We start from the raw sequence: 144,179 nt of genomic DNA, 5'->3' as shown, positions 1-144,179 counted from the left end.
GATTAGACATAAAATAAGGACAAAAATGCTAAACGAATATAAATCCTGATGTACACCATTCATTCTCTATCTTCCCCCCCCCCCTCCCTCTCTCTCTCTCTCTCTCTCTCTCTCTCTCTCTCTCGTTGAAACAAGTTTTTTTGTCAACTAATCCTTGGACTTTTGATGATAACACGTACGTTTATATAAATAAATTTGTTTCCTCTAACACTTGTTAACTGTGCATAACTAAGAAAACAACTCTGACTTTTAAATAGTCAAAGTTGAATTGCACCAGAAGCTGAGCTAAGCACATATATTTAATCTGAAAGATCAGCAAAATCTGAAGACCGACGAAGTCTAAAGATTAATGTTATCACATCAAGCAAAATCTAACGTAATAGATAATGACTTTGAAATATGAACAAGCTTAATCCAACTTCATCAGAAGCCTCGATTTAAAAGGATAACATCTAGAAGAAAATCTTAAAGAAACTACAAATAAAATATGGAATTCGAGCTATCAAGTCAATGCATCTACAAGAATCTATCCAGAATGCATATGAGATAAACTTTATCCTTCTATGACTCAGATATCTCAAGCACTAAGGAACTCACTCTGATCAAGCTTCAACATAACATATCAGAAGCCTCTAACTCAAAGTAGTTAAGTATTGTGAATACATTTGACCTTTGATCAAGCTTCACTAAACTCTTTTAGAAGCCTCTGACTCATGATGTTAGTTGTAATAGGAAGAACTGTGGAAATATTATTAAAGTACATCATCACGTGACTACATTACAACATCCTATCATCTAACTGCATACTAGATAAAGGATTAGAAAGGCAAATGTCAAAGATTAGAAAAAGATGGATGTGATTAGTAACAAGAAAGATCATTCAACCATAAGTAGTCTAAGAATGAGAAAAAGAAGATAAGGAGAAATATCAAAAACTATTATCAATTGAGATCCTTAAATCTTCTTCAAGTATTTTCAAGCGAAGAATGTAAAACAACAATCACTTGAGAACCGAACGAAAAGCACAACTCAGAAGAATATTTGTGCAGAAGCCATCACAACGGAAGAAGCTCTTTAAATCATATAATATTTATTTCCTTCCTTTGTGTATTTTCAAGAAGTAAATTTGTGTATCTACTTATCTAAGAAACTCACTTAAACACAAATCTGTTCCAGATAAGTTTGTTTGTTTCCCTTAAGTTAGATCAGATTTCTTAACATTCCAATGAAGATTTATCATTAAGGATGTTTTCCTCAAGAGACCACTTGGGTCAGATATCTTGAGATGTCAATGACGGTTTGTCATTGAGGATGTTTTCTCTAGAGACTAGTTGAGTCAGATTTTTTGAGATGTCAATGACAGATTATCATTGAGGTTGTAATTAAAAGTTTATTTGATTAGTGGATTAAGTCCTTTGTTGATAACAACAAAATCATCACGGATGGATTAACTGGACTAACCTCGTTAACAATTAACTAGTATAAAAATACTTGTGTTTTTTATTATTGTTATTTATTTTGTGAATGAGTAGCGTTTAACCGTGAGGTATTCAAAAAGATTTAAAATTTGGAATCTCAATCCTACCCCCCGCCCTTTCTTGGGTTTTATTGAACCTTCATCTCTCTCTCTCTCTCTCTCTCTCTCTCTCTCTCTCATATTTTTAGATTTTATAGAATATTGGTACTTCGATTTTGTCTTGTTATTGATTAAACTGAAAATTATGGTTGTAGAATCCACTAAATGTTGATATTGTAAAATCACACTTCTCGTGTAATAATTTGTCAATTATTCAATATGTTGTTAGTTTGTAAATTTGGTTGAATCTAATTATCAATCTAGTGTGTGTTATGAGTTGTTTAAACATATCAATTCCAATATAGAAACATAATTTCTCTATTAGCCAAAATCGTTTATCGCTATGCAAAATAAATTTTCTTTTTGAAACTGTGATAAAACGTTTTCAAATTATTTTTCAAACCGATTTTTTTTGTGAAAGGTATATTCACCCCGCTAGAACGTTTATTACCCATATTCACACCCAACAGAATATTATTTTGAGTAGATTTTTCTCTTGAGTAAATAATTTTTTTAGAAAGTAGTTATTTTGATTCAGAGCTAAACCATTTAAAAAGCAATTTGTATTTTGGGATTAGTCTTAGTTTCGTTTGGTTCGTGCGCTTGGCACTGAAGAAAAAATTCTCTTTTGGTTTGTGAAGATCAACTAGTACAAATTTCTTCAACGATTCTTGAGCTCAGCCTGTTTAAAAGATCTATTGATTTGAGATCAACTTGGTGTAACATTTCATTTAGTTTATTACTTCAGTCTGATATAAAATCAATAGGTTTGAGATCACCCCGATAGAATTCTCGGTTCGATCCATGGTTAGCTTGTATAAAACTCATTTGGCTCGGATGATAGACAACTCAAAACCCTATTTTGGTTCGAGATCGACCTGTTCAAAATTTTGTTTGGTGTGAAGACTAACCGCTTCAAGCCATGTTTGTTGGTTGGTTAGGGGTTAGTCTAGAATTTCTTTTTCTTGTATAAGGGGGTTCGAGGGCATAATCTTCTAAAAACTCTCAATCAAATTGATTCTCTCAATATTAATTATTGGAGACAAGAGGCCAAATCAGTATAATTCTCATGTATTATTTTTCTTCTCTTATCTCTTTATTTTCCAATTATTTACTTTAAATTTTCGTTGTATTTTCAACTATTTTTATAAACTGATTTTAAACTCTGGAGTATCAAATGATTTATTTTTATATCATTACTTTTCAAATCTCCACAATTCTCCCATCCCTTTTGTGTATGAAGTTATATATCTAATAGAATCAAAATACACACAAATATTAACTAAAACTTCATATCCCTATATTCACCCGAAAAAATCAAACATAAAAGATATTCAAATCAAAGACTACCAATACCTTACCGTAATCTTGTTTAAAAAAGAGAAAATCCCAATTCACCCCTTGATACTCTTAGGCACCTAGCACAATTTCATTTATGTCCCTTGATTCCAGAGATACATATCAGGAAGCACCTTTTTTTTTGCCAAAATTTGGTTTTTTTTGGAGCTACATCTACGAAAGTATTTTAAATTGGTAAAAATTGGGAAAGAAATCGTAATAATTCAGTTCAAGAAATCTTCCGTAGCTACATCCACGGAACGTCTTAGCGCCATAATATTCCATAGATATAGCTCAAGAATTTTCTGCTATATTTTGAACCAGCGTGATCACTCCCTCATTGTTGTTTACTTCTTCAACACTCACCTTCACCACCCTAAAAAATCCTACTTCATCAATATCATTTTTCACTCCAAAGCTTCAAATTTTTAGTGCAACAAATCAAATAGAGCATGAGAAGACTGGATTTCAGGTAAAGATTCATCTTTGTCCATTACATTGCTCCCATTACATTGTTTACAAATAGGTATGGTGCATCCTGATAATATGAAACTCCACATCAAAGAACAATTGAGGAAGATTAGATATCCCTAAACAACCGACATGAAACTGCCTTCTCAACCGATAAAGACAAAGGGTGCTCCGAAGAAAATTAAGCCTACACTGAATGACAACTCGACTACACAATCTCCTTTTTATTGTGAGCACATTGATAAAAAAAATTCCCGACTCACCAACTCCTAAATCTCAAAAAAGTTCCATGAAAGGAGCTCGCATAAGCAAACCCCCTCTGACACCGATTCTGCCAAAAATTTCATTCAACGACGAGATGCTAGTTTTTATGCACAAATACATCGAGCGGGTCGTCAATGTTGAGGGGGACGGTAATTGCGGTTACCAGGTCTTTACGGTGATTTCCGGTAAACAACCGCTAGTCTTCCAAACTATAATAAATATGATTTGGTTACTCACAGGATCGACTAGATTGATCCTAGGACACATAGTCAAGAAGATTGTTATCAATGTTTATTCGAACCATATTCATTATTTGTCTTCTTCAATAAGAGTTGTTCGATTAAAGAACAAATAGTCTTTACAATCACTTCGTTACATATGAATGTGACTTCAACGAAAAGATAAGTAACATAACATAGAAAATTGAAAGGACTATTGAAACGTAAAGAATTTTAAACTGCAGAAATGTAAAAGACTTTGAAAGTAAATAACATGAAAGGTAATTCGAAAGTAAATGACATTAAAGTAAAGATACAGAAATGTAAATGACAAGAAGTAAACGAAATGCAGTAATTCTGGAAGATATTTAAAAACAAAGGATAACACACATGTATTAAAATGGTGGTGTCATACGTACATTTTCTCAGCGAACTCTTTCTCTTAACGCTTGATACTTGAGTAAATATGTGAGTGATTTGTACAAAATGAACACACAGAATCCTAACATTAAGACTCCTATTTATACTAGTTTCGACCTTAACGGTCCTATACTAATCTGCTGCCACGTTTCTCATAAAAACTCCTAGCGATGCCATCTGTTACTTGGACAGTTATGAAACCGTCTTCGAATTTCAAATCTTCCCGCCTGAGTCTGTCTTCGACGCGTGGCAGTGTATTAAACAAACACTACGAAAAAACACGCTAAGTAGTAATACTTGAATATATTTACAAATTTGTCTAAGTCCCCGAAGACACATACTTTTCGCTAGCTTTTAGTATTCATTATCTTCATAGTGAACTTAGAAACCTTTACTCTCGAAGCATGACCATCAGTAGTCATTCTTTTATTTTTAAGGGATGGCCATCAGTAACCATCTTTCCTTCGATTTTCTACTCCTTCGAAGGATAAATAATATGAAACGAAATCTTCAGCTAACAAATTGCCCCCAATAAATGCCTGTTTCGAGAGTCAACAGAAATAGGCGTTTCTTGTCATTATAAGATTTCGTTCTTTATTGATCTTTGAGAGTTCCAAGACTGCTGACTAACGTCATAATCATTGATGACCCTGTTTCCGAAACGTCTTGTCATTTTCAAAGATGTCTTCTCATAACTCACATTCCCACGTTTTAACCTTACTTCTTGATCATTACTCCTACATACTAGGAGTGAAGCTAGCTTTATTCGACCGCCGTTGGATTGAATCACCAGCCGCCACGTGTTCTTTGGATTTTACCCAAAAGATTTAAAAAGGGTTTCCGTTAAAACCTTTAAATACTTGGTCTTGCACTTCTACACAACCTTTCATTCCTATTTCTTCATCTTCTTCAAAAAAGACCAAACATCTTCAATCTCTTCAAAATCTCGTTCTCTTAATCGGAAATTTCTCTATGGCTTCATCTTCAAATGTTCTTCAACCTGCTCTGAAGCTCCAATCAACAACACGGTCTGGGGAACAAGAGCACGTTCAAAACCCTAACACCGAAGAAATACGCGCTATTTACGCTTCCCAGGTAATCATTCCCTTTGAACTTTCTGGAAAATCTCTCGCTTTTATGGGTCCATTACCAGGTGAAAATATCCCATCTCTGAATAAATTCTTCCCCGCTTATTACAAGACCAGACCATTAGTTAGCAAAATTAAGATAGATGAAGATGGCTGTTCTCCCTCAGGAAAATCTGCTAACATGGAAGAAACTCCCACTGAAACTCCTTTAGCTTTAGCGAAAATTAGGGTAAACTATATGACCAACTCTGTAAAAGTGTTTAGATCAATCCCTTTGGCCAAGGATCCTGATTTGTACTATGCCTGGTTAGAAAAAGTAGAGAAACAGAAAGAATCCTTCTGGAAATCGTTAGGAATATACGATTTGATTCAACTGTCCAAGACAGGTTTAGAATACAACCAACCCATGTTAGTAGCAGCAGTTCACTTTTGGGATGCTTCTCACAACACTTTCCATCTCCCCTGCGGAATGGTTACCCCTACTCTTTTTGATGTGGCTGCGATTACAGGACTTCGACCAACTGGCGAAACCTTCGATCCTAACGAAATGGATAATGATACTATTGGTTTTAATGACTCACAAGTCACTTATACTGCATTCATCCAGAAGCATCATATTACCACCGAAACGGCAGTATCCGATGAAGAACATATTGCTTTTCTAGCGCTATGGCTTTCACGATGTGCCTTCTGTTCAAGATCTATTCAAGTTGCAAAGAGATATCTTTGCATGGCTAATCAGTTGCATGCTGGAAAAAAGCTCAACCTCAGCCAACTGCTTTTAGGGTCTCTTTATGAAAACCTCAGCGAAGCTGCATCCCTCACCAAGAATTTTAAATCTGGTAGTTTACTTTATGCTGGCCCTTTCTGGCTATTACAACTGTGGCTTAATGCTACATTCGAAACTTATCTTCCCTTTCGAGGAAACGTCAATGAGGAGGATAGCAAAATCAAGAATCGAACTATAGAAGGGACCAGGTTAGCTTACTTAACTCCAAAAGAAGAAATTGGAAAGCTTCGTGAACACTTCTTGGCGTATTCGATGATGTTTGCCCGGCGTAACCAGTTCGATCCTTCTATGGCCCCCTTTGTACACAGAACAATAGGTCCTGAATGGTTTACTCGAAAATTTCCATCAACATCTCAGGATCAACAAACTGAGTCTATGGAAATTTGGGAAGCCTTTCTGACTCCAAGGTTATTTTCCCATCGCCTTCGACCATCAAAGGGTCAATGCATTCTCATGTGCTACCAACCAAATTTGGTCTCGAGACAGTTTGGGTTGGTTCAAATAAAACCCAAGTGTTTATATGAGAAAAGAAACCATATGTGTTTCCATACTTTGTACTTGACTGAAGAAGAATGTAAAACAAAAATCAACAAATACGTTGGCACCACCAAACTTCCTCCTGTCTCTTTCGAACCTGCTTTTTATTCTACACCAGACTTTCATCAATGGTGGACGGATTATTATAGCTCCCAAATCTTTGATGCTGATAGCCTTGCTCAAGCACTAACTGCAGCTTTTACTGATGTGCAGGAGAATTTTCAAAAAGGTACTTCAACTCATATTAAAGAAATCCAAGCTTTTCAAAAGTTCTTTGAAACTATCTACAGGCCTGATGATCTTAGTCGGACCGTTCGTGAGGCTGCAGTCATTTTGCGCGAAAAGTTTTCCGCCAAACTGGATAAGTTGAAATTGCCCTCGTATGTTCGACCAGAACTACGTTATGAAGTGGCTTTCAAACTTAATCCTCCAAAATTCCCTCCACTACCAAGTGCTGATTTTGGTGTGGCTCTAAGTCCTCCTTTCCCAGACTGGTTCGTGTGTGGGAATGCTCTCAAAATTCTTCAAGAGAGTACCAAAAAACGCGCTGAACGAGTGGTTCCGACTAAGCACACCTTGGATACTTTCAAAGGACATCTTCATATAGATCTTAAACATGTTCGTGTCCTGACCCCAATACCTGAAGGTTTGGATTAAGACAATCTTTTCGACTGACTTTTCTTTTCTTTGCTGATATACTGATTTCAGTTTCAACTACAGCTGTTGCACGAAGGAGGAAGATCAAGGAAGCTTCTGCCCAAAAAGATTCTGGGACATCTCAGAGCAACAAACCAAGTGAAAGTGATTCCATCGTTACTGACAAGAAGCCCACGGTATATACTCATCTCATATTCTTGATTTCGTACAATCTGTGAGTAGTATCCATCTTATTTATCATCTATTTGCCAGAGCTCGAAACCCCCAACAGGTTCGAAGCGGAAAGTTTCCCCAACAGCTGCCTCAGATGGCGAAGATAAATCTCCTCCCCAAACTAGACAAGGACAAAAGAAGAGACAAAAAGATGTTACCCCTTCGAGAAAAGGGAAAAGAATAAGCCCTTCTAAAACTGTTTCTCCTGGTGATAAAGCGTCCTCTGAAGAGTCTCCTTTGAAAGCTGCTAGCAATGCTTTCGTTGTGGAAAGTCATAATTCAAGTCCAGACAATATCCCAACCAAGGTATTTGGGTTCCAACCCACATATTATCTTATGATCTTAACCAAATAATTAAACTGACATTTACCTTGTTATTGCAGGAAGACGCTGGCACTGCCACTTCAGGTTTCAAGGACCATGGCTTTACCATTAATGTTGACAAACTTTACAGTAATTGTCAAACTTTAACTTTCGTTAACTAAACTCTTCAAAAGTTTATTTTTATGACTAACTTTGCTCTGTTTAACATAGGTACCTCTCAAAATCAAACTCATGTTCTTTCGCCAGTCTTTGAAGATGTTAGGCCAATTGCTACCATATTGCCTAATGAACCAGTCGAAGAAAGTCACTCCACTGACGAATCCCCACCTACTCATCAAGACAAGAATTTGGAAGAAGATCACCCATTCTCAGGCAGCGACAATGTGAACCCCCAACACATGACAGTGAAGATACTGCGTCGGAGCAAGGTGCTATGGAAGAAATCTCTCAACCAGAAAAACAAGATCCTCAAGAGACTTCGACTCTTGATACGAAAACCATTCCTGAGACAACTTCGACGCTTGCCCCTGTGAAGCCTACTCCTTTGGAGCTGGAACAGCTTAAGCAAACTGATCCCCTTAGTTTCTTAAAGGCCATCATGGATGCGAATACTTCTTCGCCTTCGGAGCTTAATGTCTCTCCAGTTGCAACTGTAGAATCTGGTGATAAAGAAGACATTCCTAGCATCCTCCGACAAATAAAAGAAAGATTCTTTGGGGTCAATCTTGTAGACGTCCTCAACCGGGAACCTATTAAGAGTCACAACTTAAATCAACTTCTAAAGAAGGTAGATTTGCTTCAAGTTTCCACAGAAGTTTCAGAGGTAATTGTTCTGTTAGGCTCTCTACTCGAGCAACTCCAAGCCAACATTCTTCGAAGGCAAAATGTCGAAAAAGAGCTATCTGAGACAAAGGCCTCTCATGACTCTTCATGGAACTCTGCTGTAGACGCAACGAAACAAGGTGAGGCCCTCAAGCTCAAACATTCAGAAAATCAGAAGGCCTTTGATGATTATGAGAAGAACATCAACTCCTGGAAACAAGAGATAAAGGCACTCGAGGGCAAGATAAAAGAAGCTGAACGTTGTCAGGCAGCCATACAAAAATCTAACCAACAAGATTTGCTCGAAGTGGTGCAGTCGGGCATTAGACATTTCGAGACTGCACATAAATTAGTGCCAAAAATCTAAAGTTTGAAGAAACAACGGGCACTAATCGAGCTTCGTATGTCTTCGTGGGAGACTCAATACTTGAAGATCAAAACGGATCTCCCTGAAGATTTTAACTAGATGCTTTCAGTCCTGTTACTTGTTGCACCTTTGTTTTGTAATCGAAACTATTGTAGACTCATAATATTTGTATGCTTGACTCCCATTTATATCTATAATGTTTGCCAGCATTACTTTTAGCGAATCTAAACATTTCTGCCAAAATATATCTTTAGATTCTCTACAGCGCTTTTTATTTAATGCAACGTGTAGAATCCTGAACATCTTTCGCAGCATCCTTGCCTCTAGACTTGACGTTTCCCCTTCTCTAGCCATAATCATTATTAAACAGTGACGTCACTTTCTCCAAAACGTCAGTTTAAGACGTGCGTGCATCCGTTTCATGATTACTTTTCAACTTCCAAGGGCGGGAAACGGCGGAAGCCATAACTTCTTTCTTTGGAAAACCAACCGCAGTCCAATCACTCATTAAAAATTAAAAACCACCTTTCAGAATTCCCAGTCTATATAAAGGGTCAAATATTGTCTTCATTTCTTCATTCATGCGTTTTCTCTCCAAACCAAACACAGAAAAAGAAAACACACAATTCTCTTTCAGAACAATTTTCTTGTCTTGCAATGGCTGAACCTCTCTTCTTTAACGACATCAAAGCCCTCATCAGAGGCGAGTTCAGACTCTCTGAGGATGAACTTACTCGCCATTTCATCAACATCGAAACCCTGTTTGTCAACCAAGAACTGGACTTCTATTTTGAAGAAGTCTTGGAGGGTGCTATTTACCCCAACATGGTGGCAGAATTCTGGATGAATGCGTCTTTACGCATAGATCCTGAAGGTAGGACCACCATTGATTCTGAAATTCGACATGCTCGTCTCAGCATTACTCCCACCACTATTGCCAACCTGATAAAATGCAATAACTCTGGTGAAACTTTTGATGACAACAGTTTCAGCATGACTACTCATCTCATGTTGAGAACTCTTATGGACAATGATCGCTTCAGTGCCAAAGTCATCAGGATCTGGCACCAGATGCTCGTGGGGAACTTCCAACCTCGGCGGATCGACGAAAACAACATCATGGTTGAAGACTTGGAGTTCATCCTCTGTGGTCTTCGAGGGAGGAAAATTAACATTCCTTTAATGATCTTCAAAGGACTTGTTAAAGCTGTCTCTGCCGGTGTTGACCGTCGAGGGAGTGTGACTTGTCTTCCCTACGGGAGACTCCTTAGTTACATTTTTCTTAGGAAAGGCGTAGTGAGAAGGATGCGTGATTCTGGAGCCAGGGATATGTTCGAGGCTGAACCTTCTCCTGTGTTGTCTTTGGACAATTTAGACCAAAGGATTAACTAGCAAGTTTTTACCTTAGGTTTAATCTTTTTATATATATGCCTTCCTTTCTTTTTGTAACCTCAGATCCTATTCTTTGGATCTTTTTGTAATGAATGTACTTCTATGCTTGAAATGAAAAGAATATTTTGGTGTCTTCTTTGATTTTTATTTCCATAATTCTTTCTGATTGTGAAGCCATTTTGATCAATGTGAAGTATATTTTTTGACACATGCCTGACCATTTGGCTTTTCGTAGTACCCTGAGTATCTACGTCTTTGCAATCCTTACTTCGTACATACTTGGTTTATATCTCTTCAAATATTTCCCGTTTACTCTCAAGATCCTATGATCTTCTGCTAATTCTTCAATTTCGTAAGCATTGTTCGAGAATACTTTCAAGATTCGAAAGGGTCCTTCCCAATGTGGGGACCATTTACCAAGTGCCTGATTCTTTCGATCTATAGGTAAAATAACTTTCCAGACTAAATCATTATTAACAAAAGTTTTACCTTTCACCTTTTTATTATAAGCTCTGGACACTCTTTCCTTTTGCCTTTTTATCATTTCCAGTGCTCGAAGTCTGTCTTCGTCCAAATCTACTAACTCATTCATCATTAACTCCCAGTATACGTTGGGAGGAATGTCTGCTTGTCTTTGTATTCTTACTGATTGCAAACATATCTCAATTGGGAGTACTGCATCATGTCCAAACGTCAACTGGAAAGGAGTTGTATTTGTGGCTTCTTTTGGAGATGTTCGACAAGCCCAGAGCGCTTGATCTAAAGTCTTATGCCAATTCTTAGGTTTCTTTCCCACATGTTTCTTAATAAGGCCAATTATTATTTTGTTTGCTGCTTCAACCTGTCCATTTGCTTGGGCGTAATAAGGTGTAGAAGTAAATAACTTGAAACCTATTTCTCTGGCAAAATCTTGCATTTTTCGTCCATTAAAGACTGATCCCTGATCAGTTGTTATACTTTCTGGGATTCCAAACCTATATATAATGTGTTTCTGAATAAACTCAATCACAGCCTCTTGATCCACATTTACCAGTGGTATTGCTTCGACCCATTTTGTGAAATAGTCTATTCCTACCAAAATGTACCTTTGACCTTTAGATGACTTGGGGTGAATTTCTCCAATCAAATCTAATGCCCATCCCCTGAAAGGCCATGGTTTTACTATCGTACTTAATTCGTTCGCTGGAGCGTGTTGGATACCTGCATGTTCTTGGCACTCTTGGCACCCTTTCGCAAACTCTATGCAATCCTTTAACATCGAAGGCCAATACATCCCATAACGAAACAAGAGCCATTTCATTTTGTGCCCTGCTTGATGTGCACCACATGCCCCACTATGTACGTTCGACAGAGCCAAATATGCTTCTGCTTCACCCAAGCATTTCAACAATACCCCTTCAGGAGTTTTCTTGAATAATTCATTTCCCATCAAAAAATATGACAATTGTAACATCCCGATTTTTATTAATATTTTTATTAATTATATTAGTAATTATATTATTTGGTGTTTTTAATAATTATTTGCTTAATTTAGTCATTTATGATGTTTATTGAAATTTTTGCATTTTGGGATGATTTAGTCGGTATTAGTTCGGGATAGCGGATTAATATTTAATCGAAGATTTTAATATTTTTAGTATTAGAAATATTAATGAGTTAATATTTAGCGTTTTGGGAATTTTCCGAGTAATTAAGATTAGACCGGAAATATGAAACATTGAGTTATTAGAGGATTTTATCCGTATTTATTTTATTATATTATTTTATTTTACTTGGTGTGTTAAATAATTATTTAATTGTTATGAGATATAATAATTAATTGAATTAATTAATTTTGTGTATAATTGTGTTTATTGGGTTTAATGGGTTAATTAAGTTATTAGAGATATATAATCAATTGGGCCTATTTAGTTAAAAGTGGAATTATGTGGGTTAAGCCCAATACGAATAATATAGTAAGGAAAATAGGGTTTTAGAGGTTATAACTCATTTGGGGAAAAAGAAGAAAAAGAGGCTAGAGGAAAAGAGGAGAAGAGAAGAGGATTTGTGGAGAAACTAAAAGATAGAAGGAGATTGATTCAAGGTAAGGGGGAAAATCCTTATTATTATGGGTTAGTATAATTGGGTCAATGGGTAGATTAACATGATTTGGTTTTGTTGCTAGAAATCTAGAATCTGTCATGAATATTGTGAATTTGAGATGCTGTTGTTGTTTGATTAAAGAAAATCTAATGTTAACTATTACTAGTATTGTTGTGTGTTTGATAAATCTGGAAATGGAATGAAAATGAATTGAAGCAGCTTGTGACGCCGTGTCACGTGGGAGACGGACGGTGCCAATAAGGGTCATGGGTCCCACTTGTTTTAACTCCCTTTTAATCCATGATGTTTTTTCGTTTTTATGATTTCTATGCTGTAACTTGCTTTGTTTCTATTTCACATTTGTACTTGTTATTCAATTTCAAATTAGTTACCATAAATTAGGATACATATAAACAATTATGATAATATATAATGGAGATAAACATTATGAGATGAAAATAATATAAATAGTATGATATTGAGATTATGAAACAGTGAGTGTTATAAAATAAAATGAAATGTAAAACAGTCTCGTTTGATCGAAATAGTCGGATTAAGAGGTATAATTAGTTGTCCGGAATTTGATGAAAATTTACGTGGTAGCTAAGTTTAGTTAGTAAATTAACGTGGTGGTGTTATTTTGTTGAATTGTAATTTTTACAAATCGACCGAAATTGTGTTATATTTAAATATTCTTTATAAATAAATTATAACAATTTAATAGAATTGTCAATAGAGTTGTTAGAGTTGTCAATAGAGTTGTTAGAGTTGTCAATAGAGTTGTCAATAGAGTTGTTAGAGTTGAAAATAAGTTGTCAGAGTTGTTTTGAGTTATTAAGAGTCATACTTTTAATTCTTTCGTGTAATTTTGACATGTTTAGAGTTGTCAGTGTATGATGTCAGTGTTGTCTTTTTGTTGAAACTTTAACAATTCATATCTTTTGAACCGTAACTCCGTTTGAGTCTCCGTTCAAAGCGTTAGAAAGCTAGCGCAATATTCTTTTCAATAAAAATGGTCATGAGCAATAGAATGCTAGAAATTGGAAATGGAGTAGAAATAGAAGTGAATTAAATTAATATAGTATGATTATTAATTGGTTGATTAAATTAATAGTTGAATTAATTTCAATGTGTTTAATTGATTGGAATGTAATTTGGAATTAGATCAACTATTCTGTTTGTTGGTAAATTGCGATATTTTGAGAATTTATCTGTAATTGGGTTTTTTTGGCTCGAATATTTATGTTGAGAATAATATATTGTCATGCCAATGATGTTATTTTGATAATGTGTATATTCATATATATATGTGATAAATGTGAATTGACATGAGATAGTATGGATACTAGTGTTAATTGGATTTTATGAATCGTAATTGATTAATTGGCCTTTTATATGTGAATGATATGTATGTGTTGAGAATGTTGTGTACAATATTGTGGATAATTCATAGAGTGAATTATTGTGATATGCTAAATATTAAGATGGTAGAGATGATCTTAATTGCATATGTTTGATTAACATTGTACATACATTCATATCATAGTTTGCCTTGAAACATAGGTGGAATTGCTTTGAAACACAAGCGTGGCTTGGATTCTAGAGTGAATCGGAAAGCGGTAAACTATATGTTTACATTTGGTGGCTTTGGTCTTGTCCGGATCTGAAGCGTGGCTAGATTCTATATGAATCGGAAGCGGTGGAACTTTGGGTCCATATTGGGTACCACATGCATAGTGTCACATATCTTGCATTGAGTCACATTAGAATTATGCGATAATTGATTATGTGAAATTGATGTAGTTGTGATGTGTGTATGAGCTTGATAATTGAAATGAGTGATGTTTGAATGCATATTTGATTAAATGTGTGAATATGTGATCATTATGGTTTTGTGCGTAATTGAGAATATAATATTGGAATTGAAATATTATACTCTTTATACTTGTTGTATACTTGATAACATGTGAAATATCGATCGATTATTATTATCTACATGGTTATACACAGTGTGATTAATTACTTGAAATGTTGATTTAACCATTGTATCTTATTATACTTTCTTCATAATGGTCCGTATTCTCACCCTTCTGTTTTAATGTTGCCCTCGTTTGGCGACATGCAGGCTTGACGATTAGTAGCTGGCGTGTGATTTAGTCGGAGTTCTTCTGAGTTGCTTGGTAATTAAGTAGTGAGTCGATGCTCTGGTCATGTAACACTGGGTAGATTAGTCGTGTTGAACTCATGTTTCTATTTGGTTATGTATTATGTTTATGACTTGAGAACTTGTTATTTGGCTACTTGTTGTTTGAGAGGCTTTCAAGCCAAATATTCTGAATTATGCTTTAATGTATGTTGATATAATTATTGAGACTTGATCATGGTATGGGACATGGATCATTTTATGAAACACATGAGTATTTAGTAGTTTCCGCTGTGAATGCATATTCTGGATAAAATATGATTAATTGAGAAGTGTTATTTGAAATGACCAGGTGTATCATATATTGTATGTAAATGCTGTCGGTTTTTAAAGGCTTTTAGTTTTTGAAAACATCGATGTGACGCCCTTTTATTATATGCATGCTTATTCTCTGATTATATGCTTAATTATTTTGGGGTATAAAAGGGGTGTTACATTAGTGGTATCAGAGCATGGTCGACCAGTTGGTCAAGGTTATTAGTGTCTTTTATCCTATAGTATTTGATTCGTGTGTTTGACACGATAGATACTGTTTTGTATGGTTGTTTGGTTGTTTAGGATGATGGCTACAGGAAGGAATGTTGACATTAATGTTGAGGCAATGATGATGTGGACTGCTGCGATTGGACAAGCGCCGCAAGAGAATGTCGGTTATGGAGGAAAGGATGAGTTTTGTGCTTTTAGAGACTTTCAAAGGTGCAAACCGCCGATCTTTGAAGGGGGGTATGGATCGGACAAAGCGCATGCATGGATGAGAGAAATTGAGAAGATCTTTCAAGTCGTGAGTTGTACTGATGTACAAAAGGTACAATTTGGTACTCACATGCTGACAAAAGAAGCTGACGTTTGGTGGAGTAATACTGTGCGGAGATTTGAAATAGAAGGTATTGAAGTTGCTTGGACTCTTTTCCGTGATGCATTTTTGGGAAACTATTTTCCAAAAGATGTGCGTGGAAAGAAAGAAGTGAGGTTTCTACAGTTGAAACGAGGAGGAGAACAGTTCCGTGAGAAATCGTATGATGACATGAGGGAACAGTCTAGTATTGGCAAGAAGCCAAGTGGGGGAGAAGATTCTACTTTGATTAAGTGCTACAGGCGTGGCGAGACGGGTCACAAAACTGTTGATTGTGGAGTTGGTTCGAGTAGGATTTGCTATAGTTGTGGTGAGCAAGGACACAATTGTGCCATGTGCGATAAGCCAAAGAAGGATCAAGCGAAAGGAAAAGTTTTTGCGTTGTCTGGTGCTGAGACTACTTCTAAGGATAAGTTAATTTGAGGTGCGTGTTTATTATTGATAATGGGGCAACGCATTATTTCATTCTTTGGATTGTTCTATAAGATTGGATCTTGTTTTACCTGTCATGCATAGAAGTATAGTTATTGATAGAACTGTTGTGGCCTTGTTTCTACTTCTTTTACGTGTTTGAATTACCCGTTGAGCATCTTTGGTAGATATTTTGAGAATTCATTTAAGTTGTTTTCCGTTAGACCAAGTTGATAAATTTTGGTATGAATTATTTGGAGTTGAATCAAGTAATTGTAACTTTAAGGGGAGATTGTGGATCCCAGTGTTGTAAGTGACTTCGAGTGCAAGTTGTGAAGGAACACTATTATAGTTCAGTAATGATGGTTTATGTTTCATTATGATTGTCGATTGTCTATTGACAAATTGAGGACCTGATCACCCTTAATCTATTGTTGATAGGAGGAGATATCGTATTGAACGAGATAAACTTGTCTTACTAACTTAGTAGCGTGTAAATCGACTAAGGAGAAGTTGAAGAGTAGATTTGAGGAATTGTTTGAGAAGAGGTTCATTGTCTGAGTGTATAGTCGTAGAGTTACCCCTGTTCATCGAGTAAGAAGAAAGAAGGTTCTATGAGGTAATGTTTCTTGAGGATATTTGATTCAAAGAGCGACGATGATCATGTTTAACATTTAAGGATTGTGTTATCGGTGCTGAAAGAGAAGAAGGTTATGTAAAGCTTTCTGAATGTGAGTTTTGGTTGGAAGAAGTGAATTTTCTTGGATATGGGATTTCAAGTTGAGGTGTGTTGATGCAGATATCCATAAGTGGTAGCTTATGCTTCAAGGTAACTTAAAGTTCATAAGGGGAATTATTCGATGTATGAGTTGGATTTGTTTGCCTTTGTGTTTGTTTTGGAATGTAAGAGGCATTGTTTGTGTGGATCAAGGTTTGATGTGTTGAGTGATCACAAGAGTTGAATATGAGGTAAACAAGAAGAGTAGAATTTCGAAGGATTTTAAGCTTTGGTTTGAATTACCATCCTAGAAAAATGAAGGTTGTGGCTGATGCATTGAGTAGGAAATAATTTTATAAGTTATGTTGAGGATTCAAGAATTAGAAATCGTTAGAACGATTTAGAGGGTTGAGTTTGGTTGTGAAGCGACGTCTTCGTGTGTTAAGTTGGTATGTTGAAGCCTACTTGGAATATTTTGACAAGATTTGAGAAGGTTAGAAATTGGATTTTTTTTTCAATTGGTTGACAAGATGATATTGATTAATCAAGGAAAAAGTAGTAACTTTTGGATTGTCGAGAATGGTGTTATGAGATGTTGTGATCGAGTTTGTATTCCTGATGGTTAGAATTCAGACAAAGAGAACTTTGGATGAAGGGCATCGTAATGGTTTGAGTATACGTCATGATGCTACTAAAATGTATCAAGATTTGAGGAAAATGTTTAGTGGTAAAGTATGAAGAGGGATATAACGGAATTGTGTATTTGAGTTGGACTTGTCAGAAACCGTTTAGTTGGTGCAACAGTTATTCTATTCGAGTGGAAGTGAGATAGTATCTCTATGGATTTTGTTTCGGGTCGCTGAGAACATCGAGTAATGGTGAAGTGATTTGGGTCATTTTGGATAGGTTAACGGGATGCGCTTATTTTATTCCAGTGAGGATGGATTATCGGATGGAGAGACTTGCTAAGTTTGACATCGAGAGAACGGTGTGTTTGCATGGTATTTCATTTGAGTATTGGAGTGACATCCTTGGAAACTTGTATGGTTGAAGATGTGGAACGTTTTGTATTGGTATGAATCGGGAGAGAGTAAGTGTGGTTTCGGTGTCGAAATGGTTGTGTCAATTGAATTTTCGAGGACGAAAATATTCTAAGTGGGGGAGAGTTGTAACATCCCGATTTTTATTAATATTTTTATTAATTATATTAGTAATTATATTATTTGGTGTTTTTAATAATTATTTGCTTAATTTAGTCATTTATGATGTTTATTGAAATTTTTGCATTTTGGGATGATTTAGTCGGTATTAGTTCGGGATAGCGGATTAATATTTAATCGAAGATTTTAATATTTTTAGTATTAGAAATATTAATGAGTTAATATTTAGCGTTTTGGGAATTTTCCGAGTAATTAAGATTAGACCGGAAATATGAAACATTGAGTTATTAGAGGATTTTATCCGTATTTATTTTATTATATTATTTTATTTTACTTGGTGTGTTAAATAATTATTTAATTGTTATGAGATATAATAATTAATTGAATTAATTAATTTTGTGTATAATTGTGTTTATTGGGTTTAATGGGTTAATTAAGTTATTAGAGATATATAATCAATTGGGCCTATTTAGTTAAAAGTGGAATTATGTGGGTTAAGCCCAATACGAATAATATAGTAAGGAAAATAGGGTTTTAGAGGTTATAACTCATTTGGGGAAAAAGAAGAAAAAGAGGCTAGAGGAAAAGAGGAGAAGAGAAGAGGATTTGTGGAGAAACTAAAAGATAGAAGGAGATTGATTCAAGGTAAGGGGGAAAATCCTTATTATTATGGGTTAGTATAATTGGGTCAATGGGTAGATTAACATGATTTGGTTTTGTTGCTAGAAATCTAGAATCTGTCATGAATATTGTGAATTTGAGATGCTGTTGTTGTTTGATTAAAGAAAATCTAATGTTAACTATTACTAGTATTGTTGTGTGTTTGATAAATCTGGAAATGGAATGAAAATGAATTGAAGCAGCTTGTGACGCCGTGTCACGTGGGAGACGGACGGTGCCAATAAGGGTCATGGGTCCCACTTGTTTTAACTCCCTTTTAATCCATGATGTTTTTTCGTTTTTATGATTTCTATGCTGTAACTTGCTTTGTTTCTATTTCACATTTGTACTTGTTATTCAATTTCAAATTAGTTACCATAAATTAGGATACATATAAACAATTATGATAATATATAATGGAGATAAACATTATGAGATGAAAATAATATAAATAGTATGATATTGAGATTATGAAACAGTGAGTGTTATAAAATAAAATGAAATGTAAAACAGTCTCGTTTGATCGAAATAGTCGGATTAAGAGGTATAATTAGTTGTCCGGAATTTGATGAAAATTTACGTGGTAGCTAAGTTTAGTTAGTAAATTAACGTGGTGGTGTTATTTTGTTGAATTGTAATTTTTACAAATCGACCGAAATTGTGTTATATTTAAATATTCTTTATAAATAAATTATAACAATTTAATAGAATTGTCAATAGAGTTGTTAGAGTTGTCAATAGAGTTGTTAGAGTTGTCAATAGAGTTGTCAATAGAGTTGTTAGAGTTGAAAATAAGTTGTCAGAGTTGTTTTGAGTTATTAAGAGTCATACTTTTAATTCTTTCGTGTAATTTTGACATGTTTAGAGTTGTCAGTGTATGATGTCAGTGTTGTCTTTTTGTTGAAACTTTAACAATTCATATCTTTTGAACCGTAACTCCGTTTGAGTCTCCGTTCAAAGCGTTAGAAAGCTAGCGCAATATTCTTTTCAATAAAAATGGTCATGAGCAATAGAATGCTAGAAATTGGAAATGGAGTAGAAATAGAAGTGAATTAAATTAATATAGTATGATTATTAATTGGTTGATTAAATTAATAGTTGAATTAATTTCAATGTGTTTAATTGATTGGAATGTAATTTGGAATTAGATCAACTATTCTGTTTGTTGGTAAATTGCGATATTTTGAGAATTTATCTGTAATTGGGTTTTTTTGGCTCGAATATTTATGTTGAGAATAATATATTGTCATGCCAATGATGTTATTTTGATAATGTGTATATTCATATATATATGTGATAAATGTGAATTGACATGAGATAGTATGGATACTAGTGTTAATTGGATTTTATGAATCGTAATTGATTAATTGGCCTTTTATATGTGAATGATATGTATGTGTTGAGAATGTTGTGTACAATATTGTGGATAATTCATAGAGTGAATTATTGTGATATGCTAAATATTAAGATGGTAGAGATGATCTTAATTGCATATGTTTGATTAACATTGTACATACATTCATATCATAGTTTGCCTTGAAACATAGGTGGAATTGCTTTGAAACACAAGCGTGGCTTGGATTCTAGAGTGAATCGGAAAGCGGTAAACTATATGTTTACATTTGGTGGCTTTGGTCTTGTCCGGATCTGAAGCGTGGCTAGATTCTATATGAATCGGAAGCGGTGGAACTTTGGGTCCATATTGGGTACCACATGCATAGTGTCACATATCTTGCATTGAGTCACATTAGAATTATGCGATAATTGATTATGTGAAATTGATGTAGTTGTGATGTGTGTATGAGCTTGATAATTGAAATGAGTGATGTTTGAATGCATATTTGATTAAATGTGTGAATATGTGATCATTATGGTTTTGTGCGTAATTGAGAATATAATATTGGAATTGAAATATTATACTCTTTATACTTGTTGTATACTTGATAACATGTGAAATATCGATCGATTATTATTATCTACATGGTTATACACAGTGTGATTAATTACTTGAAATGTTGATTTAACCATTGTATCTTATTATACTTTCTTCATAATGGTCCGTATTCTCACCCTTCTGTTTTAATGTTGCCCTCGTTTGGCGACATGCAGGCTTGACGATTAGTAGCTGGCGTGTGATTTAGTCGGAGTTCTTCTGAGTTGCTTGGTAATTAAGTAGTGAGTCGATGCTCTGGTCATGTAACACTGGGTAGATTAGTCGTGTTGAACTCATGTTTCTATTTGGTTATGTATTATGTTTATGACTTGAGAACTTGTTATTTGGCTACTTGTTGTTTGAGAGGCTTTCAAGCCAAATATTCTGAATTATGCTTTAATGTATGTTGATATAATTATTGAGACTTGATCATGGTATGGGACATGGATCATTTTATGAAACACATGAGTATTTAGTAGTTTCCGCTGTGAATGCATATTCTGGATAAAATATGATTAATTGAGAAGTGTTATTTGAAATGACCAGGTGTATCATATATTGTATGTAAATGCTGTCGGTTTTTAAAGGCTTTTAGTTTTTGAAAACATCGATGTGACGCCCTTTTATTATATGCATGCTTATTCTCTGATTATATGCTTAATTATTTTGGGGTATAAAAGGGGTGTTACAACAATGCTCTATACTTGATTCTCCTATCTGTATCCGTCGAAGGGTCTTTTAGGTAGCTAATAATTGGACTCCTCCAATCTGTGTCTGCCAATGAGTCTATATTTAGTACTTCGAATTGTTCTTTGTTGGCATAACCCAATCGTGAGTTCTCTAGATCACTTGGCGAAAGTTTAGTAAACATTGCTCTTCCTCTTACTTCAATCAATTCTTCCAACTTTTCTTTTGATACTTTATATCCTGAAGCTAATTGTGCCAAGTCGTTCGCTTCCTGATTATTCACCCTTGACACGTGTTTTAATTCCACATATTCGAATTTCTTGAGTAACCTATTTGCGATGACAAAATACATGATCAAATTCTCTTTGATACACTTGTACTCCTTTGTCAATTGTTTGATGACCAATTCAGAGTCTCCTTTAATTTCGACTTTGGTTGCCCCCAATTCTAACAAAGCCTCAAGTCCAGCAATTAATGCTTCGTATTCAGCTTCATTGTTGGAGCATAATGGACCTTCGATTTTAAACTTGAGCTTTGTTGGAATTCCATCAGGAGAAATTATCAATATTCCAACCCCAGTACCCTCTTTATGTGTTGAACCATCGAAGTATAACTTCCAAGGTTTTAAGTCCACATAATGCTGATGACTCTCAACCACTGCATGGTCGACAATGAAGTCTGACACAATCTGACCTTTCATTGCCTTGAGAGGCTGAAATATTAATGAATATTCAGTAAGGGCCAAAGCCCATTTGCCAATTCGACTATGTAGTATTGGCTTTGATAACATATGTTTAATAACGTCACAATGAGATGAAACGTAAACATCAACTGGCTTTATATAATACTTAAGTTTGATACAGGAGAAATACAAACAAAGGCAGAGTTTTTCTATATCAGTATATCTAGTCTCTGCATCATTGAGTACTCTACTTAAGTAATAAATGGCTCTCTCGATGCCATTCTCATCCTCCTGGGCAAGCATGCTGCCTATTGTTTTATCTGATGCTGAAATGTATAGGCGCATGTGCTTCTTCCCATTTGGGGGAGATAGAATTGGTGGACAAGTCAAGTATTGCTTTATCTGATCGAAAGCTTCTTGATGTTCAGCACGCCATTCGAATTTTCCTTGCTTAAGTCGAAGTAGAGGTGAGAAAGCTTGCGTGCGTCCACTCAAGTTAGAGATAAATCTCCTTAAGAAATTTATTTTGCCCAATAATGATTGTAGTTCTTTCTTCGTGGATGGGGATTTGGTTTCCCTAATGGCTTTCGTCTTGTTCTGGTTAATTTCTATGCCTTTTTTGTGGACTACGAATCCCAAGAAATCACCTGCCTGCACAAAGAAAGCACATTTAAGGGGATTCATCTTCAAGCCATATTTCCTCATTCTTTCGAATGATTGGCTCAGATGATCGAGATGACTCATACCCGAGGTAGATTTTACCACAATGTCATCTATATACACTTGCATGAATGTTTCTATAAAGTCATGAAATATAGAATTCATTGCTCTTTGATAAGTTGCCCCAGCATTTTTCAAACCAAAAGGCATCACAACCCATTCGTAAGTGCCTATTGCCCCTGGGCAACGAAATGCTGTCTTGGATACACCATATTCTGCTATAAAAATTTGATTGTATCCCGAATATCCATCCAACATGCTCAAATACTCAAAACCTGCGGCTGAGTCTACTAGCATTTCGGCTATAGGCATGGGATACTCGTCTTTAAGAGTAGCTGCATTAAGGTCACGAAAGTCTATGCATACTCTTAATGAGCCATTCTTTTTAATTACAGGTACTATATTAGCAATCCACTCAACATACCTTGTAGTTTGGATAAATTTGCACCGTAAGAGTCTTTCGACCTCTGCTTTAATCTTCGAGTGAATCTCTGGCGCGAATCTTCTGGGAGTTTGCTTTATGGGCTTCTTCCCTTCTTTAATTGGTAATTTTAGTTCGACTAAATCCCTTCCTAGACCAGGCATCTCATCATAGTCCCAAGCAAAACAATCTCTGTTTTCTTTTAGCATTTTGATGACCGTTGCCTTCAATTCTGGTTCTAGTTTCGCGCTGATATATGTTATCCTTTTTTGACCACTGTCTCCAAGATTTACTTCTTCAAGTGGATCTTGGGCCAACATCTTTATATTCGGCGCCATTGGGTCTTTTTCGAACCCCAAAGGTTCTTCATCGTATATTGCATCTAACCTTTGGTTTGGTTCTTCTCTTATGATCTCTTCGTCTGGAGTCGTGTGTTCAGGGAGCTCGAAACTCGCACGTATCTCCAATTCTGTTATTCCTTCTTTGGTTGAAACTGCATCTATCTTTGTATCTGATAGTTCGGCTTCGAGAGCCGCCTTCCTTTTGTTCTCGGCCACATAGGCCGAAATCTTTTCGAAGAACGAAGACTCAGGCATGATTAATGTCATCGTCCCAGCCTGTTGGCCGTACTGTCGGATAATTCTCCAATGGTGCTGTATCTGGTGGACCATCCATGATCTCTCTATCCCATTGGAATCCATTTGGGTGTAAAGTTAAATAGTACAATGCATTCTTATTTGGGGTATACATCTCTTCTGCAGCATGACAAGGGCCTATGTTTGCCAGGTTCCTGTCGAAGTTGGTTTTGTTCACCTGGTTGACCTCAGCCATGTAGTAACTCTGATCACCTTCGATATTCTCCACTATACCATCTTCTCTCCAAATTGTCACCCTCTGATGCATTGTTGAGGGCACAGCTGCTACCCCATGAATCCATTTCCTACCAAGCAAAAGGTTATAGTTTGCATTTGCTGGTATAACCATGAACATGGTTGGCCTGGTAACTGAGCCTACTGTCAAATTGACTTGAACAACTCCCAGTGTTTGTCCTATTTTGCCTTCGTAGTTAGATAAAACCATGTTATGTGGCCTTATATCCGTATCGAACATACCAATTCTTTTTAGCATGTATTGAGGCATTAGGTTCACTGCTGCTCCCCCATCAACTAAGACTTTATTAATGCCAACGTTCTCAATCTTAGCCCTGATATAGAGTGGCTTCAAATGATTTCGCATACCCTCATCAGGCCTTTCGAAGAAAGCATTCTGTTCTTCTACTGCACCATTATTCAGCACATAGTAACACACAGGTTTGTGTTTTGTCATTTCTTCGATATCAGCATCTTCACAGTCTTCTACTTCAGTTTCCTGATTAAACTCGTAAGGGAGTACGGAAACAACATTGCAATTCAAGTTTATAGATGACACTCCATCAGAATCAAAATCATTTGTCATTCTATCTTCCTCTTTCCAGGAATTTGAACGCAACTTTTCTTCTTCATCCAAGAGTTTTTCAGCTTCGAATAATCTGCGTTCTACCGGAGGTTTGTTTGACTTTGCCCCCTGGTATGGGACTTGGTTGCTACTAGATTCTCCAGCTTCTCTTGGCCTGTATTCCTTCTGAGCCTTTTTTATTCTCTGATGCCTTCTCCACTGGGACCGAGACATAGGATTTTTCCCTTTATAATTCTCCAATCGATACGCCTCTCGATTTGGTCTTTGAAATTGTTTCCTATATGCCATTGCAGTTCTTCCACCTTGGTCCCAACTTCTCCATTTGTTGGTTCTTGCATCAGCTTGCACCCACCTATCCCTTGGCGCATCTGCAGGGATTCTGAAAGTTACCCTTCGAGTTCTGGGGTGTGGGCTATCAGGCCTCTTTGTTGGAGTCCGTATGTCGAAACCGTACAGGTTGGGACGCAACCCCTGAGTTTCTTGACTCATGTAGCAATACACACGTTCGAATGATCGTGCTAGCATTTCGTCATAGACTGCCCCACATCTTGGGCAGAGAGCAACTTCAGTGTTTTCTTTGTGGCATCTGACCAAAAATCCTACCAAGCTTTCCTCCATCTTTGGGTACAGTTGTAGTAGGGGATTTGGCTCTCTTCCTGGGTGTTCCCACCTTTCGCGTCGAACTCTTTCAAAGTTGGCTTCGACCCGTCGGTTCAGCATGATCGAACACCTTGGACACATCCATTGCTTACCACCATTTCTCTCGTGGCAATTCCAGAGATATTCTTTGAGGCTTTCGGTTCTTGGAGGAACTTCGATGCCCCCATTTTGCCTCGTCAGCCATGTCTCTAGTTCGCCAAATTCAGACACTGGTCGTCTGGCGCTGACCATGTTAACCGCTGCTGGAGGAACTTCAGAGATCTGGATTTTCTGGAGTTTCATCCTGAGGTCTTCAGTGGCCTCACGGTTTTCTTCCTTCGATGCTTTAGTTATTTCTGACTTGGAAGATTCTTCAACGACAGTGTTGAAGACTATTTCACCTTTTAGGCTTTCAGTAGCCTGCTTTCCATTGAACATTGCTTTAGTCTCCACAACTTCAACTTCAGAAGCTTCCACCATGTTGATATCTTCTACCTCGCAGAGGCTAGCGTTAACAATGTTTAGGGGATTGGTATCGACCCTCATATGACTCTTGGTCTTGTCAGCAAACTTCAACCTTCCATCATTGAGAGCATTTTGAATTAGATCCCTGAAAAGAAAACATTGAGAAGTTTTATGGCCTAAAAACCCATGATATTTACAAAAACCTCTTTTCTTCCGTTGTTCCAACGGAGGAATTTTTGAATTTGGAGGTAGTATCATTTGGCCATCTTTTACCAATAAATCAAATATTTCATCACACTTGGTAATGTCGAATGTATAAGTTTTCTTAGGGAACCTATCATTCTTATCGTTTTCTACTGGGTTTTTTCATTGGCAGGATTTAGCAATTTGCAGGCGTAAGGTGGCGCTTCTTTCAATTCAGCTAAGTCTATTTCGACCTCTTCAGGGCTATACGAGTCATTGAAAGACTCATCATCAGCATCCTCGGCTTCGACGTACGCTACTCTCTCTTTCTTATAACTTTTATTCGCCCTAACTTTTTCTGCCATCAGTCGTTCGACTTGCCGAACCCTGTCTGCTAACTGGGCCATGTCCCTAAGGTATTGGGTATCTAGTTTCTTCCTTATTGAATAATCTAGACCACCTGCGGCCATTTCAACAAGTTCATGCTCTGGGACTGTTGTAAAACACCTTGATTTCAACAGACGGAACCTATTTAAATAATCATCAATTGTTTCTGTGAATTTTCTTTTAACACTGGCCAATTCTTTCAAACTTATCTTAGTTTGACCCATGTAGAATTGCTCATGAAAAAGTCTTTCCAAGTATGCCCATGCATCTATCGAATTTGGTGGCAAAGTAGTAAACCAAATGAAGGCATTTTTTGTCAGCGAACTAGGGAAATACTTGATCCTTAAATCCTCGTTTCCCGCTAAGTCTCCTGCTTCTGTCAAATATCTAGCAATATGTTCCACCGTTGACTCATTAGTTTCGCCTGAAAATTTTGTAAATTTGGGTACCTTAGTGCCCCTAGGCAATTCTGTCTGCATGATATAATCTGATATAGGGGATGTATAGTTTGGACGCCTAAGTCCAGTACTAAGGCCATTATTGGCCATAACCCTTTCTATCATGGCAGTTAAATTGTTTTCTGTAGCCAGATTTTCTCTTCTGACTCTTTGAACAACCTCATCTGGGTGTTCGTTCCTACCCACAATCCTTAATCTGGGTCGCTCCTCCTCCGTTTCTTGTCGAACGGGGACGGTTCTTTGATTTGAAGCTTCTAAGTTAATTATTGGAGTTCCTTCGAAGATCTCTGTTCTTCGTGAGGGGCCTACATCCCTAGTGGCTGTCCTAGATGACGGAACTATGTCTTGTACACGTTCTAAAATGGGCCTCTCTTCTTGATTCGAAGGCTGTTTGTCTTTCCTTTTAGGTGGTGTTATTCCCATGAATTCTGCCATTCGATTCATTTGAGATGATATCTTTTGGAAAGTCTCCATGTTTTCTCTATTTGTAGTAGTAACATTTGCCATTAGTGGGCTTAAAACTGAAGTCAATTCTCTGGCCAAAACCCCTACCATATCATGATTGCTTGCATCCATTTCTTGTCGAAATGCTGCTTGATTATTTGTGGTAAAGTGAGGCACCTGGGTAGAAAAACCAGTGTTATGTGCACTTCGACCCACTGAACTAACATTCGGTGAAAATGTCGCATTGTTAGTTGGGGCATATATAGATCATGCCCCTCGTACGCCTGTTCCATATGGGTATGGCATCCCATATGAACTATTTGGCCTCCATTCGAAAGCAGAATTCGTGCCTTGACCATGCAAATTATTTGCAGCATTTGTCGAGGCAAACAATACGTCCTCTGCGCTTGTGGATGAGGGTGCGGTTGTCGACACTGAAACTGGAATAGTCCCTGAAGGCCCTGTATTATTTTCAGGCAAAGCCTGGGAATTATCTGCAGGTCTCGATCCATTTGGACCCGTTGCATCTCGTGTTCCTTGAGTAGAAGTCGAATTTGCCGCTCCTGATCCTGAACCTTGTGGGGGATCTTGATCACCCCCTGCACTGGCCGTAACGACCATTTTCTTGTTGTACCTTCGTTTGGGAATCGGTTGTGCACTGTTCTTTAATTTACCGTTCCTAAGGTTCATACAAGATCTTGATATTGTCTAGACAAAAATAAAGCACTTGATTAAAACAATCTGCTCGACACTGTCCCACTGGGCGTGCCAATTTGTTTACGGTGATTTCCGGTAAACAACCGCTAGTCTTCCAAACTATAATAAATATGATTTGGTTACTCACAGGATAGACTAGATTGATCCTAGGACACATAGTCAAGAAGATTGTTATCAATGTTTATTCGAACCATATTCGTTATTTGTCTTCTTCAATAAGAGTTGTTCGATTAAAGAACAAATAGTCTTTACAATCACTTCGTTACATATGAATGTGACTTCAACGAAAAGATAAGTAACATAACATAGAAAATTGAAAGGACTATTGAAACGTAAAGAATTTTAAACTGCAGAAATGTAAAAGACTTTGAAAGTAAATAACATGAAAGGTAATTCGAAAGTAAATGACATTAAAGTAAAGATACAGAAATGTAAATGACAAGAAGTAAACGAAATGCAGTAATTCTGGAAGATATTTAAAAACAAAGGATAATACACATGTATTAAAATGGTGGTGTCATACGTACATTTTCTCAGCGAACTCTTTCTCTTAACGCTTGATACTTGAGTAAATATGTGAGTGATTTGTACAAAATGAACACACAGAATCCTAACATTAAGACTCCTATTTATACTAGTTTCGACCTTAACGGTCCTATACTAATCTGCTGCCACGTTTCTCATAAAAACTCCTAGCGATGCCATCTGTTACTTGGACAGTTATGAAACCGTCTTCGAATTTCAAATCTTCCCGCCTGAGTCTGTCTTCGACGCGTGGCAGTGTATTAAACAAACACTACGAAAAAACACGCTAAGTAGTAATACTTGAATATATTTACAAATTTGTCTAAGTCCCCGAAGACACATACTTTTCGCTAGCTTTTAGTATTCATTATCTTCATAGTGAACTTAGAAACCTTTACTCTCGAAGCATGACCATCAGTAGTCATTCTTTTATTTTTAAGGGATGGCCATCAGTAACCATCTTTCCTTCGATTTTCTACTCCTTCGAAGGATAAATAATATGAAACGAAATCTTCAGCTAACACCAGGCCGTTTTGGCTTTGCTCGGTAAGGGAGTGGATAGTCATGCGCTTGTCCGTCATTAACTTGTACAAGAGTTGAAGACGCATAAAGACTCTTACACGCGGTTGTATGGAGAGAAAGATAAATTTGAAGCAGTTTATGAATCTCTTGTTTCTTGGTTGAGCGGTCATGCACTAGTGTCAAAATGGATGAGATTCCCAGAAATGGGGCATTTTATGGCATGTGCATATGATAGGGTGTGCACTGACTTGACGCGCTAAGGATTTTCAGAAACCTTTTTCCCACTCCGCACCACCTAGGAATCCAAATGATTGCATCATGTGTATTGGATGGCTTGCAAAATCAAGTCATTTTGTACAAGTTTACTTAAAACCGGGATGCCTCATACCACCTACGTCACCTAAATGGACGACTCATCATACCGCAAATGCTGAGACGTGTCCGGATCTTTTTGTTGATAGGATGCACGAATTCGAAAGATTGAACAACATTAAAAAGGAATCGAATGCGGAAAAGTCAGAGATGGAACCACCAATAGATTTAGCCGACAACACTTGTTTTGATTTGTTTTGAATTTTGGAAGTGTAATATATTCACTATTTAATATTGCAATATAATCAATTTTTAACATTGCAATATGCTCACTTTTATTATTATTATTATTATTATTATTATTATTATTATTATTATTATTATTATTATTATTATTATTATTATTATTATTATTATTATCAATTTTTCCCAATTGCAATATACTCATTTTCCTTATTATTTTGTTCTGCTGCAAAAAATGTAACAGCGAAAATTTCAGAGATGTATTTATGGAAGCTTCTTAAGATACAGTCCTTGGGTATTTTCCGTAGATATACATAAGAAACAAAAATATCTAGGTTATTCCAGTGGATATAACTAGGGAATGTTGTGTGACAGAAAATGGGTAGTCCATGTTCACCTAGGTTTTCTATAAATTTGGGCTTTCTTTTGTTTTCTTTCACACAAACACAAAAATGCCTCAATATGATATTAACATCCGTTGGTATGTCACAAGTGTCTCCTACTCTGATGGCAAAACACTAGGGCGGACATTCAAACTCAACGATTACACACCCCGCTCGATGATATCATTGACGAAATTCACTATCGCCTACCTTTCAGAGATAAACAAAAGGTTGTGAAGCTCGAGTATCTTTCACCTTCAGTTGACAACGAAGGGAACGTCGTTTGCAGTAACTTTGAGCTCAAAAACCGAGAAGATGTTTTGGCGATGTGGCGAACGTATTTCGAGTTTGAAGAGAAAATCTTGCTCGAGTTGGTAGCGACGGTACGAAGAACGGTCGAGCAAATCTTATAGACGTGCAAGCGTCCACCGGGCTATTGAAATGTAATATTTAATTTTCTGTTGAAATCATCAATGTAATGCCGTTTTCAATTTACGAATGTTGTTTTTATCGTTGCAATGTTGATTTTCTGGTTTTCTGTTTTTGAGTTTCTTCTGTAAATATACCTACGGACATATTTCATATAGGGTTAAATGGTATTCCCCCCTGCCAATAGGGCGTGTTTCAGAATTGCCCCCCTGAATATTTTTTTTAAAGATCACACCCTCATAAAAATAAAAAACCAGTTTAACCACACCCTCTTACTACCATTGCTGACTGGGTAGTTGAATATTGAGTGACATGGCAAAGACCACATTTTAAAATTAAAATTCCTTAAACTTTCTTTAAGTTCCCCCCCGTGAAATAGAAATTCTAGGGTTCATTGTTGGCGCTGGAGAAGACGAACCGGAAGCAGAAGGAAGTGGAGGAAGACGAAGCAATGGACGGCAACGGTGAATGTTCAGAGGTTAGTTCCATTAATCGAAGTCTGTAACTTGCTTGTATCATGGTTTGCAAACTTTTATCTTACATTACGTTTTACATTTCAGCCCAATGTTCTGTTTAATGCTCTGTTTCGACATGGAGGAGAGTTTATTGATAACAATGGTGAAACGATTTATAGGGGTGGTGGTACTTAGAAGGTTGTTTTAGGCTGTGGACCAAGATAGTTGACATAGACCCTAATTACTTTCAGATTACAAATGATGGGGATGCCTATGATTTTGCTGCATATTGTTGTGCGATGCAAGTGGATGGGGAAATTTTTGTTGAACATGATCCAAGTGTAGTTGGGAATGTCACCCCTAAGTATGTGTTTGATTTAGAGGTTAGTGATGAAGAATTTATTGAAGGTTTTAATGATAGTGAGGATGAAAGGACAACTGCCATTGTTGATGGGTTTTATGATCTTGATGGTATTGATGTAACTGTACCAATTAGGGAGGGTCCAGTCATTGCAGGCTTGTTACCATGTCCAAAGAAGAAGAAATATGATGATGAGGATGAAGAGGAATACCTTAGTGAAGAGCTTAATAGTTCTGACCCTGATAACTCAGAAGATGACAAAAAACTTAAGTTTGAAAAGTTCAAGAAGGAACAACTTACAAAGGACTTTAAGTTTAAGTGGGGCATGGAGTTCACTTCCCTAGATGACTTTAGGGAGGCTATACGTGAGTGGACAGTTTTAAATGGTAGGGAAATAACATTTGTTAAAAATGAGGGGTATAGGGTGAGAGTTGAATGTAAAGCCAAGTGTGGTTTTTTAATGCTATGTTCCAAAGTGGGCCACAAGCACACTTATGCAATTAAGACTATAAAGGACACCCACACATGTGCTAGGGTTTTGGATAACAAAACTGCAAATTCAAAGTGGGTGGCCAAGGCAGTTGTTAAGAAAATGCAGACCTGTGAAAACTTGAGGATAAGTGATATTATTCAAGATATGAGGCAAAATTATGGAGTGGGGATCACTGTGGGCAGGGCATGGAAAGCAAAAATGATAGCAAGACAAATGATAGAAGGGGATGCAGACAAGCAATATTCAAACTTGTGGAGGTATGCAGCTGAATTGCGCAGGGTGAGTGCTGGAAACACTGTAAAGATCAACATTGAGAGGCCATCACCTTCCATCCAACCAAGATTTGGTTCATTCTATTTCTGTTTTGAGGGATGTAAACAAAGGGTTCATACATTGTTGTAGATCTTTTATTGGGGTTGATGGCTGTCATTTGAAGACTAAGTATGGAGGGCAGTTATTGATAGCAGTGGGAAGGGACCCCAATGATCAATATTTTCCATTGGCATTTGGGGTTGTTGAAACAGAAACAAAAGAATCTTGGAAGTGGTTTATACAGCTGTTAATGGAAGATATTGGAATAGAGAAGAGATATGTATTCATCTCAGACCAGCAAAAGGGTGATGGCAATGACTCACAAAGGAAGAAGAAGACTATTCCTAAGAAGACTATGAAGAAGACCCCTAAAAAGAAGTCTATCAATGACTTGTAGTTTACTATGTCTGTTTACTTTGTCTGTTGCACATGTTGGTGCCTTTTGTAATGACTGACTTGCACTATGTCTTTGTGTATTGACTGAATTGCACATTTTGGTGCTTCATGTGGTTTTATGGTTTATGCACATTTGGTGCTTTTCTTGTAAACAGAATTATGCACATTTGTGCTTTTAATGTCTTTTGGTAATGAACTAATTATGCACATAAGGTGCTTTTGGTATCAACTCAATTATGCATCTGTTATTTATATATGATCTGAATTATGCACATATGTGCTTTTGATGTAAACTAGTTTATGCACATAAGGTGCTTTTGGTATCAACTCAATTATGCATCTATTATTCCTTTTTGTTCTGAATTATGCACATGTATGCTTTTGGTTATTACAGCAATATGTAATAGTGTGCCTCACCATATTGACAGCAAAGTAAACTCTTAAAAAAGGCATGAATCTCCTTCCATTAAAAAGATGTTTCCAAGTATATTACACATCATTGAAAATTACATCAATCAAACTTAACTAAATTAGACAGATTACATGAAATTGTAAATACATACAACAATCATACAACACACAATAAGAGCTATCCTAAGCTGCATGTTTTTCCTTTTCTGAACTTCAACCTTCATCTTCGCTTTCTCCAATTTGGTTGACACTGATTCCAATTTCAATTGTAGTATATCACACTTCTTACAAAATGGTGAAGTGACAGTTTCTCCTTTGCTGAAATGGAGTATTTCATCATCCCATAGAAATAGTTCACAGCTATTAACAGTCTACACAAAAGGATATGGAAACTGAATTAGCATAAGAAAAATCAATACTATATGATGACATAAACGTACTCACCCCAGAGCTTCGACATTTCCAGAATTTTCGGTTGGGATTTTGCACTGTGTTGGCTCTCCACATCTTCATCGTGTTACCACACCCACATCTGGGCAAATCATGCGATGATACTGACCCAACCGTGCTCGCGCGTGAACTTCTTCCAACCATGGCTCTGCGATGAACGATTTGAACGGACGAGGAAGAACAAGGTGAGGAAGAACAGGGTGAGAAAGAACAATGGAAATGAATCTCGTACAAATGGGGAAGAAGCTTACCCTAGCAATCAATAAAAAACACAGTCAGCAATTGGTCTTTGCCATGTCACCCAATATTCAACTACCCAGTCAACAATGGTGGTAAGAGGGTGTGGTTAAACTGGTTTTTTATTTTTATGAGGGTGTGATCTTTAAAAAAAATATTCAGGGGGGCAATTCTGAAACACGCCCTATTGACAGGGGGAATACCATTTAACCCTTTCATATATGTATATATGGAAAATTATGACGTTGATTAAGAAATAAATGCATCCGAAAATACATTTACAAAAATAAAAGGTATTTTTAAAAACACACATGATGTCTAATAACTCTAAGGAGTAGGATAAGAGATTTTCTTAAGAAAAAATTCTTTACCGGAAGAAACAACTGTAAACTATACTACTATATTAACTTACAAATTCAGCTCTCATGAACCTACACCATTATTCTCAAATTAGGTGTTCATTTGAGTTACACACATTGTTAGAAATAATGGGTAGTTGTGTTGATTTCTATAATAAAATAGTTTTATTTATTAAAATATCTTTATTAATAAAATAGTTAAATAAATTAAGATATTTTAATAAAAATTAATATATTATATTTATATACTATAAATAAACAAATATTTTAAACAAAAATAATAAACAACACGTAATTTGAGAAAGATGGAGTAATATTTTTCCACTATTTTTTAGTACTACCAAATAGAGTCCTTTGGCAAGAATCATTTGGTCTAAGGACTTTCTCTCCTCTGATCCTCTCTTATGAAAGAACATATTGCAATCATGTATATTCTGTTGCAAACTCGTCAGAATTTGTTTATGGAATAATCGATGGACTAGCATAGCATGGCGATTTTTTTACCTACCTGCCCCAATAATGAAAAGATAATACCAAAATGTCATGAAATGAAAAAAAAATACTCAAATGCCACACTTTTAGTTCACGTCCGTCCAGGAGTTGGCCGGACCGGTGAAGATTTTTTTTCCCCGTTGGAGTCCGTCCAGGGGTTGGCCGGACTCTAAAGCCTTTTTTTTCTGTTTTTTTTATTTTTTTTATTTTAATTGATTTAAATCATTTTTTAAAAAAAAAATGAAAAAAAAAAGGGCCAGTTAGAGTCCGGCCAACCTCTGACCGGACCCCAACTGGGAAAAAAAAGTCTTCACCGGTCCGGCCAACCCCTGGACGGACGTGAACTAAAAGTGTGGCATTTTGGTGTTTTAATTTTAACATGGGGCATATTGGTATTATTATTTCAGAATAGTGGCAGGTAGGTAAAAAAATCTAGCATGGCTTCACATGACAATAAAATTATAAAATTTACAACTTTATTAGTTTAATAGCAGAGATTACAATTTACTAGAATGTTATGTTCCTCTCTTTCTGAAGCATTACCAATCCAATGAATTTATGCCATTGAGGGAATTTTTCTGTTCATAGTTGTCTGGCGTGAATACTAGAATATTCCGGCACACCAACACTTCAACTAGCCTCTACCTCTAGCTTTATTATTATGTTTTTTCAGTGTTGCAACCTAGTACTCACGATTACTACTGTTTCCACCAAAAAGACTTACAACAATCTGTATTTTAAATTTTGAATTAAGAGTTAAAAATGTTGAAGATTCAGAGTTAAATCCTGAAAATAATATAAATATATACTAATAATTTATTATTTAAAATAACTGAGATTAGGTTGATTTTTCTAAGATGCCACGTCACATTGAGAATGAAGGGAATGTATAAATATGTCATCGATGAGGTAAATGTGCTTGTATATGATGCTATCGTCCAAATGAAAACAATCAAGGGTACTATATTGTAAGGATGTATTGCAAGTGAGCCATTGACACTTCAACTATATATCCTTTTAAATAAAGAGTAATAAGGCTTTTCATATTCAACAGAATGGGATATGGGGCTCACCTCAGGAAGGAAAAAGAAGAAAGCTGTGGATGCCAATGTCATATCTGATTGAAAGAAATCCAGCTTTTTAAATTTACTGATTGAAAGAAATCTAGAAAAAGAGACTCAACTTTTATATTTGCATTTAAACCCATCAACTATTATTATTTGCCTATATGTAATTAAGAAATAGGTTTGGCATGTTTGATTGATTTTTTCTTTTATATAAATTAGAGTGAAGACCCATTTTGGTCCCTCACAAATATTACGAGTCAAATTAGTCCCTCACAAAAAAATTGACCCAACTTAATCCCTTATAAAATTTAACCGGATCATATTAGTCTTTCTGCTAATATTTTTCTCAAATTGATTTTTTTTTCTAGTTTTAAACCATGACTGGACTGTCAGGTTGGATTTTATTTGTTTTTCATTTTTTAAATACTAAATTGATTTTTATTTTTAATTTCATTTTTAAACAATTATAAATTAATAATATAAAAAAGCCAAAATTGTTTCTTATAAGGAGTTGAACTCAGGCTCTAAACAATTCTAAATTTAAAATAAAAAATACAAAATTTGTATCAATATGGTCTCCAACCTAAGTCTCTTCAGATTAAATGACAGTCAATTTAATACAATAGAAATTGATTTGTCTATTTGTAAATGATAGTCACTTTACTAACAATAGAAATTGATTTGTCTAGTTGTTATTGATAGTCACTTTACTAACCGTAGAAATTGATTTGTCTAGTTGTAAATGATAATCACTTTATTAACAATAGAAATTGATTTATCTAGTTGTAAATGATAATCACTTTACTAACAATAGAAATTGATTTGTCTTGTTGTAAATAATAGTTGCTTTACTAACAATAGAAATTGATTTTTTCTAGTTGTAAATGATAGTCACTTTATTAACGATAGAAATTGATTTGTCTAGTTGTAAAGTGAAAATCATTTAACTTGAAGGGACTTGGATTTGAGACCTCATAGGTAAAAATTTATGTATAGAATTTGTTAATATTAGTAGAAATCATAGAAATTACTTGTTTAAAAATTACTTTATAAGAAATAATTTTGGCTTTTTTGATATTATTCATTGATAACTGTTTAAAAATGAAATTAAAAATAAAAATTAATTTAGTATTTTAAAAAATTTAATGTGTCAGTCCAGTCACGGTTTAGAAGTAGAAAAAACCGATTTGAGAAAAATATTAGCAGAAGGACTTATATGATCCGGTTAAATTTTATAAGGGATTAAGTTGGGTCAATTTTTTTGTGAGGGACTAATTTGACTCGTGTAATATTTGTGAGGGACCAAAATGGGTCTTCACTCTATAAATTAAATCAATCTTAATTTCTATTAATTTGGATATTGATTTTATGATTGGGTGCGCATAATACGTTAGAGACATGATAAGATATAAAATATGATAAAGATAGGTTATGAAATAGACAGGAAAAAACTTATTTTATCATGTGTTTGGTTCACAGAAAATCATTTATCACATCTAATGGTCAAAATTTAATCCTCTTATTTCTTATTTACAAAATTCTCCTATTTGATATATATATATATATATATATATATATATATATATATATATATATATATATATATATATATATATATATATATATATAATCATAAATTATTTTATGTATTCAAAAGTTGTTATCAACAAATAGCATATTTTGTGTCGATAGTTATAATATGTATAAGTATACTCAGCTTTTTAATATAATATTGTAAGTTATAGTTTTTCAATCACTCAATATTACAAATATTATTTCCAAAAAATTATTTATGAAACTTTCACTTTAGAATATCATATCACTTATATAAAATTATAAGGTTAAAAATATAAACTATTAAACATCTCCCCTCGTGAATCAAATATATTTTAACCAAAATCTCTCTCATCTCCTCTCCTCACCTTGTTTGAACCAAACATACATATAATTGAAAAAAATCTCTCTCTTCCCCTCCCCTTCCCTCCATTAAAATTTCTCCTCTCTCTTTCCCTTCATTTGAACCAAACATACCCTTAAAAGTAGTTTTAAGAAAATAAATTAAAGTATCATTTTGATCTAACCAAATTTAATTGTTTTTCATCAATTTCGATTTGCTAATTCTAGATTATTTGAGAAAAAAATTATTAAACCAAACCACGCCAATGGTTATTGTTTATTGACTTGAATTTATTTATATTTCTAGATACAATTTTCCACTAAAGAATACTCAAAGCATTCAATAAAGAGTAATATTATTTACATATAAATAGATGAAAACGTACAATAAGCTGCACCGATAACTCCTTATAAATGACAAAACATATTCTCTTTAAAAAAATATTCACCGACCTATGAGACACAACATTTAAATGCATGAATTTTGGAACTCTTTGTGAAAGATTCATTGTTTATGGTGATATGAAGCCAAAACTGTCAAACACAAATAGTATAAAAAAATTGGTTATTTGAAACATTTTCTCATGTGTGATCACTTTGCTTGAAGCGACTTTGAGTGTTACTTGTTCCACTATAAGATATTTGACCCTCAATCCAAAAATGGCGAAACTCTAGTCCATATCACACATGCATGATTTCCTTCTACCTACTCGACACTAGAGCATATGCTGACCTAAGTGTCGATCATCTTTCTTGGGGGTTGTCAAGAATTTCACGTGTACCTCTTTTAACATAAGTACATATACCCGCCCTAATATATAGAAATGACATCTCTAACAAGGTCATGGTGGTATTTGAAGCCTAAAAGCTCCTTACAATGAACTTTGTGCTACCCTAAAGGTATCCACACGCGCCTTACGACAAACAAGGAAAACCACATCAATAGAAAATAATGGACTCATAAGGTGATACCTAAGGATAATGCGGTAATATACTAACGAAATATGTTGGCTTAGCCCATCAATAATAATTACTAGAAGAAAATATTGAGCATGCGCAACTTACAAGCACCCAAACATTATTTTCTATCTTATGGTCATCTCAAACTAACTTCCATTTCCTAAACTATTTTACTAAAAATGGCACTCGACAAAACTGTTTGACTTTAGAGGGACGATGTCCTTGCGATTAAAACTGCTAAGGTCAAACATAGGAGTCATACCACATAGACCATCCGAAGTTTTGTTAAAATCAGAGTCTATACTATATATTCCACTTTCTCTTAATATATGATCTTGTAATATCCGAGAGGTGTCCTTGGAAGCCATAAAAGTATATATATCGAGTACAAACCCAACCCTAAATTTAATAGGTAAAGAAGTTACTCTCCTTGGAAGCTCCCCAAAGAAATAATCTCCACCAACTACAATAAGACATCAGACCCTCCTTGGAAGTCACCCTCTTAATATAAACGCAACTCTTTATCAAAACAAGTAGTTTCCTTTTTCAAGTGAATCGGTTGGCACATCCTCAAGCTAAAAAAAAGTTTAGCGATACCCATGGAGGATCGAAGTAAAAGAATCACACTTTGTGGATACCTTAGATTTGGAAGAAGGTGCATGAACTCAAAAGACCTAACATCTTTCTGCATGGAAAACCACTCGATAAAATCCTTATCAAGACTAATAACCCTTCTAAGAAATTTCACACTCAATACCGACCTCCCAATGTTTGAAGGGAACAACCCCCAACGATGATTACTTCCTTCGTATAAAAGTAAAAATATTTCATACTTAGGAGTATTGAATTCAAGACTTAATCATGGATCCATCTCTCATATGATATCAAAGGATAGCCACCTCCTGAGAATCCCCTATGACAATCTCATCATCAAGATACCAATCATGAAGAAGGAGAAGCTTTCAATTGTGTTTGATCTTATGAATAAGAAGGTGTAAGACAAGAGCAAAAAGGAGATGTCCCAACGAGTCTCCTTATTACACTCCCCAAGGTACAACTTGTCACCTAACCATAAAGAAAATCAAACCATATAGAAATAGATGGCCCGACACCAATTGATACCCCAACCCAAATTCAAAGTCATTAAAATATTTTGAAACACTTTATAAACTTAATTCTCTTTCCCCTGCTCATTTTTTATCTCCACCCCTTTTTTTATTTCATCTATTTATCTCACTCTTACCACCATTTTTCTTTCTCTTTTTCCTTGTAACCGCTTACTGTCTCGCTCTTTCCCATGCAATATGGAGAGATTCATGATGGAAAAATGACTTCAAGCACAAGGGGGGGGGGGGGGGGGGTGAATTGTGTTATTTAAAATTTGTGATTACTTTTATATTTTTCTCTATTAAGATCGTGTTAATAACTTCTTTAAGAGTAAATGGCACTTGAAATGAAGTAAATGGTAAATAGAAGAAAAATAATATAGAGCAAGGGTTAGAGATATTGCACCAGAGAGTTATCCGAGTTTGGCTGAACGTTGGTGTAGTCTTGTCCATAAGAGGTCGACTTGATATTTTGACTATAAACTTTTGAGCTTTTACATGTTATGCCCACGAACCTTAATACAATCTAATCTTGAGATTTTTACAAGCTTATCCCCAACTAATGATAGATCTTACCCCCATTATAAGCTAATGAACCGTTTAAAGATTTATGACTTATCTCAATAACAAAAAAAAAACTTTTAACGACATATCTCAAGAAACCAACCACGTAGATTCTATGACTGGTTTATCTCATGAACAGAACTCGGTCTCTCAAGAGTATCACACTCTTTAGAATTAAATAACCAACACAACCACTTAGAATCTTTTCCTCACAAAAAATGTTTCACTCAAAAGCACTAAGGCAACGTTAGGTGAAGAGAAATATTTCCAGAAAGAGGAAAAGAAATAGAGAGATAAATTCCAAAGAAAATTTAAATCGTTGGAAAGTGGCGTGAAATGAAGAGGAAACTAGCCTCATTTATATAGGAGTTGTAAGATCATAAAAGGAAATAATTCATGGGTCAAATAAATAAGCCAATCAATTGGCATAATACTCCAATCGATTGTCTAAGTCATCTTTAAACGATTACCATGCCCAAATAGGAAATATTGGATATAGAGTTGTTGCAAGCCAACAAGGTGTTATTCCAATTGGTTGTTTTGTCAATTATCCCTTCTCGAATTGATTGTCTTAATGCCCTAATCGATTGGTTGGCTCAAAAAAGTTTTGCCTATCAATTGGCACAAGTTACAATCGATTGATTAGTTAAAAATATCTTTGGACAACTTCTTAATCACTTGGCTTGGCTTAGAATTTTTCTTAAAGATAAATACTTTTTTGAGAAATATTTTTTAAGGTGTGTGTGTGTGTGTGTGTCGCTTTATTATTTAAGAGTTATTCGTTACTTTTGCAAAACCCTGGCAACTCAGACAGACAGACAGACTAACAAGACCTGGTGAACTTTCAATTTTTTTATTTGAGGCTTCAAGATTTTTTTTGGATTGCTTTTGATCATACAATAACTTTAATATTGAGTCTCTTTTTGATGAGGCATGAGATGTTTCTCTGATTAGGTCACCATTATCAAGGTTGAAAGCTACTGCCACCGACTTTAATTATTATTCTCATCTTGAAAACTTCATATGGGTCTTCAGCGGAACTTTCAGCTTTATACTTGTAAGTACATAGATCTACATTCTCCCCCTTTTTGATGATGAAAACGCATCTCTCAAGGAGGTGGTAAAAGAAAAAACATATTTATGTTTGAAGTGATTAAACTCCCCCTCAGTTAAGTAGAAAGTATATTCTACTTCCCCCTAAGTGTATACTTCTTCCCCTTGGTCAAAATCAAAAAGGTGTATAAAAGCCATGCAATGCCAAAAGTAAGAGATGCAAACATAAGCACATATATCAACATTAGCACATATGAATTTTAGTTCATGCATATTTGTTTATGAAAAATAAGTTTTCTTTAGGAAGAGGTTTAGTAAAAATATCTGCAAGTTATTTAAATGAAGTTACAAATTCAAGTACGTAATCCCCTTTTTTAACATGATCCATAGTAAAATGGTATCTAACTTCAATGTGTTTAGCTCGAGAGTGAAGTATCATGTTTTTTTAGGTTTATGGCACTCATATTTTTGCATCTAATTGGGATAGCTCCAAGATTGACGTCATAGTCACTGAATTGTTGTGTCATCCAAATAATTTGAGTGCAACAACTACTCGTAACAACATATTCTGTCTCAAATGTGGATACCATTACACTTGCTTGTTTCTTACTATGCCATGGGACATGCGAGTTCCCAATCTAACACCCAGCAAAATCGAAGTCAGAATACCGAACTAAGTCATAATCCTCTCCTTAGGGTACCATAAACCTATTTGTTGTGTTCCAAATAGATATCTCATGGTTCATTTGGCCCTAATGAGATATGATTCTTTTGGGGATGCTTAAAAGCATGCACACATGTCGACAACAAGCATTATATTAGGATGTGATGCAATTAGATAGATAATAGAGCCTTTCATACCCCGATACTTACTTTTTTTCTACTGGTTTTCCATCTTCGTCCTTGTCACGATTGCATGAGGTTGACATTGGGGTTGCTATTATCTTGGACTTCTCTATGTCGAGTCTCTTTAATAGTTCTTTAAGGTTCCTTAACTAGTTATAAAGGTTCCTTAACTAGTTTGATGCATTTGAAGTCTTAGGAAATATTTGAGCTCCCCCATGATTAATATTTCAAATTCATTCTGCACCATTTTAGAAAATTCTCTGCAGAAGGATTTTTTTAGTAGCATCAAAGATGATATTTGAGCCCCCTCATCATTGACATTTCGAATTCATTCTACACCATTTTAGAAAATTCAAGATAGGTTTCTTGATGAAAAGAGTTTTATCAGTTTGTCCTATATGGAACCTGTTTTCAAGCAATAATTAACTTAAGCGGTCATGCCAAGTTCTATGGGCTTGTTTCAGTCTATATAATGTCTTATTAAGCTTGAAAACATTATCTAGAAAGGTTGAGTTGATAAAAGCTGGTGGATGATCAACAAATACCTCCTCTTGGATGTAACCATTTAGAAAAATGCTTTTTACACCCATTTGAAATAATTTGAAATTTATGATGATAGAGAAAGCTAATAACATCCTCATGGCTTCTAATCTAGCTACAAGAGCATATGTTTCATCAAAATATAGTCTTTAATGTTGATTGTATCTTTTCGCAATGAGTCTATATTTATTTCTTAAGGAATTTCCATCTTCATCCAACTTGTTGCAAAAGACTCATCGGGTACCAATTACTAGATTAGCCGAGGCTTATGGAACAAGTTCCCAAATGTTATTTCGTTCAAATTGATTTAACTCCTCTTGCATGGCAAGAGACCAATTTTACTCTAATATAGCTTTGTTGATTCTGATTGGTTCAATTTATGAAACAAAAGCCACATAATTACATACCTTGCTATGGCAGTGTTGAGATGTAACTCCGTTAGAAATATCCCCATTAACATTCTGAATGGGATAGTCCTTAATAGTCCTCCGTTGATTCTCTTAATTTGATTTATTGAATATTTCTATTAGGACTCTGGACTTCATTTTGTCTTTGATTTTTTAGTTTCACTTGATTTTCATCTTCCAATGGTGTTCTTTAAGGTATACCTGCAAAATTAGCGACCTCTGTTTCTAGTTTCTACCAACTAGGATTTAGTTCATCAAAGATAATATGTATGAGTTCTCCCATAGTCATGGTATATTTTAAAACAAGTTTTAAAAGGATTTTCATCAAGATTCTTTATAGACCTTGCATGTAGAGGAATTAAACAAGCTTTATTACCATTGTTACACAACTTACTTAATATTAAGTAACTTTTACAATAAAACTTTAATTAATTAAAACAACTAAAGAGTAAGATTAGGAATCTTACCAAAAATCAAAGAGTCAATGATTTTTTCTTATTGTTATTATGAAAGAGATTTAATCCCTCTTATTGGTATTCATCGGTACATTTCGGTTTCTCTCCAAAGCAATTCTCCCCGTTAGGCCTTGTGCTTGAGGGTTTGAGTGAATTCCAGTTTCTCTCTTTAAAGCTCCTCCCTCTTTTGGGCTTCATGCTTGAGGGGTTGTGTGCATTTCAATATATATATATATATATATATATATATATATATATATATAAATATAAAATACTTCATCTGTTTGGACCATATACTTGAGGAGCTATGTGCATTCCAGTCTCTTCCCTATAACATTTCCCTCCTTATAGATATCATACTTGAGGAACTGTGTACATTCTAGTCTTTTTTAAAGTTAGGTGCAGACTCAAATATGGAGTAATTGGGTCGAGTATAAAACTCGAGCATAGATTGTTCCCAACACAAATGGGCAAAACAAAATGCACATATATAATAGAGACATCCAATTAATAACATATTCACTTCAATAAGTGGATATAGCTTTAAGAGCATATTAATTATCATAAATGGCCTCAGGTAAAAAAAAATTAGAGATTTGATGCTCATTCATTGTTACTTGCTAAATAGAGAGATAAATACTATAATGAAAAATGAATTGACCATAAGAAACTCAAAATCTAAAAGACCTTATTAAAAGTGGCAATCCCACACATTTAAAACATATTTTTTATACCATTCACATCCAGATAAAACACTCATTAAATTTCAAGTTTGTGTATTCTAAGTGTAAAAATTTAAAAAATACTAAAATGTACATAATTTTTTATGTAAAAAAAGAAAAGAAAGAAAATAGTTGGGTAGAAATTTGGCAGAGTTTGGAAAGCGATTAGGAGGCAGAGAACGTGAGTGGGTTATGTTGGTTGTGCTACTGCTGCTGCTATGAAATGATGATAGTGGGTTTGTTTGATGATGATGACTCACGCCGGCAGCTTTTTTACTCTCTCAATTGCCACGCCTGCTCCCACTCACTCATCTTACTACTAATTCACTACTAGTATTTCTTTTTAGTCTTATTTCTCTCTTAAAAAAGCTAATCCACTAACATCTCTTCTTTTTTATTTCACATCTTTTTGTCAGACAATTCTATTCTAAACACCACCTAGCTAGGACATGCTTCCTATTTATTTGACCAGAATAAGTAATTACTCTTCTCTTTCAAGTTTTTACAATAAGCCCTCTCCCAATAAAATAATACTATAACCTAGAAAAGAAAACTCCACTGCCATATTATTCCCCCATATCATCGATTACACAAAAAGGAATGGGAATTAAATTATTCAATGAGCATGTCAAATATGCAATGAATATGAATATTATTTTAAACTTTGAGTGAAAGGGTTAAATATTGATCTTCAAAATATATTATAAATACTATCAATTAAAACTTTTTTTTTTCTAATTGATGGATACGTACATCTACAAAATTGTAAAATGTCACAATGTGACATATCTTGTAAAAATGGTATAAGAATGTCACATCACATTTTATAATGTCAAATGTGACATTTTATGTTAAAATGTTATGTCATATCCTTTAAATATAATAGAAATTAACAGAAAATTTTATTAAAAACAACATTTCATAATTTTTATAATGTATTATCAATTTTAAAAATATAAAAAATTATTTTAATGGATACTTACAATTTAGTAAGTAGTTTATTTATTTATTCTTAAAATTTTACTAAAAATTCAAAAGAAGAAAGGAGAAAGAATAAAGAATTTTAATTTCCCCTAAAATATCTAATCTAGAGAATAAGAAATTTTTTTATTTATTTTAAATAAAAATTAAAATTAAAAACTCACGTACCAATATCTTATATGACCTCTTTTTCATATAAAAATATGTTGTCCTCTTTAATCTAATGTTTCTTATTTTGTATTTTATTATAAGTTGTTTTTCAATATAAATTAATCATTAATATTATGTATTAAATATATTTAAAATATTTATTATTTTATTTTCATTAATGTTTATATTTATCTTACTGAGACAATTTTATAAAAAATTTAATTTTTGTTTTTCATACAATAACAATTATTTTTTTAATACGTGTAAAAATAACAAAAATTATAATAAAAAACAGATGTACTATTAATCAAAATCATGAGTATCTGAATCCTTTCTTACACCTACATATTATTTTCTTAATATTTATTAAAAATAAACCTATTCTTATAAGGTAAAAAGAATGTATCAAAATTGAATAGCTTGAAATCATACGTATAGTGCTCCCAACTCCCACAGTTAAAAACACATCACTAGGGCCATCCATTGCTTGTGCTGAGAAACAACAACTATATTGGTTTTGGTGTATCTATCTATTTGGTTAAATGGATACATTGTTTAGGCTAGTCAATTTTCAACAACAACAACAACATCATCAATATCAACCCGATCCTTCCCTCAACTCCACCACCACCTTAACAACATCAAGTAGCTCTAGATCCTCAAGACAAACCACAACAACAACCACAAACTATCATTATTACCAACATCAAGAAGAAGACGAAGAATGCTTCAACAACTTCTATTACATGGATCATAACAATACCAATGATGAAGACTTATCTTCCTCTTCTTCTAAACAACACTACTACAATTATCCTTATGATCAACAACAAACTCACCCTCATCATCATCATGTATCCACTACTACAATCACTACTTCTTCTCCAAACACAAACACAAACTTTAATACTATTAACACCCCCACCACCACTGATATTAACTACTCATTCTCACCCACTCAAGAATATTTCAACTTCGACTTCTCCTCCGGTAACTCATGGTCGCAAAACATTCTCCTTGAAACCGCACGTGCCATTTCCGACAACGACACAAACCGAATCCAACAACTCATGTGGATGCTCAACGAGCTTAGTTCACCTTACGGCGATACAGATCAAAAACTCTCAGCATATTTCCTCCAAGCTTTGTTCAGCCGCATGAACGATGCAGGTGACAGAACCTACAAAACCTTAACATTCGCGACGGAGAAAACATGTTCCTTCGACTCAACGAGGAAGATGTTGTTGAAGTTCCAAGAAGTTAGTCCATGGACAACGTTTGGACACGTGGCGTCCAATGGTGCTATCTTGGAAGCATTAGAAGGTAACCCTAAACTTCACATAATTGATATCAGCAACACGTATTGCACTCAATGGCCAACGCTTCTCGAAGCGTTGGCCACTCGCTCCGACGATACACCGCACCTCCGTTTAACCACGGTAGTCACAGCCGTCAGTGGTGGCTCCGTTCAGAAAGTCATGAAGGAAATAGGAGCCAGGATGGAGAAATTCGCGAGGCTTATGGGAGTTCCATTTAAGTTCAAAATCATTTTCAGTGATTTAAGGGAGTTGAATTTAAGAGAGTTGGATATTAAAGAGGATGAAGCTTTGGCTATAAATTGTGTTAACTCTTTGCATTCAATTTCCGGCGCCGGGAACCACCGTGATAGTTTGATTAATTTTCTTCGTGGATTAGAGCCTAGGGTTATGACGGTGGTGGAAGAGGAAGCTGATTTAGAACATTGTTTTGGCTCAGATTTTGTGGAAGGTTTTGGAGAGAGTTTGAGATGGTTTAGGGTTTATTTTGAAGCACTTGAAGAGAGTTTTTCGAGAACCAGTTGTGAGAGATTGATGCTTGAAAGAGAAGCTGGTAGAGGTATTGTTGATTTGGTTGCTTGTGATGCTTTTGAATCAGTGGAGAGACGCGAAACGGCGTCGCGGTGGAGGAGGCGTTTGCAACGTGGAGGGTTTACTACGGCGGCGTTTAGCGATGAGGTTTGTGATGATGTGAGAGCGTTGTTGAGGAGGTATAGAGAAGGGTGGTCGTTGACACCGTGCTCCGCCGCTGATGACGGAATATTTTTGTCGTGGAAGGATAAGCCGGTTGTGTGGGCCAGTGTATGGAGGCCTTGACTGACGTACGGTGGCTGTGACGTCGTGGGTGACTCGCACGTGTTTTATGTTTTTTTGGCACGTGCGTTTGGGATTAATTAGTTGAGAGACAATTTTCTGGGTTATATTATATATACTATGGGTTCCTTTTTCTTTTTTCGAAATATATAAGTTTGGTAATTAATTTAGGGAAGCATAATAGGAATGATTAAAAGGATTTGCTTGTATTAAAAAGGAATTTAACGAGGTAATTTTTTTTTGTGATATTTCATGATTTATTTTTATTTGCAAAGGAATAGGGTTTGTATGGTCTTTGATATTTAATTTGTACTATGAAATACTAAATATATAAAGTAAATTTTCGTCTAAATTTATTCGTCATGAATAATAGTTTTGTGTTAAATTTTTATATGTTTCCAAGATTTGGAACTCAAGAAATCAAAATCATTAAATTTTAAAAAACGTATGATTAAAATTGTCCTGTTAAATCAGCTTATTAGGATCTGTTTGGTGAAAATAGTGGTTAACTGATAAGCTAGCTTATAGCGGATGGCTGATGACTGATAGCTTATGACTGATGGTTGAGACTGATAACTGATAAACTAATTGAAGTCTTTGATAAAATTAACAGTCCAAGTAACTTATAAATATAAAATGACATAAAAGATATTTAATACATAATTATTTAATTTAAAATTAAAATAAATTATAAAGAATAAAAATTAGTTTATGCGAAAAAATAAGAATAAAAAAGGAAGAAAAAATGATAAGCTATAAGTCATAAGCTAAAATGCTATTTGAAATAGCGTATGGAAAATAAGCTATAAGCTAGTAAAATAAGATATAAGTTAGTGATGAAAAGACCATTATCAAACAGGTCTAAATTTTCATATGTGTTTATAAGCTATAAGACATAAGACATAAACTCTGTTTGGTAAGACATATTTTCGAGCTTATAGCTTATGTCTTATGTCTTATAAGTTCATATGATAATTTAGACCTGTTTGATAACTGTCTTTTCATCACGAGCTTATAGCTTATTTTCCAGATGCTATTTTAAATAGCGGTTTAGCTTATGTCTTATAGCTTATTATTTTTTCTTCCTTTTTTATCCTTATTATTTTAATTAATATCCATTTTTAACCCTTATAAATTATTTTAATTTAAAATAAAATAATTATATATTAAATATCTTTTATGTCATTTTACATTTATAAGTTAATTGAACCGCTAATTTTACCAAACACTTCAATTTGCTTATAAGCTATATCACTCTCAACCATCCGCTATAAGCTATAAGCCATCAGTCATAAGCTATAAGCTATAAGTTATCAGCTAGCTTATCAGTCAACCGCTATTTGTACCAAACAGACCCTTAGATAGTTGAGCAGATGGTGGGGATTAAAATTGTAATGGAGACATGAGACAAAGTTAAGAAGGCATATGATGGAGATGAAAACTTCAACAAATGTTGCAAATGAGCGAAAGTGAATCAGTTGTAGAATTCTTTTTAAGACCGACGTTAATAATAATCCAAATGAAGGCATGCATTACTTAGAAAACTCCCTTTTACTTTGGTTAAAAAGGGGGTTTATCCCGATTTAATAGGCGAGATAACGAAGGGCGTCACGAAAACTTGTCACTTTTTTCCTCGGTTATAGATTCATCGGCAGAAAATTTGTACTAGGCACGAGTTCGATCCCATACAATAGCAATATCGTAGTTTATAGAAAACACAAGTTTTCCTTTCAGTGAAAAAATTCACCATATAAGAACGTAAGATGTTCTGGAAAAGCCAATTATACCTTTCTGACTCCAAGAACTTTTTTTTTAATTTTCAAGGTTAAATCAGTCTAAACGAATTTACCTTTATTAATTGATTTCTCTCTGCTTAATGCAACTTTTGAACTGAAAAGTCATACGGAAAAGATGAATAATATCAATGCATTAAATTATAATTCCCCCATATTCTCTCTCTTTTACATCCTCACCCTTTCTCTCTCAATTTTGCTCTTCCTCTCCATTTCGCCGCTCACTGTTCCTCATTCTCTCCATTTTGCCGAAAAATGTGCTCACTGTTACTCCTTTGCTTGATGAATCAGTTCCACCGTATGTATTTTGCCACCAATGTCGCTATTTTCCTCAAGGCATGTTCAATGTTGAAGATTTATGGTTTTAGGGTTTATATGTTTTGTTGATCGGGGGTTTTCTTACGATGTTGATTTTTTGAACTGTATTTTTCAGGATGAAAATGATAAACCTGATTATATTGTAAGGATTGTCGAGTTTTTCGAATATGAAGACAAGGATCTATTTTACCGCTCAATGGTTTTACAGAGCCGTAGATATTGTAAGATTTTGTTAATGATTTTTTTGTGTGACTGTGTATATTTGATGGGTCATGTTTGATTTTGGAGATTTGAATGCTTTTTGTAGGTTATTGAGATTCATTCAGAGCTTATTGAAAAGAAGAGGGTCTTTATATCAGATCTCAAAGATGAAATCCTCTTGATTGTATTGTGAGATAAGGGAACATTGCCTTAATTACTCTTGATGTAAGTGTTGTTTTGTAGCATTTGGTTTGTGTAGTTTGTGATTTTAAGTTCAACAGTTTAATGTGTTTGAGAATTTAATAACAACAATTGGATTTATATTTAATGGTTGAGATTAAAAAATATTTTTAAAATTAGATTAATGACTTCTCTTTCCTCTTAATGACACATAATTTAGTGAAAACAATAATTTAATCTCAACATTTCCTTTTTAAATCTGATGGGTCTTATTTATTCTCATATAACTTACTTATTTTCAATATATATATATATATATATATATATATATATATATATATATATATATATATATATATATATATATATATATATATATATATATATATATATACGATGAGGGATATTAAGTTATTAACACTTACTTCACATCTTGGCCATTAACACACTCTCTCTCTCTCTCTCACTCATATTTAATAAAAAATTCATTCTTAAATAATAATAATAATAATGCTTTGTCCCTTCACTCGCACACTTTTAATTAATCTTTTAAAATGTTTTGTTGTAATAAGTTAGTCTTTTCATTTTATAACTTTTTTTTAGAAGAAAAACACTTACTTTATTTCATTAATAATAAGAGAAAGAATACATGTTGGTACATCGGTAAAAACTTGAAAACTAGTAAAAGATGTATCCGCCTGAGCTAAGACCTGAGCAACTTCATTAGTTTGTCTTCTAATGAACTTAACATGAGAGTTCCTAAACAAAGATGCTAGTACGCGTTTACATTCTAAAGTAATAGCACCACAATCCATATTGTTTGGAAGGATCTTATTCATATTATCCACTACGCTTTTAGCATCCAATTCAAAATCCACATTATCATAACCAAGCTCATGACCCCATTTGATAGAAGAAAGGAGCCCCATAGCTTCCCCTACGGCAACTTCAAAAAAAAGGGGAAAACCACTATGTCCTGGATGCGATAAAAGAATCTTTGTCGTCTCTAATACATGCACCAATACCCACTTTGTTGTTAGAAAAGGAGGCATCAATGTTACATTTGAGACGACCAAACACCGGCTTGCTCCAAGTCATATCAGCAGAAGTATTAGTTTGGGATTTAAAAGAGTTCCTTGACGTCTGGGCATTTCTCCAATCGAATAATAAGTTCATAGTTCGATTACATATGTTGTCTTTGGATTCTTCATTTTGATTCCATAACAGATTATTTCTGCACTTCCATAGACTCCATAAGATTGTAGAGAATGTGATTTGGTCCTCTTGGTTGGCAACTGTCGCTACCGCGAAAAATGGAATCAGAGTCGCCACTAATATATTCATCCCATCGCGGGAAAGGAATATCAGAAACCTAACTCGGAATAAGAACAAGGTCTTTCGACCAGAGAACAGGGCACGGGAGTCGGTTACGCGAGGGGAAGGTGTTAGCACCCCTCACGCCCATCGTACTCGATGGTATCCACCTATGTCTGTTTCTATCTAAAGGGTGTATCTATGTCTAAAACCTAAATGCAAATGAATGAAAAAGAAACACGGGGAAAAGAAGGAATTATTTACAAGTGTGTTCGCTTAGGCCCCGCGACCCAATGCCTACGTATCCTTTTCAGGAATCAGAACGACCGTAGTTCGGCTCCATAGTTTCCATTTGTTTTGTGTTTTTTAGTTGAACAGAGGTTAAGGTCACAATCCACGATGCTCGACCTTTGGAGACTTATACGCCTAGTTTTGGAAAGGACTTAACTTGTTCTTAAGCGCCTAACAAGGCAAAAGAATGAACTTGGGTTTGTGTTTTTTATGTAACTACATGATGAACAAAACCCAATACAAGGTTTCGCACCACTTCGTCACTTTGTTTTAATTTGAGCCTTTATTAAGTGTTTTAAATGTTTTCGGTTGAGTGTTTTTTAAGGGAATTTACTTTGCGATTAGAATCACATAGAATGTATAATGCTCGAGAAGCAGATTAGGGAATGAATCCCACTCACTTCTCTCCCATTATGTAATGAACGAGAAGCAGATTAGGGAATGAATCCCACTCACTTCTCTCCCATTAATCAATGTTTGAGAAACAGATTAGGGAATGGATCCCACTCATTTCTCTCCCATTAGGTAGTGACCGAGAAACAGATTAGGGAATGAATCCCACTCATTTCTATGCCACTAAGTGATTGAGAAACAGATTAGGGAATGAATCCCACTCATTTCTCTATCACTTTCTTAATGTGATTCGGATCTTTATTTTATTAGTGTTTTAAAGTTGAAAAAAGAAAAAGAATGAACAAGGGGGACTAACCTATTTTCTCTAACCTAAGTGTTATTCTAATCTAAGTTATTCTATTCTACAAGTAGCCCTAAGGTCAAGGATAACTATCCTAACCTATCTCAATTCCTCTTAACAAAGAAGGAAGAGTCTAAGGGAACATGGCACAAGAATGGAGTTACAACTCCAACAAGATGAGAAGAGAGCCCTAGGGCAGTAGCAAACCAAGGAAATAAGTGTCCTAAATCAAACACAAAAGCATCATGACATCACACGAAAATATTCGCAAGAAGTTACCAAAGTATCGCCTAAATCGTTACTTAACGATTAGCGAACAAACATCGAACAAACATCCATTAATCGAAACAAAAAGCAAATGAAAAACATGAACAAAGCTTAAAGTCAGTAGCAATTAGTTCATTTATAGGTCCAAGACCTTATACCAATCTATGTTAGTCAATTAACTTGAAACAAACAAAGTTCTAACAAAACTATACAAAACTAGGTCAAAACTAGTTAATAGAATTCAAATTAGGAGTGAAGTTAGAAAGATGTATTTTCATGGTAGAAGTCAGTAGCTAATGACCTCTAATAGGTGTCTAACAATTATGAAATCAAGTCAAGAAGTCTCATACAAAATTATAGGTCATTCGGACAAGTTATGGTGCAATCGTCAACCAAAGGTAAGTTATTTACAAGTAAGAAAGGAGGATTCAAGTAAAATAGAAGAAATGTTTTAAAAATTTTAATTCCAGGTCTTAGGACCTCTACACATCTCTAGTTACATGTACAAAAAGAAACTAAGTCAATTTCATAAATGCAAAGCAAATTATAGGTCAAATTCACATGGTTATCCGTTTAGGAACGTACATAAATCGGGTATAGAAAATCTAATGAAAACCTAACCAAAACATAGAATTAGACTTTTATCTTTTTCACACCATATGGTATATGAGTCTACTGATATCACACAAAAAATGGCAATTAAATTCTACTCCTAAGGTATTAAACAAAATTAATTTGCAAAACCGATCAAACTTAAAAAACACAATGAACACACTAAAGAAAATTATTTATTAAAAAACAACAAACTAAGTTCTAAAAATCTAACAAAAATATCAAAAATTTCTACACACATTATTCTATTTAAAACGTGTTTTTAGGGATTTTTTTATTTCATGAGAAAATGATTTATCAAGCAAAAGGTTAGAGAAACAAAATTGAAAATAAAGTCTAAATCTGCCTAAACTGGGGGGTGAGAAAGTAACTTCAAAGGTGAACTAATTCTTTATTAATAGCGTGCTGGGCCCAGATATGAGGGGGGTGGAAAAAGAAATTGCAGCGCTGAGCGTATTCATCCCACGGCCCAGACTACACCAAGCTCTTGCTATTATTTCAATTGATTCTTTATCTCATTATATACTCAGCATGCATATTGTAAATATACTATGGTTTTTATTGATGAAAAACGTGACACACATAAACACATAGTGTCAATGGGTCAAATTTATTTAAGTCACAAAAGACAAAAATGGACTCCCCTAGCCAATCACAGCGCGACACACAATCACATAATCATATGGATAAAACAAAAGCAACAAAGTGGGGGACGCAGCCAATCCCAGCGAGCCACGCGTCCAGATCGGAAAAGAAAAGGAAAGAGAAACAGACGCCGGAATAGTGATTCCGGTCGTCTTCTCCGTTTGCTCCCACGGCGGAGCTCGGTCAAATTTTCCAGAAAAATAAAAAGGGACCACCTTCCTACTCTATTTTTCGTGTAGATCAAGGATCTACCATTAGTTTCTTCCAATTCTTTCTCTATCATTCAAACCAAACCAAATTATGTAAACCCTAACATTCAAGATCTACTCTAAAGCACACAAAATAGGTACCAAAACAATCCTCATACTGCAAGAAACTCAAACACGCAATCCATACACTCATAAGAGGTCTATATCACGCAAACAGAATACATGCTCAATGAATATGCAACAACTTCGATGCAAACATGGCGGTCTAAATCCTAACCCAATCCCTGATGACGGGTTCCAGGCCTATATGCTTCTAAAGCAATGGAGAGAGTCACTTACTTGGAGAGATATTGCTCAAGATTTGAGGAGATTGCTTTCTTTGTTCTTTGATGATGATGAATGCGAAGAACTTTGCTATGCGTATCCTTGCGAGAAAATAAACTCAAATTCGATGAGGATCTTGGATCTTGACAAATTTACTAGTGATGATCATAATGTGAACATGGAGATGATGATGACGATAGTGTGAAGAAGATGATCGTGGTTGAAGATGATGGAGTTTGGAGGTGGTGGTTATGGTAAGGAGAGAAAGAGAAAGCGAAGTTGTTGTTGTTAGGGAGAGAGAACACGAGAGAGAAAATGAGAGTGATAAGAAAAATCTCAAAAAAAAAAAATGAAGTCCCCTCTCTACTGTGAAGAGCTTAGCTTTTATATGGTGAGGTTACATGGACTTAAGGTGTGGCTGCCGCAGTGAATTTCTTTTCTTTACAAACTTATATTGCAGGTTGTTGTTGTAGTGAGTGAAGAGAGATGAGAGAATGAAGAGGACTTGTGTTGTGATGAAGTTTTCAACTTATATATGTGTGTAGGGTATTGGATATTATGGTGTGGATTGTTGTAGTGTAACATTTCTCTTTAACACTTAGTGAACAAGTATGGCATTTGCAGCAAGTTTTCATGGGTCTTTCACGTGTAACTTTCTATGCATGGCTATTTGGAGAATGTGATAATGATGTGTGCAAGAGTGTGGCAGCAAACCTGCAGCCATGGTGCCTCATGCAGAAATTATTCCATTCCATGTCACTCACTTTAGAGTTCTCTAACTCCTTAACCAATCACCCAAATGCTTGAATCTTGGTCTCATCATAAAGATGGCATGTAAAGGAGCAAGATTGGTGTTGGAAATGTCTTGAGAAAATGCTTAGAAGTGTAGAAAAAATGGTTAGGAACTCATGGTGTCACCATTGCCCAGGGCGTGCGCGTGGATGCCTTGTTTCATGCCCAGCAATATGCTACGAGGTACTTTTGTATGATCACTACTTTGAGCCCTTCTAATTCACTTAATACACATCCAATTTCCATGATTCTCGTTTCACTGGATAGAGGGTGTGGTAAAGAGTAGAAATGCCTCAAGAATGACTTCAAAAGATCTTTATAACGTCTTGAAATTCAATTGGAAAATGGCATGCCACGTGTTTGATCAACTGCCTGCGTCATGCCCAGAATTTTGCCAAGCAACATGACTTGATTCAGTGACAATCTTCCAACTTCCAGTCTTCATATCTTTAGATCTAAGCATCCTTTGAAGAAACTTCCAACTACAAACTTGTAGTAAGCTACGAGATGAACATTTTTTCTGTTGAACTTGTTTTGAAATTATGCCTTTATCCACGTGTAATGATAGCATGAAGTGGGCTGACCAATCAACTTGAGACCCTCCAAAATATTTTCTAAGTCTAGAACTTTCCTCTTATGGAAACTTTCATTTTTCAACTAACTTTCCATTTTTGGTAGTTTCGACATTTTCTTGATTTTATTTATTTTCATGATTTTCTTTGACCGATTTTTTTCAAAAAGTCAATATTTGACAATTGACTTTGACTTTGACCAAAAAGTCAACATTTTCTGATTTTTCTGATTTCAGATGAATTTCCCGATTAATCTGTTTCTGCTCTAATTCTCAATCAGCTTTCAACCAAATAAACTCCAGTGAATGATATCTCTTCGAGACGGCCATATTTCACGTCCACAAACATCTCCTGATTAAATCCTTGAGCTTTGATTTGGAGAGAATAAAGCCCTGATTTTAGGAATATACTGATGGAAATAATCCTTTGTAATCAGACTTCAGACCCTTTCTTCTGAACCAAGCGATTTTCTCAATAAGAGCTCTTTATGTCACTTTTCTTGAGCAGTAACTGTGATATGGATGAATGTAATGGATGAATGGCCTATATGAGATATGCACATGAATGTAATGTGAAGGCCAAATGGGGGATAAATAAGTGGGCAAATTTTGGGGTGCAACAGCAACCTACACAAAGGAGAGCACAATCGAAGCTACGTGAACTTGGAAATTCTGCATAGGATTTAATTTCGACCATAACCCCACGCTTTCCCAACACTCCAAGCTTTAGAACAATGGAAGAAAATATGATGATAGCTCTCTTCCTCCAAACCGCAAATACCACACGTATTCGCATGGTATAAATAACAAAATATCAATTTATTTTTGGTAACTTAACAGGTTTAAAAATTAACGACATCCATACTAAAATGAGTAATATGTTATGAAAAAAAGGTATGTACTGACCGTGTAAATTTTACACTGTCAACTAATTAGAGACGTGTATTTAGTTAAGTTACGCTTTAAATTTAAAAATATTAGTATGACATGATCGAATGTTATAATTTTATTGGATAGTAGTGTAAAACTAGTTTACACTGACAGTGCAATACCTTTTACCTCTAATAGAGCTTAATAGATTCTAAAAGAACTTTACATTGTCGTCCAATAATAAACCAACAATATGTCATGTCATCTAAATTATTTTAAAATATAAGAATAGTTTGACTTAATATACGATATTGATTAGTTGACAGTGTAAAATTAGTGCATCTTCTATTTTCTCATAATAATAATAATAATAATAATAATAATAATAATAATAATAATAATAATAATAATAATAATAATAATAATAATAACACTAGAAGTTCTTTAAGTGATTTTATTGTAATATGTTGGTCCTTTAAGTTTTTTTGTAACGACTTTGTTCTTTAAGTTTTTTTTTTGTTGAATTAAGATTTGACTTTATATATTTTTTGGATGCTACTTTGTGTATTTAGGATGATAATATATACATTTTTTTACAACTTTATGTATTTTGGATGATTTATTTAATCAAATACTAAAAAAAAGGATAAAAAGGATAATTGTGTACACATTTATTAACTTAAAGGATCAAGTTGTTACAAAAAAAATTAAGAGACTAACTTATTACAATAAAATAACTTAAAGGATCTCTGGTATAATAATAATAATAATAATAATAATAATAATAATAATAATAATAATAATAATAATAATAATAATAATAATAATAATAATAATAATAATAATAATAATAATAATAATAATAATAATAATAGTATTAGTAAATTATACTCCCTTCTTTTAAGAGATACTTATATTACACTATCCTTACCTCATGAGTTAAAACATATATAATCCTTATCTCTTATGCAAAATATATTACACTCACCTTTCTAGAGATATACTAATATTACACTATCATTCCTTCTTGTATTAAAATATACATTATTTTTCCCTCTTATGCAACATATATTACATTTCTCTTCTTTGAGAGATACTCATATTACATTATCTTCCTCTCTTATGCTTTTTTTTCTTTTTTGGTCTAGTAGCCTAGTGACCAAATTTCACCATTTAGAGGGGTGTAGTTAGGATGTTACCTTTCAAATCCACTCACATGCAATTAGATGCAATTTAAAGGTGAATAAATTATACACTTACATCCCATCTTCAAAAAACATATTAGAAAAAATGACACTCTTTTCCCCCTAAATGATGAATAAATTACATTATTTCTTCTTCTTAGCAGCTTGTCTTTCTCTTGTTTGTGAAACTCGCCCAAGTTGCTAAAGGTTTTAGGGTCCTCGATTCCAATACTTTTGGCGAATATGGACCCCAGTTGAAATCCCAGACTTCACAAGTACTTCCTTATCTCATTGTTGACATCCTTGACTAATATTTCTTCTATGTTTAACTTCTCGATGTAGGTTCATATTGGCTTGTCTTTATCTTGTTTGATGAATCTTAGGCTTTCTACTGACTTGAGTCTCCTTGTCGACACTGTGAAGTGCACAAAAGACATCTTGTTCTAGTTCCAATACTTTCAACGAATTTGGACCTCGTGAATTGCTTGTTTTTCATACACTTTACGGGGTTTAGAAGACAACTCATATTAGTGGAAAATCTAAGACCCATCAGGCAAGGGGAAGGCGAGTCACTACGATCCTACATCTAAATGTTCAATGGAGAAGCGATACTACTCATGGCCGCTGAAGCAAAGTGAAATAATGCTAATTAAGTCTAAGACACCAACAAGGGTCCAAATTCATCGAAAGTATTGAAATCAGGGCTTGTAAAATCGATAATAACCTATTGGAAAGAGCCGAAAGGTTCATACAATACAAGGTAAAGTTGACCACATGTAAGGCAGTTTATAACAAAGGGTTTAAGAAGGAAGAAACAAGCAGAATGGGAACGAAGAAACCAAACAAAGAAACAAAAATAGGGGTAAAACCAAGAAGTATTCATTGACCAACTAAGAGGCCAAGGTAGCATTGTCTTCCAATACCGAGATTACCTGTCATTAAACGTATCAAGAGAGTGTATCTTGCAAGAATGGATTAACACAAAATTTTGAGAACAACAAGTTAAAACACCAAACCACTATGAGAACGTTCGTGAGTGGACAAATCTCGATATTATCATTTCAATGTCCATAAAACCGAAGAATGCTACAACTATATAATATTGTCAAGATTTAATCAAGAAGGGAAAGTTATCCAAATTTCCCTTCAAGACAAAATTAGATTTATTGAAATGAGGCTTGAAGAAGAAAGCCCGCAAATGAGAAGGAATTAAAAGTCCAAGTGGCAAAAAAAAATAGAGACATTTGGACATGGAAAAGAAAATAAATCACCGGTTCCATACACCGTCACAGAGAGGAGTTTCAATCAATTAGAAGGACTGATCATCTTAATGAATATTGATGAGAAACCACAACACTTATGGGAGAAACTCCCTATCAACGTCAAGACAGACCTAGATGGTGTAGATGAGACAAATATTAGAAGTGACCAACCATGTTGGCCATGACTGGGTAGTTTCAAGAGAGTTCTCTCATAAAACTTTTAATATATTAAATTAGAATCAAAATTTTAACAAGAGATTGAAGAGTAGCTTATAAAAGAATGATGAAAATATAGATTTTAATTTAAGGAGGGGGGATAATGTAATTTATTCATCTTTTAGGGGAGGAGAGTGTCTTTTTTCTAATATGTTTTGTCGAAGAATGGATATGAATGTATAATTTGCTCACCTCTAATGGTCATGCGGTTGCATTAGTGAGTTCAAACATGTGACATCCTATTTATTCATCCGTAAAGAGTAAGTAGAATTCTAGAAAATAGACTATTAGGCTGAAAAAAATAAGAGGAGAAGATAATGTAACATCAACCTCTCTCATAAGAGAGAAATGTAAGATAGTTTGCTTAAGAAGATTAAAAAATATGTATTTTAACATTAGATAAGATAGTAGTATAATATAAGTATCTATCAGTAGAAGAATATAATATATTTTCCATTAGAGGAGAATAAAATTTTAACACAAAAAGAGGAGATTAGTGTAATAACAATATGTCAAAAGATGGAAGTGTAACTTATTCTAACTATAATAACAATCTTTCTAAGATATTTGGGCCTCACGAATCTTAGTACGGCCACCGTGTGAGTTTGTGAATGTGGGGAATCCACAAAAAACGCGTTAGTGGCCATCACGTTACATGTTTGAAATTGAAACCAAGAAAAAGCAATACTCTTCTTTCTCCTTTCCTTTCTTTTATTTTCCATTCTTCCCATCCTCTCAACTCCAAAAGCCTACCATCTTTTATATTTATATATCCCAAAATGATTTTATGTTTCTCTCTTCATGCCCCCACCATAGCCCCAACGTTTCATTCAAGCAACAATTTCACATATAACATTGGAAAAGCCAACCAATTTCAAGTACATAAACAATTTTTAAAAAAAATGATTAATAGTGGGTTCATCTTTTAATGGGTTACATATCTAAAATATTGATGTTATTTGCCTCCTCTAACATAACACATCAACTCTCCACTTTTGCACCTTTTCCAACCTTTAGTTGAAAAAAAATACAATTGCTTTTCTTTAAAGTGATTTTGATGCATGCTGGCCCATACCTTCTTCTACATATGTAAGCTTTAGTTTTCTTTTTCAATAAAATTGACAATGACTAGCTTATGCCTTTATGTTTCTATGGGACCATATTCATGTAAAAAAAGCTTACTCGATGGGTTTAATTTTCCAACTCATAAGTACTTCAGGGTTTTGTCTCTCTGTCTATATTTTCCATTTTCAAACATAATCCTCGGTTCATATTCCGACAATAGTAGAATAATTTCATTTTGTTAATTTAATGATAAAAGTTTGAGCAATACTTTTTTTGGGGGGAAGAGGTGGTGGTACCTGGTGGGTGTTGTAATTTTTGGTCTAACAATTGAAATTGAAAGTAAATTGGTATGTGATATGTACTCATTTTGGACATGTCGTTGTTACTTTGTGACTGTCATTGATGAGAAGAACCCACGCCAGATCAAGGGCCATTATTACTTGGATAACAACCCACTAGCTACCTAAACTAGGCCCACTATCAAGCTTTCCTACAATCAGCTAAGCAAATATCAGTATAACAAGTTTTGGCCCAAATTTCCTTTCTAATATGAGAAAATTTTACTTCGTACCCTTACAATTGCCCTTCTACCCCTACAATTTTGTAAAAATGCCAACTTTACCCTCAATAGTTAATAACCATTTTACCATTTTACTTTTTACCATTCATCTAAAAAGTCAAAAAAATTCAAATCTGCACCCCTACGCACCTTCAATTCGGAACACTTCTGGTAAGTCATCCGGTTCACAAATTAACAAACCGGAACACATTATGCAAGTCATCCGGTTTGTTTTTTTTTTCCCGGAAGACATTCTAAAACTGTTCCGGTAATACGAAAATCAAACCGGAACAGATAAGCAAAGTGTTCCGGTGCATTTGTAATCAAACCGGAACAATTTTGAAAAGTGATCCGGTGAACTTGATATCAAACCGGAACAGATTGGAAAACTGTTCCGGAACGCATTTTGTATTTTTAAATTTTTGGTTTTTTTTTTAGGTATGGAACTTCCGCTCCAAATTTGTCGGAAAAACGAGACAGCTATAGATACCACTGATGTTTTCACAACTTCACAGAGATTTGTCACACGGGAAGAAGTTATCCGCTGGGTTAAAGAGACCGGAATCAACAATAAAGTGACTGTTATCATAGCGCGTTCAGACACTGAAACAGGCAAAAGAGGAAGAAGTAACAAAGTTATATTTGCATGCGATAAAGGTGGAAAATATAAGGATAAAAGTGAGACTCAAAGTGCTACTAAGAGATGTGGATGTCCATTCAAAATCAGATCGACTCCGGCAAAAGATGGGTCTGGATGGAAGGTTGATGTAAAATGTGGAGTTCATAATCATGGTTTACCAGATAGATTAGAAGGCCATTCATTTGTTGGTAGGTTGACAACAGATGAGAAGCAGCATGTTGCTGATTTGACAAAGAGACATGTTCCGCCTAGACACATATTGACTTCCTTGCAAGAGCGAGATCCTGAGAACGTCACTCGGATCACGCAAATATACAAGCATAAAAGTGTGATTGAAGCGGAGATAAGAGGTCCAAGAAGTGAGATACAACATTTGCTTAAGCTTATAGAGGAGGCGAACTATGTTTATTGGAGTAGGAAACGGGATGATTGTGAAGTTGTGAGAGATATTTTTTGGGCTCATCCAGATTCGGTAAAGTTGGTGAATCTTTTTCCTACTGTCTTGATTATGGACGCCACTTATAAGACCAACAAATATAGACAACCTCTGTTTGAAATAGTTGGTATGACATCGACCGAGTTGACATTTGCGGTTGCATTTGCTTATATGGAGTGTGAGCAGACAGAGAGTTATATTTGGGTCTTGGATAAGCTGAAGCAATTGTTTGTGAAGAAAGATGTGGTTCCACAAGTGATTTTGACGGATAGAGATCTTGCTTTGATGAAAGCAGTTGAAGTTGTTTTTCCTACGACGCATAACTTGCTATGTCGCTTTCATATTAACCAAAATGTTGGGATGAAATGCAAGGAATATGTGATGAAAGACATGCGAGAGACGATAGGCACATTGTGGAAAGATGTTGTATGGGCTAGTAATGAGGTTGAGTATGGTGTACGGTTTCAATATCTTGAACAAGCATGCTTTGCTTGTACTAACTTCCTCGATTACGTGAAGAACACTTGGTTGATCCCACATAGGCAAAGATTTGTAGGCGCATGGATTAATCTAGTGCTTCATTTTGGTAACACCACGACAAATCGGTATGTCATAATTCTTAAAATATTTATTTAGTATTAATTTTTGGAATATTATTTTTTTATACCTTCTTTGTTTATTTTAGGGTTGAATCTGCACATTGGAAGCTAAAGCAGATGTTAGGAAACAGCCTTGGTGACATGGTCAAAGTTTGGGAAGCTATGAATTCTAACCCAAAAATCCAAATAGGTAACATTCGAGCTTCGTTTCAAAAAAGTTTTTATGAGGTTGAGCACACACACATTAGTCCATTTTATGATAATTTGCGTGGTTCAGTATCGAGAGCTGCTTTGAGACGCATTGCAGAAGAGTTATCGAGGCTTGATTATGTGTTAAATAGTAGGGAAACATGTGGTTGTACTATGAGAACAAGTTATGGCCTACCTTGTGCTTGTGAGATGGGAAGATCGATTGTTGTTGGAATCCCATTACAAATAGAAAGTGTTCATCTTCAATGGAGGATACTATCTATGGAAGGTGACTTGCCTTTAGATGAGGAAGCTGGTTCGGAGGTTGATATGAGTAATGCAATTGATGAATTGTGGAGAAGGTTTAAATCACTAGATGTTGTTGGAAAAAGAGCATTGAAAAGTAGGGTTTGTGAAATTGCATATCCCACAACAACTTCATTGTGTCCACCACCTGAGAAAATAAAAACTAAAGGCGGAGTGAAGAGGAAAGGGAAGAAACCAGTTGGGTATGATGTTTATAGGGATCCTTCAGGTTTTGAGTATGCTGATCAGGCGTCTCAATGTTCACAAAAACAATCGCAAGCATCACAAACTTCCAGGAAGCAATCACAATCAAAGAAGCAATCACAAGCAAAGGATGAGGATTTCACTCTTCAGTTTCCTTGTCATATTAGGCCATATATTACCGAGATTGTTAATGTTGTAGCAGATGGTAATTGTGGATTTAGAGCAATTTCTTCGTGGCATGGGTATAGTGAGGATGGTTGGGCAATGGTTCGTCGTGACTTGGACATGGAATTAAGAGAAAAGAAGGACTTATATGAGAGATTGTTCGGTCTAAGTTTATCCGAAGTGAGAAATGGATTGTTGATAGATCATGTTGGTTTTCAACCACCGGAGAAATGGTTGACACTACCAGAGATGGGTTATTTGATAGCGAATCGGTATAACATTATTCTTGTGCTGCTTGGTAACCCTTGCTTGACCTTTTTTCCTATGACAACAACATTTTCTCCAAGTGCTCCTACATATTGCATTGGCCTTGTCAACAGGAATCATTATCTTCGGGTAACCTTTATATATATTTTATTTAATTACTTATATAATTACTTATTTAATTACTTATTTAATTACTTATATAATTACTTATTTAATTACTTTTTTAATTATTTTTATGTCATGAAATCAGGTTAATATGAAAGAAGGCTTCCCGCTGCCACCCGTCACGGTAGATTGGATGAAGTTTCGTCATCAAGTGGCGACATCTTGGATGTTAGGATTTGCTGGACGTCTTCAACATTGGCATCATCTTACGCCTATGTTACCATCACGTGTTAATATAGATTAATTAAGTGACTTTAATTTATATGTAATATTTTAGCTAAAAACGTCTTAGATTGAGTTATTTTATTTACATCTTAGAAGTTTTTATTTTATTTACAAAAAAACACTAAATTATTATAACATTGAATATAGAACATTAAAACATGATCACAATAACATAGAATATTAAAACATGATAACAATAACATAGAACATTAAAACATAGAACATGATAACAATAACATAAAACATGATAACAATAACATAAAACATTAAAGCATTAGACTCTTGCAGACGATTCTGGGCGCACCAGCATCTTCAGAACATCCTCAGCAGACCTTGTTAGGTTTACCTCAAACTCGATCGGTCCCTTTGTTATCTTACGGCGGTGTGATTTCCACATGTCTTTCATATCACCATCACATTTCAACTCCACAATATTATAACTTATCCTTCCATCAACATCCATGTTCCAATTTTCACGATACCAGATTTTAGTCACCACTCGGTTATCAGTTTCTGGCAACTCTTCTTTCACCCAACTTTTAAGTGACTCGAGTCTCCCGCAATCGTTAGGTATTGAAAGCTTCATGGGTTCCTTAGTTCCAGTATAGAAAACAATTGTGTCAACCATAAAATTACCAAGAGACATTCTGAAAAATATGATATTTTGTGTCAACACTAGGAGGTCCTATTTATAGGCCATGAGGGCAATCTTATCCGCACAATATCTTATCCACATAATATCTTATCCAAATAAGATATCTTATCCAAATAATATAAACTATAGAATAAAATATAATCCAAAATATACAATAAAATATAGAATAAAATAAAAGACTAAAATCAACTATAGAATCCAAAATATAATCCAGAATGTACCATAAAATTATCCAAAATGTAATATCTAAAATAAAATATAACATAGTCAATGCTCATCGGCGATGCGCAACACCTCAAATAAGTCAGCATACGCGACATCATCCTCCTCGGCCTCTACCTGCCGGAGATAACGACGAACCAGTGTGGAGGCACGAGCCCAATCTGGATCAGCTGGTCCTGCATCAAAGACAGGAACTGGAACCTCTCTACGCTCACTAGGTGGGGGCGGCACAACCTGAGGATGAGACACACGGTAATACCACTCTAAATATCCATCCACCGTCTCATGAGGGTATCCCACCGCCTCCGTACCTCTAATCACATCTGCCACGCTCTGGTGATAACCAATCCACTCCACGGCAATCTCATCGTTGCTGAGCGTATCAGCAGGAGGTGCAGGCGGGATATACTGGCGAATACCAAACTGGCGAAGACACCTATCGGGTAAGTACGACACATGTATGTCACCCCAAACAAGGAAACCTCAGTATAAAGATAGCTCGTTAAAAGCAATATGAGGTCGATGATCCTCGAATGGACGCCATATGACGTCTGTAGGTGTCAGCTGGTCCAATATCGGTCTATATGCATCCACCTTGATGGCCCCCTGTCTGTAGAACCATCTCAACGCCCTCGGAAGCCCTTGGTTGTCTGACCGCCAATTTTCTCCTTTCCTTCCCAGAGTAGGAAAGTACTCATGTATCCAACACTGTTAACAAATAAATTAAATGATATTCATTAATACCAATGTTTATATATATATATATATATATATATATATATTAAATAATATAAATTATAATATATGAATAAACATATAATTAATTAAAAATAACATAAATACCTGTAGAAGAGTAGGATATCCACCGAGCTGCTTGCAACTAAACATAGATGCATCCCCAAGGTGGCGATAAAGAGTGGCCAGTGCCGCTGATGCCCAACTGTATGAACCAAGCCCACGTAGATCTCTAAACAATACCAAATATCGGGCCTCAACCAGGGTAAATGTCTTATCCGCAAAAATGGTAGAACCTACCAACATCATCAGATATGCCCTGGTCGCGTAAGTCCAACTACCAGCAGCATGGTACTGCACGAATCTGTCATACAGCCACTGCAGTGAGTAATAAGCTCCCCTGCAAGAACGCACATGTACAGCCATGGCATGTCTATCCACTCCCAATAACTCACAGCCAAGATCAACAGCCACCTGCTCTGTGACATGCTCATCAGGATACCAGAACATACCATTGATAGGCAAATGGAGCAGGCACGCAACATCATCTAAAGTAATCGTCATTTCACCAAATGGCATGTGAAATGACGAAGTCTCAACATGCCACCTCTCCACAAATGCTGAGACGAGATTAACGTCTATCTTGGTCAGGCTAGTTCTCTGAAGAGAAGCCAGACCTGACCTAGACACGATAGCCTCAATCTCAGGTGGGAGCTGCTGAGGCACTCTCTCCTAGAGCTTCGTCCCGTGCCCAGCAACTTTAAGCTCCTTTTTAGAGCCTCTTTCCTGAAAATAAATAAAAAAACCACATTAGAAGATATAATAATAAATTCTATTTAAAATAAATCAAATAATTTTTACTTACCTCTCCGTACCATAACCGGCGAGCAACATGGTCTTGATATCGAACAAGTAAAGATAAATCTGATGGTCCACCAGGATATCCAACTGGCTGTGGTGGTGGGTTAGAGGAACCAGCTTCGTCGCGGCGGCGACGGGTATGTGGTCTCCCGTCTGGTCCAAGTGTACGCATTTTCCTGAAAAAAAAATTTTAAAAAAAAAATTTTTAAAAAAAAAAAAACCAAACCGGAACAGTTCCAGAAAGGGTTCCGGTTTGCAACTGAGCTAAACCGGAACAGTTTTCAAAAGGGTTCCGGTGGAGATGAAAACAAACCGGAACAGATTTCAAAAGCGTTCCGGTATCATAGGCAACAAACCGGAAGAGTTCCAAATTGTGTTCCGGTTTGGAAGCGAACGCACCGGAACAAAAACCAAAAGTGTTCCGTGAAGTATTTTTCTGAACCGGACCACTTACCAAATGTGTTCCGGTTTGGAAAGTTAATGAACCGGAAGAGTTTTCCAAGGTGTTCCGGTTTGTGTTTCGTACAGATAAAAGGAGAGTGTTTGTTCAAGATCAGTAAAAAGTGAAAAATGAGAAAAAAAAATTCCTATTTATGGAAGGGTAATTTCGTCAAAAAAATATGATTGTTGGGGTAGAAGGGCAAATGTAGGGGTAGGAAGTAAAATTTTCCTAATATGAACGGATGAACCTAACCGAGAGTTTTAAAATGAAGGGATGAGCCTAACAAAGAGATAAACAATTTGAGTTGAACTAAAAAAAATAAACGTTTGTAATTCTTTTTGTTTGGTTTTGGTGATTGCAAATATCTTTTATTTTGTTTATGGTTCTATTTGTTAGGGGTGTATACAGGTGGTGTTGGACTGAGTTTGACATAATTTGGTACTCAATTGGTTCAAATTTGGAGATTGCTCGTTGCATCCTTATTATTCCTCTCACACCCTTGTGAAAACTCGAAAAATAACCCTTTCATAGTGTAGGAGTTTGAAATCCGCATGACAACAACACAACAAACTTTTTCATTAAAATCGTGCCCAATGCAAGTTAAAAATATATTTGGATTTCAATCTCCTTGCACACCATAATTAAAGAAACTGAAACTATGTAATAACAATCCAAATTTTGGATGACCCAAGCCCAATACAACTGAAGAATTGTCACGTGCGTACTCGATTATTCTACTCAAGGGGAATCTGACGACTCAGCTATAAAGACTTGCTCATGACCTCATTCTAACATATGACATTTGTTTCACACCGTATGGTAAGCACCGTTAGACATGACCTTTGGAAGTGATATGTTTGTACTCTGGATGGTTATCGTATAGGTCTTGACATATGTACCCACATCTACCTAAGCGAGTATTGTAGTAATTCAAGTATATGCGGGGTATACGTAGGGACCATATATTTGTTGCACTTGCCACTGTCCTATGCAGAGATGTTGATGGAATACTCCATGGACGAGCAGCTGTCACACTACGTACAACCTCTGACATCAGAGGACGAGTATCTGGTGTCGGAGGTTATACATAGTGTGACAGCTGCTCGTCTATGGAGTGTGATATACAATTATAAAAGGAGATTGACATGGGCCATTTCATTAGGAGATTCTAGAAGAGTAACATGCAAAGGCGGACCATGTCGTTGATGTATTGTCTATATGTTAACGTATAATCTCTATTGTAAGAGATGCCTTAAGTAGAGGAAAGTTTTAGGAAGGCACTATTGAGATGGTCATTTTCCATTCAGTATTATCAAAGGCACAATTTGCACTAAAGTATATGAGGCAGAGGAGGATCATGGGTGTGCATTATATCCAATAATTTACTTTAATTTGTATTTTTATGTAGTCTCGATAGTTTTTGATGTAAAAATTTCGATGTAGTTTAATATTTTGATGTAAAAATTTTGATTTGCACTACAATATGGATTATGAATGACTTATGAAAATTCATTTTGTGTTAGAAATGATTTATGCGAGTTGTGAATGACTAAATATTTTGGAATCAGAATTCACTCTCTCTTTTATGATTGTCTGAGAAACACAAGCCATATTGTCCCTAGGGTGTGTTCGGAGGTTGGAAACCGAAAATAGATTATTTTATCACATACAAAGAATACACAAGGTATTTTGTCCATGTAGGATGTTGTTGCTTTTGAAAATGTGTGGTGTCACGTGCAAGTATACATGTTCTTTTAAATTAGCATGTGATCAAATAGTAAGGATGTCACATGTTCAGTTTTTAGAATGAATAGTGGCATATATACTTTGATAAGAATAAATGAGATCAATAATGGAGAATATGTTGGAAATGTGGTGTATTTTTACAACGTAAACATATACAGTAAAGCAAGGGGACAAATTCCTAAGCCTCACTTTTAACTTTAATGCATGTCTGGTTTCATTTCGAATGTCCTATATGATTGTAGCGCTTTATGCCTAAAGTAGCTAATCTAGTGAATATTCATATCCTACTATTTTCAATCACATTTATCATGAGTTTCACTTATTGTTGAATTCCTCACAACAACAAACTTGTATCTTTTCATAAGTTGATCAGTCAAATAATCATATTTATAACATTATAATGCCTGGTAAAATAAACCACTAACAACACACCATTTAACATAAAGACTACTTCATATTAACTTCACATTGCTCAACATAAAGGAGTTTAGCTCATAATGAACTTAGTACATACACCAACACTGGATCCTAAGCTAAACATTCTTAAACACATAATGAAAAATAAATGAAAACCTAAGAGTAACTTCTTCGTCTTCTTGCAATCTTTAATCAACAAGAAATGGGTTATGTCAAGCCAGATATTAGTAGCTTATACTTGAGAGACGATGAGATGAATAAGTTCTCCACTTTCGTTCAACTTGCGTTTTTCACAACCTAAACGACAAAAGTTAAAGTCTTCTGAATTTTCTTCCATTTTATAGTGGCTCTTTGTGTTTCAAGATTTATAGTTGCTCTTAATTTGTTTTTTTAAATATTTCCAACCTTATTTTTTTTCTTCATTATAAAATTATCCTTCCCATCTTTCACTTTTTCATAGAATCAATTAATGAAACCACACCCAACTTGAGTAGATCCCTGTATGAATTCAAAAGTAACACTGTCAATGTTACAAAACAAGCTTTGTTTTACAAATATCCAGAATGATGAAGGATTTTAGAATGTTTACTATAAAATGTGGACATCCTAATAATTGCTTTCCATAATTGGTAATTGTCGCTGCCTTTTGAAGAACAATAATATCTCCACACCTACACCTAGGTCTCAATCACAACTTCAAGCTTGAATAAACTTTCGAATTAAAACTTTTTCCTTCGTGTTTACCATATTGTTTCGCAATGGAAGAACAACACTCATAACAAATTTGTAACTTCGATTGAGATGAAAAGATGAAGTGAAAAATATCCACCCACGAATTGCTTACGATTACGAATATAGGTTGTACATAGGGGTGGGAATAGGCCAGGCCGGTCTACAGGGGCCTATAGCCTAGCCTACTTAAGGCCAGGCCAGGCCGGACCTATTTGATAAAAAGGCCAGACTTGAGCTTTTTTAAAAGCCTGTTTAATAAAATAGGTCAGGCCTAGGCTATTAAAAAAAGCCTATAAAGCCTTGTAGGCCGGCCTATATTTTCATATATATTAAAATTAGTCTAAATAGGTTGGCCTATATATACATATATATTAGAAAAAGTGTTAAATAGATTGGTCTATATATACATATGTATTAGAAAAAAAATTCTAAATAGACCAGTCTAAATGTTCATATATATGCGACCTATAAGGCTTCTTAAGTAATATGAATTAATTGAAAACATTAATAAGAAAGAGGCTTTTAAATAGGCTTTCAGGCCAGGTCAGGCTTTTAAAAAGGCCAGGCCAAGCTGAAAAAATGAGCCTATAGTAGGCCATAGGCCAGGCTCAGGCCTTGTAAGTTTATTGTAGGCCAGGCCCAGGCCTTATAAAGCCTAGCCTAGCCTAGCCTATTCCCACCCCTAGACTTGTACACAAGATGAACATAAATGTTTTAGTGTTTGAGGCTATGGAGATTACATAGAGAATATCCAAATAGAAGTACTTGCCCTAATTTGATTTAGGATTCCTATAAGAAAACTAGGGAAACAAAGATGGTGATGACAAATCCGCCAACTGGGATGCAACATTTACCTCAAAAAACTCCGTTTGTCGGAATTAGACAATAAGGACATACGTGACATTGAGTAATAAGTTTAGGGACAAAATTGTTTTTTTTAAAGTTAAAGAAACAAATTGGATTCCAAGTCGAAGATAATGAACATAAAATAGTATTAAGTCATATTAATTTAAAGTTTCAAAACATCCTATATTAGTTAACTTTCTCTTTGAAATATAGCCCGATTTAATATTCATTTGAACTAAGAAGATATCAGTTTAAAATTAATTTATAGTTTAGAAAAATCCATATATGAGCTCAATTTTCTCTTGAGACATACATAGATATAAACCCAGTATTTGTTTGCTTGGCTTTTACTTAAGAGATTTATCCCAACTTAACTTTAGCTTATGAGATTTGTCCAATTAAATAATTAAGGGTTAATAGTATTTCATCCCTATGTAATGTTAGCGAATTTTGCTTTTCTTCCCTCTTTACCTTTTGGCAACGGTTTTTTCAAAAAAACCGTTGCCTAAACCTGCCTTTGGCAACGGTGGAGGTAAACCGAAACACGCTCATATTACATGGGAGTAAATTACTATTAACCCAATAATTAATTAACATTAAATTCATTGTATTATGCAATCTTTGGCATCCACATTTAGAACAACTTTTGTATTACTTAGTACAACTCACTGCACTTATTTGAAAGTGCTAATCTTGATACATCATCTTCCATAACATTATTGATGTCTCCTTTGATTTGATTGTTAAGAAATGTGGTTGAATTTAATTCAATCTTACAAAACCGATTTGTAGGATGAGAATTGCACCCACTTATAAAGATATATGTTTATATTATCCGATGTAAGAGTCTTAATAATTAGAAAGTTAAAATCATAATTGAAACCATTTTACATCTTGAGAGAACAAAATTTCAAAACTAAATCTCACTAGTACACTCGCACAAACTTCATGTGTGTGAAGAACATCTATATCGCACATCTACTGTTCTACATTATCCTGTAAGTCAAGCATACTTCGTTGATGAAATTGTAAACAAATATACACACAAAAAAACTACATTATTTGAATGTGTTCCAACCTAGAGGCAGCTTCCATTTTCTATGCCAATATATAGAAACTCTTCGCCACATTCTGTATCCAAAACCATACTCAAGTGCTTGATCATCATGTCCATCATCAACAATCAAAGGCAACCAAACATATCTAGAGTCTCTTAACTCACCTGGATTCCATCTATCTGCCATAAAGATAAACAAACCAGGAAACTTTTTTAATGGAACCACAAAAGCACTTTGTGCCAAAAAAGTCGAAACCCGGAACATTTTGTTTCCACCTACACATGGATTTCCAATTGTTTCCCAAGTCCCCAAGATTGAATCAGATGCATGAACAAGTGCTTCATTTGGTGCCCAGCCAGTACACCCTGATGTAATCATGTAATATGTTCCTTTGTGTTTGAACATTGCTGGTGCTTCTCTTCGCTGTCCGACGAAAGCCCTTCTCATAACAGATGTCACATTGAGATAATCTGCAGTTAAGGGTCCAATGTGCATTACATTGTTTCCTTCGGATGAGTATATTAGATATGCGACACCGTCTTCGTCTTTGAAAACTGTCATGTCCCTGCTTTGATATCCATGCGGTCTTTGGCTACCGAGATATTCGAATGGACCGATAGGTGTATCACTGACTGCTATGCCGATAGAAGCTTTTGCGTAATTGGCGCTGTCAATGTGCATCCACATCACATACTTTCTTGTTTTTTCGTTGTAAATAACTTTTGGTCTCTCGAGCACATTGGACTTGTGTAGATCATGGGTTTTATTTGTTTTCTCTGCTGTTAATACAATACCTTCTTTTTTCCAGGACCATAGATCCTTAGAAGAATAGCAACCAACTCCTATAATGTCCACCTGATGGAGAGAGAGTGAGAAATAGAGACTGTGAGCTTTGTTACAATAATTATTTGGAAGTTAATGGAATGAACTCGTCGTCTCTTAGCTCATTCGAGCCGTTCACCGGACAATAACTTGTTTCCATTGGTGCTGAAGTTACAGTCTGGAACAGAAAACCATTTCAAGAAATCTTTGATGAACTCAATTTGGCCAAAACAGAGCAGTAGTTGCATTTGATACAAATTAAAATGACTCCTAGATTTGCTAATTTATAAATTCTTTTTTCAGAGTAACAAAATATATGTCAAAGTAAACAATTCAAGAACCAAATTAACCATTTGAAACAAATACAACTTCTCTGCCAAAGACTTCAGTTGATAACAGCGGTGTTAAGTATGGAGATTACATTGAATGTATTTGGAACATAACTGCACAAGGCCCCTCATTATGAATAGTACAAAGATGAATTAAACATGTCTACAAAACTAGCTAGGGCAAAACAACTAAACAAACACTTATGCTATAAGCCTCTATCATGCAAGTGTTTATCTATTTCTATAACAAAAGATAAACTTAAGTCAAACTGTTTTCATTTAAGTTATCCATTGTTTTCATATGATATCCTAGAGAGCCTATAAATAGCGTGGCAAAATGGGTACGGACCCTCAGACATACCCATTTTGCCTGCATTTTTTTGTGGATCGGACTATGATTTTAGGTCCGCCCCCTTAATTTGCTTGCCCCGCTCCATTTTTTTTACATGGATACAGGCACTAAAAAGAATTTTTACAATTTTTAGCCATTAGGGGGTGCAAATCCTGCATTCCCGCCCCACCCTCATTTTTTCGTGGAGCAGACCAAGGTTTTATGCCCGCATTCTCAATTATGCTTGTCTCGCCCCGCACCAATTTTTGCTAGTTTTTGTTTGACAGGACTAAACGGGACGGACATGCTAATTTGTCACTCTTACGTATAAGTATAAGTTGTTCACATAGGGTCTCTCAAACGCGCAAAAGTACTTATTTTAATAGATAAGTAAGTCAAATCAATAAAAAACTTACTTAATACACTTAAAACAACAAACTATTTAAATAATTAAAGTGACTTACACGAGCAGGTCCTTTGTTCTTCTGAGCAAGATATGTAGGTCCATCCTTATATTCACCATACCAATAATAAGTGCTTGAACTTTCATCAAACAGAATGCACCCACCATGAGCTTGAATAGGATTTCCATCAGTATCCAACCAAATCCTCCCAGGGGAGAAATAATTATCACTTCCATTCCCTTTCCCTATAGTCTCCACAGGAAAGAAAACCTCTCTAAGTGATGAATCTTGATCCAAAAATTCATCAACCAATGGTGTTATTGACTGGATTTGAGGTAAGCTCTTTTTGTTTGATGGTGGAATTTGGAAGTTGTAATTTTCAATTTGTTGAAGATAATGAAAATGAGAAGAATCAAGAGGTTGAGGTTGAATCATATTCTTATTGGAATAAAAATGAAGTAAAAATATGCATCCTAAGATTAATAAGGTCCATAGTATAAGAAGTGATATAGAACAATATCTATTTCCAGTGTTGTGATGTAAAGTAGTAATTGGTTTTCTGTATAGATTCCTCATCCTCATTTTTTTTCTTGATTTATAGGTTCAAAATGATGCTGGAAATTGAAACTAAGGAATTATAAACAAAGCTAAGTGTAGCATAGTTGATATGAAAAACTGAATGATGATTATTAGAAGAGAGACTCACCTGAAACTATGTAGGAGAAAATGAATTCAAATATGTTTGCAATTTGGATCTGGGATTGATCTGGGTAGGAGAAAATGACTCTGACTTTGCAATGAAATATACAAATTGCTTAAGGTGGGACCCTTTTCCCTCCTATTCTTATTATTATAAAAAGAAATACTAAAAAACATCAAAACAAATGAAATTGTTAATAATTGTTATAATCTTTTGAATATTTTTATAAATATATTTTTATAGAAAATTATAAAATGGTCTTATATGTAGTAAATAAGTTTTTAAAATTATGATTTTTTTAAATAAGATTAAAAGAAAAAATTATTAACAAAGACCGAATGTAGTAAAAAAATTGTATTAGGAGTTATAGTTAATAATTTTGTTGAAGTTTGTTCTATCTACAAAAGATATGAGCGAAATTTCTCAAATATAATATTATTATAAAAAAAAATAAGTTTTTCAACTTTTAAATATATAGAATGTATACATTTTTAAATTAGATTTGGTTGCCACTTGGTTTTTCATCTTTAAACTTAATTTCAAAATATTTGACATGAGTAATCATCATAATTGAGATGTAATTCTCCTATCTCAATGATATTCATTGATATGGTTTTAATTATTTTTTATTTGAAAGAGCTACCGGCATACTTGTTGATTTCTATACAAGTTGGAGTTCTTATTTCATTGTGATGCAAAGATTCATCTTTTTCATATTTATGGTTGACTAATTGAGTTTTTTCCTTGAGATGACAAAGTATTTTTTCATTTAAAATCAATCAACTAACGTTTGTTGTTTCTTTGTAAGCGGAACTACAAATTTTTTGACTTCGATTTCTCCATTACACAGAGGAGGTATGTAGGCACAAGATGCAATGTCTTGCCGAACATAATAAAACATAATAAAACATGATCTTTTCTCATCCCATCAATCTTTTTGCACACATCTCTTTTAAGTTTTAATACACATATTTTCAAAAGGTTGTTGCGGAGTACCACGGATGTGAGAGATGCAAATGTCTTTCCCTTGCATAACCAACCTCGTACCCGTTTCTTTTTAGTTTTGTTTCTTTAAAACTTTTGTGGGTTTTATTCGATTTTTCTCATTCATTTGGAAACAATAAATTTCAGTGGCGACTCTTGCTTTTTCTGAGTTAAGTTAATCAACAGTGTAATCTCAATTTTTCTATCGCGACAGTCATTAGACAACGACCATTATTTTTTCTCATTTTCGATGTTATCTCATTGTGATTAGATGTGTTCAAAACTAAACCGATCTAATAGAATATTGCTAATTGAACCAAACTAAAATGAAAATTGCAAAAAATATCGCATTTTACTTGTATGTGCTTGGGTCATTTTTTAAGTGCGATTCAATTTAGTTTGCGTTTGTATCTTACAAACTAAGTCAAGCCAAACAAAACCATATTACAACTCAAACTTTACATAACCCACATTCAATACTTTTGTAACTTTGAAATTTTGTAAATTTTTAGCATAAAAGATTAATAAATTAATTATTTTAAAAGTAATTTTTAACTTTATAATTAATAAATGAAAAATGTTTATTTGCAAGAAAAGTGAAAATAAGAAATTAATTTATAATAAATTAAAAATTATCCTCTCAAATTTTTTTATAATAAATGTCATTTTACAGAGGAAAAAGAACTTTTTCTTTAAAATATAAAAAATAAAAATTATCTTATGATTGCCGTCAGCCATGGTAGTATTATCTTGCAACCAACCATGGCCTAACTGAATTCCGAACTCTCACCACTCTGTCATCATGGAAACTCTACACATACACGGACACGCGCTCTCACTTCGTCCCATATCACAATTCCAACCAAACACCGACCAAATTCGCCACAACCTAATCAAAAAAGGCGTCAACCCCACACCAAAAATCGTCCACACCCTCCGCAAGAAACAAATCCAAAAACACAATCGCAAACTCAACCGCCAAGCCCAGGAATCTCCACCACTCTCCAAGACACAGAAACAAACATTGGAGGAAGAGCAGCACTTTCAGGAACTCAAACATGAGTACAAACAGTTCACAAAAGCGTTGGAAGGAAATTCGGAAGAGAACAAGGGTTTGTCTTTGGTGGGGAAGCCGTGGGAAGGGGTGCAAAAAGTTGAGTTTTTGGAGAGAACGAGAGAGTTCCGAGGAGAAAAACTTAAAAGGGAGAATTTAACGGAGTTGAAGGAGATATTCCGTGCTCGGAAAATGGATGAATTGAAATGGGTTTTGGAGGATGACCTTGAAATCAACGAACGTTGGTTTGATGAAGGTAGTGATGGAAAAAAGACTAGTAAACGTAGTGAGGTTCAGGTTGTGAGGTTTCTTGTTGATAGGTTTGTGTTTGGTTTTTGATTTTCTGTGAATTGGTTTGATTGAATTTTTTATTTTTTTGCAAGTTATGGAAGTGTTTTTTTTTTGGCTGTTGTTGTAGGTTGTGTGATAGGGAAATTGGGGCTAAGGATTGGAAATTTTCGAGGTTGATGAAGCTGTCGGGTTTGCCTTTCACAGAGGGTCAGTTGTTGAAGATTCTTGGAATGCTTGATGCTAGAGCTTGTTGGAAGCAAGCTCTATCTGTGGTTCAATGGGTGTACGATTGTAAGGAACGCAAAAAGTTTCAAAGCAGGTGTTTTTTCTTCTGAAAGCAGCCAAATATTATGCATGATTTTATTATTCGCATTTTTGTTGTTGTTTTACATGCTTAGTGCTTTGCATTTTCGGTTCTCTCTTACGATGAAATTAGTAATGATTTTGTAGGTTTGTGTACACAAAACTTCTTGCAGTTCTTGGGAAGGCAAGAAGGCCAAAGGAAGCCCTTCAAATTTTCAATTTGATGCGTGTAAGAATCAAGTGCTTAGTTTATTTTTTCCATGTGAAGACTCGTCTTTAATTGTTGTTGTACGTCGTTGAATTGATTTGCTCTCAACTTGTTCAGGGAAACTTTCATGTGTATCCTGATATGGTTGCATATCACAGCATTGCTGTTACACTTGGTCAAGCTGGTCTTCTAAAAGAGTTGCTGGATATCGTGGAATGCATGAGGCAGAAACCCGAAACATTTAAATATATGTATCACAAGAACTGGGATCCAATTCTTGAACCTGATGTGGTTATATATAATGCTGTAAGAAAGCAACTAAATATATTTCATATAAATTTTTAAGAGATGCCATTTTGCAAATTGATTCAGTCTTTAGGTTTCTTCAATTATGTTAGGTACTTAATGCTTGTGTTCCATCAAAGCAGTGGAAAGGCGTGTCATGGGTTTTTCAGCAACTGAGGGAAAGTGGTCTGAAACCTAATGGAGCTACTTATGGACTTGCGATGGAGGTAAAATTACAGGATTACAACATCTGACACCAAGTAACTTATCTTGAAAAATTAGATACTAAATAACTTGGCTCTTCTTACTTTTCACTACAAGGCTACGCACATAATCAAATTGATAACTGCTATTCTGAGTTGGTAGTTATTGTGCTATCATCTTTGTTTATGTCGCTAACAAAAAATTAAAGACGGTACAATATAAGCTGTTTTGAGAGAACTATTCTCGAAAGATCTATTTGGTTGATTTATTATGGTATTACTTTTTTGAAAATATGATCCAGTCTTACAGGTGATGTTTGTTATAAGGTAATGCTGCAATCGGGCAACTATGACCTTGTCCATGAGTTATTTCGAAAGCTGACGAGCAGTGGGGAAGTTCCAGAAGCCCTTACATATAAAGGTAGTGTTTTACTTCTTTCATATCATTTGCAACTGTTATTCTGATGGCCTGATATATACTTCCTCTCTTCCTTAGTGTTGGTGAGAACTTTTTGGAAGGAAGGTAAAGTTGATGAAGCTGTGAAAATTGTCAGGGACATGGAAAGACGAGGCGTTATGGGAACAGCTAGTGTATATTATGAGCTAGCATGTTGCCTTTGCAAATATGGTAGATGGCAAGATGCTATTCCAGAGGTACTTTTTTTTTTTTTTCAATTAAACTCCCAAATTTGACATTCAGATACTAACAAAACTCTGATTAAAGTTTTTTTCCATTGAAATATGGCTTGTAGGTTGAAAAGATAAGAAGAATTCCTCGTGCTAGACCCGTGGAGGTTACTTTCACCGGCATGATTAAGTCATCAATGGATGGTGGGCACATTGATGATTGTGTATCTATATTTGAATATATGAAAGACCGCTGTGCTCCTAATATAGGGACAGTAAATACCATGCTGAAAGTTTACAGCCAGAACGACATGTTTTCTAAAGCTAAAGTTTTATTTGAGGAAGTTAAAGTTGCAAACTCAGATTTACGACCCGATGCATACACATATAACTTAATGTTGGAAGCATCTGCTCATGCGCACCAGTGGGAATACTTTGAGCATGTGTACAAAGAGATGATTCTCTCGAATTATCATTTGGATCAATATAAACACTTGGCATTACTTCTTAAAGCTTCAAGAGCTGGCAAGGTAGAGAGAATATACTCGTTATTCCTATAATGTCTCTGTTTTCTTTTCTGTTAGTTATTACTAGTGGCCACGGTTAGCCAATGGAGCGACAAAAACCTCTCTTTACTTCTTTACTTGATACATTTTTTTCTAAACATTGAATTTGACGGTATATTATGGTTTCATTGCAGTTGCATTTACTGGAGCATGCATTTGACATGATTCTGGAGGCTGGAGAAATCCCTCACCGTCCTTTCTTTTTTGAATTGGTGATTCAAGCTATGACTCGGGATAATTATGACCGAGCAGTAGTCCTACTCCGCACCATGGCTTATGCGCCATATCGAGTAACTGAAAAGCAATGGACTGGACTGTTCAAAGAAAACGAAGATAGAATTAATCATGAAAATCTAGAGCTGTTGTTGAATTCTCTTGGTAATTGCACGGTTACATCAGAAGCAACAGTTTCAAATTTATCAAAGGCATTGCATGTTCTTTGTGGATTAGGTTCGTCAACAAACACTTCAAGTACCGGCCATTTTGGAAGTGAAAATGTCAATGGTCTGAAAGAGACAGCTGAAAGCGCTGCTGAACCTGGGAATGACATTTTTCTCGGTAGTGATCAAGCTGAACCAGATGCATTTACCTTTAACCATGATGAAGTTGACAGAGTAAACAATAATGATGTGGTGGTTTCCAGGCTGCAAAACTCCGATACTGAAGATAACGTAAGCTTACATGTTGATAGACTGAATTCTTTTGATCATCTGACACGTGACAAGTCTTCAAATGATGAGCTCTCGGATGATGAAAGTGATGAAGATGATGATGATGTTGGTGAGGGAGTGATTGACAAGCCTTCGGCATATCAAATATTGGAAGCATGGAAGGAAAATGAGAGAGGTGGATAGGGAGTTTGTTAGAATCAGAAATTGATTGTGGCTAGTTATTGCAACTTGTTTTAGGCTATGTTTAGGACTTTAAAGGGTGATGAGGGTAGTGCTTTAGGAAAAAGGAAGGAGAATCTCCTAACTAGAATGGAGGGTTAATATTTTTCACCTAGAAAGAATGTACTGGCAGATGATTTTGAAAGACTTAGAAAAATTATTTTAATCTCTAACACCAAAAGACGCCTAATTCAAATAGTGTTCATTCATAGGTCCTATGATCTTTGCGCTATGAGTATCTAACTCTATTATCTTGTTATTTTTAACCATCACTAATTATCTCTGCTTCTTTTAACTATTGCTTTTATACAAGAAGTTATATTCTTATTTATTTCCCTTTTTGAAAATTCAATAAAACATAAGTTATTGTTTTATCAATATATTTATTGTATCGAGAGAAATAAATAATAAATAATTAAAGAATATATGAATAACTTTAAAAACAACTAAAATGAAAAGGAAACTAAGCGAAACCAAATAACATTTGCATAGAATAGTCATAAATTCCCTCCCATGGACCAGATATGAGCAACGATTCCTCAATATATCTAACTTGTTCAAGAATTATGGACTATCTTATAAAATTTTACCAAGCAAATGCCTCAAAAACAGATGATTTTGTGACAAGCCTCAAAAACAGGTCATAATAATGAAAAGTGATGTAACAATGTCTTAGAACAAGCAATGTAAATTGGCCTGCATGTCAATGACAATCCAAATTGCTATTACAGCACTACAAAAAAATTGATATCTTTCATCTAGTCCAAATGAGATGTCTATGTTGATATTCCATTACAATACTCTTCTTTAGTACTTTGTAACATTCCTCATTGTCTTCCTTAAGAATAAAAAGGAAAAAATGAAATAAAAGCTATCACTAACTCCTGATAAAATGTTTCAAGAATTGTTCAGCATATTCCAGATTTACAAGCCGAAAGTTATGTACAGCTACGACAAAAATTGGCAGTAGGCATAGCAGTTGAACCATTATCTCAAACCAACTCGGCCGATGATGAATACCTAAAGTCCCTGGCATCTGCATAATTCTCAGATTAATTAAACTAAACTAAGAACTAACAAATCCTTCTGTAAAGGCATCAGAAAAATGCAGCAATGGTTAAATATACAAGTATGTGAAGATTCTAAAGGAGTGATGGATTGAGGAAACTACCAAATATGAAGCATTTTGCATTTAAGTGCCTTCTTCGCTGCTTTTGCAAAGACTTGAGCAGCCTCAGCTTCAGCTTCTGCAGCCTCTGCCTCTCTAGCTGCTGCCTCAGCCTGTGCAATGGCAACTTCGGCCTCTGCAACTGCTTTTGCAGCTGCAGCTGCCGCCTCTTGAGCTGTCATGCTCCTCACTTTTGATAGCTCTTCGTCAATTTGAGATCTTGAAAGGATGTTGACATCACCACTCTTCTCCACTTCTAGAGAATCTTTGGGCCTTGCTTCTATGAGCATCAAGGAAGAGCTTCTTCTTTTCTCAGAGACTGTTGGGCTTGGCATAATCTTGTACTTGTGCTTTTCCTGTCAACATATATGTCATTGGCAGAATAAACTCATATAAAATTTGATTGCATGCCAAGTTGCTATGGTACTATCTCTCTTACTAAAGAAATGGCTGATATCAAGTTGTTTCTACGAAAAGAAAACACACATCTATTTACATCTATACATTATACAACAACAATTATCCCACTAAATAGGGCCCGGATACATGGATCAAACGACACCATAACGTTCTATCATATATCATATATCTATCCAACTAATTAATCTCTAAATCTTTTTTAATAATTCCTCTTATAATCTTACTAGTGATTTGACTATCATATCTCCATCCAACTTATTAATCTCTAAATAGGGCCCGGATACATGGATCAAACGACACCATAACGTTCTATCATATATCATATATCTATCCAACTAATTAATCTCTAAATCTTTTTTAATAATTCCTCTTATAATCTTACTAGTGATATGACTATCATATCTCCATCCAACTTATTAATCTCTAAATCTTTTTTAATAATTCCTCTTATAATCTTACTAGTGATTTGACTACCAGATGATTTATGCAACTATGTGATTTGACTACCCATAGATTTGTGCAACTATCCTCCATTTAATCTTCTTTCTACATGGTCAAACCACCTAAGTCTAGTTTCCACCGTCTTTTCTATGATAGGCATTATCCTAACTCTTTATAATGATGTGCTATCTAATCTTATTTTGTCTAGTCTTACCATGCATCCAACACAACATTCTCATCTCTGTCTCTTCTGTTTTATTCTCGTGTTAGAATATTGAATGGCACGCATTATGTTAGAATATTGAATGAACCTTTATGGTTAGGCAGATGGAGTTATCTCCTCTGAGGAGCTTTGCTTTGCGAGTTCCATCGATGGTCCGACCTACCGGATTATCCAATGAAGCCAGTGAAGTCATGATACCACAAATTTTTCCATGTTTAGATGCGGTGGAGAACTCTGTCCAGCAAACACTGGAGGAATGCCGGCAAATCATAAGGATTGAGTTCGTCAAAATGTTACATCGGCATTCCTCAAGAGGTGTTCATTCATCATCTTATGTGGAAGATGTGATTTCAAAATCCAATTTGACAATGTAGAAGGACAAAGGGAAAGCAAAGAATCATGAGTTTGAAGGTGGAGTGAAGGAGAAACCGTCAAAACCCTCTTCTAGATGGAGAAAAAAATTGAAAATGCTGATGCTGCAAACGGTTTTGCGAAGGAGAAACTGTCAAAACCACCCCTGTTATGCAAAAATATTTGAAAATGGTGATGCTGCAAACAATTTTGTGAAAGAGAAACCGCCAAAACCACCTCTTCTGCAAACGGATATACGGAAAAACCGTCAAAACCACCACTGTCAGATGGAAACAATTGACAATGATGATGTTGCAAACGGTTTTCCGAAGGAGAAACCGTCAAAACCACCCCTGTCAGGTCTAACAAAGAACATCAACGGAGTGACAAATAGGAAGAACACTGTAACACAAAATCCGGTTACTTCTATACCACCACCACCAAAACCAACGGATCTGAGCGAGTCCGCGAAAGAAAAGAGAGAAGAGAACACAAACATGGAAGAGAGATATGTGAAATATGAGCATGTTTATTGGACAAATGGGACTTGTATTCAAATTGGAGCAAAGTCGTATGACCTTGCTTTGTGGAATGCCATAATATGGGAGTGTGGAACTAAAGGAAACTTTGTACTTTATTTCAACAGGAAGTCTTGATATTCGTCTTTTTTTTATGAGATAATACTAAAGAAAATTTAATTTCCCTATGGAAATTGGTGTTAGTGAAGCCTGTTGAAAATTTTTCTCCACTTTTCATGGATTGCTCTATTTTGTATTTGATAGAGAAAAGTTTTGGTGGATGCAAACTCCACCTTTGAGGACAAGGCTGTATTTAAAGGGGTGAGTATTAATAAAGACCAAATAGAGGTCATTAGGAAAAAGAAAGTATTATTTAATGAGTGTGGTAAGGATATATGATAAATAAAGAGTGAGTTAGGAATTTTTAGTTGATAGGTTGGTTATGCCTTGCTATAATAGTGATGTTCGTGAATGGTACGCATTGTGTTAGAACAATGAATGAACCTTTATGGTTAGGCAGAGGGATAGACATAACCCATCAAAAGCTTTATTTCTTGCTCCGCCTACCACCTACCGCCTTTTTGGTCTCTTAGCTTTCTTATATGTTTCCAACTTTTTTACACCTAGGTCTAAAACCCATGCTTTAAAGTGTTCCCTTTTTATTTTAACGCATACTTTTGTTCTACCAACAAGATTTTTTACCCCTAGGTCTAAAACCTTTTGATTCTCCTAACGTCTTCTTTACTACTTTTTTAATTCTTTGTCACCTTATCCAATATAAGGTTTACACTTCCTTGGGGCTCTGAGAAACCTCGCTCTAAACCTAGTGTTGGACGATCATTTGTTTTTCACCCTTCAAATGCCACCATTTGATCTATCGGTCCCTATTTTGGCTTCTTCTCTTAAGTCTCCTCCTAACCCTTATATCCATTACTTATACTCTTCGCTAGATATCCCAACTCTCTCTAGGTATGACTTTACATTCCAAGCAAACTTTTCTGTCTGATTTCCTAATAAGAAAAAAAATCTATTTTTGAGAACATACCCCCACTCTTGTATGTGATAAAATTATACTCTCTTTACGATCAAAAGTCAACGAAAAACTTCAAATGGATTTACCTTCCATATTCACCTCCCTGAGGCCAGACCCCATGCAAGCCCTCAAAACCTTTTGGCACACTCCATACATGCCATTTAGATTTCCTCCCAGAAAAATCTTTTCTTCTAGAGGTATTTCTTGAATTAAGTCTTCCAAATCCTTCTAAAATTTTAGTTTAAGGTGTTCTTCAAGTCTCATTTAAGTTCATAAGCACTGATAACATTAAAGTTTCGGGTTCCACTACAAACTTTCCATCTATGATCCAATCCATACATAATCTTATAACCAATTTATTTCTTTTTGTCAACCATTTTCTTTTCATTACTACCAGCAAGATCAAATAAGTTATTTAAGAACTTCAGCCATCGATGAAACACTTGATGTGCCTAGCTACAGAAGTAACTGATTATAAAATTACCTGGACTATTTTGCCACTTGTCACCATATGCTGCAGTTTTGTTGACAATAACATTTTAAGATCTGGTGGACACTGATATTTTTCCTAAATAGATGAAAAGTTTCGTAATTACTTTTGATGCAATGATGGGGACAAGATTTGCAGCCTATGCATGGTAGTATGCCTATGGTATGTTGGATGATAAGGACTCCTTTACAAAAACTGAAACTATTAGGGTTCCATTAAAAAAAATTTAGGGATATATTTAAAATTTTAATAAAACTATAAGGATCTACACAATAATTTAACCTAAAATATATAGCTCTTTGTGGAACCGAAGAGAAATATTTACAGTAAGTTTCAAAGATTTCTAATGCTTGAGAGAGCAATCACAAAGGGTGATATATAATTACATCTATTTTGGAACAGAAAAACATAATCAGCTGATAAATGCAAAAAGGAAATTGTTTGTTACAGCAAGGGCAAATAAATTTTCTTTTCTGCTAAGTCTTCATATAAAATAATCCATGAGTAGAGAGGCCATCACAAAAGCAGGAACTGTGGTAGTCTTTTATGGCACTAAGTTTTTTTAATGACAATTTGTTTCTTCTGATGTTTAGAGTTTAAAACCATGAGTGAAGTAGAAATACCTCTATGTAAGAAGCAATGGCAGCCTTGTCAGAACCCTTTGGATCCTTCATATTGACAATAGCCTCTAGTACATGATTATCCCCCAAATTGCCATCATTGAGAAACGTATTACTTCTGAAATTCAAAAGTATTGCTCACGATTTCAACATTTCAGCTTAAGATGGGATGTCGTTAACAGAAAAGAGATCAAAAGAAAGCTATTATCAACTATCCATAACAGAGAGTATAACCTATGCATAAATCAGTTCTTATCAAAATCATATAAGAAGTACATGAATAGATATATAAAAGTAAAGTCAAATCACTTCATCCAAAGGCAGTGAACTATCATCGCATAGTTATCAATGTATATGTTAGGAATTAAAATAAAGGTGAGTTTGTAATGATTGGAGTTAAGAAGTTAATTAGAAGTTTGTTACTAAGTTGATAAGTTAGTATCAATCATATCTTCTTTTCTCAATTTTGTTAATCAATCTTCTTTCTAGTTAGAATCATTCTCTTGTTTATTCATTCCTGGCAAGTTTTGAGAATTCTTTCCGTATATCAAAAGATAGATTGTTAAGCATATGATCTTTTCATTAGTGTTATCAAATAGCGGCGCCATGGTCACTATGGCGGATATACATGGCGGTTTTTGGGCTCGCCGCAATAGTAAATATTGGGCCAATATTGCGGGTTTTTCCGCTATAACGGCGCCGTAAAGCGGTCAGTATGACGGGATTTTGGCTCTCCACCATGGACTGTCATCTGCCATCAACAACACTTCTTCATTCCTTTTCTTACTCAATATATGTAATAATAAACCTTTTTTTCAATATATCTTCAATATGCTTACAGCAAAAATGCTACGAGGTACTGCACAAATGAAGGACCGGATAGTGGATACCTCGCATAGGAACTATAAAAATGAAGGATAACTAGATAAATCAAATAGAAAATAACAAATTTTTTTATGTAAATTAGGCTTTTCTCTATTCATTTATGAAAAACTGGTAAACTAACTCACAGCTTGATATACTAGAACAAAATTACACAACCAAGCACCACAGTCATGCAGATAATTTATTTTCTCTGGATAATAAATGGCGCATATATTTATTTGAAATTTCTCGAACCTTGATACTTGTTCTTTTAAATTAGAAGATTGCAATGCTCCACTAGATATTGTTAGAGGCTTAATATCAAGAAAGTCTTCACGTTGAACTACTTTACTCAAGGCCGGTTGATTATTGTCAATTTTGGGGGCTGGAAGGTTCTTTTTAAGGGCAAGCTTTGCCTTCTGCCGGGATCCCCATATTGCTGTGACACTTATATTCCTCCATTTATCCTGTTAACAGTTCAAAGCATACAAACTAGTACACCAAAGGTATGAAATAGTTTTGTCAATTTGTTTAAAGAAAAATGACCTATTGTTATATCTTTCGCTTATGATACAATACACATGATTATTTGGATAGTTCAATTTTAACATTCCCAGCCTGAAAGAACAATAAAACTCTATTTGTGATGCTTCCAGGAACCTGCTAGAATGTTGAAATGACTTACCTTGAGATCTACATTCGAACGAGTACGCAAAATGGCACCAAAATCAGGATCAGTAAGTATAGTGCGCCATTTTCCTGACCCATGTTTGTGTACTCCAGCTTTTAGCGCCGCTTCTTCTTCTGCAGTCCATTTCTGCTTAGGAGCACCCATGGAAGGAAAGCTGGCACCTTTTTCGTGACACTTTAATCTCTGCTTCTACGTTAGAGGAAACCTTGGACTTTCAATGCGTCCCTTTTCTACATGTGCATCTTTGCGTAAAAAAAAAAATTTACTGTTAATTGTTGACCAACAAATAACATAAAAAAAATAAACAAAAAATATCAAAATGTGATTATTCTGTGTTTACACTTTACAGTAACCAGTAAAATACATTTAAATAAATATAAATCATCCCAAATATTGGGACTTGGATCCTCTCCTTCAATTTCTTCTCTCCAATTATCTCCTTCACACTTTTCTCTCTATATCTCTCTAATATTTTCTCTCTCTTCTTCTTTTTATCATTTTTTCTTGATGCAATTAATTCTACTACACTCCATGGTCCAAATATTGACCTTAGTTCCAAATTCAATTCAGTCTCATCCCCTAACACCTCACAACAACAACCAAGCCTTATCCCACTAAGTGGAGACGGCTACATGGATCAACTTACGTCATAATGTTCTGTTCAGGACCATACTTCTATCCAAATCGCTAATCTCAAAATCTATCTTAATAATTTCTCTTATAATTTTTCTAGGTCTTCTTCTACCTCTAGTTGTTTGACTTCTCTCTATTTGATATACTCTCCTTATCACAAAATTTACCGGTCTTCTCTCAACATGCCCAACTCATCCACTAACACCTCAACTATATAGCATCTAACAATAGATTGAAGACATGCCTAACACATACCAACACCTATAGGACACTAACGCATGTAGTTACTTCCAATTACTTCCATTTTCTCAAATTATTATCAGAGTCGATGTGAGGGTTTAATGCATGTATCCGCAAATTCCAGCCACCAACAGCCTAGAAAAGTCTAGAATTATGCATTGCATCGAAATGCAAAATCTAGAGAGTTAGAGATGCTAATTTCTTAAACCAATAAAATGACATTAACACAAACACGTCGACTCCGATAATAATTTGAGAATCATAACATTATGAAAAGGAAAAGTTTTTCACTTTAACCTAACCCATTACAATGTATAAGAGATTTATAAACACGGTTACAATAAACAATCAACCTAACATAAAGTAGAATCGCATGCATTCAAGTGGGAAGGGAAATAACAGACTATAATTCTAACAAACAAATGCAAAAATTGGAATTTTTGTTAACAGAAGATTGAAAATTATAGATGAATCGATGGGTAAATGTGTACCTGATAACTGGGCAGTGATGAAAATCGGGAAAAGTTGAGTTAATCCGAATGAGTTTGTTAAAGGGAAGAGAAAGAATGAGACGCTTGTGTTCTATTCGACCGAGGGAACCAAACTGTGTCTCTTCATTTTGTTTTTGGACTAAACCTCTCAAAATATTCTACTTTTTTTTATTCTTATTAAAGTAGATTATTTTGCCATTCTTTAATTGGCATTTATTAAAATATTAATTGAATGTAATCAAAAAGTAGTATAATTAATTGAATGTACTTGTTAAATTAAAAGATATAATAATGCTTGAGATTAAGGTTTTTTTTTAATAATTTAAAATTAACGGAGCGGACTGAAATGAAATAGAATAAAGTGGAATGGAACATAACGAACGGCACAGAACATAAATTTTATTCTATTGTTTGAATATTTTACGACGGATTGGAACTAATATCTCATTCTATTGCTTGGAAATTAGACGGAGCAGAAAGCATTATAATATTTTTATTTTATTTTTACCCTTTACTTCAAAAAAGTTAATGAGATTAATGTAAAATTTTGAAGAATAAAATTTGAATTGTGATATTAATTTATTCCATTCCATTTGATACACTCTAATTTTGGTGGAATAAAAAATGAAGTAAACTAGTGGTATTTGATGGAATGAGTTCAGTCACATTTCATTCATTTTTTGTAAAACCAAATATTGGAATGTAACATGATTCTGCTCCATTCCATTACATTACATTCCTTTCCATCAATCTAAACATACACGAATGGAGATTAAGGGTTTTCAGAGAATTTTAGGGTTGTTGTGATGTTGGAGTTAACTCGTATAAAGGTGAGAAATTTTGTAAATAGTAATAATAGTATTTTGTGTAATAGATTTGCTCATTTCTCAATGGTTGAGATATTTATAAAAATCTCAGGCTTCTAAGAAGTAATAATCGTTTATAGAGGTGTGAGGAGTCAGGGTTAACTCCCCTTTTTAGGAGAACGTGACTTTTTTCAATTAGATTGAATCCCTTTTTGCACCATTGTGAATTGGGACACGTCACTCTCACACTCTCATGTTCCGACGGAACACGCGAGTCATCCAAGGAATAGACGACATAACCAAAGGACGGGTGTCTGCTCTAATAAATGGGCGGCTAAGAGGTCGAAGTAGACGTCATTATACGTCGTCTTCCCTTAGTGAACCTCATGTGTCGCCTCGTGTCAGTATTTTATAAATATACTAATACACATTCCCTCAAGCATGATGGCTTGGAAAGGACGAAATGAGTTAACTTGTGTTTTTCTTATTATTTGGAAATCTCCCTTAGGTATGCATAGGGTGGGTCCCTCGAGCATGAGGCGGGTTCCTCAGACATGGTCTGATATATACTCGTAGATGTTTACGAGGTGAATCTTAAAACGTCAGCAGAGGTGAAAAGCATGTGATGTATTAAGTGTGTTTGATTATAATTTTTTCTCGAGAAGCCAATTTGGTCTTAATTACCTATGTGTGTATTTAGCGTGGGAATATTTTTTTATTTTTAACTGTTGGGATGCCCTGTGGGAGGTTGTGGATTACTCTACGACTTGATTTTCCTTCCCTATAGAAGGATTTTAGTTTTCCCTCATTTATCCTTTTTCACATTCTCTTCTTCCAAGCCTTCCTTCATCCATTTTCTTAAGAGTTTTATAAGCTCAAAGTGCACTCGTTTTACAAGTTATTCATCGTGTTTACAGATATGATTTTACCCTTATTTCGTTCTCTCTATTCTCAATGATAATTGTTAAGATTTTAGAATGTCCAAGGAGTGGTTGTGCATTGTTTTCGTGAATTTGGACACTTGGGAGCCATGAAAGCTCATGTAGTTCTAATAGTGATTCTCTTTATTTACTTGTTTTTATCAGGAATCAATGGCGGAACAAATGCTAAATGTTTCAATGTCAAAGGCTTTGCGTCTTTGTACTCTAATGAGAAAATGATTGTTATTTTTTGATGGAAAATAATACTTTCCGATACATGACATGAAGATGATGTGATTTTGGAACCGTTTTCTAAGAAGGAATGGCCAATATGGCCTCCCTGGATGGGTTGCACGTTATTTGCACCTCTCTATTATTCACGACTCAGGTGTTTTAATACCCTTTATGTCGTTTGAAGTTGGGTTTCTAGCGACTACGAACATTACTCCTTTTCAAAGTTATATGTCGGTGATTAGGAGTCTTCCCAACTTCCAGACATTCTTTTCTTTCTATGGCATCCAAATCAGCGCCAAAAGTGATTGAGTAACCTCACCAAAAGCACAAAAACTTATTCAAGCTCCACTCAAAACCCTACAAAGATAATAAAGACAGGATTCTAAGGGTCAAAGGGTGAGATTGTGCCCCAATTGTCATAGTGGGGGCGATTGGAGCCCCTTGTTTCCCATTGAACGGTAACAGACAGACAACCATGAGAGCCGCCCAGGTGGCCTAATGACTAGAGAGGGAAAAAGGAATGTTGAGGACCACGTATTGGATAATTCCCATATCTTAAGATCCAGAAGCTAAAAGAGGGTTCTTCTTAGGTTTTGAAGGATGGTCAATGACAATCACTGAAGAACGTAAGGTGAATAGGGTCCTTTTGATAACAAAGGATAGTTATATGATGGAGTGTGTCCAACGTGAAAAATATATCCAAGTCGTTGGTGAGTTAAAATCTAAGCTCACAATGGACAGTGGAAGTGTCGGTCTGATCCAGGAGAAAGTGAGGGACTTGATGAAAGAGAAAGAGGATTTAATGTCCTTATGGCTAAAGCAACAATTGTTAGGTTATGATTTAAAATTGTGGCGGAGCCAGGAATTTTTGACAGTCTGGGCAAAAACTTTACACTATTGATTATTCATCTGTTTTAATTGTCACACCCTATTTTTATTAATTTTGCCCCTGATTTTGTCTAAAAATCAACTATTAAATTGGGGGAGTACAAAGAAAATAGGGGTTGAGCCCGGGCGCCTGCCTGGGCTAGCTGGGCCTTAGCTCCGCCCCTGATTTAAAACTTGGTTGTATTTGTATTTAGAGTAAGTGTGATAGTACTAGTGTAATAAGCATCATTGAGAATCTGGTACTCCATTCACGAACTAAACACATTGAGATTCAGCACCATTTTCTTAGAGATCGTATTGAAAAAGGAAATGTTATTTTTGAACAGGTTAACACTAAAAGTCAATTTGCTGACATTTTTACAAAACCGTTATCATCATAACCTTTTCACAAGATTTGTAGGAATTTGATAGTCTTAGGTTCGTCGTGTTTTAAATAGAATGAGAACCCTGATTAGTTTTGTTTGTTATGTATATCCTATTTTCACTAACACAATTTTGTAGCAAATCATAGTTTTGCCACTATATTGGTTTGTCTTTATAACTCTTGTATGTGACTTTATATCATTGTGTGTATTTGTTTTGTACTATTGGTTTGCTTATTACCTTCTTTATTTTACTCATTCATCTCTAGCATATGCTTTTTATAGTTCTTCTTTGTATCTAAGTCTTTTAAATATGTATTGCTAATTATGTACATTCGAGCAATTGTATACTTGTTCATGCATTATTTAAGCTTCCTTTAGTTAGTGGTTTTGATCACTTAATTGTATGTTATTGAATGTTGGTGTTGCGTGTCTATTTGTATTTTTGTTGCATGTAACATGTCTATCTTCGTGTTTTGTATATGATATTTATTATTGTATGTTCTTAGTTTTTTTAGCTCATATGCGCCAATCACCGCCGTCCTCTTCCTCCAGCGAACGGAGCGCCAAGAAGCTCTTATGTGATCCAGAAGACCTAACTAGTCATGGCTTCTCCGCCATTTATCTTCTTGTCAGCCTCGACACCCTTCGCGACAACAACACATTCTTCGCCGCTGCGTTTCCGACCCTTACAAACCGTCGGCGAGAGGGTCCGACTTGCTGCCTCTGCCACCGAGATTCACAAGATGTTTGTTCGATCTCACTCCTTCGCCGACTAAAGGTTCCTCTCGTTCTGAAGAAATCGCTCCTGATTCAATGGTATAAAGATGATGAATTGATTATGGAACTTGAATTTCTTGATTTAGGATTATTTGTTTGTGGTTAGTTATTTGGTTTTTAGACTCATTTAGATCTATCTCATTTTGATGTTGTCAAAGGGGAAGAAATTTTAGTTTGAGTCTAAAATTGTTTAATAAATATTACTCCCTCCGTTTTTTATTATAAGTCGTTTTAGAAAAAAAAATTGTATTTTAATATAAGTCGTTTTACAATTCCAATGAATAATTAATGCTATTTTTCCTATTATATCCTTAAATATTTATTATTCTCTCTCTTTTCAATTATATAAATTTATCTTCCACATGTCATTAATGAAGGATAATTTTGTAAAAACTTTCATAATTTCTCATTTTCATACAACAATTATTATTTTTCTTAATCTGTGTGAAAAGTCTAAAACGACTTATAATAAAAAACGGAGGAAGTACTGTTTACCAAAATAAATAAATAAATATAAGACAGTTTCTGAACCAACCTCATGGATCTCTTATACACCACACAAATTTCCAATTTTGTTCCCGGCTTCCGTGGATGCACATACGGAAGCACCCCATATTTTAAAAAAATTTGATTTCTTCCGTAGATACATCTACGAAAGCGTATAAAACATAGTGAAACTTGATATTTTCCCAATTAATTGAGAAAATCCCAAGTTCCGTAGATGCATCTACGGAACACTCTATCGTCAAACCCCATAGATGTAACTACGGAAGATTTTTCCCAATTAATTGAGAATTTAGGATTTTTTCAATTAATCAAATCCCATCAAACATTTTCGTAGATGTAACTCCAGAAGATTTTTTCCAATTAATTGAGAATTTTAGATTTTCTCAATTAATTTATAATTTAATTGGAGATTTTCTCAATTAATTGGGAAAATCCCAAATTAAGTTACAAATTAATTGGGAAAATCCCAAATTAATTTCTCAATTAATTGAGAAAATCTCAAATTAATTAAATTCATGAAATCTTTTGTAGATATATCTACGGAACATTCTGATTTTTCCAATTAATTGAGAAAATCTCACGTTTCACTATGTTTGAAGGGGTTTCGAAGATCAATCTACGGAAAAAACTAAATTTTTTTTAAAAAAATATTTCTGAAGATGCATCTACTAAAATACGATGACAGTTTAATCAATTTGGTGGTAGGTCATATGGTGGGTTAAGAAATGGTCAAATATAATACGCTGCTAGTTTTTTGAGGAAATATTGATAGCGTTTTTAAGTTTTAAAAAAGGGAAAAGCTAACATATGCCTCAAGGGCACAAGTTAAAGAGATATTTATAGAAAAATTTTCTTGAAACTTGTACATTGAATATATAGAAACTTTAAATATGATTTTATTCAATTTAATTATATTTAACTTTTTTTAATTATAGTATCCTTAACCTGTGCCCCTTAAGGCACATGTTAGCATGACCCTTTAAAAAGTTAATAATAATGGAAACATTTGTAAAATTTAAAAGTAAAAGGGCCGAGTAAAAAAAATCCAGCGGAACAAAATTGGGCGAGAAAGGTTTGGGAGGTTCATTTTGGCTTTTGCTAGCATCCTCCCCAGAATCAAAATTCTCATCGAACAATGACGAACTTCCTGCTACGCGCCGCGAGTCGTGGTGGTTCCCTACGCGCCACCTTGACCAGACCATTTTCCACCGAAGCATTGGTCGAGGTCAAACCAGGCGAGATCGGATTGGTTTCTGGAATCCCACAAGAACACCTTCGTAGGAGGGTATTATACTTTTTTCCCCTTTCAATTCACTACTTCAATTTCTTTCGCATTTATAACGCACAATAAGCTTAGAAAACCCTAGCATTCGTTCATTTGTGAACCATGTTCCCTAATTTTCTTATAATTGTTTCATTATTATGGGTAGAATAGATTTAATTGATGCTTTGTTTAGTTTGTTTTTATTATAGGGTAATTTCGATATAACAACTTGAAGTTTTGCAAAACAATTGACGTATCATTAGATCCTATTTGATGGGCCTATTGGACCTATTAATTTCTTGCTGACAATTGAAACTCAATTAGGTAATTGTATTGTGATTGCAATGTGTTGGTAGGTTTTGATTTACTCTCCTGCTAGAACTGCTGGTCAACAAGGATCTGGGAATGTTGGAAGATGGAGGATCAACTTCTTATCAACCCAAAAGTAATTTATCTCTTTTTTGCCGTGTTTCTTTCACCTCTTGTTTAGACATGGCTATGTTATTATAAGTATGTTATAATTCTTGGCATCTCTAAATAGTTTATGGAGTTAATAGCAATGTCAGAATTGATACTTTATTTTCTCTGGTCTTATTGTTAAATTTATAATCATTAATGATGGTTTATCTAATAGTTACTGTCAACTAATATATGTCAATAGGTGGGAAAATCCACTGATGGGGTGGACATCCACCGGAGACCCATACGCCCATGTTGGTGATTCTGCCTTGGATTTTGATACTGAAGCAGCAGCAAAGGAATTTGCAGAGAGACATGGTTGGGAATATGTGGTATGTTTTTACAACTGAAATATAGGTCACAGATAACTTTTTTGTGTCTTCTAAGCCTTCAAAGTGCCCTAGTTATGATCTGAACTTCTTATTTCAGTAAAAATTATTATCAGGTGGATTTGTTCACCTTATCTTCCTCATGCCTCAACTAGGATATTAACTTAAAATAACAATCTTTAGGTTGATGTTTTCCACAAAGTCTCAGTAATCTAGCTTATAAGAATTTGCATATCTTGTTTCTCAAATGATTCGGAAAATTTATCATTGGACTGTGCTTGTTAGTCATTTAATTTTATTTCAACTTTCAAGAGTCTGCCAAACAAAAAAGCTTACTTGTAACTTGTAAGTTTATATGCATGATTTTTTGCCTGAGATGAAAGTTGTACTGCATCTGGAACAGATATGACCAGATTGCATCTGTTAGAAACAGTTGAGGGATAGACTTGGCCTGAGATTGGTCTATACCACATCCAGGACTAGGACAGGTAAGTTAAAGCTGCATCTAGAACATAAGTAGAGGATTGGTTTGCATTCGAATAAAGACAGGGCAGAGCATCGACTCAAGCCATCCTGCATCTAGGACTAGTATAAGACTAGAGCGCATATGAAACAAAAGCTGAGGCTATGGGACTCAAGGTTGTCAAGATCGGGAGGGGATAGTAAGATCATAAAACTTAAGACCGTAACTAAGATCAGAAGATCCTACCCAATTATTTTTGCTAGATCGGGAGGAGGTAGCAAGATCGTAAAATATAAGATTGTAACAAAAATCGTAAGACATTACTAAAACGAAAAAATAATACTATATTTTGAAGTTTTTTTTACATGATATTTTGGTAGGCAAGTGTATTCATGGAAAAATGGCCTCCGCCAAACCGTAATTGTTGTGTCTCGGCATCTTAAGTTATCATCCTTCTCGGCTTGTAAATTGTAATGGTGATCGGAAAATGGTCGACTGTGGCTGGAACTGGCCATGATCGCACATAATCAATGGTTTTATGATTTTTTTTTCACAAATTGGCTACAACACACTATTATACTTAAAATCGGAACCTTGGGGGTGAGTGGGATCGCGAAATTGTAAGATTTTAAGATCTAGATCGTGATTTTGACAACCTTGTTGGGACCTATATTTGCGCTTGAGACCTTAAAACTTTATCCTGCCAATTCTAAAACTAGCTATCGAAAGCAGTCAATTGGACGGATAGCATTACCTTATTACCTCGGTGCAATAGATGTGAAGTGTTTAAATTAAGGAGTAGTTGTGCTTTAAGTCTTTTAGATAGAGCCGATGCTGGGCAAATTGTTAGACCAAAGAACTCGAAGGGTTGTGACTTCAAGCAACCAGACGATAATTGCCTACTGCAAAAACGAGATTGCAAACTTCTAAAGTGGAAAGAGAAAGAGGCAGTGAAAATTGGCACTGAAGGAATGACAAACAACACCAAGAAGGAAGTGGGTGAAAAATGCAGACTTAAAGACAAATTTGAGATGGGCAACCACAACCTATTGCCTAAAAAGTGCTGGTTGGTTGGGTTTCCTGTCCCATCATCTCCTGGGCACCCAAAAAAAACTTATTGGTTTCCAGCTAACAAAATAAAACAAGCAGCAGCCAGCAATGCTTACTGATGCCCAGGAGGTGGCTCATGACATACACGTGTCAACAAGAAAAGCCACTCACAGTGGTGCTTTCTGTGAATTGTCAGATGAGAGGTTCTTGGACACTTTGCACTTTCACTCTAATGAAGTTTTTTTGTTTTTGGATAGGTGATCTAATATTTGATTGTTCTTGAAAGAAATGAAGAAAGAGAAAACATGTTTGAAATATACCCATGTGGGACAAACCTGTCTAAGGATTATAGAGAAGATGTTAGCAGCAGCGGTCAGCGAGTCAACTGACGAAAATGAACCAAAGAGAGTAGGGATAACTATTTGTCACAGCCAACAAAAATGCGAAAGACAGCCTTTGAAACATTATGTACTAAACAAAAGAGTTCTAACTCTTTAGAATTCACCAACAAAATTATTACGATCTATTATTAGAATACAACAAAAGCAGTTGTTAGGTTAGTCCTTTACTCAGATTAGTTGTTTAGTTTTTCGAAGCGATTATATTTATACAGAATTGTTAGACAAATAAGGGGAAATCAGATTAAGGAAGGGGGCATTCGGTATATTTGGCAATTTGCAAATGAAAGGAGAGGACAGTTCAGTATATTTGGCAATTTGCAAATGAAAGGAGAGGGCGTTCAGTATATTTGGAAATTTGCAAATGAAAGGAGAGGGTGTTCAGTATATTTGGCAATTTGCTAATGAAAGGAGAGGGCGTTCAAATATACACTACTATTCTTTTAATTTCTCCCATCTTTTTTCGATTCAATCTCACAGGGTTTATACGTCTGATCTGCATTTTTTCTTCACATGAAGTCTTCCATCAAAACTCTGTAGTTTTTGGTGTAATTTCTCAAAAAAGTTGTTGTCAGTGATAGTTCCCAACTCGCGATCTCCACAAGTAGATGGCCCACTGCTGAAGGTGTCAAACAACTCTTTACCTGAGGGTCTAGATTCTTCATATCGGTTGACAGTGGCGATGATGACGGCGATGGCAATGAAGTGTATCTAGAGGTCTGAGGGTGGGAAAACTCCAATAATGCAGCAACAACTATTTCTTGACAATGCATCAGGACAAGGGTCAAAATGTTGATCGAGGAGATTTTCTGTCTTGGATGAAAATAGTCAGGCCTCTTCCGTTTGGGCTGGTCCATCCATTGGTTTTGATTTTGGAAAATGCAGATCGTGAACACATCTTGGGCTGATTTCATGACGGTATTGATTAGGAGGTTGTTGATGCTCATGTAGAGGGGAGTGTATATGAGCAGCTTACAACTATTTTGACAATCATCCGTGTAGGAGTACATGCTTAGTTTTGAACTCTGGTGGCTCAAGGCACTGGAATTTCAGAAGAATGGCTTCTTGATTGGTTTTTGGTTGTCTGAAACCAGAGTTCAAATGTATAATTCATACACATGATCCATAGGACTTTAAAAGAGCTATTAACTTGACTAAAGATATTGAACCAGAGTTGTGAGTAGTGCTTTTTTTTTGGGGCAGGAGGGGGGAGAGGGAATCAATGGGGGCACCCTCCAGCGAGAATTGATGGGGAAAAAAAAGAGTTTTGAATGCAGTCTCAACCACCATGGACAGTTACCCATTTTCAGGGTCGAGTGTGAGCATTGTGTTACTGATGGCTTACATAGGCCAATTCATTAACAGTGTGGTCCAACCTATTGGAGCACTTTGGGTCCAATCTTCAATTCCGACAGGAGTACAAAAGGCAAAGATTGCCACTATGCCATCAACCTCCATTCAGCACTAATAACGCCGTCCTACCAAAGAACAGGCAAGCCGGATGACTTCACTGGGGAGGCCAGCCATTTGGTTTGCAACAATCTGATATTAGCCATGGGAATATACAAATGTCTAGAAAAAAATTGTGGGGACTATCTTAGCTGAAGATGAACAGAGAATTATGTTGGATGTCATGATAATTGTTTCACAACTCTGTCACGAAGGCCGTTTTGTGGGAACATACAGCCATATTACTCACTATACCCTCCATGTTTTCTCATATATACCCTAATTAATTGGCTAATTCACAATTTGCGAGTCTTTTGTGATTAAACCAGTTCTACTAGATAAGATAACAGGTCTGGATGAACAAATTGCTGAGGATCGTGCAATCACTCAATTTTAAGGGGCAGTAGTATCATGTATCAGTGATCGGTGTGAATAACCATCTTCAGGACAAGGTGCAATATTTTGGGGGTGGGGTATTATTGATTCATTAGGATACCATAAAGACAGCTATTTGGTTTTTCCATTAGTTAGATTAGAAGTTTAGTTTGAAGGAATTAGAGAGGGTTCGGTTTGGTAAATAGAAGAAAATCAAGATTTGGAGGAGGCCATTAAGCACATTTGACAAATTGCAATTAGGACAATTTTATTCCTATTTTTTTCTTTTAATTTTCATAATGCACCACTAATCTCTTGATTCCTTCTATATTTCTTTCAATTCAATATCACATGGTTTGTGAAGCGATGGAATAATTCATGGAGGACGGAAAGAAAGACAGAACATAAACTATAGTCTCTGAAAGTGAAACTGATTGATTTGTTGTGATAAGATGTAGTAGAAGTCACTTAATTCTAATTAAATATGAAAACAAATTATAAAATATAAAATAAATAGAAACCATTTCTAATAGATTATCTAAGATATGCTAATAGTGGTTATTGTTGCTGTTATGCTCTTTATTAACAAATGCTTTGATCTTGTTGCAGGTCAAGAAGCACCACACACCACTGCTGAAGGTTTGAACACCATCCATTTTCACCGTAATTTTAGTAATTTAAATGATAATGACACTAGTTTGTCTCACAACTTTACTAGTGCCCGATTTGTGCCATTACTAATAATAATCATTTAACTCGTGGTTGTAGGTTAAGTTATATGCTGACAACTTTAAATGGAAGGGTCCACCCAAGACTGCTGAACAGTGATTTATTGTTTCTATTGTTCATGTGTTTTATCTTCAGGAGTTTCTTAGTGAAGCAGTTTTCTCTGCATCCTTTCCTGGGAAAGAGAGAGTTAAAATGTGAATCTCTGATTTAAAATAAATGGGATTGAACTGCCTTTGTCTTAGCTTTCCTATGTGATGTTGATAACTATTCACCTGCATCTGTTGATTATTTTGGACCATGATCCTCCCGTTTATATGCTGTCCCCAGGGAACGAGTAATATTTTAAACATATTTTGTTGAGGGTAATGGGTTAAGAAACCTACTTATAGAAAAATTTGTACTAAAAAAACTAAACTATTATTTTATGTCTTTATTAAGATTAATCTACAATTTTCAAAATAATATGGGCACAAGTTAGCATTAGTCTTTTGGTAAATACACTCAATGGCCTCAACTTTACGAGTATAAATTAGCATATGTGTGCCAATATGTTGTCTTATTAGACTTTTTGTCTCACATGCCCGAAATCTGAAAATCAAATTTCAATATACCCTACTTTAAAATAAAAAAAAATCTAATGTTGCTCTTGTTGGTGAAAGAGGTCGTCCATTCATTGGTTGAGGGTGTGTATGGTGTCTTTGTATAGATATTTTTTGAATTAGTTTTTTTTTTTGGCTAGTTTTTTTGAATTTTTGTTGATTTGAATTAGTTTTTTAATTTAATATAATCATAAATATAATATTTTGATAATAGAATATTTTTTAAATTTTTTTCAACTCATTCATTATATTTTTTAACATATTTTTTTAAGAAAAATTATATTAATTTTTTAAGAGTTAAATATACAAACCCTCTTTGTAATATTAGCGAGATTCGGTTTAAGTCCATGTAAAAGATTTTTTTTTTAAAAGCTCCCTCGTAATTGCCAGATTCTGTCAAATAAGTCCCCGATTGCTAGATTGCATCAAAGATTCTTTCATTTTTCCGACGTGGACGCCACTGTGGCATTTTAAAAATTTTAATTAGTTTTTTAAACTTACGTGGAATTTTTTTATTATTATTTTTTTAATTTATTTTTTTTAATCACATATTATATTTTCTTACAATTAATAATTTTTTAGAAATATTATTTTTATTTTTATTAATATTTTTGTGTTTTATTATTTTAAAGTATAAAAATATAATATTGGACATTAAGCCCAAATCATCTTACCCTGCAGCCCAATACCTTAACATTTAGCAAGTATTGTTTAAAAAAGCTTTATAAACACTTCCACTTGTTATTAAAAACTCGATGTGGGACTTTCTATTAAAATCAGATGCTACTTTGGCTGAAGAATGCTACTTTGGCTGACGAAAATATTGGCACATCATAACATTCTGAGTGCGCCTGAAGAATGCATTAGCTGGCAAAATAATATCACCAATTCTCTCACTCTTCACTCAACAAATCCAATTGCACCACAATAACACAATTGTAGATTCAATCGATTTCTGGAAGATTCGAGTGAAGAAGAAGAACATGGGTTCTTTGGAGAACTTTAGAGTCGAGGTATTCAAACTACTGTATTCAAACTGCTAAAATATTTAAACTCAAGCACAACTCTACCCGAAACACTATCAAACCCTATCGTATCGAATCATATCTATTTTTCGTTATTATTATTCTATTTCTTAACATGTATATTCTCATTCTCACTTTCTGTAATTCACGTTTATAGTGTTTTGGTTTGAGTTAGATTTTGAGTTTAAATATTTTAGTACTTTGAATACAATAGCTGTTGACGGCAATCGGTGACATTGAGTTTAAGGATATGGCTGTTTATAGTGTTTTGCTTTGTGTCCTCTTCTATTGTTGTTCTCATTTTCTCTAACTCTTCTAAAATTGATTACGTAATATAATATACGACCACGGTATATTATACAACTTAGACGAAGGAGCAATAGAAACAAATATTCTCTTTCTTCTTGTTCTACTTTCCTTCCTCTTACTGTGGTCGTATATTATATTACGTAATCAATTTTAGAAAAGTTAGAGAAAATGAGAACAACAATAGAAGAGGACACAAAGCAAATGTTAAGCTTGAGTAGCTGGGCGGAACGTCTGGAGTTGAGGAGAGGATGCTACAACAACAACTATATCATGACTAATTTGGTGCTGCAGTGTTAGTTTTTTTAGATGATGTCCCACATCGTCTAGTATAAACACATAATTAGTGTTTATATACCAATAAAATATATGATTATATGAATTCAAAATAATGTGAATGTATGTAGGGATTTGGGCTGCTAGTGAAATATTTAAATGGGTTTAGGTCCAACCGTGACATTTTGATAATTTAAAAAAAAAATTCTAAAAAATATTAATAATAAAAATAATTTATAATAACGTAACAAAATATATATATATAAAACATTATTGCAAAAAATTTAAAAAATTAAAGAAGTCCACGTGGCTTTGAAAAAATTAATAATGATGAAATTTAAATAATAGTGTATTCAGGGGCCATAATGATGAAATTTAAATAATAGTGTATTCAGGGGCCATAATAATGAAATTTAAATATTACGAGAGATATTTTACAAAAAAAACTTTACCAAGGGTTAAAAATAAATTTCGCTAACATTACAGGGGGTTGTTATATATTTAACCCATTTTTTAATATAATTGTAATAAATTTTTGTATTACTTTCTTAATTAAGCATATAAACAATTAAATATTTTTAAAATTTAATTAGTAAACTAAAAAAATATATAAAAACACTTTTGTTAATAATGATGAAAAGATGAAATACTAATTAGAGTATTAAAATGTTCGCATGTTCCATACTGTTTTTTTTTTCCTTTTCTTGTCCAACTCTTTAGTTTTCTATTTTGGAGGAGATGAAGTAGAGTTGGAAGACAAATTTTAATGTGATTTATCGTCTGCTATATCCATACCATCCAAATCATGAATGGATAAATCTAACATATCTAGAAGATGCTCATCCGTGAGTCCAAAGTTGGTGATTGAATATGTGGATTGTGTGAAGGTGTTGGTATAGTCTGTTGAATTGGAGGATAATAAACATCTTCAGAGTTGAATGTAGAAGTGGGTTGAGAGAATTAAGCGTTAAAAGTTTGTGGTTAAGATTTGGGGTTTGAGTAGTTGAAGTTAGGTTGAAGAATTAGAGTGTATCGTATGGGTAGTTGAAGTGAGGTTTGCTGTTGATAATGCTGGTGGAAGTAGTAGATTGTTTGAGGGGTTGGAGTGTGAGGAATTTGTTGTTGAGATGAGGTGGCATAGAATGTGAGTTGTTGTGTGGTTTAGGTATGATGGTATGTTAGTAGGGCTAATGAAGATGTACATGATTGAAATTGTGATGTGTACACTTAGGGAATTTCATGATCTATGGGGGGTTGTTTGTTGTGTTGACGAAGAGACATGTTGACACGGGTCGTTCATAAATTGTGTGTCAGCAACGTGCATAAATGGAATTGATCTAAATCTATCCATATATCCTTTGCTTGACTTACACTCACCATCTATCATGTTACCTTCCAATATCAAATGTCTTCATTATTCACTCTTTGTGCTCGTCTTTGTTCAATTTACGCCAATGAAGACCCCGTGACTGAATCATGGTCGTCTTATGGTGTTCCCTTGGAAATTTTGGTTAAGAAGGAATTTGTTGTTCGAACACAAACTGAAGTTTGACCATATTTGTCTGATGCATTTCAACAATTAAAAACAGATTATATATGTGTTCACACTCCAAATTAGGCTATCATTATATTTACACCCATATTATATTTACACCCTATCAGGTTTGTTATTATTAACATAATTTGTTTTGTTCAATGTACTTGTGATTTATGATTATGTAAATTATGGCTCGAATATCCTATCCGTATTAGAATTTTGGTGACATAATATTTGTACATTATTGTTATATTTCCTTTTAAAAACATGTAATATTTTAATTTTATGAATTCAATAATTTATTTTAAATATTTTTTCATTAAAATGTATTTCAATTCTCGGTGTGACGTTACTTGACATAATCTTTGTGTGATAGAGAAAATAGTTGGATATTTGTTTTAAAAAAATCTTTAAATTTTTTATTTAATAATTCAACTATTATCCTCTATCAAGTGGGAGAAATTAGCATGTCATTGTATATAAATGAGAAACAAATATTATTTATATAATTTCATAGAGACTTATATTGAGGATAATATAGTTTTATGTTATTAATAAAAATTTATGACTATTTGTGTTATATCCTCAATAATAGTTAAAATTAAGTCTCATATTTTTCCGTTGCGTAAAACATAATATGTTTTTCAAATGTGTGTAGTTATATTTGTAGCATCTGAGTTTTGAGGTGAGTTATTAATATGTTATATATAATCCTAAATTATATTTAAAATTTTAGGGATTTGATGTCACTCAAATGATGGTAAATCTTTTATATGACCATCATATTGTTTCATGTGAAATTATATCTATAATGATATATTCTGTTTACGTGCAAAATATTTGGTTGAGTTTGTTAAATTCTAATGATGATATATTACACAACCACTTAACTATGTAGTTTTGCACTAAAAAATAAAATTAGTACCTCATTGTATAATCATAGTATTTAATACTAGAGTAATTAATACTAGTGGACTCTGATAAATGTATATCCATTTTTTTAAGTTGGATTAGTGGGAGTGCAGGTGCACACAAAATAATATAATTTGAAGGAAAAAACTTATATTAATATTCTCATATTGTCATATATTATGTGTAGTTATATTTGTAGCATTTGAGTTTTGAGTGAGTTATTAATATGTTATATATAATCCTAAATTATATTTAAAATTATAGGGATTTGATGTCACTCAAATGATGGTAAATCTTTTATATGACCATCATATTGTTTCATGTGAAATTATATCTATAATGATATATTCTGTTTACGTGTAAAATATTTGGTTGAGTTTGTTAAATTCTAATGATGATATATTACACAACCACTTATCTGTGTAGTTTTGCACTAAAAAATAAAATTAGTACCTCATTGTATAATCAGAGTATTTAATACTAGTGGACTCTGATAAATGTATATACATTTTTTTATGTTGGATCAGTGGGAGTGCATGTGCACACAAAATAATAGAATTTGAAGGAAAAAACTTATATTATTATTCTCATATTGTCATATATTCTCGCGTGCACTGTAAAATCTGACATATTCTAAGAAGACTTACAAAATATTCAATAATTCTAAGTTTATTATACTGATATATATATATATATATATATATATATATATATATATATATATATATATATATATATATATATATAAAACTGAATGGGTGAGACCATTCAGTTAAGCCCAATGAGAGGTCCATGCCCTCAACCGTTTAGCTATTTAAGCGTTGCCCCATTAAACGATTAAGATACTCTAAAACCCTAAACGACAATGAGGGTAGTAATCTTCTCATATTCACTTTCTGATAATAATCTCTCAAATCCTAACAAGGCACGCCGTTCTAATCATTCTTGATTACTTTAAAATATTACAATATGCTATAATTTGTGTCTACTCTATTCAGTTAAATTCCATCAAGCAATCCACATAGTGCCTTTAGCAACCTTCGATTATAATTTTGTCATGCCAAATACAAGTTGTCGTTTGCATGAAAGGCCTTGAAGCCAAAAATTCTTTTTAGTGGGTATGACTCTCAATTTTGGTCCCATGATCCTATGATTGGGTATCATATAAAAGTAAAGTTAAGACAAGATGATTCCAAATTTTCAAGGGATGGTTAGAATGTGCATTTATAATTACTAGTATTGATAAGGAGAAATTTATAGATTTTGTTCTTCATTTGGTATGATTCACAATTTGTTGCCTTTAGTTATTGAGAGGCAATAATGTTAAACCGTAAATCATATCAGACAAGCATTAATGTTGATTATTGATGTTAAGTACCACTTTGATAAAATTAAAAATAACGCAAAAAATATCAATAACTAAAGTGCCTCATTATCTCCTTGAAAGCAAAATCAAAATTGTTGGATCCCCACATAAAACTACACGAGCTCCTTTCAATAACTTCCATTGTTGTTTCTTGGCTAGAATAATGATAGATTTTTGGTTTTGAACTAATTTTTGGACTTCATTTTCTTAGATATCCCTCCAAGATATCTAATGTTATAACTTATCAGCTTCATTAATAAATGAATATCTCTCTACTTCAGTCCTTGAATCGATTATATCACTTCCTTTCCCCTAGCTACTCCCAACTACGGTTCTTGTAAAATTTCTACTTCGCCCCCATTATGGAAAAGACCAAAATCTTTGTCCGAATCTCAAACATCTTTTGCAATTTCCCTTGCCTCCCCATGTAGACGTTTCCAATAATTCCTCTCTACCTCACTCACTCCCCACCAGATTGAAATTATAGTTATCTAATACCCGACTTTTTGTTTGTTTCCTTTAATTGAAAGTGCATATATGTTTCTTCCGTTTTCTTTTCACCATAGCCTTCTTCTTATCTTTTAGAATTGCAATCCTTCTTTTCTTTTTTATCTTTGTATGTCAGTGCTGAATGAATTCCTTGGTCTTTAATATCCTTCTTTTTACCTTCCTTTGTTATCAAAGTATATTTTTTTTACTTGTGACGATGTATTCCTTAATTTATCTTCATTTCTTCTATTTTTTCCTACAAGATTTGAATCTAAATTTTTGACGCCATTGTTGGCTCTATTTGATTTGAATTGTTCTTTATTTTTTTTCTCCCTCTATTTCCTTTTGAGCAACTCCACAATTTTCATTTAGGTTTTCAATTGATGCCAAAACCTCGCTCACAGCTAAGCAACCTGAATTTGCGTTGTTTTTGTTTAAAACTTCCATTACTTTTGTTTTAAACGGGCTTTTGATATGACTTGGGCCCACCTCATCCTTCTTGTTATATCCATCTAACATGTTTGTAGTTTGCACCATCCAATATGTAATTGTGGATTTGACTTGAATAAGAACATAATGGTTATTTATTTGACCTGATCCAATGTTAATATATCCATTTTTCTTACCTCCATTAACTTTTTGTTTCTTCTCACAATCAATAAAAGCTTGCTTCAATTCCGTTATATCGATATCTTGCATTTTATCAAGCCTCATTTTTAAATTTGTTGCCCCTGATTTGAATCTTGCATTAATTGCTCATAATTAATCTCTATATGTGTCCTAAAGTCTTTCTATTATACGGAAACCATTGAAGGAATAATGAAAGAAAATTCTTAATCTTTAAACTCGCTTCCATATCTTGATTATGAATCTATAACAGAAAACCAATCTCTTTCAACATATCCATACTCACACAGTTCTTTTGTAATTTTAATGATGAAACTTTCATTATTATTTTGATTTTAGAAACCTTACTAATATACTTCATTTTTGGTGTTCTCACGAGAACCCGAGCCACATCCAATCTAAACCTATTTTTCATATTTGATTCCAGCTTTATGAACCTCCAAACAAATGTTATCAGTATTGAGAAAATTCTCCTTCTCCAAGCATGTATGGGAACCTCATATATTTGGTACCACACGTATCTACCCCCTACATCCCGTGTTTCCCACTCTCTAACAATAGAAAACCATTTATTGAAGAAGATATTAAACTTCTGCACCGAAGCTCTACAATCTTCATCCTCATTTACTTCTACAAAAAGCTTATCCCTTATAGGAATAACCTCTATGGTAATTATACCTTCATAGATCAACCTTTGTTGTATTGATCGAATGCCTTCTCGTTTGCGAAGGCATCCTATGAATCTGTTTCTCACCCAATCCATTTCTTTTTCGAAAATATTTAATGATACCCCAGGGTTTTAAAAAACACTTTGCGACCGCGAAAACGACCGCGATAAAACAGTTTTGGAAGATGCCGAAACCGATACCGTTATCACCTTTTCCTATATTGAAGAACAAATTGTGGTTAATTCACACCGCGACGACTGCAATATACATGTGCCCACCGAAATCGCTAAAATCTTTACGCGACAGTGACAGACCGCAACTGTTTTTTAAAAACTTGGATATCCCTACCCATTGTTGCGATTCAGGTTTAAGGTCTTCCTTTTGCGACTTTGGTCTCCCTTATTGGTTTGATTCGTTTTTCTGATCTGACCGTGATCGTTTCAACACTTCAGCATAAATTTTACCCTCCTTTGTGAAACACTGAAATGTTCTTATTCTTTCTTATTTTCCATTCCATATTCATACTTACTCTGAATAGACCATTCTTCTTTTCTATCTCTGTATGTAAATCGACATTAGTACATATCTTATGTTTGAAGAAAGACAACATGACGTCGCATCAAATAACATTTCCATAAGAGGTATAGTCTCGCCGCAAATAAATAAAAAAAAACTCCACAAGGGGACATGTAATAATAGGACATCATTTTCGCCATATATGACATTTCTTAATTGTTATTTATATGTTTAGTAATCTATTTACAAACTATTATTTATATTATAGTTATTCCAAGAAAGTGATCAAATTAAATAAATTAATAAATTAGTAAAAAAGTTCATTATATATTTTTTGGTTTAAAATTCTATTTAAAAATATCTCGTAGTTTAAAAATCTATAAATTGAGTAAACCAAAAACTAACAAACAATGAAAAAAATCAACCTTAAATAAAATCCCATAAGCTAATTAAATAAAAAAACAAAATCTTTATAACCTAAATAAAACTAATTATACACGTGGGAAGGAAAGTTATATTTGATCCGCAGACCGCAGTGGCATAACGGAAGCGTTTGTTCTAAATCTAACTCTCAACAAAATGGATTATCTCGTTAAAAACATAAACAAAAAATATAAGAAGTTCACAATAAAACAACCAATAGGAGCTAAACAACTAGACTTAGCGATCCTCATCTATTGTGTCAGATGTCATCTCAGCCGTTTACTTAAATTGAGAAAACACACCTCAACACTTCATAAACCGTCCGATGCTAACAGAGAAAGCACACGGATAGTGAATCGTATCCGTTGGATCACTGACCAATCTCCTATATATATACACCTTCACAACTTCGCAATTCAAACTTTAGATTCTATTTCCCAACATTCAGCGAACGAGTTCTTGAAGAGAAGAAAGCAAAAGTTTCGAGGTTAGTTTTTCTTCTCCAAAGTAAAATCTTGGAATCTAGGTTTCTTGTCTTCGATTCTCTACTTTTCTTCGTATGTGAAATCGAACGTTTTTCTTTGATCGCATTTCGAATTGTGTTCTTTAATTTGGGAAATTAGGGTTTGTTGCTTTGGTTTGTGTTTCTTTTTTGTTGTTTATAATTAGAACGTGAATTAGGGTTGATTTTAATGATGAATGATTTAATTCCTTATTCAATTTCTGATTATATTTTCTTTAGAATTTCATACACACATGTTAGATCGAGAAGACGTTGCAAACAAATTTGTCATGTTAATGTTTTCGTAATTCTAGTTTTTTTATCGAACAATGATCAATCTTCTGTTTAGGAGAAGATGCAATTACGATTCTATTTGGTTAATTTATTTAATTTAAAGGTTAATCTGCTACTCGTGATTGTTAATTGTTGTAATTAGGCTAAACCTTCAATTTAGGTTTGAAATTTTCTGATCTCTTATTGTTTGGCTTGTTTAGATGGCACGTACAAAGCAAACTGCTCGTAAGTCTACTGGAGGAAAGGCACCAAGGAAGCAACTTGCAACCAAGGTATGCTTGTTAAATTGATTGTCATTTGAGTGATTTTTTTTAGAATAATTGGTTATTAAGTTTCTGTTTGTATTTACCTGTAGGCTGCTCGTAAGTCTGCACCAACTACTGGTGGTGTCAAGAAGCCCCATCGTTATCGCCCTGGAACTGTTGCTCTTCGGTAAGAATTTGTTGGAACTTTTGTTCATACTGCTATGTTTTGTCCTGTTTTGTTTAGTTTTGAATTTCTTTCAATCGAAATGGTGAGTTTCTGATAATTTGTTACTGTATTGGGTTATCTAAAACAGTGAGATTAGGAAATATCAGAAGAGTACCGAGCTTTTGATCAGGAAGCTCCCCTTCCAGAGGTTGGTTCGTGAAATTGCTCAAGACTTCAAGGTAATGTGTTAATAAAATACTCTTGTGAAGATGTCGATTGTTTTTCTTGGTAATCACGTTATCTTACCCAATCTTGGATGTTTTTGTTGCAGACTGACCTTCGTTTCCAGAGCCATGCTGTTCTTGCATTGCAAGAAGCTGCTGAGGCATACCTTGTTGGACTCTTTGAGGACACCAACTTGTGTGCCATTCATGCTAAGCGTGTTACAATTATGCCCAAGGATATTCAGTTGGCTCGTAGGATCCGTGGTGAACGTGCTTAAGGTTGTTGGATTGGTGCTGTTTAGATGGGTGGCTGCTGATAGTGTTTTGTTATTGAAATGCTTAGTTGTTTAGGGAAATATGGTTTATTTGTAGACTCTGATTAATTGTGATGATAGGAATATACTATCTTAATTTTAGATATTGGGTTGTATTTGCTTTCAACGACTTTGAATTTGTTAAATGTTCTTGTTCTTACTGGTATGTAGCCACTCTGGTTTTTGTATTTTGGACACGACTTGTTGCCATCTAAACCAGTATTATTAGCTTGTGTATAATCGTTTGGGATTGGATATAATTTTCATTATTCAATCTGTATATTCATACCCATGAAACCATTCTCTCTGCATAACCAACCATCCACTTTCACTAACATGATAATGGCCCCTTAGTTTCCACGCCCATTCTATGAAAACTGTTGCTAATGTCAACCTCTTCCGTTCTATCACAAAATTCAACACCTTTTTTATGATCTCTTGCTTTTTTTTCACACAACTTCAAATATCTGGCCGATTGGTTACGCAACTATTTAGGAACGGTGTTAATCATTTTCACAAACTATCTACTCTCACATGTTCTCGCTAACCTAGTGTAATCCCCACTTCCTACTCACACTTCATTGCATTCTCTCCCACGTTAATTCTATTGCAGCTGCTCCTAATTTCAAGTTTTCAACTGTTGCCAGCTCTGCCAATTGGTTACACCTCTATCCAAGCCCGAGTCTCTAAGATTTGGACTCACTTTTCTTCCCAAAAATACCTTTGTCTGTTATATAAATTGATAGTCATTTTTTTTTTAAAAATAAATCTATTTGTCATTTCACTTTTCTTCTATCGTGAATAAAAATTGCGTTGAATAATAACTAAAATCCCCTCATCCCCTCTTTGTTATTCATTTTATTTAGTGACTATTATTTTTAAAAAAATTGTTACTGCATCAAAATTGCCAAAGTTGTAGACAAAGTTGAATTTAGAGGTTTATGTTCTAAGCAAGGTTGTCAGAATCGAGTTTTTACCTTGACTCGTTTTGCCTACGTAAAATCGAAACGTAAAATCGTTGAGTTTACCTCATATTAAATTTATATATACGACATATATATATATATATATATATATATATATATATATATATATATATATATATATATATATATATATATATATATATATATATATATATATATATATATATATATATATATATATATATATATATATATATATATATATATATATACTTTTAGAATATTCTAAATGCAATAATTATTTAAAATCTTAACTTAATTATAAAGCAAAAATATACTATATCATCATAATAAAGTATAATATTCACAATCTTGTATCAAACTACATAAATTGTCCACCAAATCATAAAAAGTAACATCCAAAAGATTATAAAAAAAAATAATAGTTTCATAAGTTTATCAAGTTCAACAAAACAAATTTTTCATGTTCATCTTCAACTTAATCAAAAGTTCAATCCTTCTACAACATCGTCTTCATTAGAGCATTCATATTCAACTTGATTATATCCATCTTCAAATGTTAAAGATTCTTTAATATATTATAACCAAGATATGAATATGAATAAAATTAAAAATTCATAGAGAAAATTTTATGGGGCAAAATATAAAACGTGATTTATAAATTTTGACAAAAAAAAAGTAAAATCAGGTCAAAGAGTAAAATCCAACGATTTTACACGATTTCACCGATTTCAGAATGATTTAAATCACTTAAAATCGTTCCAGAATACGATTTTACCTAAAAAGGTTTTTACCTACGATTTAACACGAAATGCAGACCTAAAAACGTGAAATCTATAGAGTTTAGGTTTTAAATCGAGATTTTAACAACCTTGGTTCTAAGGAAATTGAAGTTGTTGTGTTTTGTAGTTTTTCTATTGATTAATACCTACTTTATAATTAAGTATAATTGTTGAAGGAGAGCCATGTTTATATTTTCCAATGTTGATGTATAATGCAACCATTTAAATGTATTGACTATTTTTTTAATGAAATATTGGTGTTTGTCTCATACAAATAATATAATGTTGATTAAATTTAGCCTTAGTGAGGCTTAATTTTTAGAGTCGGTTTGAAAAAATAGCCTTTGATTTTGGCATAATTTTGCCTAATTTTGGTTGAATGTCAATTACGACATCATTTTTATTGTTGACATCATTAAAGAATGATGATAATATATCAAAGTCTATTTTAGGGTACCCATTCAAACTAGTTACTGTATGAGCATCTGAGCTCGAGTCGGACCTACAATGTTGTCATCTAAGCCCTTATTAGTCCATTTTTTTCCTTTTTCTTGGATCTATTTCCATTCACTGAGCCTCGAGGTCTCCCTTTATTGATAGAAATAATAAGTTTATATCATGTGATGAATCTTATGATGTGATGAGTAATAATAAGTTAAGTTAAGAAACTATCTCTTTTCTTTGGTGCTTATTGGACATTGTTAGTCTGACTACCTTGAGTATGAGTTTCAGCTGTTGTGTTTACATGTGGTACTAGTACAATTTGTTTGGTCTTCTTGCATGTCCTAGTCTTGTGCCCATACTCCAAACATTTCTTGCATCTATGTCTAGTATTTGATATTTTCCATTTGATTTGGTTTGATTCATTAGGTTCCCTTGTACGAAGCTTTTTTGGCTTTCCTGATCTACATTTGAGCAATGGAGGAAATATCACAGGATCAGTGGTCTCGAGCCATTTGTTTTGGCCTTTTAATGCGGTTGATTCCTTCTTCATAACATATGACATAAATTTTCTTGTAGTAGTTACGCACATATTTGATAAAATCATCTACTTTCCTATGGATTGCAGACACAACATGTCTACATGGTATCTCAACTAACTCCCAAAAGTTATATAAGCATGTGTGATTAGCCAAGTCAACAATAAAGATATTAGTAAACATCACATGTGTAAATTGAATATTGACATTATGTTGCATATGTTGCATTTCAACTTGCACTTTTTTCTATCCCTCTTTCTAATTTCCTAAGTGGTTTTGACATAATCTCTCCCTTATACCCATTAATAATTTCCCTAATTGTGGTAAACTTACCCATAAGATAAGTTCTATTCCATTCAAACATAATAATACTTTTTGTCCCTTTGTAGCAAAATAACTCCATTTAAAGATTCACTAAGATTATTCATCAACACATCACACTTAGAATATAAAAGGAATGCATGCTTACAATACTTTGTTTTTGAAATTACCTCCAACATTCATAAGCATCTAAAATGACCTCCTTGATTTTCTGCATTTTTTCTTCATGTGCCTCAAAGTATGTTGCCTTTCCTGCAGCCATCACGAGATCCCTAAACAGAGTTTCACCTAAAAACTTCATCTTGAAGTTAGCATATAAATGTCATAGACAAAACCCGTCTTCAAGTGCTCCTCAAATATTTGTACCAAACCCTGCAACAAAAAGAAATATGACATAGGTAAATATGCTCCACAAATGCCTTATAAAACAATTCAGTTTCAATTCATCAAGTAATTAACAACATTTAGTAGGAATATGACATACCTTTTTCAGGTAAAAAAATGAAATACCACACACTTTTTCCAATGTCTTCAAAAAGAAGATTAATAAACCAACTCCAAGAATCCTTGGTTTCAATCTCCACTACTCGAAATGAAATATGCAAAGATTGATCATTAGGATCTCTCCCAACATTAATCAACAATATCCTACCATACTTGTGCTTTAGATGACATTAATCTAATCCCATACATATTCTACATGCCAATCTCAGAGTTTTCTTTTCCCATCAAAACACATGTAACACCTCTCAAATCTTGACTGTAATCCTAGACCTAGAGATTGAATGCTCAACTTTAAAGTGTTTCCTGGTGAAATACTCCTCAATTTTGCACCATATGATCATATCAAACTGTATTTCTTGCTAGAGTTCCCCTTAACTATTTGTCCAGCAAGCTGCCTAGCTTTAAAAGCCGTACAACCAGGGATTTCAGTTGCATACCATCTGCAACTAGATTATTCAACTCCATCTTGTTATTGTTCTTCGTCATATCAATAATGAATTTTATAATCCAATTTGCCTTGGCACTCTTATTAAAAATCTGTCTTCCACATTTGTGATTATGAAAAAATGTCTTAATTCTAAATGTTGTATACGTTAAAACCCTAATGCACAATATAGTGTAGTCATAATGTTTTTTGTACTTACAAATAAACCTACATTTCACTGCATCATTTTTTTGTAAATCTCAGATCTCTGTCATTCAAAACATTATGCTCCAATATATCACTCTTTAACTGTTTCAATAAGGAAAATTGCATTCCAACCTTGAAAATGAAATTCTTTATAATTTCATTTTCTACATTGAACCTAATCACATTTGGCCTATCATTACAACTTTCATCTTCTGCCCTACTTTCAAGTTCATCAGTCATATACTCTTCTTCTATTATATGTTTCATACCCATCTCTGGTGTGATAAAACTATGGTTGACTGCCTCAATTGTCACAACATCATCTACAAAAATTGTATTTCTTGGTTGACCATCATCTAAACCCTCATGAAAACCTTTATCAAATCCATTAATCCTTTCTTCATCACTATCTTCAAAATGTATACCCTAGACATAATCCTCACTAGAGTCACTAGATATTTCAACACCATCTTTCATTTTCCCCCTTATTTCTTTCTCTTACATTCTCTATAAATGTTCCCTCCACTGCATTTGGTTTAGGTTCAGTGTAGATTTCAACCTCACATTTATAGTTCTCAACATACACAACTAAATCACGTGCATCTTTATCATCCCTAAAGTATTTTAAACCATCTTATAAACTACCATCATCATGTTTCCAGCATATTTTCATAGCCTTATGTTCAAACTCTAGATCCATCCCCTTTATTAAATCACACACTTAAAAAATTCCTTGTTCAGATCAAGAGATCTTGATATCGAGAATCACATTGGCTTCTATGAGGTCTTTCATATCAAAGTTGTTTCACAATAATGATTTCATATTATTAACTACATGAAGGTTTGACCCAAATATGAGTAAGGCGCCTGCTTAAAGACATATGATAATGCAAATGTCATTTTTTCAGATTTGTAATAAACACATTTTCACTTTCATTCACTTTGTACCCATTCGATATCATTAAGTTATCAAACTTCTCATGCCTTTTCTTTAGAGCTTGTTTTATACCATACATAAGCTTATTTAACTTACATACATTGTTTTCATGACCATGAATCACAAACCCTTCCGGTTGGTCCATATAGATTTATTCTTCTAAGTCACCGTTTAAAAAAGTTGTTTTACCATACATTTGATGTACTATTAAGTTATAAATAGCAACAATTAAAATCTCTACCCTAATGGGTGTAACTTTAGTGATTAGAGATGACAATTCTTCTTAAATATTTGTTGGATCTTTTTCTACGATATAGGCCACATAATCAGGCACACAGTCTTTAGCAATTCTTACTCATATACTTTTTCGAAGTTCTGTTTCTACTTCATCGTTGCTTCTTATCACAATAATATGATTCAATTAAGTGCCCTCACTATTTCTTGATTTGAAATAAAATTTGTCTTCATAGCATTCAAAATCATTTGATTCTTTGATCACTTTATTATTTAGGTCATGACATCTATATGCCTTACTGTTTATTTCATACCCAATGAATACACATTCATAGGCTGTACTAGCGAGTTTAACTCGCTTCTAATTCGCAATTCTGATATAAGCCAAACAACCCAAAGTTTTAAAGTAAGATAAGTTTGGTTGTATTTTCTTCAATATCTCATAAGGAGAAATCTTATTTTTAGACTTGGAAACTTTATTCAGGATATAGCAAACAATCAAAAAAATTTCGCCACTAGTGAGGAGTAGCACCAGTATTCAACATAATTGCATCAACAAGTTCTGTAAGAGTTCTATTCTTTCTATCTGATTTACCACTCATTTTAGGAAAATACCGTGCAGTCGTTTCATGTACAATTCATTATTGTTTATAAAATTCATTAAATAAAGTGAAATCATATTCAGTCCCTTATCAATACAAAGTCTCTTAATATTTTTACTAAATTGAATTTCAATTTCATTCACAAAAGTCTTAAACACATCAATTTTAAAAAAATTATCATTCTTAGTGAATGTGCACAAATCTACCCCAATAGCCTGACTAAACCTGACCTTTTTCAGGAGAAAACAAAAAACAAGATTCTTTATAATCAGTGAAGTATGCATGACATCCTTCCATATTAAATTTGTCCCAGAGGTGGACTCTGCGCCACTCATCCAATACCGACAACATTAGTGGCATGGACAACTCCCAATAACACTTTCATATTCGTGTATGTTTTGAACATTGCACGATCATAACCTAAATGACGAGAAGAGCCAATATCTAACCACTAACCATCAGATTCACCAATCATGTTGGATTTAGTGATCAAAGCAATAAATTACTCATCAGTTAGGTTAACCTGCGCATTAGGGGTAACACAAGGTTTAAGCATGATCTTACATTTTTTAATCATATGACCTAGTTTTCCACAATTGAACCTAGAGAAAAAATTAGTGTCATTTCTTTATGGTGGTGGTTGTTTCCTATCAATTGGAGTAATTGGGACCCTTAAAGGGTTCTCATTCTTGATTCGGTTCACAACATTGCGGTTATGAATCTTTAATTATTTTTCAAATGGCTTCAGAACCACACTGGATTTCTTTTTGTTATTTAAAACAACCAAGACTTTTTCTTTTTGATATTGTCTATGAGATTCTTCTTCAACTCGAAGGCGGATAATCAGACTCTAATTTAAAACTTATTTTATTTTGTGGTGAAACATTTTTTTTTTGAAAACTTTCAAACTTGGGGGCAATTTGTCAATAATAAAAGCAATTTGAAATTGTTTATCTAAACACACACCTTTACCTTTTCTGATGATCTTATAAGCAATCTTTTGAAGTTCCTAGCATTGAGCCTCCACGAAACTTTCATTTATACCATCTGATACTTTAGGTAGCGACTAACGACGTACTTCTTAGCACCAGCTTCTTCAGTGTCATATTTCTTTTTCAGAGACTACCAAACTATTTTGCAGTATCTTAGTTACTGTAATAATTATACAAATCACATGCAAGTCCATTAAAAATATGATTTTGTAGATATGCTCATTCTCTTTTCGCAAGGTAGTTTATTTTCTAAGCTGGAAATCATTTGCTTTAGTCTGTGCAACAAATTCAACTTCAACATTATTAAGTGTTTCATCTCAATCCACAAATTTCTTACCATTAATTTGCTCGGTTGATCCATAAGGAGAAACAAGAATGTCATCGGTCAGAATGTTGACCACATTTTCCAAAAAAATTGCAAACTTTGTTGCTAGCATTTGAAGTGACTTACCTCAAACTTGTACGGTTTGTCAGAGACAACAGTCGCAGAAATACCAATAACTTCTTCAGTAGTCATGTTACTTCGAAACATATTAAAATTATTGTTTTACAGTTTTGAGAAACAACCACATAAAAATTACCGGGTCAAGTTGCAGACTAGGTCACTCTCTTTACGACGTTTCACGACACTATCCAAAATTATGCAAAACAATCTACTACCGCACTCGACTCCAGGATAAAACAACCCAATTCTATATATACTGTACGATTACTATTTGCACGATAGATAATCGGTCTAAAAATACACCCTTTGACAGTGCATAGACCATTTGAATGATGGTATAAATTTCACTTGTAGTATATGGTATAAAAATGAGTCGTAATAATTTCTCAAAGAAGGAGAAATTCAAATAATATTTCAAAAAGAATTCAACAATGGTCATTTGACCACTCAAAATAAATTTTCAAAAAGAGAGAAATTCAAATAATTCTTCAAAGCGAATCCAAAATTGAATACTTATAATTTCTCAAAAGATAATTCTCTAAAATAAATTCAAGAAAATACTCAGAAAATTCAAAGAAAGGGAGAGAAGTTGACGTTTCGACAAATCGAAAAGACGCAAAGTTATAAGAATGAAGAAGGAAAAACTCAATAGAAGTTTTTGGTGTGTTTTAAAATGAAACATGTGAATTCCTTATATAGTGAAGTAAGCTAACTAATGAATGAAAATTAAGCCATATGAGTCTTAGGGTTTGCTTAGGAGTTTGAAGGAGAAAGAAGGGAAGAACTTTGAAAAAGAAGAATTGGGAGAAAAGAATTGAAAGATTTGTTTTTATTCATAACACTAAAATTCTCCTCATTTAAAACAATCAAAATTTGTATTGAATGAGAATTTTGGAGAATTTTGAAAAGTTTACACATATTTTTCATATTTTATGTTGTTATAATATATATTATAAAAATTAAAATTACAATAATAATTAACACTTTTTTATCATTATGTACAAACTCACTCTTTAAATAAATATAAAATATTTTTCTATATTTTTTTAATAATTCATTTTCGAAACTATCCCTTTCGTTTCTCTTCTATATTTTTTTAATAATTCATTTTCAAAACTATCCCTTCGTTTCTCTCCAAACTTTCAAAAAAAACTTTAAAGAATTATCTTAAATTTTTCTTCTTCAATTTCATCGGATTAAAATATTAATATTGACTCTTAAACTCAAAAGCTATAAATTTTAGTTTCAAATAAAATTAATTCTTGAATCAAAATGAATTCTACTTTAAAAATCAAACAATTTAAAATTATTTTAAAATCAATTCTAAATCTCTAAAATTGCTTTTTACTCTTAAAAAACTAAACCACTACACTTATGATTAAGTGAGTCAAGCAATTATTTATATAATTATCTTGAATTCCCACATTGAAAAGTTAACGACACTAGAAGCATAGTAGAGAGAATTTCTGGAAAAGCATCACGCTTTGAGGGGACATAATTGACTCAAAGACATGTGCTGCATAGGTTAAAAATTAAGATACACATTTATAGAGACTCCTAGAGGAATTATAAATCCTCAAATTAGACAATAATCTAAAGAAACCCTAATTCCTAACATTCTGTCTCATGGAATTACAATAATGAGCCAACAAAGAGGTTCTCATTCAGAAGTACTAAAAGCAAGCATCTAGCATACAACAGCAGCACAGTGCAGCCAAACATCCTTCAAGAAAACCAACTTCTTGTCTCTGAGGAGGTTGTTGAGCATACTGTTGTGGTGGAGGATAGCCATAGCCTTGTTGAGGAGGATACCCTTGTGGAGGATAACCTTGTGAAGGGTAACCTGGTGGAGGATAAGCGTCTTTCTGAGGATACCCTACAGTTAAAAAAAACACAAGATTCAGATTTTACCTTAAAAAAAAAACAATTTTCAAAACCCAAGAAAGGAAGAGGTGAGTAGTACCTTGTGGGGGAGGAACACCGATTGGAGGCTGTTGTTGATGATCGTAGTAGCTCATGTTAATGATGAAACTGTTTTTGTTGGAATTGAAAGCGAGTTTGTGAATGGAGAGGAGTAGGATTTTTTTTTATAGAAGGTGGACATGTGAAGGGAAGTTTCTAGGTACCTTCGAGAACAAATACCTGAACTCGATTAAGGAAACGAAGACGCGTTCAAAGTTTGCTACAAACTTTGATAAATGTTTTGTCGCGCTGTTTCTCCACTACTCACGTCACTTTTTCTTTTTCAAATTCAAAAGACCACTTTAACACCTCAACGAACTTTTTTGACCTCACAAAGTGTACTTCTTTTAACGTGCTATTACTCTTTTGTCCTCCATTCAATTTTTATTTATCTACTCGGTATGGTAAGCTTTTTCTATCTCCGTCTTATAAGGTGTTTACAAGAATTAAGAAATGTAATTTTTATTTTATAAAAAAAATGAAATGATACATAATTTTTTAAAAAATGTCCTATGAAATTAAAAAAATATGAAAAAGTCAGAATAATAAATAATAGAGAGTATATTAAAAAAATTATATTAAAATTGTATTAAGATTATAAAGTGACATATAATTTAAGAGACATAAAAGAATTAAAAAAGTATTTAGAATTTAAAATTTCTCATTATGTTTGATTAAAATTGAACTAGATACACATATAATGTTGAAGTTGAACCATTAAGTAATCGAAAGATGGACAAATTAGTTGTAGGATTATAAATTGAGAAACATTAGAAATTAAGGGTTTATTTGAATGTGTTTTAGTTTTTAATTTTTTTTATATTAATTTTTAAAAACTTTTTTTTAGAAAGAAAAGAAAATAAAAATCTTTTGAATTATAATTCTAAAAACTGTTTTGAAGAAGACAAATACTAGAAGAAAGGTTCAATACCAGTAAGCTATAGGAAATAACATTGGTGAAAGATATAACAAGGATTCTGAAAACGAATAACACATTGAGGATGTCTATGTTCAGTTGCTTCTCTGTCAGCTTCTTAACCGCGTGGTGTCTATGATCAGCCGGACAGAGGCTAGGGTTGCTTCCTTCGCGGATATATATATTTTTAAAACATAGTTCAAACTCAATAAATATATTTATTATACAAAATTAAAATATTATAGAGTAAAACCAACTCAATTTTATATATATATATATATATATATATATATATATATATATATATATATATATATATATATATATATATATATATATATATATATAAAAGGCTAAATTACAGTTTTGGTCCTCCAACTTTATTTGATTAACGAAATTAGTGATTATATTTTAAATTCAAATAGTTTTGGTACCTCTGACATTTTTTCATTGAAAAACAATGAGGTTTTATGTTTTTTAACTTATATTTTTATTTATAAAGTTCCATAATAGGTTTATATGCAATAATTTGTCATATTTCACAAGAAACATGACATTTAGAAAATGAAAGCGGCATAAACTTTAAGGATAAAAGTATAAGAGAGACCAAAACTATTTAAATTTAAAATAAAGGATCAATTTCGTGAATAAGGTAAAATAGAGAGACCAAAACAGTAATTAAATATATATTCGATATTAATTTATAGACTCCAAATTAATATAAATAAATATTATAAAATATTTATAATAGTCTAGTAAATATTATAAGATATAAATCTATAATATTTTAAGAGATACTCTAAGAGATATTATAAGAAATATTATAATATTTATAATAATATTCTAAGAGATATTATAAGATATTTACAATATTTTAAGAGATATTATAAGATATTTATAATAATCTAAGAGATATTATAAAATATCTACAATATTTTAAAAGATATTATAAGATATTTATAATAATCTAAGAGATATTATAAGATATTTATAATATTTTAAGAGATATTATCAGATATTAATAATATATATTTTTAATAATTAATAAAATAAATTTTAAATATTTTTTATAGATTTTTTAGATTTTAGCAATTATAAATATGCATCTCTTTTGTTATTGTATTGTGACAATCTTAAGAACTTAATAGATGAAGACAAAAAATAAGGATATATGATTTTTAGAAAACATTTGAAGTTATATAAAGGGATTGAGAAATTCTTCTAAACATTTTGAATTTGTGTGATTACTATATTAAGAGTTGGAGAAAATAGGGTTGTTCTTGAAGACTCTAAATACAATTTTTTTAAACTCATTTCTAATCTTTTGTAATAACTTTTAGAGTAGAGTAAATTGGAGAGCTATTCTCCCCTCATATATAAATCATTTGATTGAATTGAATAAACAAATCTTTTGCGTTTCTTACATTCTTTTATCTTCTGCTACCAATTGAAAGTTATTTTTATTAATGTATACTTATTTTGATTGTTATTGTTCTTTGCGAGACACATAAAATTTATTGGTGTGATTGAACTCTAAATAAATCTTTGAAAGTGATTTTAATTTTTATATCAATTTTTACAACAATTATGTTTTTGTTATGCATGATTTTCTAATAGAATAATTTATTTGATTGATTTTAATAAAATCTTGTTTTATTTATTAGGAGTACAATATTATTATTAATTTGAGTTAAGATCTTTTTGGTAAAAGTAATAGTTGGCAAATAAGTTAGCTTATAGCTTATAGTTTATGACAAATGCATGATGACTAATAACTTGTAGTTTATAGCTGATGATTGAGACTGATATCTAATAAGCTAATTGAAGTGTTTGATAAAATTAGCGATTCAACTATATTATAAATGTAAAATGACATAAATTATATTTAATACATAATTATGTCATTTTAAATTAAAATTAATTATAAAGGATAAAAGTGAGTTTTTGTAAAAATAATTAAGATAAAAAAGGAAGAAAAAATGATAAGCTATAAGCTATAAGCTAAAACGCTATTTGAAATAGCGTCTAAAAAATAAGCTATAAGCTAGTAAAATAAGCTATATGGTAGTGATGAAAAATTTATTATCAAACAGGTCTTTTATTGTCATATGAGCTTATAAACTATAGGCACTGTTTGGCAAGCCATATTTTGAGCTTATAACTTATAGCTTATTAGCTCGTATGATAATAAAAGACATGTTTGGTAATAGTCTTTTCATCACGAGCTTATAGCTTATTTTACTGACTTATAACTTATTTTCTAGACGCTATTTTAAGTAGCATTTTACCTTATAACTTATGGCTGATGGCTAATAGCTTATAGCTGATAGTATGTTCTTTCGAAGGATTGAACTAGAGTTGTATGATAGGAGCAATATGAGGATGATGATTCTTTGGTTTGGATTTGTTCATATTTATGCACTTGAATCAGCTCGTTCATTTTCTCTGTGATTTCCTTCTTTCTTTATTTTTCCTGAAATTTATGAAGGCTTATATCTATAGATTTAAGAGTTGGATTAATTTTACAATTCTCAGTTCTTAGATATTTGTTAGTAAAGCAATTTCCAACATTCCTATGTTTCTAAAAATAGAAGAGCATCCAAGACTAGTATTTGTATCTTCTCCGTCTCGTGTGTTCATCTTCTCTATTTTGATACTTGTAGAAACTCCATATATCTTTTACATAGTATCCCATATATTCTATAAGTTAAAACACTATTTAAAATAACGTCTGAAAAATAAGCTCTAAGTTAGTAAAATAAGTTATAAGCTCATGATGAAAAGATTGTTACTAAACATGTCTTTTATTATCATACAAACTTATAAGCTATAAGTTCAAAATAGGACTTGCCAATCATAGCCTTAATAGAGTAGTTTAATGAATTGATAAACAATAAATAAAATGTATTCTTTCAATATTTTAATTTTATGATACCATTTTACATTGATTTGATTGGTTTTAATTTTATGATACCATTGAAATTGATTTTAAAATAAAGGTCATTTTTATTAATTTTTATGATAGAAATCACATATTTTTATGCATAGAGATTAATCTCTCGAAAAAGAGATGATCATAATAGGCGATGAAGTTCTCCTTCAAAGAGATTTAACATAATTGCGTGTCTAAGATTGAGTTCTTACACAATATTTTTTTAAATTCAAAAACACCTTTTAAAAATAATAACTTTTTTATTTGGCAAGCTAGATTCAAACTTTTCTTGAAACATTAGATTGTAAATTTTGAGAAACAATTGTAAACGGTCCGTTTTACCCCTCTTATCAAATAAATGATGAAGTAGTAGATAAATCTTATTCTCTTTGGACCGAAGAAGAAAAGAAAAAGATAGATATAGATCTCAAAACCAATTTTTTTATAATAATATCTTTAGATGATAGGATTTTTTTCTCGGTTCGTCATTGCAAAATCGCTAAGAATATGTGGGATACTATGTAAAAGATATATGGAGTTTCTACAAGTATCAAAATAGAGAAGATGAACACACGAGACGGAGAAGATATAAATACTAGTTTTGGATGCTCTTCTATTTTTAGAAACACAGGAATGTTGGAAATTGTTTTACTAACAAATATCTAAGAATTGAGAATTGTAAAATTAATCCAACTCTTAAATCTATAGATATAAGCCTTCATAAATTTTAGGAAAAATAAAGAAAGAAGGAAATCACAGAGAAAATGAACGGGCTGATTTAAGTGCATAAATATGAACAAATCCAAACCAAAGAATCATCATCCTCATCTTGCTCCTATCATACAACTCTAGTTCAATCCTTCAAAAGAACATACTCAATCGTTGAACGATCAACATCATACGAAGGATCCTATTGTTCAAAGAATGTCAAAGAAGATGAAGAAATATCTTCAACATTTGATCAAAGAAAAAGAGGAGAAACATCAACCTTGGGGAGAATCACAGGAGAATCATATTCAAACACAAAAGATATGATATGTTCAAAGGCGCCCAACGTGGAAGATGTGATTTCGAGATCCGAAAATGAAGATCTCAGAAAAGCGAATTATCCAGTATACAAATTCCATCACTGTAAGAAAACTGGACACTTGAAATCTTTTTGCTTTAAATTGAAAAGATCTAAAGGTAAACTACCTTAGATCTTCTGTGACTAATGTACTTGTACCAAAGAAGATGATATGGGCCCCAAAGGTGAAATCTAGAGTGTTTTGCAGACAACTTGAAGTCTAAATGTTTATCTAAGGAAGTTGTACAAGGTAACAATATACTCTAGGACTATAGAGGATTTGAAGTCTTTGATCTCGAAGATGAACGATGTTGGAAAATGTCAACCGTTGCGAACAAAGCAATATATTTTGAGAGTTTCTCAAAATTGATAACTTGATATGATCAGTTAAATGAATAATATGTAATGGACTTATCCATTTAGTGGATTTACCAACTCTTACATCCAACTATGTGGGGAGAAGGATACACCATGTGGCGTCTTCCCTTTAGGAAATATTTATAAAAAATTCTCGATAAAAGGAGGTAAAATTATTTTATGGTTGAAATGATCAAGAAAATCCGATTAACCCCTTATAATAATCATTTTATTTATTTTATCTTCTAAAATAAAATATTTTTAACCCATAAAAATAAGTTCTTTTAGTGTTCCGTAGCAAAAGGTTCAAATAATGATAAGTGGGGGTACATAAAGACAAAAATCCAGCACAAGGCCCAACAAGCACCAAGAAGGCTAAAATATGAGATCATAACCGATTAACACATATTTCTAACAAATTAGAAAAGTTTGGTGTCATACCCCAAAATTTGCCCAACATATTTATTCATATTTCAGTCCATCTGACTTTCAAATGCTCGAAGATACACAAGAAGGAAGCATGCAGTCTCTCTCCTATACAACAGCCTCTGAATTAGGGTTTCTGATTTAATCAAGGAAAATGGGATCTCTGATACCTCAAGTGAACTTCATGACTTCTAATATGCCTCAAAGTATCCTCATGCCAAGTTTCAAGCTCTGACTCACAAGTTTGGTCAGTCAAAAGCTCAGATGATCAATAATCGACTGTTTGACCTAAAAGTCAAACTATGGTCCAACCATAGTCAAAACTTCTGATTTTTGGTCAACATCCTCATTATGAAGTATCATTCATCATTTGATCGAGGATTGATCATTATTCATCAAGAAAATCTCCAAAATCACCAAGAACCTGAGTTTCAAAATTAGGGTTTTTATAGGAGAAAGTCAACTAAACTTTGACCAGCCATAACTCTCTCATACTTTCTCAGAAATTCCTCAACCAAAGGCTCATTCTCAAGTAAATTTGATTCTCTAAAACTTTGATATTGGGCCCAAGGTCAAGAAATGCTTCCGCATAAGAGATATGAGCCAATACATTACAGGTCCTCAAAAAAGTCAACGAAAACACATTTTGGGTCAAAGCTCATAACTTGAGAATGGAATATTCAATTGAGATGAAACCAAAAGGAGCCTTTAGGGGACTCTTTAATATTTCTAGAAAGTATGAGAACACCTCCATAAGATCAAAATTGAAGGAGATCTGAGGCTCAAAAGCTGGTCAAAATTCAAGAAGTGCATGAAACCCTAATTGAACAATTTTGTATTTTTGAACTAATGGGCTTAGGTTTTGGACTTCAAACATACATATGACCCAAATAAGAACCTATAAAACCATTCTTATATTTTTGGCTTTTTATTTTTATTTATTTGAATTTTATTCATCTAAATGCAAAATAAATTAAGTAAAATACCAAAAATGATGAAATAAATTATAGGGCTTTGTTTTGGATCCTATGAAGGCCTAAGAATCACCTTGGAGACTAGTAAATTTCGTTGGTGCATGGTTTGGTTTTATATTTTTATTTATTTTTGATTTTATGCAAATTAAATCAAGAAAAAATAGAATAAATATCAATTTGATGCATGATTTGATTCCTTCAATCAAATATTAGTCTTGGGGCACAAGAAAATCAGATATATTGATTGGAAAGAGATTGAACCAAATATAGTATGATTTTGTGCAAATTTCATTCAAATATTTTTCCAATTCTTTTCTCCATTCAAAGATTTGATCTTTTCCAAAATATAACCCTAAAAGCTTCCCTTATATATTCTGAACAATATCACAACCCAGGGGGACGAAAGATTTGGCCTCAAGAACCCTAACCAAGTTTCCAAAAAGTGACAAAAACTAGGGCACGAAGGATTTCTTCATACAGCGAGTTGCAGCCAATTCCAAGCATTCCATCATGCTCCTGAAGGTCCCAGCAATCGATCCATGCTGTTACATGAAGCTAAATCATCTTAGAACGCTCTCCCTCGATCACACCCGGTGGTGATATTTTCTCAATCTCAAACTCTTCATACATGCCCTTTAAATTAATTTGATACATATTTTAATGTTCAGGTTGATGATTAGAATGTTTTAGAGCTATTTCATACAAGGTTTGACGTAAGAACAAGGTTATGCCATTGTTATGGTGTAAGGAGCTGTGAGTTCGAATATCACGATACAGGAGTTTTTAGGGGAAAAGAACCTCACCATCGCAATCGCAGTGCTTGAATCATACGATCTGGGCTTTTAGTTTGTGTTGAATGATCGTGTTTGCAGGTTTTACGGATTAGGGCAATCGGAGAAGGAGGCGGAAGCTGCCGTCGATGGCGGTTTGAAAACCCAGGGAGCCGGTCAACGGGTGCAGGGCACTTCCAAGGGATTAGATTGGCCAGTCAAAAATCAGACTATTATCTCTCCTCATCTAATTCGTCACTCCAAAACGCACAGGGCCCCATTCTGACTCAGTTTTTTAATCCACCATTTAATTGACTTTGTATTTATATTTGATTATATGGTTTTGATTGTTTATCAGTTGAAACAACTGACACAGCTGGCAAAGGAATGAAGCATTTCACCGTAAGGGAGCCTGTTCGATTCCCAGGGTTGTCAAGTATTTTTTACCTATTATTTGATGACTGATCCAATACGCCTCATGCTCACGCGCCCACCATACGCCTTCAGTCTAGGGCCATCAGATTACTAGGTTCTCAGATCCAAGGACCCCAGATGCGCAGGCTCACCGTACACCATCCAGGCTGCATCACATATGATCAGAGCTGAGTTTTCTTTAAAATCTTTTATTTACTATAGTTTTACTTATTTATTTACTTTCTTTTTTATTTACCATTATATTTTATTGTTATTATTAATTTTAGATTATTCAAATAAAGTATTTTTGCTATATATTAATTTCATAATTATTTTATTTAATCGAAAAACTCAATTTTTTCATAATTTTATCTATAATTGTTTTTTAAACGATGAAATTTATGTTGTTTGCCTTATACGGTCGACTGGCCTTTGTTATTTATTTTTTTTTGCCCCTTTCAGGGTTTGTTTTTGCCTTACCCTTTTCTTGTTCACCTCAACTATTACTGTTTTAATTTTTGATCTGCCACGTTATAAGTGTTGAGAACTTTAATGCACTCACATTTTTCTTCTTTGTGGTTAATTTTCAGGATTAACCAATATTCTTCAGCCACGCGCCATATCAATCGAAATGCTAAGTTTCTAATCCTTTTTCTGTTTAAATATCATTTTTATTTTATTTTGCCTTTTTGCCCAAAATAGGGTTTATGTTAATAGTCAATGAATTTTAATACCCTCATCCTTGTTTATTTTCCTCTTAATTTTCAGAGTCTATCGAGGGTTCGAGGAAGATCAAGGCATTCAAGGATTTTATACTAATTGTTGATCCCTTTTATTTTCTATTTTAATTCCCCCATTCCCGCAGGTGTTTATTGTAATAGCGTAGGAATTTATTTTCTGCCTTTATTTTATTTTAATTGCGTGGTTAGTAATCTTAGGGAGTGCAAGCCTTGAACAAAATTAGAATAACTAATTACAAGATAAATAATCGAACTTAATCACGTGATTGTTGCACCCACACACCTTTAGAGTAACCCTTCTTGTTGCCTGTTGCCTTATATTGTTGCCTTGTTGCCTCTAAGTATACTAAATAGTCAAGTCCCTCAATTCCGAGGATACCTAAACCATTGTTGCCTGTTGCCTTCAAAGTTATTGAAACTCCCTCGAGGTTGCCTTATAAAGAATAATTGTCCCAATTGCTAAGGTATCCTCGCATGATGCCTAAAGGTTAAATGACTATTATATCCTTCCCTTAGACTACATGCCCTCTTTATGGCAGGGACAGTCTTATGGCGAACGATACTTTTCTCGATGACCCTTCAACATCCAATTGAAAGACTTCCTGCCCTCTTATGGTATGGATAGGCCCTTTCGCCCGAAAGACTAAAAGAATGATTTTTCTAACTTAGGGTAGTTGCTACTAATTGCTTGCTCTAAAATTCAAATTACTTTTCACACCTCTTTTCAAAATCAAAATTCAAAAAGACTACGCTTGTTTACAAGCTAAAGTTCTTCTTCAAAATCTTTTCTTATTCAAAATCTTTTCAAACAAATTCAAACAAACAAGTGAGCTAAGCAATTAAGAGCCCATGGATAACAACCATGGATGCAAAGGGTGCCTTACACCTTCCCGTTGTATAACTTACCCCCCAAACTCAAAATCTTTAAAAGGTCTTTTTCTGTTCTTTTAGCCTTTCTTATTGGATAAAATAAAAGTCGATGGCGACTCTTGCTTACCGTACATTTCAATAAAGTCAGTTCACCGTATTACAGAACTGGCGACTCTACTGGGGATGCTTTCGAATAAAAGAGGGGTTACCTTAGAGCTAGGATCACTTTAAATTTGTTTGACTTGTTTGCTTTATCTTTAAAGGCTGTTTTGGGTATTCTACTGTGTGAAAGATCCTACACCCGGATCTAGTGTACCTTAGGTATGTGGCATTAGACCAGGGAGGCTATACGACATGTATCGTTATGGTTGAACTGGTGGCCACCGTTAGTGCGACGCTTTGGTTTGTCCTGATGGCCCTTGAATATGATCGAGGAGACATTTGGCTACTGCGTGGTGTCATAAGCACTAATTCGCCCTTAGAACCCTAGTTGAACTTGACTTTGGCCTATAGGAAGTAGCGAGATAGCTGGCTTTGGATTCCTGACTGAAGCCGGTTGATACTCAATGCTACACTCATTAAGATTGGACTCTAGGGATGATTTTGGCTGGCCGATCGAGTGCCATGTTGAGACAATGCCCGTGAGAAAGATCAGGGATATGAGCACCATAGAACCCGGTTACTATTCTAGGACATGTTGAACCAACTTAACTTCAGTGGGGAGGGTACTTACCTACGAACTTCATGCAAGCCTTTAAACCTAAGGACACTTGTGTGACTTGTCTGTGCTTGCTACTAACCCTTTGGTTTTCTTGCAGGTTTTTCTCGTGGGACTCACTCGTCCTTACTATCTTACGCTTTGCCTGATGCATTGCATAACATCATGACATCATGACATCATAAGCATAACATGATTTAACTAACCCTTTCAAGGATCTTAGAGATTTGGGGCGCATAATTTCAGGGACTCCTATTAAGGACTGATTTCCTAATCAAGGGGCAAGAGGATTTATTTTCCTCTGGCCACACACCTTCCAATTCAAAGACTCAGTACCTAGCAAGGGGCAAGAGGATTTATTTTCCTCTGGCCACACACCTTCCAATTCAAAGACTCAGTACCTAGCAATGGGCGAGAGGATTTATTTTCCTCTGGCCACGTACCTTCCAATTCAGAAGTATCCCGAATCAGAGGCGATGGCCCACTCGATATGGGGAGCTTGGTTTTCAAAGAAGGACGTCCAACGACAAAAGTCAAAGTTCTTCAAGCAAAGACGCGGTCAAACCATTTTCTAATGTTGCTAACTAAATTCCTAAAGATCCTTGAAAATATTGCATTTGCATTCATGACATCGCATAACAGGTTTCTTACAATAGATCTCTCACCCGACCTCGCTGTTTATTTCAGCAAGAAAATGGATCTCGAACAATCTGTCAAAAATCTTCAGGCTCAGAATAACCAGTTCCAAAAAATAATCTTTCACTTGGCCAAGGGGCAAGAAGAATTGAAGCCACTTCTGATCGAGAAGGAGAAGAATCAACATAAGCATTAAGGTGGTCAAGATAATCAGAGATCCAAGCCTAAGCGGCCATTTAATCCATTACATATACCGTTGGCTCAAGTTCTCCAACAACTGCTCAATCAGAACTTGATAACTCTATTACCTCCATATTCATTTCCTACCAATCCCGCTCCTGGGTATAAGTACCATGCGAGATGTGCTTATCATTCGAATAGTCCTGGTCATGATACAGAGGATTGTTGGCAATTAAAGCACAAGATTCAAGACCTCATTGATGACAAGATCATTGACTTCAACTCACCTAAGGAACCTCATATGGCTAATGCTGGGTACAATCTGAAAGGTCGCAATAGACACAGCCAATCTGTGAGGACAGTTCTGATCTCTACACCAGTTCCGCAACAAAGACGCAAGTCAGATGCACCTAAGCGTCAGTCCACAAAGATCAACAGGCCACTGGCTCAAGCATTACAACACCTGTTGAAGTCAGAGTTGATCACTTTAAAGGATCCCCCTAAGAATCCTAGTACTTCTGCTCGTAGCTATAATCTTAATGTGAGGTGTGCATACCACTGTGATAGTCCTGGTCATGATACGAATAGCTGCTGGACATTAAAGAACAAGATCCAAGACATGATCGATGCTGGTGAAATTGAATTCCCTCATCCCAAGACTCCTGTAGTGATCACTACTCCCAGGCATAATCACGACAGGAATGATTAATGTCTAGAAGGATAAACTTTTAATCATTATACTTACTTTCAGTTGCAATTTCTTTTTCTGTTTGTTTAAACATTCGACTTATGATAGACATTATCTGTTTTAATAATCATCATCAGTGCATTGCATATTGTCATGCACCCGGTTTTGTGAGACGCAAACTAACTCTTCTTTTGCTTTTTGAGTTGTGAAAATCAGAGAGTCGCCACCGACTTTTATTTTATCCAATTAAGGAAAGGTTTATAAAAGAAACAGAAAAAAGACCTTTAAGAAATTCTGGGTAAGGGGATAGGTTATACAAAGGGAAGGTGTTAGCACCCTTTGTATCCATGGGCTCTTAGTTGCTTGGCTCACTTCTTTGAATCGTTTGTCTTGCCTTTAAATGCTTGTATGTGGTTTTAAAATACCTTTGCAAATTAACTTTGTAATGATCCTTGTGCGGATGCATACAAAGTGTTTTGTTTTTCGAAAGATGTTTTGAAAAAAGATCTTTAACTTCGTAATGATCCTTGTTTGGATATATACCAAGTATTGTCTTTTTTGAAAGTTTTGTTTTGAAAAACGGTGAATATATGAGACATTTGTTGTTTTGATTTGAGCAAGCAATTAGGAGCTCTACCCTAAGTTATAAGGTCTTTTCCTATTTCCTTTAGAAAATTCTCCTTTCACCGGATGTAAACGAAAGTTCGATTTGTCATTTGAAACAGTAGAATTTGATCTTTTGATTTTGAAAAGAGTAAAAGAGGGATTACCCTAAGAGGTGCAAGTGTGATTGTGTTTTGATTCAGATATTTTATCTTTGAAATTAGTGACCTAACGCTTCAATTTTTTTAGCTTTGACATACACGCAGTTTTATATGTACAGAAATTAAAGTGCGGGAATGTATAATGCGGAAAGTAAATCTACGCTATTACATCGATTGTGCAGGAAATGTAAACTACGCATGTCAATTTACATGATTTTGACAACCTATACACTTATCTAGGAATTTTAAATTGCAATAAGATAAAAGAAATATTTTTGGATTTTTTGTATGATTGATTTTAATTAGAATTAATGCATGATTAATTTAATTAAAATGAGAAAAAGGTAGAAATAAAATTTAAACCTAAAAATTAAGTTTAAAATATGTTCAAAATACTTGTCAATTAATTTTAAAATAAAACTAATTTTTTTGATTTTTTGAAATTGATTTTGAAATTATTAAGTTAAATAATCATATAATTTTACAAATAATTACACAAATAATTAAAACTTAAAGAGAAAATTATCCTAAATATGTACAAAATTAGTCTATAATATATAAACTAAATTTAATATAAAGAACAATTTTTTTATGATTTTTTTGATTGGTTGAAATAACTAAAAAGCAAATATATAAATATATACTAATTAATTATACAAAATATTTTAATTATTAAGAAAAATAAAATATTTTTATATCAAAAAATAATAGATTATTTTAGAAACCTAAAAATATTTTTGTTATATTTTTTTTTTGATTTTTAAAACTATTTTAAATTAATTTTGTAAAGAAAATAAAATAGAAAATATAAAAAGATATGATCATGTGTGGTTGATTGGAGAGTCTATAGCATGGACTGGCAAGGCTAGAGCATTGGATCTTGAATTAATGAAATCTAATGGCTTAGATCATAGAGCTCATGATATGATAGTGGAAAGCAACGCATGTGATTGGTCTGAATTTTAAAACACACGCGCGCGCAAACCAACCAACCAGGGCAAGCCACGTCTTCGTCTTCAACCTCCAGACTCCTCTTTTAACAGCGTTTATTTTCAAAAAGCGCTGTAATATGTGAGCATCAATCCTGCAAAATAACGAATAGGGGTAAACGTGTATAGAAATTTTTCGCGACCAGTTCATTTGATTCGTCATGATCTACTGAGTTCAACCATGCCTTTAATTTGGTCTAATTTTGCCTCTAACAAAAAACCCTAAAATAGAGTTCAAGAACCCTAAAATGGTAATTGGTCGTATAGGTGTCCAAACGCCAATTAAGTTTCCAGAAACGTTCAGAGCACCTATCTAAACATAAATATGCATTTACATCGTGCTAATCATGCATGTATGGTTGAACTCGAGTCAGTTTTGGTTTGAACAAACCGTGAGCTCTAGTGGATGATTCTGAGTGTTTCAAGGCTTGCAATCGATCTGGATAGATTCAGTGATGTTCAAGGATTGTGTTTGAGTGTTTATTTTGTATTGAAAATGGCTTAAACTCAGAATTCGAATTTTGAATTTCTTTGAAAATTTCAAGTGATTACAAGTGTGTTCTAAGCATAGCTTTGGTTCTGATCTTGTCTCTCTTTCATTGATGAAGTGTTGCACTTCATTTATAGGCAAGGAAGCACTTAGAAACTAAGCTAAGAAGCAATAAGTGCTTTGTTGAATTTTTGAATATTATAACATATGTAGCTTTGAATTCAAGCAACCATGGCTTGATTTTTCCATTCTCTTCTGCTGTACTAGCTTCTTGTGGAAGAGTGTTGAATGTTTCTTGTTGACTCATGCTTAAGATTCAAGCTACATATTATCCTTCCATTTCTTTTTTCAATTTAATCTTTAATGTGATAAAATTAAACCAAAAAAGAAACAAAAATGCTATGGGCTTTGTCTTGGTCGTGGGAGGCCCTTCACATTATGGGAAACATGTTTGGATCATGAAAACTTGGCCCCTTTTGGAAAAAAAACATTTTTGATCAATGTTGGTTTCATGCATTTTCCCAAAATTTAGCCAACTTCAACAAGGCATAAATCCCTCAATTTTTATCATATGAAGGAGTTCTTGTACTTTTTGGAAACCTCAAGGTGTACCCTAACCAATGTCTTTGGTCTCATATCAAAATGATTTACCATGCTCCTTGTGTGTCCTTTTGAAAAAAGTGACTTTTTGTTGACTTTGAAAATGACCTGTAATGTCTTGGTTCATATTTTTCAAATGGTGAATCTAATGACCATGGGACCAATTGAATTTGAAAGATAATTGAATTTCCTTCAAAATGAGCCTTGGTTGGAATTTTTTTGATGAATGATGAGAGAGTTATGGCCAGTCAAAGTTCAGTTGACTTTTTAGGAGAAAACCCTAATTTTGAAACTTAGGGTTTTGTTGATTTTTGATCTTTCCTTGATGAATTTTGATCAACCACTAGTCAAATGATGAATCCTTTGACAAAATATGGATGTTGAAAAAAAAATTCGTTTTTGACTGTCTGTTGACTTTTTGGTCAAACGGGTCGTCTGTTGACTATTTGAGCTGCTGACTGTGCGTCTGAGCGAATTGAAGTTTGAAAATTTGTATGGGGGTACTTTGAGATATACGGATGTCCATGAAATCCATTTGAGGTCTCAAAAACTTGTTCTCCTGAAAAAAACAAAAACCCTAGTTAGGGACTGTTTGTGTAGGAGACAGTCGAGCGTACCTGATTTTTGTGCAGTGCTGAGTCTCTGCTAATCATGTGATATTCAGAAGACTTCTAGAACAAAAATCTTGGAATTTTGAAATGCAAAAGATTGATTTGATTGATGGTACAAAACACGGAGAATTGCACTGTCAGCGGTTTTTGACTGTCTACTGACTGTTCAGGCATTAACTTAACAGTTAAAGTGAAAATTCAACAGTTAAAGTTAATTTTTCTTTTTGTTTTTGTTGTGTTAATGGTGAGAAATTATTTACATGATTTGTTAGAAAAACACAAACATAATAAATAATTAAAGTACACTGTACGAGAACAAAATTACCGTCAATAATAAGACTGAAAGGATTTAATGCACAGAAAAAATAAATATTTTAACTAGCAATAAACACATATAATATTATCTTACTAGTTAAATGAAGATATAATAGATAGTGTAATACTTAATACTGACAGTACAAATATTACCTAAACAAAACGTAGTAAACAACACGGTAAATATAAAGAACGGTACATTCTAAAAACAGAAGATACGACAAACTTTACATAAGACGATTAATAATCCATGCTATAACCAACAGAAAATAGATGATCGGAAGTGTAACCATCGCAGGTCCATAATTTTCAGGACTATGCAGACAGAAGCAGGATATGATCACCGTAGCAATGGTGATGACTATAAGAAAAAATGTCTCCATCCACTTTGCCATTTTTTACCCGGGAAGAAGAGAAAATAGATATGAGGTAGAAATTTGAGAGATTGAATGAAATTTGATGTGAGATTTTATGGAAAAAATGAGAGGTATTTATAGAATGAAAAGAAGGATAGAGACGTTGGGGAATGAAGTGATTCCGTACAAAAAGGAAAATTTGAGTGGTAGTAGGATTTGAAAGAAAGTGTATGGTAGGGTTTAAAAAGAGAAATGTGTAGAATAAAGTTAGGATTTGCTTTGAAAGAAAGAGATTTTGAAAATAATATAGTACAAAAATTAGTGGGAAACAATAATAATTTAATTGTTACCAGTACAGTCTGAAACTCCGGACTCTGCGCCTGCAAAATAAATTCTGTACCAATTGCGTCAGTACTATTTATCCGTAAATAAATCTCAAATAGATAGCGTGTGAAGTGATAAACAGTACTTGACGTTTGCGTAAAAATAAATTCAACAGCGAACCAAAATACCGTATAAGAAAAATTCTAAAAACCGAGTATTCATAAAAATCAGGATATTTGTGAAATAAAATCCAAGATTATATGAAACTCCCAATTTTTAGACAGAAGTCTGTTGCCTTCTTTTTGAAAAAGATGTGGGCAAATTTTGGGGTATAACAGTTGCCCCTATTCAATCTTCTTAAACCTGAAGAGACTGTTTGGAATCTGAAGGTAAAAGATGATTGAATATTTTAGATGCCCTAAAAATTTGCACTTACCTCCATCGGACGTGATGTTGGAAATTGCATTTGACTGTTGTCTTAGAAATGTTGTTGGCAGATCGAAACATTACCTGAGATGGGCTTTCAGATGCCATCTATTGAATGTATTGATGGTTTGTTCATCAGAATGAATCCATTGATTATATCTTGATGAAGGATTTGAAAACCTCTGCGTTGACCGTTACGGAACCGTCCGAAGTTACCGCTTTAAATCTTTGAGGTTGATTATTACAGAACTGTCCAAAGTTTCTGCTTCGAATTTTTGAATGCTGATTGTTACAGATCCGTCCGAGGTATCTGCTTTTAGATCTTGTAGATTGATCGTCGTGGAACCGTCTGAAATATCGGCTTAGATCTGAATGGTAGATCATGAAAGAACCGTCCAAGGTATCAACTTAGATCTGAAGGTAGATCATGAAGGAACCATCCGAGGTATCAACTTAGATCTGAAGGTAGATCATGAAGGAACCGTCCAAGGTATCAACTTAGATCCGCTTTGCTTGTTTAGAATTAGAGCTCTTCAGAGTGAATCTTTGGTTTGATTATATCTGAGAGGAATGCTCGTGATTGAAGATAACTTGCTGAGGATATTCGTCCACCTGAAAAATTAAGTTAGTGATATGTAGTGTTATGATGTATGTAATGTATGAGATTTTTGAACTAAAGGAGAAATATGCATGTTATGTATGCGTTTGTCATGAAACATTATATGATGTGTATGAATATGCGTATGATGTATGATGCATGATTTATGCAGTTTAGAGCGTATCAAACTTCTAGTTGGGAAAATAAATCCCTGCTTGCTATTTTGGAAACGATGGCATTATGAATGTTTGACGATCTTCGCTACCCTGCTTGAGTACACTCAGCTGGGGAACTTTCTTACGAACCAGAATGTTCTATTGAAGGATCTTGGAATACCACTTGGGGATGAAGGTAATTTGAAAGTTCTGATTTTGATGCCCCTTGAATGGGAATGAGAAAGATGCATAATCCTCCGATGCACTATTTGACCAAGCCTTGGTGTGGAGACCACGCCTTCTGGGGATAGTGATCTTGAACAGCCCTGCTGGGGAATAAGATTTCTCGAATCATTTTGTTGGAGAGAAAAATCTCATAGAGGAATTTGCTGAGAAATACGTCTCTGTTGGGGAAATTTTCTTCCGATGCTGGTGTTGGAACGATGTCCAGATGATTGGGACATTACCTGAATGCTATTCCTGTTTTTCTTGTTAATCATATTCAAATGCATATGTTCATTCAAAATTATCATTGGGACGTTTATGCATTCAAAACAGAAAAAGTGAAAACATTGATTTTAGCGTGAATTGTGTTGATTTTGAAAGAGGGCCATAACAGGCGGATTAGTACAAGGAGACAACAATCCTAGTAGTAGGAAATTGTCATAAAACTTTGAAAAGTAAAATAGCTATGTGGAAACAATCCAGTCAAGTTTCAATTCTGCTATTGCCAATCTGTCTTCGAGTATCTCATCCCTCACTTGTTGGAAGAAAATGATTGGACTGATTGGTGCCTTTGATGTGTTGAACCTTGAATGTGAGTAAATAGCCAAACGGGACATAGTCGTATGCTTTATTCCCTAACTTTTGCCTAGGCTGCCTTTTCAGGTTTTTCAGCCTACCGGGATAATTATTTTTTGGGTTATTACCATTTTTGCCCCCTGCCATATAGGCGACTTTTGGTTTACCCCCCTGTAAAATTTTTTTTTGTAAAACTAACCTTGCCATTTCAAGATTCTGTTTTTTTAGACCTTGGAGGAAAATGACACACGCCCAAAGCCTATGTGGCGTGCTTAGTGGCATTTTTATTCTTTTTTCTTTTTTTTAATTTCAGCTAAGCTGACGTGGAATTATATTTTTTTATTTCCACGTGGATTTTCTTTTTTTTTTTTTTAATTTTTTTTCAAATTTTTTTTTTTAAATAATTTTTTTTTAAAAAAATATTTTTTTTTTTACTTTTTTTTTTTTAAAAAAAAATTTGTAGGTAAATCCGCAGGTATTTTAAAACCCGTAGGTAAATCCGCAGGTATTTTAAAATACCGCAGGTAAATCCGCAGGTATTTTAAAATCCGTAGGTAAATCCGCAGGTATTTTAAAATCCGTAGGTAAATCCGCAGGTAAATCTGCAGGTATTTTAAAATCCGTAGGTAAATCCGCAGGTATTTTAAAATCCGTAGGTAAATCCGCAGGTATTTTAAAATCCGTAGGTAAATCCGCAGGTAAATCCGCAGGTAAATCTGCAGGTATTTTAAAATTCGTAGGTAAATCCGCAGGTATTTTAAAATCCTTAGGTAAATCCGCAGGTATTTTAAAATCCGTAGGTAAATCCGCAGGTATTTTTTTCAATATTTATGTGTTTTGAATTTGAATAATATTAAAATAAATTATATATATATATATATATATATATTACGTTAAAATAAATAAAAAATAAAATAAAATATTATGTTAAATAAAAATAAAAAAAATTTAAATTTTTTTTTTAAAAAAAATTTAAAAAAATAAATATGACGTGGAATTAAAAATAATAAAAAATAAAAAATATAATTACATGTCAGCATATTTGAATTTTAAAAAATTAAAAAAATAAAAGAATTACACAATCAGCATGCCACATATGCAAGTGGCATGTGCCATTTGCTGGCGAGGTCTAAAATGACAGAATCTTGAAATGGCAAGGTTAGTTTTACAAAAAAATTTTTTACAGGGGGGTAAACCAAAAGTCGCCTATATGGCAGGGGGGCAAAAATGGTAATAACCCTTATTTTTTTTAGTCTCTAATTTTTGTCTGGATCGCCCTTTCAGGTTTTCAATCCACCGAGACGCTTATTTTTGCCTAAGTCGCCCTTTCGGGTTTTCAACTTAGCGAGCTTTTCTTTTCTTTAAGCGAAGTACTTTTTGACTATGTCCGCATTTACAGGGTGTGGGAAATCTTCTCCGTCCATAGTAGTAAGCAACATAGCTCCGCCGGAGAATACTTTCTTGATTACAAATGGTCCCTCATAGGTGGGAGTCCACTTGCCCCTGGGGTCACCCTGTGGTAGGATGATGCGTTTGACAACCAAATCACCGATTTGGTATGTCTGACTCTTGACTTTCTTGTTGAAGGCTTTGATCATACGTTTCTGGTACAACTGACCATGACAAATAGCCGCAAGTCTCTTCTCATCGATCAAGTTTATCTGGTCCAATCGAGTCTGAATCCAATCGTCTTCGTCTAGATCGGCTTCTTTCATGATCCTTAGGGAAGGAATCTGGATTTCGATTGGGAGAACTGCCTCCATACCATAGACTAAGGAAAATGGAGTTGCCCCTGTTGAAGTATGTGCTGATGTGCGATAACCATGAAGAGCAAAAGGTAACATCTCATGCCAATCTTTGTAGGTTACTGTCATTTTCTGTATGATCTTCTTGATGTTCTTATTGGCAGCTTCCACCGCGCCATTCATCTTTGGTCGATATGGAGATGAATTATGATGTTTGATCTTGAACTGTGTGCAAAGTTTAGTAATCACTTTGTTATTTAAATTTGTGCCATTGTCCATGATGATCCTTTCAGGGATGCCATACCGACAAATGAGATTGTGCTTGATAAATCGGGCTACAACATTCTTGGTAACTAAAGCAAACGAGGATGCCTCTACCCATTTTGTGAAGTAGTCAATAGCGACCAGTATGAAACAATGTCCGTTGGAAGCAGTAGGCTTGATTTCTCCAATCATATCAATACCCCACATTGCAAAAGGCCAAGGAGCCGTCAGGACGTTCAACAGGACTGGAGGTACATGTACTTTGTCGGCATATATCTGGCATTTGTGACAAGTTCTGGAGTGATGATGGCAGTCTGTCTCCATGGTAGACCAGTAATAACCTGCTCTTAGGATCTTTTTAGCCATTGTATGTCCACTTGAATGAGTACCAAAGGCACCATCGTGTATGTCTTCCATAATCTGTTCTGCTTCCTTCTTGTTTACACAACGAAGTAAAGTCGAGTCATGGTTGCGTTTGTATAGGGTTCCATTACTTAGAAAGAATTTGGCAGCAAATCTTCTTAGAAACTTTCTGTCGTTAATGGATGCCCCTTCAGGGTACTCCTGAACTTCGAGATATCTTTTTACTTCATGGAACCATAGTTTTTCTTCCGTTTCTTCGGCATTGATCTCATTGCAATAGGCTGGTTCATCCTGTCTGTAAATGGTGATCATCGGCGCCTCATTGTCCCACCTGACTTTGAACATGGATGACATGGTAGCTAGAGCATCAGCTAGTTGATTTTCTTCGCGTGGGATGTGTTCAAAAGTGATTTCTTCAAAGTAAGGAATCAAACTCAGCACATATTTTTTGTATGGAATTAGATTCGGGTGCTTTGTGTCCCATTCCTCTTTGACTTGATAAATTACAAGCGCCGAGTCTCCGTAGACCTCCAGGACCTTGATTCTTAAATCGATTGCAGCTTTGAGACCTAGAATACATGCTTCGTACTCGGCTATATTGTTAGTGCAGTTGAAACATAATCTGGCAGTGAAAGGTGTATAACCTCCTGCAGGGGAAATGATCACAGCTCCGATGCCATTGCCAAGCGCATTAGAAGCTCCATCAAACACCATAGTCCATCGGGATCCTGGCTCGGGTCCTTCTTCCGGTACTGGTTGTTCGTAGTCAGTGACTAGCATAATATCTTCATCTGGGAAGTCAAAGTTCAATGCTTGATAATCATCCACTGCTTGGTGAGCCAGATGATCGGCTACCACACTTCCTTTGATCGCTTTTTGTGAAGTGTACTGGATGTCATACTCTATTAAGATCATTTGCCATCTTGCTATTCTTCCAGAGAGAGCAGGTTTTTCAAACACATACTTGATAGGATCCATTTTGGAGATCAAGAAAGTGGTATGGTTTAGCATATACTGTCTTAGTCGGCGAGCCGCCCATGCCAAGGCACAACAAGTTTTCTCGAGCAGTGAGTATCTTGTTTCACAATCGGTAAACTTTTTGCTAAGATAGTATATTGTGAAGGATAGAAAAACACTTAGAAAGGGGGGGTTTGAATAAGTGTAGTCTTAAAAACTTGAACGATAAAAACAAATTGCACAGTTATTTTTATCCTGGTTCGTTGTTAACTAAACTACTCCAGTCCACCCCCACGGAGTGATTTACCTCACCTGAGGATTTAATCCACTAATCGCAACAGATTACAATGGTTTTCCACTTAGCCCACGACTAAGTCTTCTAGAGTATCCTGATCACAACCTGATCACTCTAGGAACAAATGCTTAGACACAAGCTAAGACTTTCTTAGAGTATCCTGACCACCACGTGATCACTCTAATTACAACTGCTTAGACACAAGCTAAGACTTCCTAGAGTATCCTGATCAACACTTGATCACTCTAGTTACTTACAAATTAATGTAATCAATTCTAAGAGTATTACAAATGCTTCTGAAAAGCTATAATCACAACAATGATATTTCTCTTAACGTTTAAGCTTAATCTCACTAATATATTACAACAGCAATGTAGTGAGCTTTGATGAAGATGAAGTTTCTGAGCTTTGAGTTGAACAGCGTTTCAGCAAGTTTTTCAGAATAAGTTCTTTAAAAATCGTTAACCTTGCTTCTCATCAGAACTTCATATTTATAGGCACTTTGAGAAGATGACCGTTGGGAGCATTTAATGCTTTGCGTATTCCGTACAGCATTGCATTTAATGTTTCACGCTTTTGTCAACTACCTCGAGCCTTGTTCACGCTGTGTCTACTGACGTTGCCTTTAATAGCTTCCAACGTTCCTTTTGTCAGTCAGCGTAGCCTGCCACCTGTACTTTCTTCTGATCTGATGTTTGTGTATACAGCGTTTGAATATCATCAGAGTCAAACAGCTTGGTGCATAGCATCTTCTTGTCTTCTGACCTTGAAGTGCTTCTGAGCGTGATACCATGAGAACTTCAGTGCTTCTGCTTCTGAACTCAAGTTCTTCTGATGCTTCCATAGACCCATGTTCTGATTCTGCCTTGACCATCTTCTGATGTCTTGCCAGACCATGTTCTGATGTTGCATGCTGAACCTTCTGAGACAGAGCTTCTGAGCGCTGATTTGTGCATACTCTATATATATTTCCTGAAAGGGAAATTGCAATGTATTAGAGTACCACATTATCTCACACAAAATTAATATCCTTGTTATCATCAAAACTAAGAATATTGATCAGAACAAATCTTGTTCTAACAATCTCCCCCTTTTTGATGATGACAAAAACATATATAAATGATATGAATTTGCGATCAGAAAGAGCAGACAGCTAAAGACAATTACACAGCTATAACATAAGCATGTGAATATGTCTCCCCCTGAGATTAACAATCTCCCCCTGAGATGAATAATCTCCCCTGAAATTAATACTAGAAGAATTTTAATAATAAAAGACTTCCCTGAGTATTTCAGTAGAGACGTTCACAGTGCTTGATCTACAGAACATTCATGACTTCTGATTTCTGCTTCCATAGGACAGCTTCAGAACATTGAATTTCTTTAGATCCTCAGAACATTTACAGCTTCTGACTTCTGCTTCCATCGGACAGCTTCAGAACTTGAATTTCTTTGATCTTCAGAACATTCCCAGCTTCTGATTCTTGCTTCCATTGGGACAGCTTAAGAGCTTGAATTTCTTCTTACATCACTTCATGCTAGATTGTATCAGAACACTGTTGAATGTACCAGAGCATCATCAGAGCATCTCTACATCCTGAAATGTTACAGAACAAAACTAAACGACAAAAGTCAGCATGAATGAGTCAGAACATAGAATATGTTTCAGAACACATAATATGTATCAGAGCAATATAGAATGTATCAGAACAAATAGACATAATGTTTCAGATCATATTCTATCATCAGAATATCTGAACATTCTTCCTTCTTGATTCTTGCTTCTGATTCTGAAGCTTCATAGCACTCAGCTTGCTTCAAGAATCCAAGAGCTTGATTCTCTAAAGAGTTGCTTCTCATGTTGATCTTTAAAGAGAATCTTCAATTCCTGCAACAACACAACTTAAAGCATAGAACTTTGCAAGTTCTGTTAGTAAAGCAACTGATTAAATCAAATCATTTATCACATATTTCTCCCCCTTTTTGTCATAACATCAAAAAGAATATAAAAGATTCAGATGTAGAAAACGACAAAGTAAAGAAACAGAATTAAACTTTTCAAGAATCCAAGAGCTTCATTCTCTAAAGAGTTGCTTTTCATCATCTTGTTGCTTCTTATGTTGATCTTCATTTCCTGCAACAACACAACTTAAAAACATAGAACTTTGCAAGTTCTGTTAGTAAAGCAACTGATTAAATCAAATCATTTATCACATATTTCTCCCCCTTTTTGTCATAACATCAAAAAGAATGTAAAAGATTCAGATGTAACCACAGGACAAATGGAATCCGTTCTATTCAAATAGATCAGCCACCTTTGAGTCTTAGTTCCTTCAACAGGTTTAAAGTTTTGATGAAGGGAACTAGACGAAAGATTCATGATGAACGCTAGATCGAAGATATAAGACTAGGATTTATGCAACAATGCAGAAGGATAGAGAAAGATGGTGAACGATGAAAAACTGAACGCAAAGAGAGAGAAATGAAAGAGGGAAAAACTGAAACGTTTGAAGAATATAAAACGAAAAAGAAAAGTAAAGGAAATGATGAATGGCATTTAATGTTACGTGACAGGAGGAGAGAGAAACTATGACAAATGAAGTGATAGAACAGTTACCTAGGAAAGGCGCCTCCTCAACTGCACGCATGCTTGTCCAAATAGGGTAGACACGTGTTACCATCTGGAAAGCTAGATATAGCTGTATTTTCTTTTAAAGAGATTCTGAATCAACTTAGACAATGAACCGTTAGTAATAACCGAATCACTACTTCTAATTGATTGCAATCAGAACTTCTTATAAAAAACTAACCCAATTTCATTTCAGAAGATACTCATACATAAGATCTTCTCATCTTCTCATCCTGGGCATAAATCCATACTGATATTCTTCAGAATGAACTTAAACCTATCTTCAGCAAGGGGTTTTGTAAAGATATCAGCCCATTGATGGTCTGTATCCACAAAGTTTAAAGATATAACACCCTTCTGAACATAGTCCCTTATGAAATGATGTTTAATCTCAATATGTTTAGCTTTTGAATGTAAGATAGGATTCTTAGATAAACATATAGCAGAAGTATTATCACAGAAAATAGGAATGTTACTCTCATATATCTGATAATCTTCTAGCTGACTTCTCATCCAGAGCATTTGTGTGCTACAACCAGCAGCAGCAACATATTCTGCTTCTGTTGTTGAGAGGGCAATAGTAGCTTGCTTCTTGCTGTACCATGAGATCAGATGAATTCCAAGAAATTGACAACTTCCAGAAGTGCTCTTCCTTTCAATTCTATCTCCAGCATAGTCAGCATCACAGAATCCTACTAAGTTGTAGTCTTTGGATTTTCTGTAAACTAAACCAACATTAGTAGTACCTTTCAGATACCTCAGAATTCTCTTAACCGCAGTTAAATGAGATTCTCTCGGATCTGATTGGAATCTAGCACACAAACAAACACTGAAGAGAATGTCAGGTCTAGAAGCAGTTAGGTATAGAAGAGATCCAATCATACCTCTGTACAACTTCTGATCTACCTTCTTACTTACCTCATCCTTACCTAGGACACATGTTGGATGCATAGGAGTTTTGGCTTCTTTACTTTCAGAAAGATTAAACTTCTTCAGAAGTTCTTTCACATACTTCGTTTGATGAACATATGTTCCATCACAAGTTTGGTTGATTTGAATCCCAAGGAAATACTTGAGTTCTCCCATCATGCTCATTTCAAATTCAGCCTGCATAGACTCAGCAAACTCCTTTCCAAGTGTAGCATTAGATGTTCCAAAGATGATATCATCAACATATATTTGACATATTAAAATATCCTTTTTAAAGGTTTTACAAAAGAGAGTAGTGTCCACTTTTCCTCTAGTGAAACCATTTTCCAGACGGAAAGAACTTAAACGTTCATACCAAGCTCTAGGAGCTTGCTTCAATCCGTATAATTATTTCTTTAATTTAAAAACATGATTTGGAGACTTGGAGTCTTCAAAACCAGGAGGTTGATGGACATAAACTTCTTCATCTATATAATCATTTAAGAAGGCACTCTTGACATCCATCTGATAAAGAGTGATGTTATGTTGAGTGGCAAAAGAAATTAATAGACGAATAGATTCTAACCTGGCCAC

General features: G+C 34.2%; 11 protein-coding genes across 13 annotated transcripts; 6 read left to right on the top strand and 5 right to left on the bottom strand.

Moving 5' to 3' along the window:
- Positions 1–30,620: 30,620 nt before the first annotated feature.
- LOC131643640 (uncharacterized) lies at positions 30,621–32,187 on the top strand. The gene is made up of 4 exons (XM_058913918.1): positions 30,621–30,647; positions 30,730–30,811; positions 30,931–31,757; positions 31,915–32,187. Exons 1-4 carry the CDS (start codon positions 30,621–30,623, stop codon positions 32,185–32,187), a joined length of 1,209 nt encoding a protein of 402 aa, XP_058769901.1.
- Positions 32,188–32,725: 538 nt separating this feature from the next.
- On the bottom strand, positions 32,726–33,206 carry LOC131643632 (uncharacterized). The gene is made up of 2 exons (XM_058913906.1): positions 33,042–33,206; positions 32,726–32,968 (listed from the first exon to the last, which is right to left on the bottom strand). The coding sequence occupies exons 1-2, from the start codon at positions 33,189–33,191 to the stop codon at positions 32,726–32,728; spliced, it is 393 nt and encodes a 130-aa protein (XP_058769889.1). The 5' UTR covers positions 33,192–33,206.
- Positions 33,207–45,315: 12,109 nt separating this feature from the next.
- LOC131607159 (protein SHORT-ROOT-like) lies at positions 45,316–47,318 on the top strand. Its single transcript, XM_058879186.1, has one exon. The coding sequence runs from the start codon at positions 45,425–45,427 to the stop codon at positions 47,012–47,014; it is 1,590 nt and encodes a 529-aa protein (XP_058735169.1). The 5' UTR covers positions 45,316–45,424; the 3' UTR covers positions 47,015–47,318.
- Positions 47,319–60,818: 13,500 nt separating this feature from the next.
- On the top strand, positions 60,819–63,593 carry LOC131643625 (PKS-NRPS hybrid synthetase cheA-like). Its single transcript, XM_058913893.1, has 3 exons — positions 60,819–62,059; positions 62,140–63,313; positions 63,435–63,593. The coding sequence occupies exons 1-3, from the start codon at positions 60,819–60,821 to the stop codon at positions 63,591–63,593; spliced, it is 2,574 nt and encodes an 857-aa protein (XP_058769876.1).
- A 903-nt stretch (positions 63,594–64,496) lies between these two features.
- LOC131643616 (protein MAIN-LIKE 2-like) lies at positions 64,497–65,750 on the bottom strand. The gene is made up of 3 exons (XM_058913880.1): positions 65,295–65,750; positions 65,071–65,159; positions 64,497–64,887 (listed from the first exon to the last, which is right to left on the bottom strand). Exons 1-3 carry the CDS (start codon positions 65,748–65,750, stop codon positions 64,497–64,499), a joined length of 936 nt encoding a protein of 311 aa, XP_058769863.1.
- Positions 65,751–71,167: 5,417 nt separating this feature from the next.
- Positions 71,168–74,017, bottom strand: LOC131638812 (uncharacterized). Of its 2 annotated transcripts, XM_058909368.1 has the most exons (3): positions 73,881–74,017; positions 73,235–73,788; positions 71,168–72,143 (listed from the first exon to the last, which is right to left on the bottom strand). In XM_058909368.1, the coding sequence occupies exons 2-3, from the start codon at positions 73,754–73,756 to the stop codon at positions 71,289–71,291; spliced, it is 1,377 nt and encodes a 458-aa protein (XP_058765351.1). In that variant the 5' UTR covers positions 73,757–73,788; positions 73,881–74,017; the 3' UTR covers positions 71,168–71,288. The 2 variants fall into 2 exon arrangements, with proteins under 2 accessions (XP_058765351.1, XP_058765346.1); XM_058909363.1 differs by having other exon boundaries at positions 73,235–73,952.
- A 1,551-nt stretch (positions 74,018–75,568) lies between these two features.
- On the top strand, positions 75,569–79,496 carry LOC131638791 (pentatricopeptide repeat-containing protein At5g67570, chloroplastic-like). The gene is made up of 9 exons (XM_058909338.1): positions 75,569–76,232; positions 76,331–76,522; positions 76,654–76,735; positions 76,832–77,020; positions 77,113–77,226; positions 77,530–77,623; positions 77,699–77,856; positions 77,955–78,359; positions 78,530–79,496. The coding sequence occupies exons 1-9, from the start codon at positions 75,661–75,663 to the stop codon at positions 79,247–79,249; spliced, it is 2,526 nt and encodes an 841-aa protein (XP_058765321.1). The 5' UTR covers positions 75,569–75,660; the 3' UTR covers positions 79,250–79,496.
- A 186-nt stretch (positions 79,497–79,682) lies between these two features.
- Positions 79,683–87,624, bottom strand: LOC131638800 (telomere repeat-binding factor 2-like). 2 transcript variants are annotated; one of them, XM_058909350.1, is made up of 7 exons: positions 87,469–87,624; positions 86,099–86,346; positions 85,669–85,880; positions 84,553–84,667; positions 83,924–84,007; positions 80,457–80,809; positions 79,683–80,321 (listed from the first exon to the last, which is right to left on the bottom strand). In XM_058909350.1, coding segments are annotated over exons 2-7 (915 nt in total). In that variant the 5' UTR covers positions 86,249–86,346; positions 87,469–87,624; the 3' UTR covers positions 79,683–80,320. The 2 variants fall into 2 exon arrangements, with proteins under 2 accessions (XP_058765333.1, XP_058765339.1); XM_058909356.1 differs by lacking the exon at positions 83,924–84,007.
- A 5,385-nt stretch (positions 87,625–93,009) lies between these two features.
- LOC131638781 (NADH dehydrogenase [ubiquinone] iron-sulfur protein 4, mitochondrial) lies at positions 93,010–98,722 on the top strand. Its single transcript, XM_058909329.1, has 5 exons — positions 93,010–93,250; positions 93,586–93,674; positions 93,891–94,020; positions 98,362–98,391; positions 98,521–98,722. The coding sequence occupies exons 1-5, from the start codon at positions 93,101–93,103 to the stop codon at positions 98,578–98,580; spliced, it is 459 nt and encodes a 152-aa protein (XP_058765312.1). The 5' UTR covers positions 93,010–93,100; the 3' UTR covers positions 98,581–98,722.
- Positions 98,723–107,627: 8,905 nt separating this feature from the next.
- LOC131638771 (histone H3.3) lies at positions 107,628–109,210 on the top strand. The gene is made up of 5 exons (XM_058909319.1): positions 107,628–107,712; positions 108,222–108,293; positions 108,377–108,453; positions 108,581–108,671; positions 108,764–109,210. Exons 2-5 carry the CDS (start codon positions 108,222–108,224, stop codon positions 108,932–108,934), a joined length of 411 nt encoding a protein of 136 aa, XP_058765302.1. The 5' UTR covers positions 107,628–107,712; the 3' UTR covers positions 108,935–109,210.
- Positions 109,211–117,740: 8,530 nt separating this feature from the next.
- On the bottom strand, positions 117,741–118,465 carry LOC131607149 (protein CYSTEINE-RICH TRANSMEMBRANE MODULE 13). Its single transcript, XM_058879177.1, has 2 exons — positions 118,309–118,465; positions 117,741–118,221 (listed from the first exon to the last, which is right to left on the bottom strand). The coding sequence occupies exons 1-2, from the start codon at positions 118,361–118,363 to the stop codon at positions 118,019–118,021; spliced, it is 258 nt and encodes an 85-aa protein (XP_058735160.1). The 5' UTR covers positions 118,364–118,465; the 3' UTR covers positions 117,741–118,018.
- Positions 118,466–144,179: the final 25,714 nt, after the last annotated feature.

Source organism: Vicia villosa, linkage group LG1 (genome assembly GCF_029867415.1).
Source record: "Vicia villosa cultivar HV-30 ecotype Madison, WI linkage group LG1, Vvil1.0, whole genome shotgun sequence".
Taxonomy (NCBI): domain Eukaryota; kingdom Viridiplantae; phylum Streptophyta; class Magnoliopsida; order Fabales; family Fabaceae; genus Vicia; species Vicia villosa.
The sequence above is the reverse complement of the archived record's forward strand: the minus strand, read 5'-3'. Positions and strand labels throughout refer to the sequence as shown.

Excerpts from the sequence above, each read along its gene's own strand:
- LOC131643640 (XM_058913918.1), top strand. The coding sequence starts at position 30,621 with ATGGACGGCAACGGTGAATGTTCAGAG. Across the intron at positions 30,648-30,729 it reads GCAACGGTGAATGTTCAGAG|CCCAATGTTCTGTTTAATGC; the intron begins GTTAGTTCCATT and ends TTTACATTTCAG. Across the intron at positions 31,758-31,914 it reads ATGCAGCTGAATTGCGCAGG|ACTAAGTATGGAGGGCAGTT; the intron begins GTGAGTGCTGGA and ends TGTCATTTGAAG.
- LOC131643632 (XM_058913906.1), bottom strand. The coding sequence starts at position 33,191 with ATGGTTGGAAGAAGTTCACGCGCGAGCACGGTTGGGTCAGTATCATCG. Across the intron at positions 32,969-33,041 it reads GGAAATGTCGAAGCTCTGGG|ACTGTTAATAGCTGTGAACT; the intron begins GTGAGTACGTTT and ends CCTTTTGTGTAG.
- LOC131607159 (XM_058879186.1), top strand. The coding sequence starts at position 45,425 with ATGGATACATTGTTTAGGCTAGTCAATTTTCAACAACAACAACAACAT.
- LOC131643625 (XM_058913893.1), top strand. The coding sequence starts at position 60,819 with ATGGAACTTCCGCTCCAAATTTGTCGGAAAAACGAGACAGCTATAGAT. Across the intron at positions 62,060-62,139 it reads GGTAACACCACGACAAATCG|GGTTGAATCTGCACATTGGA; the intron begins GTATGTCATAAT and ends TGTTTATTTTAG. Across the intron at positions 63,314-63,434 it reads ACAGGAATCATTATCTTCGG|GTTAATATGAAAGAAGGCTT; the intron begins GTAACCTTTATA and ends TCATGAAATCAG.
- LOC131643616 (XM_058913880.1), bottom strand. The coding sequence starts at position 65,750 with ATGACGATTACTTTAGATGATGTTGCGTGCCTGCTCCATTTGCCTATC. Across the intron at positions 65,160-65,294 it reads GATATCCTACTCTTCTACAG|TGTTGGATACATGAGTACTT; the intron begins GTATTTATGTTA and ends ATTTGTTAACAG. Across the intron at positions 64,888-65,070 it reads CTTCCGAGGGCGTTGAGATG|GTGTCTTCGCCAGTTTGGTA; the intron begins GTTCTACAGACA and ends CTTACCCGATAG.
- LOC131638812 (XM_058909368.1), bottom strand. The coding sequence starts at position 73,756 with ATGAGGATGAGGAATCTATACAGAAAACCAATTACTACTTTACATCAC. Across the intron at positions 72,144-73,234 it reads AGAACAAAGGACCTGCTCGT|GTGGACATTATAGGAGTTGG; the intron begins GTAAGTCACTTT and ends TCTCTCCATCAG.
- LOC131638791 (XM_058909338.1), top strand. The coding sequence starts at position 75,661 with ATGGAAACTCTACACATACACGGACACGCGCTCTCACTTCGTCCCATA. Across the intron at positions 76,523-76,653 it reads CGCAAAAAGTTTCAAAGCAG|GTTTGTGTACACAAAACTTC; the intron begins GTGTTTTTTCTT and ends ATGATTTTGTAG. Across the intron at positions 77,857-77,954 it reads GGCAAGATGCTATTCCAGAG|GTTGAAAAGATAAGAAGAAT; the intron begins GTACTTTTTTTT and ends TATGGCTTGTAG.
- LOC131638800 (XM_058909350.1), bottom strand. The coding sequence starts at position 86,248 with ATGGGTGCTCCTAAGCAGAAATGGACTGCAGAAGAAGAAGCGGCGCTA. Across the intron at positions 84,668-85,668 it reads TTAAAAGAACAAGTATCAAG|AAGTAATACGTTTCTCAATG; the intron begins GTTCGAGAAATT and ends TTTGAATTTCAG. Across the intron at positions 80,810-83,923 it reads CAAGTGGCAAAATAGTCCAG|GAAAAGCACAAGTACAAGAT; the intron begins GTAATTTTATAA and ends ATATGTTGACAG.
- LOC131638781 (XM_058909329.1), top strand. The coding sequence starts at position 93,101 with ATGACGAACTTCCTGCTACGCGCCGCGAGTCGTGGTGGTTCCCTACGC. Across the intron at positions 93,675-93,890 it reads AACTTCTTATCAACCCAAAA|GTGGGAAAATCCACTGATGG; the intron begins GTAATTTATCTC and ends ATATGTCAATAG. Across the intron at positions 98,392-98,520 it reads ACCACACACCACTGCTGAAG|GTTAAGTTATATGCTGACAA; the intron begins GTTTGAACACCA and ends TCGTGGTTGTAG.
- LOC131638771 (XM_058909319.1), top strand. The coding sequence starts at position 108,222 with ATGGCACGTACAAAGCAAACTGCTCGTAAGTCTACTGGAGGAAAGGCA. Across the intron at positions 108,454-108,580 it reads CCTGGAACTGTTGCTCTTCG|TGAGATTAGGAAATATCAGA; the intron begins GTAAGAATTTGT and ends TATCTAAAACAG. Across the intron at positions 108,672-108,763 it reads AAATTGCTCAAGACTTCAAG|ACTGACCTTCGTTTCCAGAG; the intron begins GTAATGTGTTAA and ends TTTTTGTTGCAG.
- LOC131607149 (XM_058879177.1), bottom strand. The coding sequence starts at position 118,363 with ATGAGCTACTACGATCATCAACAACAGCCTCCAATCGGTGTTCCTCCC. Across the intron at positions 118,222-118,308 it reads CGGTGTTCCTCCCCCACAAG|GGTATCCTCAGAAAGACGCT; the intron begins GTACTACTCACC and ends TTTTAACTGTAG.